The sequence below is a fragment of the Camelus ferus genome, chromosome 22 (assembly GCF_009834535.1).
Source record: "Camelus ferus isolate YT-003-E chromosome 22, BCGSAC_Cfer_1.0, whole genome shotgun sequence".
NCBI lineage: Eukaryota > Metazoa > Chordata > Mammalia > Artiodactyla > Camelidae > Camelus > Camelus ferus.
In genome coordinates, this window is record NC_045717.1 from 20,989,758 (window position 1) to 21,127,659 (window position 137,902).

The 137,902-nt window shown below is 53.7% G+C and overlaps 4 protein-coding genes across 17 annotated transcripts in view; 3 read left to right on the forward strand and 1 right to left on the reverse strand.

Moving 5' to 3' along the window:
- The first annotated feature begins 442 nt into the window (after window positions 1-442).
- On the forward strand, window positions 443-82,915 carry DNM2 (dynamin 2). 11 transcript variants are annotated; one of them, XM_032465633.1, is made up of 22 exons: window positions 443-770; window positions 29,238-29,311; window positions 39,534-39,683; window positions 41,034-41,237; window positions 43,073-43,171; window positions 46,501-46,661; window positions 49,510-49,652; window positions 53,970-54,105; window positions 55,483-55,550; window positions 56,177-56,315; window positions 58,660-58,746; window positions 60,335-60,405; window positions 61,797-61,826; window positions 63,628-63,679; window positions 64,600-64,611; window positions 68,278-68,391; window positions 73,667-73,776; window positions 76,312-76,423; window positions 76,969-77,133; window positions 79,154-79,386; window positions 80,422-80,676; window positions 82,683-82,915. In XM_032465633.1, exons 1-22 carry the CDS (start codon window positions 610-612, stop codon window positions 82,720-82,722), a joined length of 2,616 nt encoding a protein of 871 aa, XP_032321524.1. In that variant the 5' UTR covers window positions 443-609; the 3' UTR covers window positions 82,723-82,915. The 11 variants fall into 11 exon arrangements, with proteins under 11 accessions (XP_032321524.1, XP_032321521.1, XP_032321526.1 ...); XM_032465630.1 differs by lacking the exon at window positions 82,683-82,915 and adding an exon at window positions 81,267-82,187; XM_032465629.1 differs by lacking the exon at window positions 82,683-82,915 and adding an exon at window positions 81,264-82,187 and having other exon boundaries at window positions 444-770.
- On the reverse strand, window positions 82,820-85,649 carry TMED1 (transmembrane p24 trafficking protein 1). 2 transcript variants are annotated; one of them, XM_032465654.1, is made up of 4 exons: window positions 85,422-85,649; window positions 84,595-84,692; window positions 84,272-84,401; window positions 82,820-83,847 (listed from the first exon to the last, which is right to left on the reverse strand). In XM_032465654.1, exons 1-4 carry the CDS (start codon window positions 85,602-85,604, stop codon window positions 83,629-83,631), a joined length of 630 nt encoding a protein of 209 aa, XP_032321545.1. In that variant the 5' UTR covers window positions 85,605-85,649; the 3' UTR covers window positions 82,820-83,628. The 2 variants fall into 2 exon arrangements, with proteins under 2 accessions (XP_032321545.1, XP_006184922.2); XM_006184860.3 differs by having other exon boundaries at window positions 84,272-84,455; window positions 85,422-85,643.
- Window positions 85,650-91,607: 5,958 nt separating this feature from the next.
- On the forward strand, window positions 91,608-101,996 carry C22H19orf38 (chromosome 22 C19orf38 homolog). Of its 2 annotated transcripts, XM_032465658.1 has the most exons (8): window positions 91,608-91,978; window positions 92,363-92,463; window positions 93,466-93,774; window positions 95,728-95,820; window positions 96,575-96,602; window positions 97,358-97,401; window positions 98,511-98,545; window positions 101,376-101,996. In XM_032465658.1, the coding sequence occupies exons 2-8, from the start codon at window positions 92,433-92,435 to the stop codon at window positions 101,520-101,522; spliced, it is 687 nt and encodes a 228-aa protein (XP_032321549.1). In that variant the 5' UTR covers window positions 91,608-91,978; window positions 92,363-92,432; the 3' UTR covers window positions 101,523-101,996. The 2 variants fall into 2 exon arrangements, with proteins under 2 accessions (XP_032321549.1, XP_006184923.1); XM_006184861.3 differs by lacking the exon at window positions 91,608-91,978 and having other exon boundaries at window positions 92,258-92,463.
- Window positions 101,997-103,383: 1,387 nt separating this feature from the next.
- The window catches only part of CARM1 (coactivator associated arginine methyltransferase 1), a 37,687-nt gene continuing 3,168 nt past the window's right edge, over window positions 103,384-137,902 (forward strand). The window contains exons 1-9 of one of the 2 annotated variants that reach the window (XM_032465660.1): window positions 103,384-103,671; window positions 125,791-125,916; window positions 127,837-127,943; window positions 128,890-128,994; window positions 131,200-131,310; window positions 132,380-132,557; window positions 134,083-134,173; window positions 134,358-134,439; window positions 137,846-137,902. The exon at window positions 137,846-137,902 is cut by the window's right edge and continues 29 nt beyond it. In XM_032465660.1, coding sequence (XP_032321551.1) covers window positions 103,452-103,671; window positions 125,791-125,916; window positions 127,837-127,943; window positions 128,890-128,994; window positions 131,200-131,310; window positions 132,380-132,557; window positions 134,083-134,173; window positions 134,358-134,439; window positions 137,846-137,902 — 1,077 coding nt within the window. In that variant the 5' untranslated portion in view covers window positions 103,384-103,451. The remainder of the gene's footprint in view (window positions 103,672-125,790; window positions 125,917-127,836; window positions 127,944-128,889; window positions 128,995-131,199; window positions 131,311-132,379; window positions 132,558-134,082; window positions 134,174-134,357; window positions 134,440-137,845) is intronic. The other variant, XM_032465659.1, reaches the window with a different exon arrangement.

Below are 137,902 nucleotides of genomic sequence, written 5' to 3' on the forward strand. Positions count from 1 at the left end.
TGATATTTATATAAACCAATAGGACATTTTTAGGAAACTAAGTAGTGTCAAGTGACACACCAGGGTTTAAGAACCGATCCCAGTATCATTGGTCAGCTTCCTTGACTGACGGGTCCTCCTACCAATAAGACTGGCGAATGTTCTTGTCATCCGGGAACTCCACCCTATGGGCGGGGCCAACATGCTTTTCCCGAAACACCGCCTCCCGGCCTGGACAACTCGCTTCCCGCCTCTATTGGCTCTTGCACAACAGCGACAGTTGTTGCCTCCAATGAGCCCGAGAGATGGTTCCCCGTGGGGAGGCTCATTCGGCCGTAGGCCCGTGCCTCGCTTTCATTGGCTTATGTCCAGGAGTGACGGCGCGGCCGACCAATTGGAGGCGGCGCGAGGGCTTCGGGCGCAGCCCCAGGGCCCGGGCGGGAGGTCGCTCGGGTCGGGTGTCGCCTGAGAACCGGATGAGGCGGCGACCGTGAGGCCGAGCCGGGAGCGGGCGTCGCACCGAGGGCCGGGCAGGCGGGGAGCAACGGCCGCAGACGCCGCGGGGCCGCGTCGTTGAGGGCCAGGGGCGGGCGGGGAGCGCGGGGCGCTCGGGCCGGGGCCGCCGGCGCCATGGGCAACCGCGGGATGGAAGAGCTGATCCCGCTGGTCAACAAGCTGCAGGATGCCTTCAGTTCCATCGGCCAGAGCTGCCACCTGGACCTGCCGCAGATCGCCGTGGTGGGCGGCCAGAGCGCGGGCAAGAGCTCGGTGCTCGAGAACTTCGTGGGCCGGTGAGCGAGCGCGGCGGCGGTGGCTGGCGGGCGGCGGCGGCCTAGGGCGCGGAGGGCGGACCGGGAATGGCGCGCCCTGCGCCGCCGGCGTAACTGCGGCGCTTGCGTGCCCGCGACGGGGACGGGGACAGGGAGGCGGGCCCTGTGGGACGTCCTGGGCGGAGGGCTTCCTGCAGAGGCTAGGGAGCCGGCCCAGACCCCAGGGGCGTCTCACGAGCTGGGGGGGCGTGGGCCAGGAAGGGCAGTGGACCTCCACCTGCTCTCTGGTCCCTAGCTCTAGTGGGTGAATTCTGCCATCTGGTTGCTTGTGTGCCAGGTGTAGGTCTCCCTTTTCTGAAACCTGTCACCTAGATATCTATTGGGCCGACCCCTGCAGTCTGGCTGGCTGTTCATTTATCTGGAGCAGCTCTTGCCGTCTGGTTAGCTGTCTCTCTGTCCTGGACAGGCTTCTCCGCCACCATCATTTGGCTGTCCATCTGTCCAGTACCGCAGGGCAAACCCCTGCTGCCTGGCGAGCTGTTCAGGATGACCCGTCTTGTCTGGCTGCCCATCCGTGCCCCTCACAGACTTTAACACTGAGCTATTCTTCTGTTGCTTTGCCCCAGCTGGCCTCTGCTGGACCCTAGTCTGACTGGCTGGCTGGACCCTAGGGGACCCTGTTGGCTGGCTGTCCTGGGCTGACTCGTCAGCTTGGTGCTTGGTGAACGCTGGCTCCTTCTTCCTAGTGGATCCTTTTGTCTGTCTATTCTGGTGTCTGTCCTTCTAGGCTGCCTGTCAGTGCCCTAGCTGTCCTTGACTGTCTGACCCAACCTCTGGCAGTGGTGGGAGCATGCAGAGGAGAAGGGAGCTGAAGGATGGGACCTGAACTCCTCTCAATTGAAAGTAGGACCCTGGGGGAAACTTTCTCCAGGACTCTTTCCTGGCCCATATTGGGATGTCTCTGGGGCACTGGAACATAGGGGCCAGCCCTCAAGCGAAAACCTGCAAATTGGGGGCCTTTCTTGGATCCTGGGAAGAAACTTGCCTGATCAGGCCTCAGTGGCAAGAACTGGGACACAGCCTTCCTTGCGCAGCCCTGAGAAGTCTGTTTGCCCATCTGTCCAGTGGGCAAATTCCTCTCTGGGCTCTTTCCAGGATTCTGGAAGCTAAAGGAGGAGAATGGTTCCTGTGGCCATTGAGGGCAGTTGGTTCTTCCCTCTCCCTTCCCCCACCTCTTGCCCTTCTGCCTCCCAGATGGGTGGCCACTTCTCCATTCTGGGAAGGACTCCATTTGAGACTGGCTGCAAATGATAATGTCATAGTCACCGTTACTGTTACTGTTGTTGCTATCAGTGTTAAGAGGTAACATTCATCTAGCAGGCCCCAGGCTGAGTTCTTTCTTGGTTTAGCTCAGAAAGGACTCGCTGTTTGCCCAAGGCCACCAGGCTGGCGCTCAGTGGAGCCCAGCTGGGAACCCATCCCCACCCTTGCCTTCCCAGAGACCTGGGGTTTTGTTCCCAGCAGCATGAATTTCCTCCTTTGCCTCTTTGTCTTTGGCACATTGCCTTCTGTCCACTGTGGCAGAAAGGTGTGGACTTGGGATCCGCCGGGTCTGGGCTGAGCCTTTGGTTGGGCTCTGGGCCCCCTGCTTGGCCATCTTCTTGCCTGTCCAGGCTTCCAGTGGGTGTCTGCAAAGGTCTGTTCATTTCCTTTGCCTTGTCACCTTGCACAGGGTGTTTGATCTCTCTTAGCCTCAGTTTCCCTTCATAAAAATGGGGTGATGGACCCTCAACAAGACTGTTGCAAGGATGATGTGTTGAAAGTGCGTACTTAGCATGGTGCCTGGCACACAGTAGGTCTACACGGATGGGGCTTTTATTCCCCAGTCTGGTTCTTTTCATATCGACAACAGAAGCCAGTCCGAATTAAAGTGCCCTAAAGTTATGCCCTCTGGACTTCATTTAAGCCTTTTGTGGCCGGCACTGCTGTGATACCATTTTCCAGAGCAGAAAACTAAGGCTCAGAGAGCTGTGCATTCTTGCTTGAGGCTGTCCAGTGAGGGACTGAGGGCTCTGGGTTAGGGACCCCAGGTCTCACTCCCATCCCCACCTCTCCTCTGTCCCTCTGGCCCTCACCTTTCCCTCCCACCCACCTGGGCGTCTGGCCACTGCCAACTGCTACTGAGCTGGCTCTGGTGGCAACCTCCTCCCTGAGCCTACAGTGTGACCTAGGTAGTTAAGGGCGTTAATACAGGGCTCAAGAACCAAAGCTGTACAAAGGCCTTTCTCTGGGTATGGGGTGCTCAGAGCCAACTGCTCTTTGTTTCTGGAGTGCGGGTAAGGCTTCTCAGCTACAAAACCCTGCCACCGGGGGATGTCGGGCGGGCCTCGCTTTGAATCCCTCTTTTCGTGACTTTGGCTGAACTGTGCTGAAGCTGAGGACCGTTTCCTCCCTGGCACCGTGGACTCACACAGAGGCTCTTCCAGCTAGTTTCAGGGAACAAACAAGAGCGTGTCAAGGTTCTGGGCCTGGGGGGGCAGCATGGGCTGCTCTGTTTCCCTGCCTCCCCCTTGTGGGTTTTCTAAGAATGTGGTCCGAGTGAGAGTGGCCCGGATGGCTCAGCCCTGTACCAGGTGTTGCAGGTTGGTCACCCTTGGGCTGAAGCTGGCTTGCCCCATCAGTACGGTATTTAACATGTTTTGTTTTAATTAGCTGCCAACATTTAAAAATGAGATCTCACATCAAAATTGGATTTTGGTAGCGCTAGCAAATACGCAAGATCTTTAGAGTTTAGTGGCATAGCGCACAGGCTCTGGGCCCTAGGCCTGGCTCCAACACATTTGGCTGGGTGACTTTGGCCAAGGAAAATGGGGTGATAACTAGGCCCTCCTAGCAGGACTGGGTGAACTAACGGTGTTGGGTATGTGGACCTGGTACGCGTGGCTGCTGCTGTTAATAGTCATAGTATTCTGACCTCCCTGGGCCTGTGTCTCTCCTGCCACCAACTGCCTAGATCTCAGAAGCCATGGGCTGCCCTATCAGACTAGGAGTGGCCACTTGAGCTGCCACAGTCCCCACTCCTCCCTTGTGCTTTCTCGGGCCCATCTCATATTGGCCTGGAGGCTCCTGGCCCTGGGAACCTTTAAGTTTAAGACCCAAGTCTTCTCCCACCCTGGACCGGCCAATGGTCGTGGGCGGGGGATATGGCTCCCTGGTGCCTTGTTACTTAGTCTCTGGGAGCTGGCAAGAAGCAAGGGGTTTGGAAGTTTTTCCTCAGGGAAAAGAGCAGGAGGGAGAGGCTGAAGTTGAGATTGAGGCCTCCCAGGCATGGGCTTGATCCTGTGAGCCTTTCCTTTCTGAGCCTCAGTTTCCCAGCTAGGAAATGGGGCTGTTAACAGTATCAACTCCTGGGCCCCATTCAGGGCACTAGATTGGGTGTGTTTCATCTCTCAGGGCAGATAAGTGCATTCCCTGCCTGTCACTGAGGGTGGAGTGAGGATTAAATGAGACCACTTAGGGGGCTTCGAAGAGTGGCGCAGAAAAAGCACTTAAAATGGCACGCATTTTTCATTTGTTAATTGAAAAATGTTTTCTGAGCAAGTTCACTCTGTGCAGGGTTCTGTTGTAGGGCTGCAGACACAGCCCTGAGCAAGACACCAAAACCCCTGCCCTAGGGGAGCTAGCCTTCCAGCAGGGAGCAGATAAAGAAGAAACAAGGTAGAAGGTGATAACTGTTTCCGGGGGAAAAAAGAGCAGGATTATGGAGAGGGTAGGGGGACATTGCAGTTTCAAAGGTTTTAAATGGGGAAGGTCAGGGAAGGCCTTAGGGAAGTGAGGGAGGACCCACCAGCGGAGATCTGGGGGAAGAGCATCCCAGATTGTGTGAACAGCCAGTGCAAAGGCCCTGAGTTGAGAGTGTGCCTGGAGGACAGTATAGTGGGAGAGTAGGGGGAGTGGAAGCTGGGTAGATAATGGGGTAGGGTGGGGTGCCGGCCACGCCAAGCCTTGGGGACCAGGGAGGGCCCTGAGTAGAGGGAAAGCTGCCGGTGGCCCTGTTACTCTCCCGCTGGGCCTGGGCAAGGTGAGCGCTCTTGCCTTTGATTTGCAGCTTTACCTCCATGTTCTCAGTGAGTAGTACCTGCGGACACATGTCCAGCCTGATGCTGTTCTTCTTTTAACAAGAAGCAGCTGCTCACGGACTCCACCATCTCCAGCTGCGTTTCCGTTCGGTCTTCAGTGATGTGTCCTTGAGGGGATGTGGCTGTCTCATGGGGCTGCCCCCAGGCACACAGTGGGCGCTGGATGAATGCGAGTCAGGTGACCATTGGCTCATGTCCTTGCCGCACTGAGGGTGGGCACATGGGCTGCCCTTTGGGTTGCTTTGTCCCTCAACAGATCTTGGAAATGACAGCTCCTATTCCCATTGTCCTTCCTTTTGGGTAAAGCCGAAGTGCCTTTTCTGTGTGTTCTGTAGAACCCGGGCCACCCGGAGCAGGGGGAGTCTGGAGGAGCCTGTGGGAATGTGGCTGTGGTGGCGTTGCCGCCCATCACCTTGAATGGCCTCACTTCTTGGATCTCAGTTTCCTTGTCGGGAAAATGGGGGTCGTGATGGTCCCTCTCTCTTGGGAGCGGGTTAAGCATCAAATGAGCTATAATCCTTGTGAAATATCAGATTGGTGCATTTGTATAGCCCTTGGTCAGGACGCTGAAGATCCCCTGTTAATTTCTTTCTCCTTAAAGAGAAGGAGTTCATGATTACTTTATTGCTGTAAGTAACACCTCACTTTAGCACAAACACTCATTGAGTGCCCATCGATGTAGTTTCAGCTCTGGGATGCAGCCGGAACCAGCTGGTGAACCAGGTCCTGAAATGCTAGTGGGAGCCTGCTCCTGCTGTTTCTAAGTGGGAATGGTGGCTGAGAACAAATATTTGGCCCTGAGAGTTTTTACGCTCATTTAGTGTGTGATGGTGGGAAATTGGGAGTAAAAAGGCCTAACAGTAGCGAATTGGCTAGGCGAACAATGTGTCCCGACAGCCAGCTAGGAAATAGCTCCCCAGAGTGATCTAGAAGAGGATTTAATGACCCAGAAAGCCGTGAGACCTGCTAGGGCCTGGACCAAGTGGACGTGTGACCCCACCTTATTCAAAACGGTTGTATTTTCGTAGTCAAAAGCCTGGAAAGATGTACGGCCCCGAACCCCCCACATGGGTTGTCTCCCCACGTGATTCTTGGTTTGTTTTTTTTTTTCGTTTTGGGATTATGTTTGTAACCAGGAAGACAGATTTCTCCAGAGCTCAGCTCTGGGCTGCCCAAATGCTTTTCAGAGTTATTTGTCTGGGGATAATGGCCCTCGCTAGGTACACACATTGAAATCCCCTGGTTGTAAGTCCGATTGATTGTGGGTGAGGGCAGAGGACGGCCTCATGGACAGTTCTAGATTTGGAGTTTTCAAAGGTAGCAGGGGCGGAAGGGGCTGTCACTGAGTGGAACCCTATCTCCCTCTCTCTCTCTCTCTCTCTCTCTCTCTCTCTCTCTCTCTCTCTCTCTCTCTCTCTCTCTCTCTCTCTCTCGTGTTTGCATTTGGCTCAGAGCCGCATCTGCCAAGCTTTTGCCCGATTTGAATGAAAATGCCAAAATTACAGGCTCCTCGACTGCATAAAAAAATGGGGACAGCATCTAACCCTTAATTTTCTGAGGTTGCCAACCGCATGCTGTAATTAAGCCCTTATTGTGTTAAAGCTTGTGTGAAAAATGCAAGCCAATAATGAGGTATTTATAGGCCATTAGCTACGATCCGAATAAAGAAAAAAATTGCTCTACCTTTAAGCAGAATGGCCCTGGAGAGAAATGAGTCCTGCTTCCAGGTACATTTGGGGTTCCTGTTAGTACTGGCAGCGCGGTCCCTGCTCAGTGCTGGGGATTTTTCCCCCTTGGAGCCCCTTCGCCTTGGGCAGGGGGCTGGGTGGCCCTCTGGGTTTCACCTGCTGCTGGGTGTTTATGACACAGTAAGAACTGATGTTTGTGGAGAATCGCCCTGTGCTGTGCCCCAGGGACTCAGGTCTAAAATCTGCCCGGGTGGTCCCAGCAGTCCCTGCTTTACAGGTAAGGAAACTGAGGCCCGGGGGGGCTGGATTGAAGTCACACAGAGAGGGTTGCAGGAGCGGGGCCTGAGCTGGGCCCGTCTCCTCCAGAGCCCAACGCCCGGGGATGGTGGGGTTGGGAAGTTGTGTCCGTGGCTTTCGGCAGTGGGGTCGGTAGTGGACACTCTGGCACTTGTACCCTGGGGGTGGATGCAGCGACTTCTGACTTTCAGGGTCCTTAGTGGTTATCAGCCATGTGTCTGACAGCAGGTCTTAAGTAGTCCGTACTCTGTGCTGGGTGCTGGGGACCGAGATGGACGGAGATCAGGAGAATGATTAAATGAGCAACAACATTCTGAAGATGGAGAAGTGCAGTGAAAATGGTGGGTGGAGCAAGAGAGGGGCTGGGCGGGGACTGCTTCAGACCAGGCGGTCAGGGTGAGCCCTGCTATGGAACCAGGCCCTCGAAGGCCCCGGGAGAAGAGTGCCCCAGGCAGAGGGATGTGTAGGAACAGAGGGCTCCGCAGGTGCCCCCTTCAGATGTGGAAAGGGGACTGAGGCAAGTGAAGGCAAGACCGATGGGCACCCAGCAGTCAGGAAGCTGCCTGTCAGAGGCCTGCTTTTCCTCGATTTTCAGTCACATATAGAACACTGAGAACAGCGTTCTTGTAAAAAGGGACACCGTGACAGATGAGGAAGAACGCACTGCCCACCCTGTCCCTCCCTTCCAGCTCCATGTGGAAACAACATTGCCAGTTTGGGGTCTGTCCTGCCAGACCCTCTCATGTGTTGATGTAGGTAGTGCAGGTCGGTACCTGTAGAAAATTCACAGCATGGTTCGGGTTGCTTCTTTTTTGGTATGTTTTCCAGAACTGGTCCCACCTTGATGATATCGTTTGGCAACTTGTTTTCCAGCCACTCAACACATCCTAGAAGGTCCTTCTGTTGGAATGTTTATAACTGCTGCTCGGGGCTTCCAGACTGTCCCTGAGGGATGAGAGTGAAGGCAGGGGGCCCACGGGGGTTGTTGCAGGAGTCATGATCCTTGCTGGGGCCGAGGCACAAGGCACCTTGCCCACTTTGAGGCCAGTGCTTGATCTCCGTTTGCTGATGAAGAAACTGAGTCACAGGGGCTTGCCCAAGGGGCCAGACTTGAACCCAGGGCCTCAGCCATCATGGAGGCCTCCCCCCTGGGCCTGCTGGCCTGTCCCTGGAGTAGCGCCCTTACCCCTGGCTTCATTGGGTTTTCCTTTTCCCCGTGGCCTGGCTTCAGGGTCTAGTGTTAACTCCTCCTGTGCTGTGCTTGTACCTCTCAGTGGCCTCAGAAGTTTCTGGAACAAGGCCAGGTGTTGGGGAATAACCTAAACCCTTGTGGGGTCCCTGCAGTGCCTGTTGGGGTCCCTGCTGCCACAGCTCAGCAGCTCGAGTTGCCCCTTTCAGTGGTGATTGGGGGGTGGCTCTGGTCTTGCACTGAATGGACTTTCCGTGTCTTTGACACACTCGCCGCATGCCAGGCACTGAGTACTGTCACCTGGGGTCAATCCCATTGTACAAATGAGACAGTTGAGGGTCAGAAATGGGGCAGGCAGGTGGGGGCCTCTCAGCTCCATCCTCACCCACTTGGTCACTCTACCATATTTTTCCCTGGTGCAGGGTGGTGCAGTCAAAGTGAGCAGCAGAGGCTGGTTTAAATGGGGATGTCACAGTGAGCAAGGCCCAAGAGGTCCTTCTCTTCTCAGGGGGCACCTTCCAGTGAGAAGTGAGTGGAGGCATGTGGAAGATGGAGGCCCTGATAGGGAGCCTTGGGGCAGGAATGGTGGACAGGGAATGCTTCTTGGAGGAGGCAGTACATCTTCCTGCCTCGGTGAGGACAGGCAGGAGCTGCCTGGAAGCAGACAGGTGACCACTGAACTTGTTCCCTTGTGCTCATCCTGCCTGGCTGTGGGCCCCGGCTCAAGGCTCATGCCCTGTCATCCAAAGGAGTCTCTCTTGTCTTTTTCACAACTGCATAGTACTCCACAGTACAAAGGCACCTTTGTTCATTCACCAGCCTCTTGGTGATGTATGCTGAGCTGTTTCCAGTCATCCAGCCTCAGGATTTGCCTACAGACATGGGACACCAGTGCAGAATGTGAGTGAGGAGGACATGGGGAGATTGGTGGCCAGCACTGGGTATGTGGGCTTCACCTCCCTGTGTGTGGTAGCCAGGCTGCTGCCCAGCAGCTGCTTCACCTGGGTTGTAGGGGTGGATTTGGGATTGGTCAGTCCCTCCCGATGCCCCCACATCAGCATGTCCTCACCACACTTCACCCTCTCCTGATCTCTTCCATGGTCTGGGCCAATGCAGTTGCCTCTGCCCTGGTTCCCTGGCACCTGCTCTCACCCCTGTGGCGTTCACAGAGTACCCGTGAACACCCGAGTCAGGGCATGTCCCTCTTCTGCCCACCACACTGTGTGGCTCTCACCTCACTTGGGGTGAAAGTCCCAGTCAGTCCTTTGTGGCCCTCAACACCTCCCTGCCCTCACCTGCTCCCCCCTCCGCCATGCTCATCCCGCCAGACACGGCTGCCCCTGAACCCCCTGAGCTCATTCCTACCCAGAGTCTTTCTCTTCCTTCCTCTGCATTTCCTCTTTGTCCAGAGCTCCGCACAACCTGCCCCTCTCTTCTCGGGCCCCTGCTCCACCCTCATCCCTCTGAGAGGCTCACCCTGACCTACCCTGGTTCACACAGGGTCCCAGTGCTTAGATGGAGATGTGTTTTCGTCAGAGCTCTCATTAGGACATGAAACTATTTTGTGTTGCTTCCTCCCCACTCCCCAAACGATGGATCCTCAAGGGCAGGGATCTTAGAGTGTTCCTCGCCATCCTGGCACATAGTAGGGGCACCATGTATTTGCTGCATGATTGTACCTAGAAACGAGAATTGGATTAATTTCACTGCACAGATGTGCACTGAGAAGGAGGCCAGAGGACAGCCCCGGGACTTGTCTTAGGAGGCTTGCAGCCCACCCTGTGAACAGAAGAGGGGCTTGGGGGTGCTCCAGGGAGGACAGAGGCAAGTGTGTCTTCTTTATAGGGAGGGCTGTGGTTTGCTCCCAGCATGGAGTAATACCAGTAACGGGCCAAGACCACGAGGCTGGCCAGGCATGGGTGTCTCTCTGGACTGGCCTCCTGGCTATGAGATGGGGCTGAGCAGGGTCCTTCCCCGGGCTCTGGTGACCAAGGGTCCACACGGCTTCCAAGGAGGTGCCCGCTCTGACTCTTGCTTCTTGCCTGGGTGCCAGGTGGCCCTGGCAGGAGTGGCTCTGCTCTGTCCAGGCACTTGAGCACTCCTGCAACAGGGGCTCGATGTTTGAAGGCAGCCCGCCTTCCCCCGCCCATGGATGCCCAAGTGCTCAGAACCAAGGAAAGGAAGCTGCTGGGCTCGTGGCTTCGCAGTCTTGGCAGCCCATTAGTACCTGTTGGGGGAGATGTCATGAAATACTAGTGCCCAGTTCCAGACCCCTCTGCAGACCAACCTAAACCTCCCCAGGGCGGGGTTCCGGGCATGTGCCATAGCACAGAGAACCGCTGCTCTGTTTATCACAGGAGACCCTGTGGCTAACCTTGAACCTGCTTGGACCACAGACCCGTGAGGTGTAGGCACGTTGCCAGCAGAGCCATCCAGGCCCCAATAAACCCTCCTCCTCATGGAGGAGAAAGAGCCCTGGAGACTCTGCCCCATGACACATTTTCCCAGTGATAAGAGTCTACAGGGACTGGCAGGCAGGCGAGCGAGCAGAGCAGGCAGGAACAGTCCCAGCTGGGGTTACGCCTGCCTGCTGAGTGATACACCCTGGCACGGCACGGCCAACCCTGGAGGAAGCCTTGTGGTGGGTCAGGGACACAGTCCCTTCTGTCCCAGCCATGGGCCCTGTGTCTTCTGTGCTGATGGCTATGATCCTTCTGGAGGATCACAGCCTCCTTACCTACAAGGGCCCCAGCTGCCCTGCAGCCAGGGAACCAGTGGCTTTGAGGATGATGCCCTTAGAAGTTTTTCTTTTCTTATTAGCAGGGCGATGGCATCCCAGAAATCTATAAATCACGATTGGGGGCCTGTGACCGGAGGTGGTGAGCCGCCGACTCAGCTCCAGGGAGGCTGCCTGTGGTTGGGGCTGGCATGTCCTCTTGTCTTGCAACACTCAGTTCCCCTCATCGGGGCGGAAGCCATTCAGACGGAGGCCCGCCTCCTGCGGCTTCTGCCCTGGTGACATCTCCCAGTGGCACCGCCTGGCACAGGTCACCAGGGAGCTCAGAGCAGGCCACTTTCTGAGGTGGGGAGGCCCCACCTGGAATACATTCCCCACACTAAGTGCAAAATGTTGTGCTGGCGTGATTTTTAACTGAGTGTTATTGGACCATTGACTCATTGTAAAATAAAATTCTCTCCTTTAGGAAGAGTAAGGTGGAGGTGCCTAGTGCCCTTTGCTTGGGACCACCTTCATGAGCTTGTGACTCTTGGCATATCGTTTTTCTATATTTCTATATGTGAACGTCCCCTGTACCCACACCTCTTCCCCAACTGCCATGATTAAGTCTGTCTTTTCAAAGTCCAAAGCCTCACTTTCAAAGTCCAAAGCCTCACAAGGTGTCCATCTCATGCCAGGTTCTTAACTATTTATTGTCTCGAGGGGTTTTTGCCTTTGTTTTGTTTTTAAGAAAGTTTTAATTTTGGAATCATTTTAGATTCACAGAAAATAAATAAGCTTTAAATTTACAGAAAAGTTACGAGGATAGTACAGAGAGCTCCCGTACACTCTTCTCTCCCTAATGTTAACATCTTACCTTGCCTTGGTACATTTCTCCCAACTAAGAAATTCACCTTGGCGTAATATTGTTATTAACGAAAGCAAGGCTTTATTCAGACCTCCCCAGTTTTCCCTATTATGTCCTTTTTCTACCCCAGGACCCCTTCCAGGACCGCACACTGCGTTGAATTGTCACGTCTCCTTAGTCTCCACCCATCATGACAGCGCCACGGCCTGCCTTTCATAATCTTGCTGTTTTATAGTGTCCTTCGGTTTGGGTTTATCTGGCATTTTCTCGTGATTAGACTGGGGCAACGGGTTTTGGAGAAGGAGACCATGAAGATGAGGTGCCTTCTCGTCACACCCTGTCAGGTGTCCATGATACCCACCCGGCTTATTGTGGGTCATGTTGACCATGGTCTTTTGATTGAGGTGGCATCTGTCAGCTTTCCTTGCTGCAGAGTTACTCTTTTTCTCCTTTTCTACGCTATCCTTTGGAAACATCGAGGGTCCTTTTTAATATAATTGTTTGAATAGGTAATATGTCCAACATGGCAGCAAGTTCAAAAGTATCTGAGAGGATGGAAAGAGAAGCCTGCTTCCTGCCCACCTGCTCCTACAGCCGTGGCTGACCGTTCTCGCTAGTCTCCTGTGTCCTCGTGGTTTCTCAGTGCAAACAGAGGCAGATACGAATGTGTGTGGATTCTCCCCTCTCCTGTCCAGCTTTACACCCTGTTCTGAACAACGAGGTTGTCACTTAACAGTACTTCTTGAAGATCTTAGTGTATCAGCACAGAGAGCATGCTCATTCGTGGGGTTTTTTTCCCCCACCCTCGAGATGTAATCTACATATAGTAAACACACAAAGAGTTGTGTAACTGTCACCACAATCGGCATAGAGCACACTGCCATCACCCTCCAAAATTCCCGTGCCCTTTTGCAGTCACTGCTGCCCCCGCCTTCCCCAGGACCTACCGATGGATTCTCCATGCTATGGTTTTGCCTTTCCTGGGATATGTCAGTGTACTCAAGTAGTCTTTTGAGTCTGGCTTGTTTCACTCTGCATAACACTTTGAGAGCCATCCAGTCCAGGTGCCTCAGTAGTTCAGTCCTTTTTGTTGCTGAGGATTGCTTCATGGTGTATCTGGTCCACCGTCTGTTGAACTGTTCCCTCCTCTGAAGGATGCTAGGGTGTCCCAGTCCTTGGCGATTATGAATAATGCTGATATCAACATTCACATGCAAGTTTCTGTGTGCCTTATAAATGTGATACATTCTGAGTTAATTTTTGTAAGACTTGTGAGATATAGATTGAGGTTTATGATTTTTTTTTGCGTATGAGTGTCCAGTTGTCCCCATACCATGTATTGAAAAGACCATCCTTTTCCATTGAGTTGCCTGTGTCAGAAATCAGTTGACGGTGTTTGTGTGGGTCCGTTCTGGACTCTGTTCTCCCACATTGATCAATGTGTCTGTCCTTTGGCCAGAACCACATTTCTTTATTACTGTAGCTTTATAGTCAGTCTTGAAATCAGGCCAGCGCATCTTCTTTGTTCTTTTTGGAAATTGTTTTGGCCAGTCTACTTTCTTTGCCTTTACATGTAAATTTTAGAGTCAGCTTGTTGATTTCCACAAAAATTTGTGTGTTGGTATAGGCAGAGCTTTGCTATTAGTTTTTGTAACTGTATTATACTCCCTCTAACATCAGCGCTCACCTGGACCAGTGCAGTCGCCTCCTGCTCCGTCTTGCATCTTCTGACCTCACTGCTCCCACACCGCAGGCTGTTCTCCCTACAGTGGTCAGACGGAGCCTCTTAAGAACATGCTCCTCCTCTGCTCACAATCCTCCATAGCTCCTAGCTCCCTCAGTATAAAAACTAAAGTCCTCACTGTCACCCAGAAGGCCCTGCGTGATCTTCTTACCCCTCTCCCCCAGCTCCATCACCTCTCCCCCTACTCCTCTCTCACTTGCTCTTTGACCCACACTGGGCTCCTCACTGTTCCCCAGATGTGTTAAGCACAGCCCCACCCCCGGGCCTCTGCACGTGTCCCCCCACCCCCGCCTGGAAAGCTGCTTACCTCTGATAGCCCTGTGGCTCATTCATCAGCTCTGTCAGCCTCTGCTCAGATGTCTCCTCAAGAGGCCCTCCCTGGCTACTCAGCTACAATGTCCCCACACTTACTACTCCATCCTCTGTCCCTGCTTGATTTTTCTTGGAATCACTTGCCACTCCATGCCCTTGTCCCACCTGTCTATTTGGTTTATTGTCCACCTCCACCCGGAGGTAGGTGAGTGCCCTGATGGTGGGGCCTTACTCCTGGGTGTGCCTCTGTCCCTTGCACGGTGCCTGGCGTGTATTAGATGCTCTAGAAACTCATCTCTCTCTGTGTGTAAACTCACCCCTCTGCGTCTCAATTACTGAGCCGGAAGCTCTCAGCACAGGTAGCTGAGCCTGTTCTGTGCCAAACTGTGACCAGGGCCGCCACTCAGCTGGGGCCCAACAGACCCGGTCATCTCTTGGAGTTAGGCCAGATCAGGGAGGCACACACTAGTCAGACTCACCATGGAAATGGAGATTCTCGCTAAGGTCAGGGTCACAGGGGATGAGGCTGCAGGAGGACAGGATGAGGACGGGCAGTGGTCAGAGGCCGGAGCCTTCCTGCGAGGGTTTCTGTGGGTTTGCAGGAGTTTTTATCCTAAAGATGGATGATGGGCCTTGTTGGTACATGGATTGCTCTTGTGCTTTTGTTCTAAAATAACATCTTTATTGAAATACAATTCACAGGCCATAAAATTCATCCTTTTAGAGTGTACTGTCCAGCTGATTCTAGTATCTTCAGAGTTGTTCAAGATCACCACCATCTAATTGCAGAACATTTTCATTCCCCAGAAAGAAACTCTGTATTCATTCAGCAGTCCCTCCCCACCCCTGGGTCCTGGCAACGGCTTATCTGCTTTCTGTCTATGAATTTGCCTGTTCTGGACATTTCGTATGAATGAAATCATACACTCTGTGGCTTTTTGTGTCTGGCTTCTTTCACTTTGCATAATGTGTTCACGGTTCATCCATATCTATCAGAACTTTCTTCCTTTTGATGGCCAAATAATATTCCATTGTATAGCCATGCCACCTTTTATTTATCCATTCCTCAGTTGAGGGACATGTGGGTCGTTTCCACTTTGTGGCTGTCAGGAATAGTGCTGCTGTACAAATTTTTCATTTATTCTGGGTCTCTACCTGGGAGGGAACTTGCTGAGTCATTTGGTAGTCCTTATGTTTAACATTGAGAAACCCCCAGTTTTCCATGGCGGCTGCATTTTAATCTCACCGGCACTGTAGTGGGGTTTGGTTTCTCCACATCCTTCTTAACACTCCTTGTTATCTGTCTTGTTGAATTCAGCTTCCTAATGGGTGTTGATGTGGTGTTTTGCTCATTCTGATTTTTTTCCCCTAATTTCCCTAATGACTAATGATGACTTTTTGTGTGTTTATTGCCCATCTGTATATCTTCTTTGGAGATGTCTTCTTTTGAAATGTCTGTTCAGATCCTTAGTGCATTTTTAAATTGGGTTATTTGTCTTTTTATTGTTGATTTGTACAAGTTCTTTACATCTGGTATCAAAACCAAGCCTATCTTTTTTTCCTTCTGCCACTTACACTTTTGGTGTTCTACCCAAGAAACCAGGGAGGTCATATTTACTCTTATATTTTCTTTTAAATATTTTACAGTTTTAGCTCTTACATTTAGGTCCCTGATCAATTTTTTCCACTTTTTTTTTAATTGAAGTACAGTCAATTACAATGTATCGATTTCTGGTATACAGCAGCGTGTCCCAATCATACATATACATACATACATTTGTTTTCATATATTTTTCATTAAAGGTTATTACAAGATACTGAACATAGTTCCCTGTGCTATACAAAAGAAACTTTTTAAAAATCTATTTTTATATGTAGTGGCTAACATTTGTAAATCTCAAACTCCCAAATTTATCCCTTGTTTGTTTGTTAATGGAAGTACTGTGGATTGAACCCAAGACCTTGTCCATACTAAGCATGTGCTCTACCATGAGCTATACTCACCCCTCATCCCTGGTACATTTTGAGTTAACTTTTATATATGGTATGAGGTAGAGGTCCAACTTCATGCTTTTGCTTGTAGCTTTCCAGTTTGTCCCAGCACCATTTGTTGAAAAGAACATTCTTTACTCATTGAATAGTTTTGGCATCTTGGGTTAGAAATCACTTGGCTATAAATGCAAGAGTATGTTTCTGGACTTTCAAATCTGTCCCATTGATGTTTTATGTCTACCCTAATGCCAGTACCGCACAGTCTTCATTTCTGTGCCTGTAGTAAGTTTCGAAATTGGAAAGTGTGAGTTTTCCAGCTTTGTTCTTTTTCAGGCTTGTTTTGGCTGTTCTGAGTCCCCTGCATTTCCATCTGAATTTTAGGATCAACTTATTCATTACTGCAGAAAATGCTGTTGGGATTTTGAGGAGGATTGCATTGAGTCTCTAGATCAGTTTGGGGAATATTGTCATCTTAACAGTATTAAGTCTTCCAATCTGTGAACATAAGATGTGTTCATTTATTTAGGGTTTTAATTTCTTTCAACAATGTCTTTTAGTTTTCAGTGTAAAAGTTTTGTGCTCCTTTTGTTAAATTTGTTCCTAAGGGTTTTATTCTTTTTGATGATACTGTAAGTGGAATTTCTCCCTTAATTTCATTTTTAGATTGTTCACTGCTGGTGTGTAATACTATAACTGATTTTTGTTTATGGATCTTGTATCCTGCAACCTTGCTGAACTCATTTGTTATCTCTAATTTTTTTATTTTTTAATTTTGAGATTCCCTAGCATTTTCTGTAGACACGATCACGTCATCTGTGAATGGTTTTCCTTCTTGCATGGGATAGCTTTGCTTCTTTTTCTGCCTGCCTTCTCTGGCGAGGCCCCTAGTACCATGTCGAACAGAGGTGAGGGTGGACATCCTCGTCTTGCTCCTGATCTTAGAGGGAGACCTTTCAGCGTTTCACCAATAGGTGTGAGGTTAGCTGTGGGTTTTGTCTAGATGCCCTTTATCAAGGTGAGAAGGTTCTCTTCTATTCCTAGTTTGTTGAGTGTTTTTATCATGAAAGCGTGTTGGATTTTGTCAGGTGCCTTTTCTACATCTGTTGAGACAATCATACAGTTTTGTCATTTACTCTGTTAATGTGGTGCATCGTTTTGACTGATTTTCCCATTTTTGAACCACCATTCTTGGAATAAATCTCATTTGACTATAACACATAATCCTTTTTTATGTTACTGGATTCTGTTTACTACTATTTTGTTGTGGATTTTGTGTGTGTGCGTCTTTATTCATAAGAGGTACCAGTTTGTTGTTTTCTTGTGATGTTGTTGTCTAGCTTTGGTATCAGGGTAATACTGGCCTCAGAATGAGTTAGGAAATGTTCCTATTTGGGGGACAAGGTTCTGAAAGATCAGTATTAATTCTTTACCTGTTTGTTAGAACTCACCAGTGAAGCCATTTGGGCCAGGCTTTTCTTTGTGGGAAAGTTTTTGAGCAGAAATTCAATCTCTTGTCATAGGTCAATTCATATTTCTATTTTTTTTTTTGAGTCAGTTCAGTAGTTTGTGTCTCTAGAAATTTGTCCGTTTCATCTAGGTTATTTAATTTGTTGACATAGTATTTCTTTATAATCCTTTTTATTTATGAAAGGTTGACAGTAACATCCCCTCTTCTTATTCCTGATTTTAGTAGTTTGAATCTTCTCTCTTTTTTCCTTAGTTAATGTAGCTAAGTTTGTCAGTTTTGTGAATCTTTTCAAAGAACCAACTTTGGTCTTACTGACTCTCTATTTTTCTATTCTCTCTATTTCTTTTATTTCCTCTCTAGTCTTTATTTTCTTTCTGTTCACTTTGGGTTTGGTTTGCTTTTCTTTTTTCAGATTCTTAAGTGGAAGATTAATTTTTGATTTGAAATCCTTCTTCTTCTTTTAGAAAAAATTTAAAATTATTTTTAATTTAAAAAATTTTATAAAGCTTTATTGAGGTATAATTGATATATAAAAACCTCAATCTTCTTCTTTAAGATAGGTGCTGACATCTATAAATTTCCCTCTGTGTACTGCTTCCGCTGTATCCTATACCACTTGGTATATTACGCTTTCATTTCATTCATCTCAAAGTATTTTCTAATTCCCCTGGTGATTTCTTCTTTGACTCATTGATTATTTAGGAATGTGTTGTTTAATTTGCAAATACTTGTGAATTTCCCAAACTTTCCTTCTGTTACTGATTCCTTCCTTCCCTCCTTTCTTTTTTTTCTTACTGAAGTATAGTTGATTTACAATGTTCTGTTAATTTCAGATGTACAGCAAAATGATTGTTAAACAGACAGATATATTCTTTTTATTATAGTTTATTAAAAGATACTGAGTATAGTTCCCTGTGCTATATAAGTAGGACCTTGTTTATCTATTTTATATATAGCAGTTTGTGTCTGCTAATCCCAAACCTAATCTATCCCTGCCTCTCTCTCTCCTTTAGTTTGTTTTCTGTCTGTGAGTCTGTTTCTGTTTTGTAAATAAGTTCATTTGTATTCTTTATTTTAGATTCCGCATATTAGTGATATATGGTATTTGTCTTTTTCTAATTTACTTCACTTAGTATGATAATCTCTAGGTCCATCCATGTTGTGGCATTATTTCATTCTTTTCTATGGCTGAGTAGTATTCCATTGTGTATATATGCACCATATTTTCTTTATCCAACCATCTGTTGATGAACATTTAGGTTGCTTCCATGTCTTGGCTATTGTGAACAGTGCTGCTATGAACATTGGGATGCATGTATCTTTTCAAATTAGCGTTTTCATCTTTTCCAGTTATATGCCCAGGAGTGGGATATATGGCAACTCTATTTTTAGTTTTTTTAAGGAACCTCTATACTGTCCTCCATAGTGGCTGCACCAATATATATTCCCACCAGCAATGTAGAAGGGTTCCCTTTATCTCCATACCTGCGGTTACTGATTTCTCACTCCCTTCCATTGTGATCAGAGAACATACTTTGTATGATTTAATTCCACCCTTCCACAATTATTTGGTCTTGTTTTATGACCTCAAATATGGCCTATCCCGGGAAGTGTTCCGTGTGCCCTTGATAAGACTGTGTATTCTGCTCTTGCTGGGTGGAGTGCTCTGTACCTGTCTGTTAGGTCTTGTTGGTTTATGGTATTGTTCCCGATTTCTGCTTCCTTGTTGATCTTTTGTCCAGTGTTCTATTCATTATTGAAGGTAGGGTTTTGGCATCTCCAGCTAGTATTGTTGATTTGGCTGTATTTCCCTAGCCCTTTGCTTTCTTTATGGCTATGTAGTATTCCTTGGTCCCACTAAATCCAGTCACTCTCTTGCGTGAGCTTTTAGGTTGTTTCTATTTTTCACCTCTTGACAGAGCCTTGGGGGTCCACGGGCTTGTGTGCCTGCTAGGCCCAGGGCTGACCCCTGGAAGGGGTAGCTGTGTTGGAGAGGGAGTGGATTTAGAATCATCTTGCCAAGGAGAAGGGTCTGTGGAGCCGGGGGAGACAGCTCCCACCAGGCTCATCACCCTCGTGCACTGTACGTGCCGGGCACTGGGCTTCATGTGACTTGTTTTTCTCGTCCTGCCAGTGACCTGATGGGGTAGGCACTGTTATGACCCCAGGAGAAACTGCGGTCAGAGGAAGTGACAACCCTTATCCAGGTCACACAGCAAGGCTGTGGCTGAGCTGTCCGGCTGCAGACTCTGTGTTCTCTGCTATCGTGGTCAGCTCACCAGTTGTCCCTCCAGGCGGCCACAACCAGCCATCCTGCCTTCAGCATTCACGGGCTCCTTTCTGTCTTCATTCCCGGATATATAGTGTGGTAAACTGGGATGGTGCCCGGTAGTAGGGACAGGAACAAGGCCAATTGATGGATTGGTGCCTTGCTGGTTGGGGAAGGGGTGTGACTTAGGCTCGGGTAACCTAACCTCTCTCGCCTCGGTTTCCCCAGCTGACAAATGGGGTTGGTAAGCATGCCGTGAGTGATGTGGGACTTGCATGCACAGAGCTCAGTGCAGCACTTGTGTGTCATGTGTACCCCGGGAATGCCAGCCGCTCTTGCTGTTCACTCCTCAGCAATCATTTGTTGAGCACCTGCTGTGTGCCAGACATCGGCAGTGAACAAAGCAGACAGGAATTCCTGTCTCCGTAGAGCTTATGGCCTAGGAAGAGACCAGTAAGCAGGAAGGAAGCATGAAGAGAGCACAGAGCCCAGCCTGAGGTGGTGGTCACCTCTCACAAGGTGGCCATCCATCCAGTGTCCAAAGGCAGAGTAGAGGACACTGCAGGGGTGTCTGGTGGCAGAGGAGCCCAGGTGGAGGCATCAGCCAGCAGGGGCTTGTGGAGGGAGCCAGCAGGGAATGGCAGAGTGTGACAGGCTGCTGTTGCAGGCAGGGCCTTGTGGGCTGCCAGGAGGACGCTGACCTTGACCCAAGTGTGCTGGAAGCTACAGGTGGGCCTTAAGCACTTGTGCAGCGGGATCTGACTTCTGGTTTGGAAAGCTCTCCCTGGCTGCTGGGCTGAGAACACATGGGGCAGGAGCAGGGAGATGGGGGTGGGGGAGTGTGGCTGTGACTGAGGGAACTTAGACTAAGCGTGTTGGGACTGAGTAGGGTAGAAGGGGATGTATCTGGTTATGATGACGGTAGCGACAGGATTTGCTAAGAGATGGGCTTCGGGGATGGGAAAGAGATGACCCCGGGAAAGGCAGGAAGGCCGTCCTGTCTTGTGTGCCCCTGTGCCCCTGTCTGCTTTGACAGTTCCTCATAGCCTGACACCCCATCGTGCTGAGAGAGGCTCTGGGAAGGAGGGGAGAGATGCACTTGTTCCCGGAGGCCAATGCCCACACTCTTGCTTGGAAGGAATCCTGCAAGGAGGATGGTTCTGGAATGCTGAGAATAGGGCGGTGCCCTGCCTGGCTTTCCTTTCTATGTATTTACGAGCATCCTGCGCCCAGGTTCAGTTGGGCCCCTCTGGGCGATCACATACGAAAAGCTAGAAATACATGTGGGGCTGACCACCATTCACTGGCTATAGAGACGCGGTGAGCGCTCACTACCTCCCTGGCACCTGCACTGTCTCCACCTGCTCCCACCACATCTGGTTTCACAGATGAGGACACCGGGCCCAGGATGTCAGTGACCTTGCTGCCAAGGTCACATAGCAGAGCCATGGGTGGTTTCTGTGGAGCCCCCAGGAGGGTGGGGTTGAGAGCTCGGCTCCCAAAATACTGGTGGTTTCCCTATCACCTTTGGAAATGCAGACTGGCTGACCAGTTGCTTTGGGGCCTTGGTACAACCGAAAAGTTACAAATTAATACTTGCATGTTATAAAAGTTATTTGAAAAAATTTAAAAGACCAAAATCCATATCGCATTGGAGATTATAGAACAGAAAGTTTCCCAGACTCACTCCATAGACAACCTCTGTGAAGGACTCAGGGTGTCACCTCCAAACTTACTGTCCCCACAAAGGCAGGGAATAAAAATTGGAGGACACACAGTGTTCTGCATGTCACACTTTGCTATCAGCGCTTTAGTCTGGATTGCTCCCTGGGCCAGTTCCAAGGTTGATTAGCCAGTTCCCTGCTGATGGACCTCTAGGTGGTTAACCAGTTTCACTCTGAAAAGCACTGCCTCAGGGAGTGGCCGTCCTTGCAAACTCACTCAGGAGAGTGAAGCCCGGGTGACATGGGGCAGGGAGGGTCAGTAGAGGACAGTCAGGCCTCTGAGAGGAGGTGAGTTGAGACTTGAGTGACCAAAGGAAGCCGGGATTGTGGAAAGGCTCAGAGGAGACGGTCATTCCAGGCAGAAAAGGATTGAGCATGTGCAGAGGCCCTGAGGCAGGAGTAAGTTTGGCCTGCTAGCTGTACCTTAACCACCAGTGTGGCCGAAGGTCGTGAGCAAGATAGAGGTGGGAGTGAGGGCAGGGAGGTAATAGGGTGATTACTCAGGGTCTCGGAGGTCACGGGGAGCACTTTGGATCAGAGGAGGGACGTGATCTGATTCATATTGTGTCTAGTTTTCCTTTGATTGTCTGGGGCAGATGGTCTCTTTTGGGCACCATGGTAAGAACTTTTCTAAACCCTTCAAACTACCTTATAAGGCAGGTGACATTGTCCTCATTTAACAGATGAGGAAACTGAGACAAAAAGATGTGACCTGACCTGCACAGAGTGTCCAGAAAGGAAATGGCAGCCCCTGGATTCCAGCCTGGGTCTGAGAGGCCCAGAGTCAGGGCTGCCAGGTGCCCAGGGCCACTTCCTGCTTTTGCTCCTGGCCTGGTTGCCATATGAGACCATGGAGCAGGTGACACTCTGGCTGAGTGCCCAGGGCGGGGCTGGCTCTGTAACCTGCAGGATTCCTGAGCAGGGAAGCGCCTGCTGGGGATTTTGTGAAGGGTGTCACCCCGGTGTGAGATTGTGAAAGGCAGTGAGGTGCCCATGACCTGTCCCATTGTCCTCAGTTGCCTCATCTGTACAATGGCAGGTTCGGTCCTTCATCCTGCAAGTATTGAACACCTGCTTCATGACTAGCTCTGTGTTGGGATCTGGGGAGAGACCTGAGAACCCGCCAGTCCCAGTGAGGCTGCCACTCTAATGACTAGCTGGGTGGGAAGGGGCAGACCACTAGAAGATGGCAGTGATGAGAAGAGAGCTGAGCAGGACGGTGTATGATGGAGAGGGAGCAGCTCCACATCAGGGGTGGGGATGGGGAGGAGACCATTTGACCAGGAGTTGCCAGCTGGCCTTGTGAATGCTGCAGGGAGAGGGTTCCAGGTCCAGGGAGCAGCCAGTGCAAAGGTCCTGAGGCAGAACCATGCCTGGTGTGTTTGGGGAACGTGGAGAAGGCCAGTGTGGCAGGAACTAAGTGAGCGAGGGGAGAGTAGGGGGAGGAGAGGGCAGAGAGGTGACTGGGAAGATCATGTGGGGAGGGCTGTGTGGGCTGCAGGGAGGACTTGAGCTTTTAACCTGAGTGAGATAGGAGCCTGGGAGGGCTCTGAACAGAGGGGACCATGCCCTGACTTGGTGTCCATAGGCATCCATTGTGCTGGTCCAGGCAAGTGCTGGTGGGCCAGGCCCAAGGCCTTGGACGTGGAGAGAAATGGGCCTGTTCAGGCTGTGTGGAGGTGGACCCAGCAGGACTTGCTGAGCAGGGTTGGGGGTGAGAGGCAGGAGGATCCCCTGGTCTGTGGTCTGAGTCAGGGCGTAACCACCCTGCCTGGCCCTTGGGGTGACCACAAGGACACAGCGGCACCTGCCTAGGGACACTGAGTGCAGGCTGGGCTCTGGGCTACCAATGGTTGCTGTTGGATGGTGTTGAGAAGGGGAGAGGATAAAGAAGCAGGACTGGGGCTAGGACCGATGGAGTGTGCACAGGCTGAATGTTGAGGCCCTGGAGACTGAGTGACTACCTCTATTTCTGTTTTAGCAAAACTACAAAGGCCGCCCAGGTGTTTGGGGGTTACCGGGTTTGCCGAGATGTTACCCAAGATGGGGTTGGAGCTGGGCTGGGCAGGCGGCCACTGTTCCCTTTATGGGTTCTTGTCAGAGCCTGAGAGAGCAGGCTGGGCGTGGGGCTCTGGCCCAGGGGCTCTTCCTGTGGCTGGAGGTCTTCCAGCCACACCAAGGCTTTAGGTGAGCCCTCGAGTCTGTGATGATGAGGAAGGCATCCCAATCAAGGGTGCTTGCCTTGCCTTCTGCCCTCAGGCTGCTCCAGTGAGGGTGGCTGACTTGTCCTCTGCTGGCCTATCTGTATGTTTCCCCTCTCCTGGGGTTTTGATCTCCTTTGTTCCTGCATTCTCCACCCTCCTGGGGGCTGGAAGTCAAAGGGTTCCTGGAGAGGCTTTGTGCTCTGCTCAGAAGACAGTAAACAAACAGCCTGCAGTTCTGACTGGCCCATGGTGCTGCCTCCTGCCAGGCCCTTCCCTCCCTGCCCCTGCTGCCTTTCCCAGAGCCCTCATCACCTTCTAGGGGGAGGTGGCCCATGTTAAGCCTGGAGACTGAGGCTCCAAGAGTATGGAGTGACTCATGCCAGGTCACGCATCCTGGTGGATGGGTGGCATCCTGTCCCACAGATGGCCGATCTAGTTCCCATAGAGGACAGAGACCTGCCCAGGGTGGGAGCAGATCTGGGCTTTGAGTCCAGGCTGTCTGGCTCCAGAGTCCACATTCCTCCTCCTGTCCCTCGTACAAATAGTTAATGAGCACCTGCTGTATGGCAGGCACTGTTCTAGGTGCTGGGGAGCCAGGGGTGACCAGTCCGCGTAAAGTCCTGTCACAGGACTAGACCTCCACTGGAGGCCACGTTGGTGGGAGTGGGAAGGGGCTTACATTTAGGAGGGCGGGGTGCAGTCCACCACATCTGCCCGCAGGTAGGAGGGCAGAGCCTGAGGGGAGGGTTTACTGGCAGAGGGAACAGCCCTTGCAAAGGCTTGGAGGCCAGAAGTGCGAGGGAGATCCAGAGGCTGAGGTTGGGGGCGGCAGCTAGGGATGGGACAGCACTGGGGTTCATGGTATGGGCCGGGGGGACCCTGCCAGTCCTGGAATTGGGCATGTGGCCTCTGCATTAGGAAGGCTTGGAGGCCCTGGTCTCTGTTTTAGGAGGATAAACACATATAACTTGGGAGGAGGATGGGTCAGAGGCCCGGGGCCAGGCCTGGGCCCAATGGATTAGAGACCAGAAATTGAGCAGAAATTATCATAGTTAACACTTATTGAGCACCTACTGTGTGTCAGGGAGCAGAATAAACCCCAGATCCTGTTCTGGGGAGCTGACATGACGGGGAGGGGCAGAAAGGGGCAGGTAGGTAACATTTAGAGGGTTAGTGCTTTGGAGAAAAATGAGGTGCAGGAGGGAGATATGAGGGGTTGGAGATGTGAATGAGAGTGGAAGAAATCTCCCTAGAGAGGTGTCATTCAAGCCAGAGCAGCGGGGAGTCCTAGGGTTCCTGTTTGTCTGGTACCCAGCTGCGCTCTGAGGTGGGAGGAGTTTCCCCATTACTGACTGGGAAACGCAGATCAGAGAGGTAGGGAAGTTGGCCCAAGGGCACACAGTATTCAGGGCAGCCTGGGTGCACAGTGGCCCTTGTGGCAGCAGGGAAGAGAGAGGAAGGAGTTGGGCACCTTGAGTCAGAGGGAGGGACTTGGTGACTTGGGGAGTGTGGGTGGGGTGGAGGAGGAGGAAGTAGATGACTGAGGCTTGAAAGTTGCCTCCAGATAAGTAGACACTCTGTGTCTGGGCAGAGCTGTCTAGGGGAGGCAGTTTCTTTCCAACATCCACGCCAGGAAAGCCCCAAGAGTATTTCTGCTGCCGTATGCCAGGAAGCCCTTTGGGTGGCACAGCTGGACAGTCCCCTCCTCACTGAACCCCTCAGAGATTTCTGGGGGGGGCTGCTGTCCAGACCAAGGGTAGGTGGTGCTGCTCTTTTTACTCAACAGTCTGGGAGCTTCTGGAAACACAATTGGGCGAATCCCAGGGCTCCTGGCACTCCCAGGCCTGGTGTGCAAGGTCCCACTTGCCACCGCATCCCAGCCCCAGAAAGCCACTTTCCCCTGCGAGGGCCCAGAGCTTTTGGAGTTCTCTTGGGCATCACGCTGGCCCTCGTGTTCTTCTGAGGCTCTCCTTGTCTGTTGTCTGTGGTGTCACCAATGTGCTTACGGGGCCTGGGCCCCCACACACACCCAGAGCAGTCATAGGACAGCACGTGCCAACGCCAGTGGCGGAAAGCGTGGTCCTGGCCAGGGAGATGCCTGCGGCTTCCACAGCGGACAGACAGGCCCAGAGGCCAGTGGGCCTGGTGGTCAGAGGCTCAGACCCTTGGTTTTCAGTCCACACCCCTGCCACTCCTGGACTTGAGTGACTGGGCAGGTGCCCAACCTCTGGGCCTGGTTACATCCATAAAATGGAGCTCACAGACCCACCTCTTTGGATCTTGTCATAATTAAATGGGTTAAATCCACAGAAAGATCTCAGCTTTCTGCCTGGCATACAGGGAACTCTCAACAACTGTTAGCTACTCTAAAACAAATGATTTTTTTGGAGTCAGTAATCCATGTGGATGATGCAGAATTCAAAGATGTTCCGGGACACGCAATGACTCTCCCTCCCAGCGGGCCCCAGCCTCCCTGGGCTCTGTTTTGAGGCTTTTTATTTTCTTCAGTTGCAAAACACAGACACACGCTCTTCTGCACCTTTTGTTTTCATCACTAAGTACACCCAGAAGGAAGTTCCGTTCTGTGTCAGGAGATAAAGAGCATTTTTGTGTGTGTGGCTGCACAGTGACGTAGATGGGCCATCATTTATTTAGTTAAGTCTCCCCCAGGGGCTTTAAAGTTCTTTGGATCTGAACTTTTCTTCTTACCGGGAAACTAGCAGGATTGTGCTGTTTCCATGGGCAAATTTTCTTTTCTTTTCTTTTTTTGGGGGGAGGGGCTAGGGGAAGAGGGAGGTAACTGGGTTTTATTTTATTTATGTATTTATTTTAATGGAGGTACTGGGGATTGAACCTAGGACCTCGTGCATGCTAGGCACACACTCTACCACTGAGCTATGTCCTTCCCCCTTGGGAAAATTTTAATGGCGTCTTCTCTCTCTGCTTGTGTATCTGAGTCTTCATGTACATTTCTTCCTGGACTTGTTTGTACTTGTGACCTTCTTGAGATTTAATTTAGATATGGTACATTGTCCTAATCTTAAGTGTATACCTTCATTTTTGAAATAAATGTGTGTACTGGTCAGATCAAGATAGAGGGCCTTGTCTTCATGCCAGAAAATTCTTCTGTTCCCCCAGAGGGAACCAACTGCTCTGATACCTATCAACAGAGACGAGTTTTGCCTGATCAAGGTCAGGTCTACCTTATGACTCAGCAAGAGAAACAAGGGCGTATGTCAACCAAAGGCATGCATGCAAATGTTCATAGCAGCTTTATTTGTTCCCCAACAGGGAAGACTCCCAAACCCCATCAGTTAGTAAGCAGATGAACAAACTGTGGTCCGTCCTTGCAGTGGAGAGTGGGTCAGCAAGGAAAGGGAGTCTCTGATGACGCACAGCAGCGAGGAGGAGCCACGTCGGTGGGACCCTGGGGATTCTACTTCCACACTGCTCCTGTCTTGTTTGGTCGTTGACAAACATTCCACTCACATGGAAGAGGTGGAGTGGGAGATTCTTGGGAAGGGCCTGCACACGGTCAATGCTGCTGTTGGTGATTCAGTGCCGGAGACCGGCGCCCATGGTTTCTGAACTGCCTCATCTCTGATGCACAGTTGTCTCCTGTCCCTGCCTCCTGGGTCTCTGCCTGTGAGCCAGGTGGCCAAGGGCCCCAGGGAGCCAGGACCAAGGCCACCTGTGCTCCAGGTGTTCTGCAGGGCTGCTGCGTGCGCTGTGAAGGGGCGGTGGTGAAAAGCTGACTTTGGGGTCTGGTGACCTGCACGTGGCCCCTTGCTGTTTCCCAGCCCTGCCCACTCCGCACCCAATTACATAAAGGTCCTTTGTTTTCCCTTCTCAGAGAGGCCTTCTCTGACCATCTGGCCCCCAAGCCCTCTTACCCCCAGAGTGTGTCTCCTTTGGCCCCCACCCCCCTGTCTCATGTGGTCCCCGTCAGGATTTCTGTGCTTGTCTCCCCAGCACCTTCCACGTGCTCAATAGATGTGAGTGGTACTTGAGTAGGACAGGCTCGTGACCTTGGCCAGGTCACGAATCCTCCCTGCTCCTCAATCTCCTTATCTGCCAAATGGGAGAATGGGAGTCACACTCAGGGTATGTTGTGCTATGTGAAGTGGGTGGGAAGTGCTCTGAGCAGGGCCATTGTGGCCTCTGGGTGCTTTGTCATCATCAGGAACGTGGCCCTGTGGGTAGCACCCGAGGTGTGGAAGGTTGACTGCTGCCAGGGGCAGCGGGCTTCACCCCACGGGGGCTCGTGTATGTGCCTTGCAGCATTCTTCCCTCTGTTTTGGCCCTTCCCTTCCTCTGAGGTTCTCCATGCGACCTGTCCCCTCATCATGGCCGGCTGGCTCTGAAACTCCTCTTGACTCTGTCCAATGTCTGTTGACTGCCCTCTGTGCCTGCCATCCCCCAATCCAGCCCCTGTTGTCACTTGCCTTGACCAGCACGGTTGCCTCCTGACTGCCTTCTCTGCTCACTGCCACCCATCCTGGGTCCTGTCTACTCTGTTTACTAGCCATGCTCCCATGGGACCTCCAGAGCCATGCAGCCTGTGGAGGGCTCCTCATCTTGCAGGCCAGCCTACTGTGCGTGTGGTCACCACTACGTCCTCGTGCCCAGCCAGAGGAGGTGCTGTATAAGTGTGGTGGGAGCGCCCAAAGGCCAGTGGGGCTCGCATCCCCTAGTGTGTGATGTGTGGTGAGGGTGCGCCTCCTCCCTTATCCGCCCATTGGGATAACTGGTTCTCAGGGGTTCTGGCTCCCAGCCCATACTGAGGACCAGCAACCTCCTCTGGGGCTCCTCAGAGTCCCCATCAGAGGTTCCAGACACAGGGGGGCCCGTGAAACACTGGTTGTCACAGTACTGGGGAGCAAGATAGCACCAAGGATGCTTGCCTCTGTGAGACGCACCTGCCCAAGTTCTGCACAAATACCACATAATCTAAACATTTATCTGGGTGCAAACCTTGTTTAAAATTCCCTGAGTCTAGAACCTTTCTCCATTTTACACAAAACAATGAAGAATCCTTTGCACGGCGTTAGTGATCTCTGAAAATGCCTCTTCTACTTCTGTGCCCACCTGGACCCCCGCTCTTTTGCTTTCCTTGCTTAGTGGTCCAGGGTGGCTTCCGGTCTTCCCACTTTGCGTGACTGTAGGCATGTTAGTGTAGGTCAGTGCAGGCAGTGCCTGAGTATTTCCACAGTGAAGTACATAGGATTTTTTAAACGATAAAACAGTTTTATTGAGGGATCATTTACATGCTAGGAAATTCACTCATTTCAAATGCTGTGGGTTTTTAGTAAATTTATAGTAAGTGTTAGTAAACATTACTGCAGTGCAGTTTTAGAACATTTCCATCACCCCAGAAAGCTCCCCCACTTTCTTTCCCACCCCCGGGGCAACCACTGATCCACTTCCTGCCTCTATCGATTTGCCTTTCTGGGACATGAAACACATCACATTTTGTCATTAAGTACTTTTCTTTTATTTGAGTCTCTATATCAGACATATGGCATTATATTAATCTTAAAAGTGTATGTAAAAAATGTACTGATCTCTTTTGGGCCTGGGGGAGATGTTCCAAATATTTGTCAAGGAAAGGGCCCCTCAGGCATGCTGGGACTGGAGCATAGCCAGCCAGAGGGAAATGGTTCCATTTGTCACCAACCTTCAATCCAGTCCCTCCACTGCCCCTCCTTGGCCTCAGAACCCTCCAAGGCCAGAGTGTTTCCTGGTGCCTTGCTGGGGTTGGTGTCTTTGCTGAGGTCACCCAGATTGCAAGAGGGGATTGCTCCACCATATGTGGTCACACTTCCTGCCCCCACAAGCCGGCCTCGTGAGTAATTTCTGTCCCTTTCCCCTCCCACAGGGACTTCCTTCCCCGAGGTTCAGGAATTGTCACTCGGCGGCCTCTCATTCTGCAGCTCATCTACTCAAAAACAGGTACGATGGGGAGGCTCACAGCTGCAACCGGAAACGGTCGTGGATGCAGTGCCCCACAGGAGCCAGGGGGCTTATGATGAGCCTCGGGTCTTGGGCTGCCATTTGGGTTTGGGTTCACATTTCCCACATGTGCTGGGAAGTTGAAGCACAGTTCGTTGATTCCACCTCCACCCACCCCTAGCGTCCTCAGCTGTGACCAGGCCACCAGGTGCCATGTTTCTTGCTCTATTGAAGATGACATGTTTCTGCTGAACGCTTTCAAAATCAGTAGCAGACATTGTGATATGTCAGCCAAAAATGCTTCAGTGCACCTCCCCTTGCAGTAAAAACACTCTCTTACACTCATAGACCACACCCAAGAAAAGTCATTCCTGCATGTTATCTAATGCCCAGTCCATAAGCATGTTGCCAATTGTCCCCTGCATATCTTCCCTGGCTGGTTCTGCAGCTGCTCCGATCAATCCATGTTATCCTTCATTGTCCAGTCTCCTCTTTTCATCAGAGCAGCATTCCCACCATTTCCTTTTTGACTACAACATTGACTTTTGGAAGAGACTCGGCCTGTTGAATATAGAATGGCCCACATACAGATTTTTTTACTGTCCTTTCGGTTTATTTCTGTTCTTCCCACACAAATCTGAAAAAATAATGGGCATATTTCCCAGCATGAAACCCAGTCAAGCCTCCTTGGAAAGCATCTCAAGTCAGAAGCTGGAAGGGGAGGGGGGAGCTGTTGGGGAGGGGGCCTTTCTTTTCTCCAGGGCCCCCAGGGGTGTCTGTGCTGCTTCCCCACTGACCTGAAGTATCAGCACTGATCTGTTCAGCGCTGGGTGTGTGCCAGCAGCACCACAGGTCATGTTAAACACCCCCACGCTGGGAAGGCAGCTGACATACTCTCCCATTTCACAGACAGGGAAACTGAGGCTTAGCCAGGTTACCTGCCTTTCTAGTGGGCGCCCAGGCTGGATCAGGCCTCCGACTACACTCTGAGCTGGCCCTAGCCGCACCCTCTTGCCTTCATCTTCAGACTTTGCCCAACGCACCTGCGGGGTGGGGGGGGGCGTGGCACTAGTGAGAGACAGCAGCTGATTGGTCCAGTACATCCCCTTTGTGAGCTCTGCCATATCATAGGCCAGGGGAAAGGTGATGGGCTGCCTCCTCTGGGTTTCTGGGTTCCGGTGTCCAGTCAGCTGTGCCAGGAAGGGCAGTGACAGAGCCGTGGTTTTCAGATGCCAGCGAGATCACAGTCATGTAGGGCTTGTCCCGTTGGGTTTTTGTTTTCCATTCAGTCTGTTGGTAGGAGGTAGGGAGTAAGAATCTGCATTTTTAATGAATTTCCAGGTGATGCTGATGCTTTTGGGCCCTGGCCACACTGGGAAAACCTCTGCCCTGGTGGGTGGGGTCTGGGAGCTAATACTGCCCAGATTCAGATCCTGATTCTGTGGCTTACTGGCTGTCTGGTCCCTGGGGAAGGACTGCTGGTCACAGCCGTGTTTCCTGTCTGGACAGTGAAGATAATAATAGTACCGCCTTTGTGGGTTGCCGTGAAGACCGTGTTACTCTGTACACGTAGAACCTGTAGAACAGTGCCTGGCACACTCCAGCCCCTTGCTGAGTGGTGCCATTCCAGTGTTCTGTGCTTGCTGCTGGTCTGTTTGGAGACAGCTTGCTGGGAGAACAGGTTGGCTGGCTTCCAGCACTAGAAGGTCTCTGGTGTTGTCATAGCGGGAGGGCTCCCCCATCACCTCCACAGTGGCTGTCACCCAGTGGTGGTCCAGTGAGCACTTACTGCATGCCGCGAGCTGGTCCAGGGCCTCTGCCACCACCTGTCACCTTCTCTCTTGGCACTCCTGTCAGTGCTGGGGGACAATACAGGGGGAGACTTGGGGTGAGTCCAGAAGGGAGACACGTAGGCATGACCTTCACCACATGGGAGTGTGTGTGGTGGGGGGGGGGGGTGACTAACTGCGTCCTGGAGGGGTGGGGGTATCACTGGGCTTGTCTGAGGAGGTGATGTTACAGCTGAGGCTGACAGGTGTTTCCGGGTGTGTCTGGGCAGGGGGAGCTCTCTTTCCTAGCAGAGAGTGCTATGTGTGAAGACCCTGAAGTGTGAGGCCCACCGTGGAGGAACTGAAATTCCTTGGGTATGGGGGAAGGGAGGAGAAGCGCATGACAAGTGACAGCCCAGTGGGAACACTGAGGGCAGGAACTGTGGGTGCACATCTACCCAGTGCCTAACCTGGATTGATGTTGAAATCTCCATTCCTGCCACCCTGTTTTACAGAGGAGGGAGCAGACTTCCAAGCCACTTGCCTGAGGGCACACAGGACGGTAATCTTGAAAGTTTTAAACGCATTCTTAGGGGTGTGGCCTTAGGCCAAGGTGTGATTTGACCAGATTCTGTGGCCACTGGTGGAGGAGAGACCACAGGGAGCTGCGCTGGGGCAGAGGGACCCAAGAGGAGGTGGGAGCAGGTACCCTGAGGCAGGCGAGGGTGGAGTGGCATCCGTGGAGATGGAGACGTAGTTGGATCTTGCTGGGCTGGTGCTGGGGGGGAGCGATGGGGGAGCAGGGTCCAGGGTGTCCTACATGGAAGCTTTCCTTGCTGTGTCCCAGCTTGCATACTCCCCCACTTCCTGGCCTGGCCATGGCATTCCCAGTCTCTTAATGCCCCAAGTAGATTTTTGCTGGGCCTCGACCAAAAGCCAGGGAGGCAGTGTGAGCATGCTGAGGGTCTTGGCCCTCCCTGAGTTCAGCCTACTGGATGCGGCAGACATGAGGTTGCTATGGTCGGGCTAGGAGGGTGAAGCTCAGGCCATTGTGGGATAGTATATCGCGCGTTGGGTCCGCTTTGGGCCAGGGGCCCAGGGAGGACGTTCTAGGCAGGGCAACAACTGTGTTGTGAAGCTGCGAGGTGAGGCTGGGGAGCGGTCAAGTGGGAGGTAGCACATCCTGGCAGGTGTGGTGAGGGAATTCAGGGATTAGGATCCCAAGTGGCATTAAGGGTATGGAGAGACTGCCTTAGCCCACTGGCTGCCTTGTGGAGGAGGGACAGGCAGGGACAGGAGTGTGGGCGGGGAGGCCAGGGAGAAGTTAGCCTGGCACCAGGTGAGAGGTGATGGGGCCTGGCCCAGGGCGGTGTCACAGTGGGGGTGAGGGCAGTCTGGAGTGACCTCATGGTGGGGAACCCAGATATGGATGACCGAGGCCCCTGGGCTGGGGAAGACGCCCTGCTTGTAAGAGTGGGGAAGCTGAGCACAGCACAGGGTGCAGTGAGGGCTGGGGCTGCGCGGGGCTGCATTGCTGCTAGAGACTGGACTGTTCAGCTGGCTCTCAGGGACAGGACTCCAGAGCCAGGCTGCCACCCCTACCTATCTGGGGCCTCAGGCAAGTGGCTTCCCTCTGTGCCTTGGCCTCCTCGTCTGTTAAATGGGGGTGAGAGTGGTGACACCCTTGTGGCCCTGGCACCCCCTGTGGTACCCCATGAGGCTGTGGTGTGGCCGTCACATCCTGTGGGGTCTGGTGTCCCTAGTACTACGGGGCCCTAACTCTCTGACTCCTGCATTGCCTAGGGGCACCCAGCTTCTCCCCATCCAGGCGGGTCTCTGTGAGCCATTACTAATCGGCTTGGTTTAAAAATTACCTCAGACCACAGCCACCAGGAAGTTTGGTGGCTCATGGGTGAACCTGCTACTCCTTGGGAGCCACTCCTAGGCCTTGTAAACCCTGGGTGCTGGAGACTGTTCTTGTGTGGAATGTGGACAGTCAGGCCTCCTAAGGCTCCCCTCCCAGCCTTGACTTTGGCCGGGGCTCACAGGAGCCAGAGAGGAGGTGTCAGGACTTGGCTCTCGGCCTTCTTCTTGAGGCTTCGTGGCCTCTGGGACCTCACCTCCTCCTGGTGCCCAGATCTCATCCTCCAGACCAACTGGGTTGTTCCCGCCTCCGGACCTTCGCCCTCACTCTGGTTCCTGCCTGGAACACCAGGCCCCGTCCTCCTCCTCCTCCTCTTCCCGCAGGTCAGCCCCACCCCAAGCCCCACCGCCAGCCCTGCTGCGTTAGTTCCTCTGCAGCGTGTGTTATGAGACAATGTCCTGTTCTTTTGTGTTTCTGATGGTCTCTCTCTCCCCCTGCTTCAACATCAGTGCCCCCAGAGCAGGGCTGCCGATCGCTTTGTCCCTTACTCTCCCCCATGCCCGGCCCAGGGCCTCCCATGCTGTACAGGCCCCATCAGCTTGGGGCTGGTGCCTGGCGTGCCATAAGGGCTGCTGCTGTGCCCCTGAGGTGGGATTATCTGCAACTGTGCATGCTGCACCTTTCCTGAGAGCCTGGGCCTGGCAGGGCCCCCGTTCTATAAAACCTATAGACCCTGCAGCAGGCGGGGCACGGCCTTGTGTCTCCATGAGGAAACCAAGCTGGGAGCTGGTGAGGGTCAGGTGGGGGCCAGCTGGGGGGGCAGCCTGGGGCTGTCATCTTCTCTGGTGTGTGTTTTTCCCCACATCTCCCAGCAGTTATCCAATTCCCAGTGGACACTGATTGGGGGTCCTTCAAGTTAACTCAGTTCTGACACTGCCTGCCTGGAGGCAGCATCAAATCCCGCAGCTTAAGGGCTCAGTCCCACCAGGCTGTACCCCCACCTCCTTCAGATGCCAGGGCTGTCACTTGTGCTTCTGACCGACCAGCTGTCGATCAGAGGTTCCTGTGAGCCCCTTCTTGGGTTTGGTCAATTTTCTAGATGGCCCATAGAACTCAGAGAAACCTTTTACTCCCCGGATTCCCGTTTTATTATAAAAGAATGTATGTAACTCAGGAAGAGCCAGATGGCATAGGAAAAGGGCTGCGGAATTTCCATGCCCTCTTTGAACTCGCCGCTCTCCCCAGCCCCTGCACCTGCTCACCAACCTAGAAGTTCTCTGAACCCCATCCTTTTGGAGTTTTATGGAGCCTTTATCAGGTAGGAATGTTGATTAAATCATTCCCTTTAGTGCTTGATTCAGCCTCTAGCCCCGAAGGTCAAGGGACTGAAAGTTCCAACCTTCTAATCACATCCTTGGTTTCCCTGACAACCAACTCCCCCATCCTCAGGTGCTTTCCAAGTTACCGCACTAACATAAACTCAGGTGTGGTTGAAAGGGGCCTGTGAATATCAAGACTCCTTTATCACTCCTATCACTGGAACATTGCAAGGATTTTAGAAGCTCTGGGTCAGAAGTGGAGGGAAGACCAGGTACATACTTCTTGTTGTAAATCGCAGTGTCACATCTTCCCGGTGGCATCCTAGAATGGGAGGTATTCAAGGATTGTCTCAAATCTGGGGAACCAAACGGATTCAAACACGAGAAATGCCACATGTTTTGCCCCCTTTCTGGTCGACTAAAAGCTCTGGAAGTCCCTCAAGTTCAGGTCCCTTTGATTATGTGGTCCTTGGGGTCTCCCAAGGGTGTTTGAGCCCCAGGTTGGTCCTCCTGGATCGTATCGACCAGACCAGCACATTCGTTGACAGATTGGAGAAGGCAGACCCCATCTCTGCTGCCAGGGGTCACCCTGGGTCTTCTGTTCTTTGCTGGGTTGAGAGTGGATAAAGCATGGAATATGTCCACAAAGATCAGGGCAGAACCTCCCCAAACCCCATTCAAAGCACTGAGACCCCAGACAGCCTCGGAAGTTGCACGCCCTCTGTGGCCCAGGCACTATGGAATTCGATTGCTTTATCACATAACCCTTAATGCTGGGTTCTGTGTTGTCCTGTTCCACTGTGGGCATGGCTAGGTACTCCCATGTCCCTCTCTTCCTGTCCCCTCCCCATGCTGTGGTGCCCAACTTGCCCTCTCCACACCTGAGGGGCAGGGCTGAAGGCAAGTGGTCCCACCAGAACCTTGATACTTGGTGATTCTTAAGAAATGCTAAGGGGCACGTGGCCTGGTCTGCCTTTAGGGTAGGGAGGGTGAGCTGACTGTGCCTCCTTGAGCCCTTTAAAACAGGAGGGTCCAAGCTCTGAATTTATCCCTCCCCCGACCCTTTTGCTTTGGTAACCATAAGTTTGTTTTCTATGTCTGTGAGTCTGTTTGTGTTTTGTGAATTAGGAGCTGAAAATTAACAGGTACTAACTACTATATATAAAGTAGATAAACAATAGAGTCCTAGCACAGGGAACTATATTCAATTTCTTGTAATGACCTGTAATGGAAAAGAATCTGAAAAAGAATGGATATATGACTGAATCACTTTGCTGTACACCAGAAACTAACACATCGTTGTAAATCAACAGTACTTCAATAAAAACAAAAACAAAAACCAGGATGGCCCAGAGACCCCACGAGAAGTCAGGCTGAGGGAGCCGTGGCCTCTGCCATGGGGCTGCTTCCTTGTGCCTGACCCCCAGAAGGTGGCGGCCTGCGCTTGTCACCTCCCTTCTGAGAGCACCTTCTTGAAGAGCATGCCCGGGGGTTGCTTGAGGTGGGGGCTTGGCTGTTGAGCACCGTGGGGACCCACGTGGGAGTCACGGGGTTGGGGGTGTCCTCCTAGACTTAAGCACCTGATGCTTTGTAGCAGGCCACTTGGTAATTCCGTTTCATTAAGCGGCAACCAGGGAGAGCAGAGACCAAAACCAATTCCCCTATAGTCCTTCTCTTGCAACTAACTTTGCCTTTAGCAGGGGACACACGAGCACATGGTATGTTGGTGTGTGGAGAGCCGCGACAGGGCCGGGTGGTGGCCCTGCTGGAGCCCATGTGCTCAGCGGGGGCCTCAGCCGAGACCTGAGGAAGGCAGGGAGCAAGTCCTGGGTGGAGGGCAGAACCTCCTTCTAGAAGTAAACCACAAGTGTGTTCACTGACCCCACTTCAGAGTGGTCATTGCAGGCACGGGCCCACTGCCCACCCCTGCCCTTGCCTGCCTCCTTCACATTGGGGGGTACCAGGGTTGAGTCGGACAGGCCACCCCTCCAGGAGGCGCCTTCCGCTTCCTGGTATGTTAGGTCTCCTTTCTGAGCACCTCTGGCACCTGCTGTGCCTCGCCTGTGCTGTGTCCATCTTCCCCTTCAGAGCCCGGCTCCAGGCTGGGCCTGTGTTGTCAGGAAGTGCTTTGGGATGGAGGTGGGGAGGGGAAGGCAGCAGGTGTCCCCACCAGACCCTATTCCTGTCCAGCCTCCCACATATCCAGCTTGGTGGCCTTGGGGGTGCTAGGCCACCTCAAAAGCTGAAGTAGGAGCCGTATTACCTTGCTGGCAGAGCCATTCAGTTGTGCTCATAATTATGAAGCACTTACTGTGAGCTCACTGTGCCCCTCCCTGGAACACAAAACAGCACGGATTCAGATCCCTGCCCCGTAGGGTGGACCTTCTCATGGGGATCAGAGAAAATATGCAGAATCATAAGGTAAACTATATTAGAAGGTGGCGAGTGCTTGGAATATCATAAGGGAGTGGGGAAAGAGACTGAAGAGGTTTGTCATCTCACTTAGGGGTCAGGGCAGGTCTCACAAAGAAGGAGAAGGTGACACTCAAGCAGAAACCTGAGGAGGAGAGGGAAGGGGCCGTAAGGGTGTCTATAGTCAGAGGGGAGAGCCAATGCAAAGGCCCTGAGGCAGGAATAGGGGGCTGGGAGTATGAGAAACCAGGGGAGCCAGTGTAGCTGGAGGGGAGTGAACTGAGGTCCAAAGTTGGGGGTAGGGGGTGGAAATTTTGCAGGGCTCTGCGGCACATGGCTTTTACTGGGTTGAGGTGGGAGCTGTGGAGGGTTTCAAGTAGAGGAGGCCAAGGTCTGGCTTTAAGAGGGGTCAGTTCTTGGGGGCGGTGGGCAAGCATGGTTGGTGGAAGCTTTCTTACCTTGATGTGACCCTGGAATCTAGCACGTTTCCAAAGTGAAGAGCCCAGTAAAGACCGCAGGCGGTGAGGGTGGGCCTGGCTGGCTCCTGGACCTTCCTCTTGGGCACAGAGGGTATGGTTTCTGCTGTCCACTGACCCTCTGGGGAAGAAGGTGTGGCTTTACAGCGCCGTCTCCCGCGCATCTTTCACTCGCATAAAGGGCTTAGCAGAAGGGAAGGCTGCCAGCACACTGGGCTCTGGAAGGCCTCAGCTGGCAGGTTCTGGTCCCATAAACACGATCCAGGGTAATCTGGTTCTGACAGGGGATGAGGCCCAAAAAGTAGGATGGGGTGCCAGGTGGTGTGGAGTCAGTGAAGGCTCCCTGGAAGAGGCAGCAGGCAGGCTGGCCTTGGAGGAGGAGGAGGTGAGTCCTGGCAGGTTTGGAGGAGCAGGGCCTGTGTCCTGGTACCCAGCCCCTGTCTCATCCTACATTCCCCTACAGTCCTGGAAGGAGGGTGGTATCTTACAAGTGCTGAGCCCAGGGCCTTGAACCGGAAGAGAGCTGAGGTTTGCTTTGGGGGGTGGGGGACTGTTCCATTTTTGGTGACTGCTGCAGGAAGAGCAGCTGAGTATTTCCTCTTGTCCCTGTGGAGGGCTGGAGCATGACTGTCTTTGGGAACTGGGTCAGCTGATGGGGGTGGGGTGGTTGATCCTGCACCCTCCAGCCAGTGTCCTCACTGCCCTGCTCCTGAGTGGCCAGTGCCCATATCGGACAAGATCCTCAGTGACCTGAGCCCACAGAGTCCCCCTGAGCCCTGCAGTGGAGGTTCAGAGAGGTGCAGAGCCTTCCTGTGGCCTCACAAAGGGCATGTGACTTGAGAATCACTTCCTGGAGACAGATAACCTCTGAATTCCAAACCCCAGCCCCACCATTGACCTTGAGCCAGATCGCTTCACGAACTCTCTGACCTCAGTGTCCTCATCTGTGATACGGGCTTTATGGAGATGCCTACCTGCTAAGGTGCTCACTCGTGAGGTGCAAAGGGGACCATGTGCAGGTCCTGGCCAGAAGCAAGGGCTGACTATTGGCCACAGTTTGTTAAGGTCTGGTGGTGGGATGGCAAACCTCCTTGCATTCATTTCTTTATGCTGTGTTAACTCCTCTGGGTAGAGATTCTAGTCCTGCCTGGCCTTTCCCAGTCGCAGGGCTCTTTCTGCATCCTTTGGAGGCAGCTGGTTTGTCTGTGCTGTGATTTCTGTAGCCAGGTCTCCTCCTGGTGGACATCGAGACTATTTCACTCTTAGATACAGAGCTGCAGTGCACACCTCTGCGTCTCTGCTGTGGGCCAGTTTTTTAGGCTGTTGGTCAGCGAGACTTACTTCCATTTTTTCTGTCATCACTACAGAAGCCGTGATCTCTGGGCCTAGAAGGTCCCCCCTCTCCAATATTTACTATGAAAATTCAAACCTATGGAAGTCGAGGAACCATACAATAAATGCCTATAGACTCAGCGCCTGTGATGAATGTTTTTTAATTCCCGCTTTATCTGTATCTGTGCTTTGGATTTCTCTAGCTTAATGGTAGGACCAGAACTTTTAGTCACTTTTAAAATTACCCTTCATCTCAGTGTTAATGACAGCTTTCCGACACCCTGGGCTCAGAAGCCCTGAAGAGGCCAGAAAACATGTCTCCTGAGGGGTTCACATCTAGGTCAAGGGGGCCCCATGAACAATCACGGGGCAGAGGAGAGACAGTGAGATGGGCTTTAGCGAGGTCAGCAGTGGCGTCCTGTTCCCCATCGTGCACGAGGGCCTTGGGGAAGGAGGACAATGAATCCCACGGACATAAGCCAGGGAGCTCGTGAGACTGGAGGGCGCTGGTGGCTCAGAGTCCCAGTAGGGCAGCGGTTCGTGTCTCTCTTGACTGACCCACAGCGAGGGAGATGCTCCGTCACCATCATCAAACGTACATCACCATGCTCCGGGTGATGTATGCTTGTATTTCTCTTGTGTTCCATTCATGAAGAAAAAGAGGGGAAGAAAAAGAGGGGAAAAAAAGAGGAAGTGCTGGTCACACCTACCTTGGTGGTGGTGGTTTTGTTTTATTTTTTCACTCATAATATGTCATGACATGTAGTTTTGCAGAATGCTTCAGGAGAATGTCCATTCCCCTGAATTATGGTTTTTGCCAGTTTTGTACCTTGTGGAATCCCCAAGGTCTAGAAGGGGGCTCGGTCTAAGGAGGACCCCTTCAGATACTTGCCAAGAGAATGAATCTGTTGCTCCCCACATTCCTAGAGGGCCTGGGACTGAGTCTTCATTTTCTCTGCTGGACAAAGCACATGTCCCAGGCTGTCTGCTCCCCACCGACAGTGAGACCGCTTCTCTTCCTCATTTTGAGCATCTTTCCTCCCTTTTCAGAATATGCCGAGTTTTTGCACTGCAAGTCCAAAAAGTTTACAGACTTTGATGAAGTACGACAGGAGATCGAAACAGAGACCGACAGGGTCACGGGGACCAACAAAGGCATCTCCCCAGTGCCCATCAACCTGCGGGTCTACTCGCCACATGGTAGGCAGCAAGGGGCCTGCCACGTGGGGGCAGGTCCCGGGTGGTCATGGGTCAGGTCAGCCTCACTCTCGCAAAGAATATGCCCCCTCCTGTTTTCCTTCACCTGCAGGCAGCCCTCTTGATCTGTATCTTCCCACTTGTGATCAGAACACGGTACTGAGAAATCAATCGCAGCTCGAAGAAAAACAGCATGCCAGGACTGTAGGGAGTGGTGGGGACAGGGGCGAAATGCAGCTGGTCTGTTCCTTTCAAAGAGGCAGCTGTGGCTTGGCTCCCAAGTGAATGATGGCCACACAGCGATGCCAGCCCAAGGCAGCCAGGTCCTTTTGTTCCTTAAAAGGAGCCAGAAAGCCAGAAATTTTTCTGCATAAGGTCCTGATCTGAAAACTGCATCATTTAAACAGAACAAGCAGCCTGTAACCGTGTACAATCTCTGGCGCGGTGGCAGGGATTGCTAACTGAGATGGCATCTGGTGAATCTTCCAGCCAGCTCTTAACGGCTCACTGTGGGTTCTCTGTGATGAGTTTTTAAATGTTTTTAATTTTTGAACAAATGATGCCTGTACCTGGCTCATATTCAAAAGTTATAAAAGCAAAAACCTAGCCTACCCCCGATATTACAGATATATTCTATGTTCTTCAAATGATACATGATGCATAAGTAGGCAGTTCTGTGTGGGCCACCACTTTTACTCACATCGTAGCATAAAATAAAAATCGTTGATGCCTCTTTTTTGTATAAATGCATCTCAGTGTGTTTCTTACCAGAATGTCGTCTTTTTGTTTTTAATAATTGCTTGGTATTGGCTGAATCGACAAGCTGCAGTTTATTTAGCCATTGAGAGCAATTGCAATCTGCAAATGCAAACGTCCAGGTTTAAAACTGACACTGATAACAAATGTGGAGTATAACCTCTGCATTACTGTGTTGTACACCTGTAACTTATGTACTATTGTACATCAATTATACTTCAATTTAAAAAAATACAGAGTCACTTCGTTAAAAAAAAAAAAACCGGGCAGAGGGGTATAGCTCAGGTGGTAGAGTGTGTGCTTAGCATATACAAAGTCCTGGGTTTGATCCCCAGTACCTCCATTAAATAAATAAATAACACCTAATTCCCCCACCAATAGAAACCTGTATCACTGAAATAGAGTGCAGGGAGGGTGTCTGTAGGATGGGATCCTACAAGGAGCTATTGGGTCAAAAGTCAGGATCCAGTTGGAGCAGCCGGAGAAGTCCTAAGGCCTGACCCCCAGTGCTTGGGGAAGGGGGCAAGGTCCCTGCAGGGCTGTGCATGCCTCCCCTCCCCCGGCTCTGATGGCCTTTCCCTCTGGTTTCCTTCCCAGTGCTGAACCTGACCCTCATCGACCTCCCGGGCATCACCAAGGTGCCTGTAGGGGACCAGCCCCCAGACATCGAGTACCAGATCAAGGACATGATCCTGCAGTTCATCAGCCGGGAGAGCAGCCTCATCCTCGCCGTCACCCCCGCCAACATGGACCTGGCCAACTCAGATGCCCTCAAGCTGGCCAAGGAGGTCGACCCACAAGGTAGCCACCAAGCCCCACAGCAGCTTCTCCCCCATCCTGGTGCCTTGGAGCACTGCGACTTGCCCTGCTTCCTTCATTCCAAGTCACTAGCGTTCTCTTTGACACATGGCCTCCCTGGGAAAAAGCCTGGGACCCAGCATTTCCCACGAGGGCCGGCAGTGACGAGGGGGCATTCCCCTAGGAGGCCATTGTGTGAGAGTTGGCATTCCTCCTTGGACACGGTGGTCCCTGCTTCACCTGTGCAGAAAGCTAGTTTAGGGGGCTGGGAAAAGCTCAGCCCTCCTTGGGTACAGTGTGAGTCCAAATCCCACCTCTAGAAGTTTCATATCCTCCCTGAGGCTTGGTCCCTCCTGCAGGAGTGGGAACAGCAATCCTAACTTGTAGAGCTGCTGAGAGGACTGGAGATCTCGCCATAACTGCTCAGGGGTCAGGCAGGGAAGGGAAAAGAATGATGAGGTAATGGAGCAAGTTGGGGCAATAGGGAGTAGTAGAGACTGTGGCATCTCTGGCTCAGGGCATTCTGGGTCAAACTTTTCCCCTGGCCATTCTTTTAGTAAATGTCAGTTAAGCACCTGCTATGTCCCAGGCTCTGTTTCCACCTTGGGGACAGAACTGACTGGGGCCCTTCTAGTATGGGAGACAGAATCCAGCCAGGAAATAAGCCATTGGGATAACTTCAGGTGGTGGACAGCACTGGAAGAAAAGAGAACCCTTTAAGGGTGGCCAGGGTGGGATGGGGGTCAGGAGCCTCTGAAGATACAAGGTTTTAGACAAGACCAAAATGATGAAAAGAAGCAAAATTCAGGAAGACGGACAGTGGGTGTTAAAGAAGAGGGGTGTGCTTTGAGCCTGGGGTGCCCAGGACACAGCAGGGAGGCTGGTGCGTGGCTAGAGCCAGGTGACCAAGAGGAAGGACAGGGGAGGTGGACGTTTTCTATAGAGTCGATACCCCTAGACCCCTTCCCCAGTTAAATCTCTCTGTTTCGAGCTGCCTCTCCCTTCCACACCCGGCACGAACTTCGTGGGTATTCATGGTGGTGGCTCCTTTACCCTCCAGAAAGGTGATGCCAGCGCCCACTCTCTCTGCAGAGCGTGAGCCAGGAGGGGCTTCACGTAGAGCATGGCCATCACCCCTGTAACACCCACCTTAGCACCCACCAGGGGTCTCCCTAGGCTTCCCTCTGTACGTACGTATGTACTTACACACACACACGGCTAGCACACAGCGTGCGCACACACACACGGCTAGCACAGAGGGCCCATCAGGCACCGACACACACACACACACAGCTAGCACAGAGGGCCCCTCAGGCACCGGCGGGGACAGCTGATCGGCAGGGGCAGCTGATCGGCAGGGTTCCCTTGATTCTGGGCAAACTGCAGCAAGGAGGGATTCCATGGGTTCCAGAGTGGAATTTTGGCCATTCAGGTGAGAAGTTACCCTAGAAACAGTCGTCGTGGGTTTGCACATTACATTGGGACTTTGCACGCAACCCAGAGAGCACAGCATGGAGATTCTGACCTGGGGTTCAAGTTCCATGAGGTTACTCTCTGACACTGCAGCAGCAAAACGCTGGTGCTGATCGTACCAGTGACGGTGGTGGTCCGCGTTTATTGGTTGAACATTTGCCCCGTGCCAGGCTTATCCTCATGGACCACCCCCTGAGACTGTTGTGTTACTGTCTTCATTTGACCTGAGGGAAACTAGGGTCCAGGCAGGTGATGTTATGGCTTGTCCCTGATTACATGGCGTGGAAGTGGGGGGACCCCACTTGGCCCAGGGTCGCCAGCCCGTGCTGCTTCCTCATGGCGCCCTCTGATCTCGGCTCTTTCAGGCCTGCGGACCATCGGCGTCATCACCAAGCTCGACCTGATGGACGAAGGCACCGATGCCAGGGACGTCCTGGAGAACAAACTGCTCCCCTTGAGAAGAGGTACAGCTGGGGGGCCACGGGGTCAGGGGGCCGGTGGGGGCGGGGAGGTCATGCAAGACAGGTGGGCTGGAGGGGCAGGAGAGCTGGTGCACCTCTCTTTGGAAAACAGTTTTTGTTACTTTTATTGAAACCTCAGCAAATGCTCACAGATACACTCAGTGACATCCCTTCCCCGCTGCCCAGAAGGAGCTGCTTTTCCGTTCCATTGTCAACCCTTCTCTTTTCTCTGCCCAAGTGAACACAGGTATCTGTCTCTCCTAATCTGTATACATTCATTTTTCAGTTGCCAGGCAAACAGCTACTCATCTTGGGAACATAAACAGGTGTCCAGAGAAAGGAAACTGAAATTGTCCACAGCCGACTTCTCCCCCTAGTTACTACCTTGCGGCTCTCCTTCCCAGAAGTTCCTGGGATTTTGACTCTTATTAACATTCGTACATGCTCTCTATCAGGAACATTCTCAGTCTCGAAAGTGGAAGGGAAAGTGCGAGGAGCTCCTGGCCCAGCCTCCGTGCTTGTCACACACAGCTAATCCTCAATCCCTGACCGCACCCACCCTGGCATACCCACTCCTGGTGTCCTCTCCTTCCCGGGCAAATCCTAGGCAGCATATCGTTTTGCACATAAATACCTAAGTTTCTGTGCAAACAGCTCCCCCTCCAGCTGCTTTGTCTCTATGGCCTGTTTGTGGAAGAAACCAGATCGTGTCGCACACTCAGGATCTGGCCAGTTGTAGTTCCCTGTGAGGGGACATTAGACCTAGACGGGAGCCCAGTTAGACTCAGGTTCAGGTTCAGACCTTCTGACAGGAGTAGCCTAAGGAACTTTATTTTCAAAAGATGAGACTAGCAAACATTAAGTATCTATTACATATCAGGCACTGTTCTGTGCTCTTGGCGTGGAAGAACCTGTTTAATCCCGATAATGATCCAAAGCAGTGGCTCTGTTATCCCCATTTTATGGATGAAATGACTGAGGCACAGAGAGGCTAGATCCCTTGCACCAGCTCACAAAGCTGGTTTGGACGCCATCGTCTCCAGTGCCATGCCACCTTGTGACCTGCTTTACCATTTCACTTAGCAGAATATATCCCCATGAGAGGCAAACCCTCTTCAAAATGACTTTAAAAGTCCTGCGGGGTCCTTCATATGGGGGTGCATGGGCCAGTACCCAGTCCCCGTTTGTTGGACACTTAGGTCAATTCCCGTTTTTCACAGTGGCGCAGTGTTGAGTATCCAGTGAGGTTTTTATTTGTTCTTTAGGCCATTTCTTCTGTGACTGTTTCCCTTTCCCTGTCCTCCTGTCTGGGATCTGCTCGCAGTGTAAGCCCTTTTTGGCCCTCGGGCCTTGCCAGCATCATTTAGGTCATTTCTTTTGCTCCTGGGGTGCCTGTGACACCCCAGGTGTGGGAAAATGGTCAGACCCTGGTTTCCACCTGCCCCCCTCTCTGCGGGGACATGAGCAGCAAGGGGTAGCCCTGGATCAGGACAGAGCAAGGTCAGGGGCAAAACCCAAAATTCCGTTTGGCTGCGGGGATCAGGGGCTGAAGAGCGAGCCCATGTTTGGAGGTTTAGGCAGGAAGGCTCAGTGCTAAAGAGGAAAGCAGGACCCCACCCCCACCCCCGTGCCCTCCACAGTCACCCCAACCCTGCGCTCCCTGCACTTGTCTTCGGCCAGCATCTTAGACCGCGAGTGACCCTAGCTGGGCTCAGCGTTGCCCCCTGAGTTAGGTGGCTGTGTTGGCCCTCTCAGCTTCCTTCCTCCACTCACACTTGTGCTCGTCTTCCCTCCTCTGCCCCCCTGTCTGTTTCCAAGAACAATGACTCATCCTCTCCCCGCTCCCTTGCACGCTTGGTCCTGACTTACAACCTCAGGCTTTCTGTTTCCTCCTTCGCCCCATGGCTTTCCAAATCCCTCCAACTGGATCCTTTTTCTTGGCTTATGAAAGACTCAGGACCCCTGCTCCTTCAAAGGAAACACAAACCAAAGCAGACACTGTCTCTACCCCTGCTGTTTCTTTCTGCTCCCTATTACCCAGGCGGTTGTGAGTTTGGGCTTCCCACAGATCTGGGTTCTCCTGATCCTCTCCGAGACCTTGGGCAAGGGGCCCCTCCTTGGTGTGCCTCGATTCCCTCATCTGTGAAATGGCCATGATGACAGTCACGGAGAGGACAGAAAGTCAGATCCACACAAGACTTGACAAGAAACAGCCAGTGCCACTCCCCCTCCGCCCCCCAAAACGTCGAATGACCCCCACTAAGAGAAGGGGGTTCATACGTGTGTTTATGACTTCAGGCCTTTTGCCACCTATGCCCAATCTACTTTCCAACTTTAATTGTGTGAATAACAATAGCCACATTTGTACTGAGCACCCGCCACGGGTGGGCCACTAAGGGCTAAGTTCTCTGTTTCCCACGACTCCCATCTGTACCCCTGTACTGTGGGCTGCCCTGTGTTCTGGCTTTTTTAATTCCATCTCCTTCCCTCTTCCTCTTCCAATTCCCTTATGTCTAAATATTGTAGCTCTTTTCTTCAAACTGGCGTTTTTATCCTAAAAACAGTTTTTCATGCTTAAAAACATTGCAGAATGGTACCGGAAGCTGTCTCTCTGCCCCTCTTCCCCCAAGTCTCACGTCTAACGTCGTCACCAGTAACTTTCTTATTTCCATTCAGAAGACTGGAACACAAATACAGTAATTTTGAAAAGTCACCCATGTTTTCTTCAAGTATTTCTAGTTTTATGTTTTATGTGTAAATCTATGAATTGTTGAGAGTTCATCTTGGCGGGCACCCCCAACTGGGTTTCTTTGCCAACAGTGACCCTTGGATAATCCAGCTTTCCTCCACTGGATTTGAGTCTTAGTTAGTGGATGTGGTTTTGGACTTTCTCTTCTGTTCCATGCATCTCTCTGGACCTACATGACCTGACAAACCCAACTTCTTCAAATATAGTAGCTTCAGAATAGTTATTAGTACCAGCAAGATTAGCCATCCCCCATTGCCCTTCTCTCTAAAATTGTTTTTTGTCTTTAAAGCTCAGTCTGTGGATTTCATCTTCTCTAAAGCTTTTCTCTCTCCAGCCCCTCATGCCAGGCCAGATGTGGTATCTCCTTCTTCCCAGCACTTATGTTGCTTTTTGGGACTATGTTCTGCATCCTCTGTGTTGCTTTCGAGTCATGCATATGGCTTGTCATCCAGTCTGTGAGTGACTTGTAGGGCAGGATCCCTGTCTCCACTGGCACCTTGCCCGGCCTCGTGGCTGGTTCGTAGTGGTGTCTGGGCATCTTGGCTGGCCTGCACTGCCCTGCCCTGACTCTCTCTCCCCACAGGCTACATTGGCGTTGTGAACCGCAGCCAGAAGGACATCGAGGGCAAGAAGGACATCCGCGCAGCACTGGCGGCCGAGAGGAAGTTCTTCCTCTCCCACCCGGCCTACCGGCACATGGCTGACCGCATGGGCACCCCACACCTGCAGAAGACTCTGAACCAGGTACAGTGAAGGTTCTGTGCAGTTGTTCAGGCTGCGCACTGCACAACAGCTGCAGTCCACAGTGGCACTGGCCTTGGTCTAGAGCAACACCTGTTTTAGCAAAAGAGGTTCAGCTGACATTGGACTCAGGACCTGGTGAAGAGTGGGTGTTCAGGAAGTTGGTACCAGTAGTACTCTTATTCCCATCACTACTATGGTTACTGTTATTTTAATTACCACTGTAATTATTTAGTCACATACCCAGAAGTTTGCCTACAGTTCCTGACACTGATGACCTGGGTTATGAATGCCTCACCTGAACCAAGGCAGAGAGGCTGGTGGCACTAGATGGTAGGTAAGCAAGAGGACTTTAGGGCCTGACTTTCTTGAATCCAAAGCTTAGCCCAGCCTTTCTGAGCCTCCCTCCCCTGTCCATCAATTGGGAGTTATCACCATCCCTGCCCCTCAGGCTGGCAGCTAAGTGCTCATTGCATGTGCTGCATGAAATGCAGGACATATCCAGTGCCAGCCACTCGAGTATTTCATTGCTTTTCTCTTACTCTTTTTTCCCACAGGTAGTATATTCACAAGGTTCATAAACAAAACCAGTATTTAAAAGTCTGTGGTGAAGCGCCCCACACTTCCCTTTAGGTCACCACTGTTAATACCGCCTGAGTTTCTTTCTGTCCATAAAATCTAAAAGGACTTTTGAGAATCACATTTCTCCCTTTCTTACTATAGATGATCACATAGTTGTGGGTACCCTCCCCCTGGCTTTTTTTTTTTTTTCCCTCAGCAATGTCTCCTGGGGCTCTGTCCTTGCTGAACAGAAACCTTTCCCCATCTTTTTCGTGACCGTGTGGTCGTCCTTGAACACATGGGTCCTAGTCTGTTTACCCAGGCTCTTTTGGGAGGGCCGCTTGGATGGTTTCTCATGTTCCTAGTCAGTAAAAGGCTGCCGTTAACGACATCACTTTGCACATGTGCCAGTCCGTTGGTTTCTCCGGGGAGTGAAATCCCCAAAGTGGGATTATGTAGCTGCACGGTAGCAGGGAGCAAGGTTCTTAGAGCTGTCTCGAGTGTCCTGGGCTCGCAAGGAACTCCCCCTTGATGCTGTGTGGTAGCACCCTGGATGGGGGCAGGGCCTAAAAACGACAACCTGAGAGTCCCTCATGCGTGCAGTGGCCATGTGGCAACGTGGGAGCTAGGCGCTGTCCTTGGGGAAGGTGTATTTCTAACTGGGGGCGCTGACTCGGAACAGGTCTTCAGATAAACACACGATCAAGGGCTTGGCAGTGACGGGGCCCGGGAAGAGGGCTGGTGTGGAGCAGGGTGGCCAGAAGGCAGCTCTGGAGAACGAAGAGGGAAGTAAGGGGCCCTCCAGGAAAGGAAGCGGGGGTCTGCCTGGGCAGGGGGTGGAGGGAGACGAAGGGAAGTAAAACTCCCCGCAGGTGTCTGGGGCCTCCTCAGAGTTGCAGGCAAGCAGCCCAGCTGGCCTCCGGGGGGCCTGGCCCCACATCCTGGTGCTTCCTGCAGCAGTGGTCCCCAGCCCCTCTGGTGCCCCATGAGCTAAGTGGGGCAGCTGTAATGGGCCGGGATGCTCTCAGGAACCGGAGTGGATCCCCACACTTGGGGACTTGCAGCTTCCATGGTGGGGCCACGGGACTTTGGGGTGACCATCTGGTGCATGCCACAGAGTGTGAGTCTCCTTCATACCTCTTTCCCAGCTTGATGGATAGTTTGTAATTTCTTTTGTATTATACGACAGTTGGTCACAGAACGCTGCTCCTCACTTTTGGGGTTTTAGCTGATTTTATGGGTTTTAACTGATTTTATGGCTTTTGTTTTGCCATTTTCTTTTTCTCTTTTTTTATTGTAGTTAAAAAAAAAAAAGACAGTCCAAATATAGTGAATGTCCCACTTCCTCCCACCCTGTGACAGGTCCCTTCCCCAGAGGCAGCCAGTGTCACCACTTCCCGGGCCTCCTAGAGACAGTCCAGAGACTGGAGAGGCCAAAGTGCCCCTCCTGCCCTCCCCACTTCCTCCTGCCTTTCTTTTCCTTCCCTTCTCCCACCTGAACAGCAATGTCTTTACCCACTGTTCTGTATCCAGCTTTTTCTCCACTGACCCATCTTGAGGCTGCCTGCCTAACCTTTTCTGCACCACTGCTTCCTTTTAAAATCTGTGAATAATTGACAAGTCCACGTGGTTCAGAAGCAGAACTGCAGAGGAGAGGGGGCGGCAGTGAGGGGTCTTCCTGCCCGCCTGCTCCGTTCTGCCCTTCTCTCGTGACCCATCCCTCACTCTGTTTGAGCAAATGAAACGATGTTCTGACCTTCTCCCTGTCTTTATGGAAGGGAGCACGTCATATGTATGTTTTCTGCCCTTTTTGGTGAGCTGTTTCCATCTCAGTTTGGCCTGTGCCTGTGCACCTCCCCCAACCCAGTGTCCCATGGTGTGGACGCATCATCGTCCATGTGGCAGTCCTTCCGTGCCTGGGTCCTGCGGTGGCTTCCTAGGCTTTTATCACTGAGTGGCAATTTGCTCTTATGGGAGGCTGTTCTGGGTCAGCATTTGGGTCCCTCTGCCTGGTACTTGCAAACAGTTACCTGTGGTCCGTGGTGTGAGCAGCCCAGTTGATCTGCCCTTCCAAGGCCTCGTGAGCTGCTGGCAGCATCTCATGGTTGTGGGCCAAGCTGTGCCCCATCTCTCTGCCCCTCGTGCAAGTGTGACTCCAGCTCTTGCGGCTGGAGACTGTGCTGGGCTTGGGGGCACATCGATGAATGGGCCCTCAGGCAGGCGGAGCCGGCCTGCCCTTTCTTAGCTTCCTGCCCATGCTGACCTCTGACCTCTGGCCTCTCTCCCACAGCAACTGACCAATCACATCCGGGAGTCGCTGCCGGCCCTGCGCAGCAAGCTTCAGAGCCAGTTGCTGTCCCTGGAGAAGGAGGTGGAGGAGTACAAGAACTTTCGGCCCGATGACCCCACGCGCAAGACCAAAGCCCTGCTACAGTACGTGACCGGCCCCCAGCCTGGCGCACAGGGGCCTCCACCCAGCCGCAGGCTCCTGCTGCCAGGCTGGGCGCCCATCCTCAGTCTTCCCTCCTTTTGTTCCACAAAGACTTGTCCAGAGTCTCCGGGGTGCTAGGCCCTGTCCGGAGCACTGGGGTTACCCCAGCAAACTGGGCAGGTACCCCATGTGCTCAGAAAGGGGAGAAGAGGAGGGAGGAAACAAAATAAGTAAATAAGAACATGTATCATGTGTGCTAAATGGTGCAATGTTGAAGTGGGGAAAGGGGCTAAGGAGTGCAAGGGTAGACATGGGGATGCCATTTAAAATATAGTGGTTGGGGGGAGGATATGGCTCAGAGGTAGAGCACATGTTTACCATGCATGAGGTCCTGGATTCAAGCCCCAGTACTTCCATTAAAAAAATAAATAAATGAATAAATAAAATAGAGTGGTCAGTGAAGGCCTCCCTGAGATAGTGAGGTAGGCAAAGACCTAAAGAGGTGAGGAAGGGGGCCATGCAGGGTCCTGGGGATGGGGCCCAGCCAGTGCAAAGGCCCTGAGGCAGGACTGTGTCCAGCTGTTAGAGGAGGCCCATGTGGCTGGAGCAGAGTGAGCAAGGTGAGAGTGGGAGGAGGTAAAGGCAAGGAGGGAATAGGGTGGAGCGTGCAGGGCCTTGTGTGCCACGGGGAGGACTTTGGCTTTTGCTCTGAGTCAGGTAGGAGCCATGGAGGTTTCTGAGCACTGGCAGGACGTGGCCTGACTCAGATGCTCACGGGCGCCCTCTGGCTGCTGTAGGGAGAACAGACATGGGGGAGGGAGCCATGTCGAGTTGTCGGCAACTTCTGCTTGATTTCTTAGAATCCTCACCCTGAATCTAAGAAAGTGCTCCCTGCTGCAGCTGCCAGCTGTGAGATGGAGCAGTAGGTATGAGGTGGAGGAGTGGGTGTGCCCCACGATCCTGGGTTCTTACCCAGGACCCCTCCTGCTTCCACATTCCTGGTTTATGCCCTGCCAGGGACCCTCAGCACTAGAGTGGGATCCGGAAGCTCCTTGGCAGTTCAGATGGTGCCATGCACAAGACCCCTCCCACAGGCACACCAGGGGGACACTGTCCTCTATGGCCATCATAGACCTGATGTCCCCCCATCCTCTCTGCCACGTGGCCACTCACAGTGGTAGGATCCAGGGTGAGAATCAGACAACTTCAACGCATTCCAGAAAGCTTTCTGCAGAGCCCATGCTGGGCGACCACAGGCCGGTGGCCAGAGGTCTCTGGGCCTTCCTTGCTTTCCTCGCCCCTAAAAGGAAGACAGTAGCAGCCATCATATCACATGGCCATTGGGGAACCTTGTGAAAATGCTGCTCTTGGGGCCCTTGACCGAGACTGCCCAGGGAACACCCTCCACAAACGGTCCCCATCCCCTGGGGCCTAACACATTGTGTCCTCTCTCCCCAGTGCTCTGCGGCCCTGCCTGGGTGGTTTTGACCTCACAGTGGGGTGCATGGCTGTCATCTGCGGCCCCTCAGTGAGGCCTGCTGTTCCTGCTTTAGCATTTATCTGTGGTCCCAGATCCTCCTGCTGGCTGCGGGCCGCACAAACCAGCGGCGAGCAGGGGCCTTTGCTTCTCCCTTCCTTGCCAGCGGGCGTCCCTTTGAATGGCTTGTTGGGTGACATCCTCCTCGGCCTCTGTTATAAGATGGCTGCCTTCACGTGTACAAATGGTTGGCTTTGAAAACTCCCCCTACCCCCCCCCCCCCCCGCACCCTGGTTCCCGCCTTCAGGCTCTTGCCTTACAAGAGAATGAGAGCAGTGGCACCAGACCTTCCCCCAGTTCTGCCATTTTGTAGGCGGTGGAAGCATCATTGAGAACCTTGCATTTCCTGTGGCTGCCCGTAGGGGACATGCGGGTATTTTTTTTGCTTCAGGAGAGGCTTCTCAAGTTCACCGTTGAGCACAAGGCGAGGATTTCTGCAGGGCTGACTCCTACAAGAGGGATGGCTGGCTTGAGGAGCACTTGAATTTGAGTTGATAGCACGGACTGGTTTCTGGGCGCATTCTCCTGGCTCCCACATGGGCCCAGTATGAACAGTATGGGTCTCACTCGGAGCCAGTGATGGAAAAGCTCACTGCTTTTACTTTTATCAACATTATTACCGTGATAGATTGTTCTGGGCCTGGCTTTCTCCTCCCAGGTGCAGCTTAGTCGTTGCTCTGTGTCAGGGAACCAGCATGACCTTCACCCCTCGCTCCATCCTGTGACTAGAACACAGGTCACTTAAAACCCTGTCAGGTTCTTTCCCCAGCTGGGTGATTGGGGGAATTTTTCAGACCAGCCGTTGTCCCTTGGCTTTTGTGCTTTGCATCTGGCACTCTCTCCTTCTAGAACTCGGAGCAGGAATGCGTGTTCCCTAGACGTGCAGTTGTGGCTCTAAACTCAGGACTGTCCGTCTCTAGTGCCTGCTGGTCGTCTGTAGGTATTTTCCTTGCCCTGTACTTGGGCGTATTCATTTGCTGTGGCTCCTGTGTACCGTGAACTAGGTAGCTTAAACTAAATTAGAGAGCTGTCATCTCATAGTTCTGTACGCTGAATGTCCAAAATCAAGGTGTCCTGCCAGCTTGGTTCCTTCTGAGGGCTTCTGGTGGCTTACTGGCAACTTTGAGGTTCCTGGTCTCTGTCTTATCTTCACATAACGTTATCCCTAAAATGTGTGTCCAAATTTCCCCTTTTACTAAGGACACCAGTCACATTGGCTCAGGGGCCCACCCTCCTCCAATACGACCTCATCTTAACTAATGACATCTGCAAAGATGCTGTCTGCAGTAAGGTCACATTGTGAGGTACCGGCGGTTAGGACATCAACGTGAACTTGGGGGGGGGGCACTGTTCAACTCATGACAATTGGTAAAGAGGCTCCACGAGTGCAGCTCCGACTCCAGGGCCCCCGGGAGGCTGGGGCTCACGTGTGCTGCATCTTTCCCCTTCCGAGGCTGGCGGCAGGTGGCGGAGTCTCCATCCTGGCCCTGAACCACTCTCCCGCTCTGTGGTCTGTCTTTGCTGTAGCACTAAGCCTTTTACAACCTTGGCCCTGGTTTAGCCACCATTCAAGGTCCCAAGCCCAAGTGCAGCATTTAACATAGGCCGTTGTGTGTCTTTGGGAAGGAAGTCAGATGTGCACACTGTCTGCTTCCAGTGGGCAGATTGCTTCTGGGGATCTGGAGATCACTCACAGGATCTGACAGCCTGTGAGTGACCCCCTGGGTATTCAGGGAGAACCCCATTCATTGGTGGCCCAGCCTCACTGCCCTGGCAGCCTGCAGGCATCCAGCCGTATTTTCCCGTAAGAGCTGGACTTCCCTGTGCTGGAGAACTGCAGGCCCAGAGGGGGGCTTTTGCCGATTGGAGCAGCTCCCCTTCTGGGGAAACTCCACACACTACGTGAGATTGAGAATTTGAAGAATGGAAGTGGGGAAATTATTAAAGCAGACAGTGCAAGGAATTAGGGGAAGCAGTGAGAAATGCTAAAGAAAACCAGAGCACTAATAAATACCTTAGTTCTTTGCTGCTCACCTTGTCACGGTACTAGCCAGCAGCACTTAGACACTTCCTAAGGGCTGGGTTCTGAAGGGACATGCATGGCATTACCACATTTCATCAATGATGTGTGCACTTTTAATTTCTCAAATCAGAAGATTCAGGTGAATTACTATTAATTGGCAGCATTTTCCTTTTTCATGGGTGTACGGACTAATGAGGGCTGGTAGCTTCTTTGAGTTGATGAAATCTAGAAACTCCTTAGATCCTTCCATGGACCCTGTGTGGATGTGCTGTTACAATCAACCCACTTTGCAGATGAAGAAACTGTGGCTCAGAGGACAGAGCCACCTGTCCAAGGCCTCCCAGCCCATCAGTGGTGGAGTCCGGACCTTAACAGACTGGGAATTTGGCAGGAACCAGTAGAATTGAATTGTGTGGAGGGGCTGCCTTTTCATGTCGTGGTCCTGACGGATCAGGCCAAGTCTCAGGGTGAAGGTTGCTAAGCTATGACCCTTACCACCCCGCCAAACCCCGCACCTCACTCTTGCCAAAGTGGGAGTTATAACCACTCCCCACCCCCAGTTCAGTGAATGAAGAATTGTAGCAGGCCTGATGTGTGGCAAGTACTTGCCATTGGCAGCTCCTGGATTTTGTTTTATTTTGGGGACCCACACATACATTTCGCTGCTAAAAACTGAAAAGAGGAAAGTAAACTGTGACTTGACTCGGGACATAATCCAGAAGCTCTGCTTTGATGTTCGGGTTTTCTTTTTCCTGGTAGGATGGTCCAGCAGTTTGGGGTGGACTTCGAAAAGCGGATCGAAGGCTCTGGAGACCAAGTGGACACACTGGAGCTCTCTGGGGGCGCCCGAATCAATCGCATCTTCCATGAGCGGTTTCCCTTCGAGCTGGTGAAGGTAGCGCTCCACGGGCCGGGACCTCTTGTCAGTGGGCAGGCACTCCCCTGCCTCCAGGCCCAAGCCTGCTGTGGGCCGAGTACAGCTCTGGGGAGGTATCCCCATGGGCCTCCTTCCCTGAGCGGGCAGCTTAGAGGTTTCCAGCAGAGCTATGGGAAGAGTCCCATTTTTTTCTTCTGACAAAAACCAATACATATTCTTTGCAGAATACGTAAAAAATAGAGGTGAAGTCACTTGAGAAAATGTTCCCAGCATGTGGTTGAAAGGGAAAAAGCAGATTCTGGAGCCAGTATGCACAGCATAAAGTACAGATGATATTTATAGCATCCTTTGTATGAAATTGTACACACGCATCTAGATGTGTGTGTCTGCAGAGCAGAGCTGCAAAGATATTCACAAAAGTGTCAGCTCTGGGTGCTAGCTAGGACTGGAGATTTTCTTTTTCTTTTTTTTTAGTTGCTTGAAGTTTTACACTTTTTACAGTGAGCACATATCACCCTTGTGAACACCAGTCAAGTTCTTTTCAATAGGAGAACAAAAGCTAACAGGAGAAAAACACCCATAATCCTAATACCCACAGATGATGCCGTTTAGCACATGGGTGTGTCCTTGGAGAATCATTCCTGTGCAAATGCAGGCAAAATCTCCACAGACACAGCACTTACATTCATCCATGCCTGGGTGTGCATATATATTATAAAAAAAACATGTATCTTGGTACTTTGGTCCTTCCATATGGCGGCCATCTTTTCAAATTACATTTTTTGCATTGTGAATCGCAAAATATTATCTTATTTTATGGATGTCTCATCATGCATTTAACCAGTCTCCCATTGTTGGACATTACGGTGTTTGCATGTCTTTCGGCAATTCTGGATAGTTTTGTGAATGTCGCTAATACTTGATTAATTTCTCAAGATAAATTTCTAGAGCATTTGAAACTATCTGGTGTCTATATAGGTATGTTTTTAGAGGTTCTTTCTTTGTACTGTCAAATAGCACAGAAGGAAATTTCTACGAGTTGATTTTCTTTCCAAACGAGCATGAGTGTTAGTTTCAGAGCATCCTTGCTGAAATCGAGTTTTAGTGTTTTTAAATTTTTTGGCCAATTAAATATTCTAGGTGTGGGGGTATAGCTCAGTGGTAGAGTGCCTGCTTAGCATGCACAAGGTCCTGGGATCAATCCCCAGGACCTCCAATTAATTAAATAAACAAACTGAATTACCTCCCCCACCAAAAAATAAACAAATTAAAAAATATATATATTCTACCGTGTGAATACGAATGGTACACAGAAGATAACATTCCCCGAATACAGGCCTAGTATTGGGGTGCCCCAGGGACCTCTTTGCATGTGTTTGGTTTGTCTATTCTCAGATGGAGTTCGATGAGAAGGACTTACGGCGGGAGATCAGCTACGCCATTAAGAACATCCACGGAGTCAGGCAAGTTCCACGGGGAGAGTTGCCATGTTCCCTTTGCCTTCACGGTGCCATCCTGCAGCCAGTCAGTCTCCCCAGACCTCTGGGCACCGATTGTGAGACCTGGAGAGGGCACCAAGGTGGTTTTCAGTAGCTGCAAGTCTCTCCCTCTGGCTCTCCCAGGGCACTTGAGGGTAGAAGTGCTTAGTTCTGCGTGGGTGTCGTAGGTCCCCAGGCTGTCCACTGCCCTTGGGTTAAACATTGGTTAAACCACCCAGTCACCATGGTCAGCGAAGTAAGAAAGCTCACTGCAGAAGTGCCCTGGGGGGTGGGGAGGGAGTCAGAGCTGAGTCAGGATCCAATCGCAGGAACCCAGCATTTGTCCCCATCTCGGGTGCCCCGTGAGCCTCCTGGGTCCCCACCGTATTCCAGCAAAAATCATCACTCCCATCCTCCTGTCTTGCATCACCGCGGGGTCCTCATGTCACCCCCGGGGGCTCTAGGTAGTGGACGCAGGCGTCCTCGTCAAACCCCTAGACTTGCCGTGACCTTGGCTTTCTCGGGAACCCGGCTGGTGCCTGTGAAATTGCTGACCGTGCTTTGTTTCTCTCTGACTTATCTCCCCTGCCCCCGGGTACGGATGCTTTTAGGACCGGGCTCTTCACCCCGGACTTGGCATTCGAGGCCATTGTGAAAAAGCAGGTCGTCAAGCTGAAAGAGCCCTGTCTGAAATGTGTCGACCTGGTTATCCAGGAGCTAATCAATACAGTTAGGCAGTGTACCAGTAAGGTATTGGACCCTCGGCAGGGTGACTCCTGGCCTTGTGGAAACGGGGCTTCGGGGGTTTGGTATCAGGCTCCCAGTGCTGTTTAGCCTTTGCCCCGCTAGTCCCCTACCTCTCCTTCCCAGATTGGCTCCGTTTCCAAGAACATGACCTCTTCCCAGAGGCTGGGGCGGGAGCATTTCGGCCTGGGTGCAACTCTGGGGGTACCAGGCCTCCAGACTCCAGACTGGTGGACGGGGCTCCCTGGGACCCTGATACCAAGCTTAGCATGTGATGGGGGTTTTGTTGGGCTGTCGCTTTGCTGTCTTCTGGGTAGCGGAGAGGGACCTCGCGTCACCTGCTGGAGGCCAAGCTCCCTGAGCCTCCCTGCCCCTCACCCCTCCCTTGAAAATGCCTGGCGCCCTCAAGGCTTTCCTGGGGTCAGCCACTTCTCTGTCTCGGAGATGCTGAGAAAGGCCGGGACACCAACAGCATGATGAGTGCTCCGTCCCAGGCTCAGCCCCTAATGGCCTCCACCAGCTCCCCTGCCCTCCACCTTCAGCCTCAGGAGCGGTGCTGTCCCCCCAGGCAGCCTGTCTTCAGATCCCCTAGGTCACCAGCACCCTTGTGCCAGTGTTCACAGGCCACTGCCTCCCCCTGGCAGGACACACCGGCTCTCCACGGGCCGCTGCCCGGGGGGCACGCCTTGGCCAAGCAGCTGAAGCGCTTCCCGGTGGGCGGTTTGCGCTTGCACGTCCACGATGGCCATGGAGCTCTGGGTCGGCCTTTGAGGCAGAATATCTGCTTGATCCTTCTGTTCTCAGTCTGGAAAAGCCCACATTTGCTTCTTAAGCTTCTTCGATTGGAAAAAGGAGAGGAAAGAAACCCAGATTGGGAAAAGAAAGAAAGAAAGAAATATAGGTGGTTTGGAGACTACTGTCCCAGAGCCTGTTGTCACAAATAAGAGAACTGAAGGGCCTCCGCCTGCCCTGGGTTGTCCGTACCCTGACACCGACCCGTAGCACTTTCACAGGTAAACCCCAGACCAGGCCCACCCCTTGGACCGAGGACATCTCTTGATCCGAAGCAGCTTCTGGGGCAAATGCGGGCGCAGGCTCCTCCTTGCATGTCACTAACCAGCTGACTCTCGTTTCTTCTCTCTCTGTCTCCCGTCCTGCGTGTGTGGCCCGCACTTCCCCTGGGTGTCTTTCTGCCTCATCCCGCCCTCCGCATGACCCAGGACGGGGCTCTTCACCCCCGACATGGCCTTTGAAGCCATTGTGAAAAAACAGATTGTAAAACTCAAAGAGCCGAGTCTGAAGTGTGTTGATCTCGTGGTCTCAGAACTGGCCACAGTCATTAAAAAGTGTGCCGAGAAGGTAATGGAAGGTTTCGTTATTATCACCTACGCATTTGTCCCTCATTTTCTCCTTCCTATTGTTAGTCTTAACCCAAGCATCTGGGAAGCTCTGCCTCAGCAGGAACCCCCTTCCGCGGGCCAATGTTTTCACGGTGACATCTCAACTTTGCCTCAGCAGACACAAGGTGGGGGGTCCAATCCCACGCGGATTCCACCTTTGCCGTTTGGGCCACTGTTGGGGACAAGAAGCCTTTGCTGTTGCCAAATGCATTCACTAAGCAGGCAGCAGGGATGAGAGTCCAGTGCCCATCCCTGGAACGCCTTGAGAAAGTAGGTTTCTAACCTGTCACCAGCGTGGTGAAACACATCACCAGTGGCAGACCTCCATATTCTGACATCATGGGGCAATTAGGAGGTTTTCCACGAGTAATTTTGACCACTTGCTCAGTTTTCCCCAACTTGTGGACTTAACCCAGTCCGTGGAAGGTGGGCTCCTGTGTGTTGGGTTTGGTTGCTGCTGCAGAGGCTGGGGCAGTAGAGGTGTGGGAGGAGTGGATCCCAAAGGAGAGTTGATCGGGGTTTTCCGCAAGGGGGGGGTCCCTCTGAGGTAGACGGCCCGGATGCTGCACCCCTACTCCTAGAACAAGTGCTGAGCGGGGGCCCCCGCCCTGGTGGCCCAGCGGCTTTAGTTAAACTGTGTCCTCACGCTCATCCAGTGCTATGGGGATGTGGGAGGATGGCCGTCACCTGCTTTCTCTGCCACTTGCCTCCTCTGAACTGCATTCCTGAAAAGCATCCCTGCTTGCGCGTGGGCACTCTCAGTCTCTCCGGCCCGCCGTCCCCCTACCATCTCCTTCCTGTCTCCCAGCTGAAGCAGCTGTGAGATGGGAGTGGGGTGGGGACTCGGTGGGACCCCCTGTCACCCCTCTTCCCCTGTGTTTTCCATTTGGTTCACATTGCTTCTGTGCCACGGGGACCCAGCCAATGCTGCCACTCTGATTTCCCCCTAGCTCAGCTCCTACCCCCGGTTGCGAGAAGAGACAGAACGAATTGTCACCACTTACATCCGGGAACGGGAGGGGAGAACCAAGGACCAGGTACTGGCTTTTTGTCTCATCTTTCAGGTGTGTTTTATTTGCAGTGAACCTTGGTTGTGCAATTATGTGAGTGTCAAATGCATACAGCACTTCACTCATATATGGAACAGTTCTGTCACTCCCCAAGATCCCCATCCTTGTGTCCCTCTGTCGTCAGTCCCTCCCCAGCTCCCAGGCCCTGGCAACCACTGGACTACTCCCTGTCCGCACAGTCTGCCTTTTCCAGAATGTCGTGTGAATGGACTCCGGCTCAAGCAGCCTCTTGACTCTGTCCCCTCTGCTTGGCATGGTGCCTTGGGATTCATCCCTGATGTTTGTGCTGCATCCAAAGTGCATCCTTGATCGCCTGGTAGGGTTAAATGGTACACATGGACCGCAGCCTGTTTATCCTCTCACCTACCAGAACACGTTTGGGAGCTTTTTGTGTTTTAAGTTTTTTTTGTGAAGACTGTCCAAGCCCATACAAGGTAGAGAGTGGGGTGCCCCCACCCAGCTGCAGCATGGGTCTCAGCTGTCACCTACTCAGCTCAGGGCTGTCACTCATTCTGCCTTCATATGGCTTGACACCTGGTCTGGGTCACTGCTGCTGGTGGTCCACTCTGATCTCCTGGCAGTTTGTTCAAACTGGAACCGAAATAAGCCTACTTGTGAGAACACCTTGTTTGGAACAGTCCCTCTCCCCTTGATGTTGATGCAGGAGGAACTGGTCATTTGCTCCTCGGAGGGTCCCCCAGTCAGCCTGCACCCCGTTCCCTTGTAGCTTCTGTAACCTGGGAGTTTTGTGAAAAGCTCGAGTGATTCCAGTCTGCTTTGTTGTCGTTGGCAAGAAGCTACTGTCCCTTCCAGATACACCATAGCCCCCGGTGGCCCCACTGTCGACACTGCCGGGCTTGATCTGAGGGCTCCAGGGCAATAGGACTCAGGCGTTTTAAACCAGTGACAGTCGCTCCCACGGATGGAGCACATGGCATTTTCCAACAATCCCCCAAGAACCTAGTGTCTGGCCCCTTTTATGCTTGCGGGTTCAGAGAGTTGAAGTGACGGGAAGGGCAGGGGACTGAGGGCCGGTCCCTTATCTGAGATGACATCCCGGCTGGTTGGTGGGTGCTTGTGTGCCAGTGTGTTTCATTTTACTGTCCTCACCTGGCCAGATGACCTTTGCTGTTTTAATGAGGTCCTTAGAACATGCCAGGCGCTACTCTAAACACTACAGATTTCTGACTTACTTAACCCTTTGCCATTGGGTCTTGTTGCCCCACTCCACACCTCAGTAACAGGAGGCCCAAGCTCACAAGGCTGGCCAGAGACTGCAGCCCCAGTGGGCCGCCCCAGAGGCCATGTTTGTGACCACCACATGGGGCTGCTTCGCTCTGCTCTGTTGTCCCAGGCTTGCTTACCTGTGAGGCTTTGACGTTTGGAAGCACCCATGCAGGTGTACCCCAGGGTATAGAAAGGGGTGGGGGACCTCTGTTCTCCTGCGTGGGAAGCAGCGTGGTTCCGGGCCACCCCTGCTGGCAGGTGCGGGAAGTGCTCCCACAGCTGCCCCTCCCTCCACGCTTTACTGACAGTGAACCCTGCTTCCCCCCAGATTCTTCTCCTGATCGACATCGAGCAGTCCTACATCAACACGAACCATGAGGACTTCATTGGATTTGCCAAGTATGTACTTTTCAGAATAGCAGCTGGTGAGGCGGCACCAGTGTCCACCTTCAGAGCCCGGCCCTGAGGGAGGTGGTCGAGCTGGGATTCCCCCGGGCCAGGGCACAGGGGCCTCTGTCCGGGAGAAGAATGGAGCCATCTGCGTATCTGGAAGCTTGCCTTGGCTAACAGCAGTCCCCATCCTCGTTATCCCCAACACACCTCCTACAGGGCACCCCAGTGGCTAGTTTAAGGAGGAAAGGGCAGTGCTATGGTCACGTGCTTCCAGAACCAGCGAGACTAACTAGCATTCAGTGCTTCCTTTCCTGCAGGACTTCTCAGAGCCTTTCCCAGACTCCCCATACGCACTGGGCCCATTCACGGAGCATCTCGGGCTGGTCTTTCAGAAGTGCTTCCACGATCTGCCTGGCTTCCGTCCATACACTGTAGATGTAAAACCAGAACCTTCCATAGCACCCGGATAAGGGGCCGGAGCGGGAAGCTCTGATTTCAGCAGGATGTAAATATAAACGCTGGTGGCTTCAGGCATTAGCCCCCGGGCCCCCGCCTCAGTGAGCTTGAGTGTCACACAGATTGTGCCTATGGCTCATGAAGGTCTTCTTGCTGGAGCTGATGAAGGGCAGGCGTTGGCAGGCAGCTTCCTGGTATTTGTTTGGCAAATGCTGCTGGTGTGCTCTCTCTGCACCAGGCCCTGTGATACAGCACTGAGCAAGCACAGACCCAGGTCCCCATCCTCAAAGGAAGGCCCTGTGCCAGGGACAGACATGCAGCCAGGCAGTTAAGATGCAGTGTGGTCAGTGCTGGGGCGGGGGCTGTGCACGGCCCATGGGAATCCAGAGGGTAGCCTTGCGGCCTGGCCTTGAGGGTACAGGGAGGCTGCCTTGTCGAGGGGCCTGGAGAATCCAGTCTCAGGCTAGCATGCTGGGCCAGAGGGCCTCCCCGTCCAGGGTCTCTGCTGGCCCCGTAGTTACCTGGGTAGACATTTATCAGTGCACACAGCTCTTCTGTGCTGGACATGTGGTAGGTGAGTGGAACGAATGAATGAGAGAATGAGTGGGGCACAGTCAGAAGCTGCCCCTCCAGCTCAGATGAGCCGAGGGCCCTGGCTGGACTGTCCCTGCTTGGGGAGGGCTGAGGGGCCCTGGCCGGGGATCACTTCTCAGGTGGGCTCTCCAAGCCTGGGGAGGCCGCCCCTCCTGCTCTTGTTCCCTCAGCATCCAGGCATGGGGGCTGAAAACGCTGGTCCCCCCTTCGGTTTGCTGCTGTTTTCCTCACCTTGATGTCTCTGCTTCTCACACTTCATCCACAGTTCCTTCTCACAATCTCTCCTGTTTTTCCTTTGACCACTCCACTCTTTCCTCTGGATTCCTGGGCCTTCCCACTTCCCCCAGCTGTTACTATACTGAGCAGCTGGTGACCGGGTGGGTATTGCCTGCTGTGTGCCTTTTCCCTGGTGTGTGAATGGGGGATGCCTGGCTGGGGGCGGGGCCCAGGGTGCCTGGCTCCACCCGGCCCGGGCCTAGGCCCCAGCCGTGGGTGGGACATTGCAGGGGCCCACTGAAGAGCCATGACACTGTCTCAACGCCATGCCTAGCGCCAGGCCTTTGGACTAGGACAGAGAACAAGCCCCAGACTTGGGCCTTGTGCTTTCAGAACCCACAGGCTCAGAACACATGGTCGTTGAGCCAGTTGTCCTAAGGAAAATGAGAATTGGAAAGGAGGGTAGGTGGAGAGGCTGTGGGAAAGGGGAGTGAGGGGTGAGGTTTGGAGACACCTTCCCAAGGAAGTCATGACAGCCACGTGGCAGGGACAGAGTTGGGCAGAGAGCATCAGAGGTAGAGAAGGAAGGCTGAGAAGCAGGAGTGTGGGGAAACCAAGGCAAGGTGGAGGTGAGAGTTCAAGGCCTCATTGCCAGGAGGACCTGCAGGCCAGGGGGAAGACTTTGAACTTGGCCCCTCACACATCCATGCACATGCGCAGGAGCAGTGGGCCATCTCTGAGTGGGTGCAGGCACGGGACAGGGGCAACCATGTGGGCTGCCAGGCATGGGTAAAACCCAGGAAGTAGGGCATCTGGGTACTCACCAGCCCTCAGCATCACCAGCCCTGAGCGGCGTAGCTCTGTCTCCTTCAGACACTGTTGATGAAACTCCTTCCTGTGCTTAGAGGTTCTCGGGTGCTTTCTCACTGCCCTCTAAACACTAAGAACAGGGCCTGGAGAAAAAGCTCTTATAGTGAATGTGGTGACTCTTAGGAAACTCACTGGATAAAATTATATTTCCATTCTTAAGGTTCCACCCTTTACTGATCTATGAACAGAAGCCTATTTCCTTAACACACACACGCACACACACTCTGCCCGATCCAGCAGCCAACTTGAACCTTAAGGTAAAACCCCAGAGGCAGTCAGTAAAAGAATGAAACAAGGTGCTTTGCCTTTTCATATTGATCCAAATTTCCAGCTAAAACAGTACGATAAGAAAAGAAAACATGACCCCTGAGTAACAGGAGAGATCAGTTGTTCGCAGGTGATGTTACGATAGTCCAAGTAGAAGATGTATTAGGACAGTCGAGGGAGGGAGTTGAGCAGGTGTCTGTGTACATGATACAGGGGACTTTGGCACACACTAGTCAGGAGACAGCGTAGATGAAGAAGAAAAGAGATCTCGGACTGTAGGTAGATAAGGGACCTTGTAGAAACACGTTGACCTTGACTGTCCTCTGCACTGGGTCAGGAGCCATCCAAGAGAAGAGGAGTGGCAGTTTCATGGCGAGCAGCTGTCCCATAGTCTGACCTCCCAGGCCAGACAGCCCTGTGGTCAGACCCCTCGGGACCTGGTGCCAGGTCAGGGGTAGGAGGAAAAAGCAGGCAGAAGCCTCACGTTAGACCCCCAAGCACTGAAGGTTATTCCGAAGCCAGCATGGAGGTGGCACCTGGGACTCCAGCTTCCCATGGGCCCTCTTGGAGGCTCCGAGACCCGGGGACTCCTGGAATTAGCTCTAGCTCTCAGGGGTGGCTGAGATCAGGGCCTCAAAGCCACGGTTTAACTCAATACGATTTCTTGTCCCATGGCCTGCGCTCTTTCCCTGGGGCAGCCCTTTGTGTGCAGACAGGCTTGGCACCCTCATTGGAGAGAGAACCCCACCTGAGCCACGAGGGCCTCTTGCTCCTCGTTCCCCTGGGCGCCCTGCCGCATGAGCCCTCTCTGTGCTTTGGTTTCAGCGCCCAGCAGAGGAACACGCAGCTGAACAAGAAGAGAGCCATTCCCAACCAGGTAGCTCACCCCTGCGCGGCCCGCAGCTCCACCCTGGGGGACGGGAGGGCGCTAGGGGACCACTGAGTCCAGTGATAGTGCCTGGCTCATAGCATCCCCCTCCCCTCTAGCCTCTCAGTTCCACTTAGTTTTTGCTATTTTGGGAAACTGTTCTTTGAGCGGAAGCCCCAGCAGGATGCAGGGGGCAAATTGCTCACACGCAGAAGGCCTTGTCTGACGTCAAAAGCCGCGGCTAGAACTTGACACTAAGGACAAGGCCAGCCCAGTCCCTGTGGTGTGTGCAGCCACATTTGGTTCCCGGCCCCGAGACTCGGAGCTGGTGCGAGGGGGTCAGGCAGGAGGCTGGTTGTGACAAGCGGTTCTGGGAGTCTGGGGGTGCTTTGATTCCTGTACCCAAAGGCCAGAGCAATATACAGGGTTTTCTACCTTGATGTCATGCCCTAGCCAGAGACGTTGTGAAATATGAGCAGCTTTATATATGCCAGTATTAGGTGCCTTTTTTTTTTTTTTTTCCTTCTTAGGAAAACAAATTACCTTTGCAAAAATTTCTGCTGGTGTCCCCTGTCTTCTCCACATCGGGCGGGGTTGGGGTGGGGGCTCTGCTGTTTATCTTGCACGATCGCAGAGCCCTCTGGAAAAGAGCAATGTAACCACTGCATGATTTTTTGCGCTTGCCATGGGTAATACATATGTTGTTGCTTTTTTGTTTCGGGAGATGATAATGAATTAAATATTAACACCATGAGTATAATTAATAGCATGTAATTTTTTTTCTTTTGCTGTTTTTTCTCCCTGCTCTTCTCTCTTCTCATTTTTGTGCTTTTCCTGCTTTTTCTCCATTCCCTCATGTCCCTTACGTCTCTTTTCCTTCGCCTGCTCTTCTTTGATTTACCCACAACCCTAACTTTGCGTTTTCAAAGGGGGAGATCTTGGTAAGTACTCACTTAGTGTGGAAGCAAACATTAGAGAACCTGGTAGTGGTGGAGACCCTGCCATCCCATAATATTCCCTGCCCCCGCCCCCAAATAACAGAACAACTAAAAATCAAGCTAACTCAGAAACCCCCTGCTGTGGCTGATACATGCTGGACTTCACGGAGCCCTGGGCGTAAGCTAAGTGACACGGACACTAACCTGACTGCCTGCTCCTGACACATTTACCTAGTTTCCTATAGATCAGGGATGGCAAATACTCAGCTAACACCCCAGGCTTTTCTCCTTTCACATTCCTGGCGGTGGGAAGATTTTACTCAAGCTCTGCTAGAACTTGTTCTTGCCACTGCGACCACTGTGTGTCCAGTGCAGATGCCACTATGGAGAACCTCCTGTGTCCGTGGCAGACATCACTAATCAATCTTAGCATTTTTTTCCCACTTAATAGCTTTGCAAATGACACCCCTTCTGTACCTATGACAGATGTGACTAATTGATCAGGGAACTCTCTCCTTGTTGCTGCCACTGTCCTCTTGCCTCCATAGCACAGGTGGAGATGGATTAGGCTGTTCTGTTCCTCTTGCCCCTGTCCATTTGCCTCTGGCAGACATCACTCATTGATCCTAGCATCCTTTCCCACAGTGCCCACTTTCTCACCACAGTGCTTCAGGCAGTTCCTACCCACTGGTGTCGGTGAATGGTATTTGCCATCCCTGTTGTAGGTAACACCTCCTCTGTGTGTAGCCCAGCCCAGCCAGCCTAACAGGGAGCAGGCACTGCTCACGTTCTAGAGTTGAGCTCTTTTCAAGGTGCTCACATTTGGGTTCAGCCCCAGCACTCCACTTTGGAGATCACAGCCTGGGCCACCTACCCTGACAGAGGCCTCATTATGCTGGATGCTCTCCCACCTCCAGCCACTGAGGCACTGGGTAGGCCCTACTGCTGCCATCTGGCAGGGATCTTCTGTGACCCCAGGATCTTTCCAGTAGCTGAGTTGATCCTATACCAGGACATGGAAGATACAAAAGGGCCCAAGCTTGGCATGAGGGGAGGCAGGGGCGGAAGGAATAGACTGTCCTCGGGCCCATGTTCCCCACTTTCCCCATGTGTCATCCCTAATCCCCTTTGAACCTGGATGGTTTCCACCCTCCAGACAGCCCAGGGACGTGCTTCTCTCCACACCCCAGACCCTGAGAGGCTTAGTCATTTCTTTTCCAGCCAGATTGCGTACCCCCAGCCACAAAACCCAGCCCTGCCTTGTACGTGGTTGTGGCTCTTGGGTCTCCCAGCCGTGGTTTCCGTCCCTGCCCAAGAGACTCAGGCGGGACCCTCACCCAGGGAGGAGGCGGGCCCAGCTGTGTTGCTTCTTGCCTGCTGCCCTTGCTGCTTCTGGGCCGCCCTTTCTCCTGCCCCCCCCCCCCCCATGTGCCTGGAGCCTGGGAGCTCTGCCTGCCTCTTCCATCTCCCCCCTCCCCCACTTACCCTTCTCCCACCCCTCCCCCACTGCCTCCTCTTTCCTAAGCCCAGCCCCTTGGGCACAAGTCTGGCTTTCAGACAAGGAGACCCAATCGCTCCTTTTCCTTTAGACTCAGCGCCTGTGTCTGTCGCCTGCAGTTTGCTCCTCCCCAGGGTGGGATTTTTGTCTCTGGGTCCCTTTGGGCTCTCATGCAGGCAGCTCTCTGAGTGGCTCAAGGGCAAAAGGACCTCTGGGCTTCTCAAGGCCTGACTGGCAGCATCCTGCCCTGAGACTCAGAAGGGCCATTCCCCTACCCTTTGCCCCATGCCCTGGAGCATGATGAGGGCCCCTGTCTGCCAGCTCTAACCTCAACTAACCGAGGGTGGAGGCAGGCGAACCAGGCCACCTAGGTGAGGGAGGGAGACGTCTGCCCCCTTGAGAGCTAGGCTGGGCCTGGGAACGTGGAGGCCTTGCCATGTGAGAATTTCTCCTCTGCAGAGCACGCATGGCCTCCCCCGCCCCATAGCTATCGATCAATGACTGAAGTTTAGAAGCACTCACTCTGGGCCTGGACTAAGACTAGGCAGACCCTGCCCCGCTCCTGGGGGAGCGAGGAAGCAGGCATGGATCCACACCCGCAAAGCTCTGGCGCTGGGCGTGGTTGCCAGATGCAGGGGGGCTCCTTCCCAGGGCTTTCAGCGCTAAACCACAACATCCTGGGCAAACCAGGGTGTCAGTCGCCCTGCTCCCTGACGCCGTGAGAGTCCCAGATGCTGTCGTTGTCCCAGGGAGGGAGAAGTCTATACCCTTGGCCTTAGCCAGGGCTGCCAGGTGGCATCTCATGGTGTCCCCAACCTGGGTAGGGATTTCTATGTCGCACAGGGGTCCCTGGGCACCCTGTGGCTGCCTCTGCCTTCATGGTCTCTGAGGCTCAGAGCTTACTTCTAGCCACAAGAGGGTGGTGGCCCTGTGAAAATTTGCTGGCCTGGGGGGCGGTTCAGGATAGACAGGATGAAGCGTCCCTCCTGAGACCCCAGAGGCAGCCGCAAAGCCCCATCTTGGGTACCCTGCCCCACCCCGCCCAGGGGCTGCAGTGGTAGCCGTTCCCAGCCATCCGTGGCCCCTCGCAGCCCACTTTCTGCAGCTTGGCCCAGTTTGTTGCTGCCTTGGCACCAAGCGTCCGAGCCTGTGCCTCCGCTTGCTTCCCGCTGCCCCAGGGTCCCCAGTCCAGAGTGGTGGGGGACTCCGGCCCACAAGTGTCTCCATGGCTGAGGGAACTTGGGAGTGTGCCCCCCACCCAGGGTGACTTCATTTAGCTGTCAGGTGAGTGCCCCGTGCAGGCCTGGGTTCTGCCTCCTGTTCAGATGACAGCCACTGCCAGATGAGCCCCATCCAGTGGGTCTCCCAGCTCAGAACCCAGATGTGTTGACACCTGGCTTGAAGCCAGCGTGGGGCAAGACCCTTGGCAAGTCCCCCAGGCTTAAACCTCTGTGCCCAGCTCTCTGGGCGGAGTTTCCCTTTATCTTTATATTCTGAAAAAAGCCTATGGGGAGGGGAGCCCTGGGGCGGGGGCTGGCCTGGATTCCCAGTCAGAGTGGGTCCCTGTGCCCACCCAGCGCCTGCCTCAGTGAGCTGGGCAGCATAGTTGAGGCCGCATGTCAAGCCTCTGCCGACTGGCCCCTGAAAGGAGAGGAGGAGCTACTCCGTTGCCTGGGCAACTCCTCCAAGCCTCCATCAACAGCTGCCTTCCAGAGGACATGAGGGGCAGAGCCCCAGGGTGTCCCTGGTACCCGAATGTCTCCAAGACAAGTGTATTTCCTTCAGTGTCACATCCCACGTGACATGGCCCATTCCCCCACAAGCCTGAGAACCCCTCCTCTGGGCCCCTTCTAGCTGGGCCTACCTTTTGCCACCTGAGCTAATTCAACCTAACCCCAAGCGCAGAGGGACTCCCCGGAGACCCAGTGCCCCATCACCCCAAGTCCTGTGAGGGAGTCTGCATCTGTCTGCCCAAGGGCCCCACGTTGGTTTTTGGCTGGAAGTGCTTGGGGCAAGGTGGAGTTGGGTTGCTTGGCTTTGGGCTGGAGGTGTCTCTACCGTGGTCCCTGGTTTCCCACTTTGCTGGGGGCAAGGGCGCTGGCCACCGCACTGGGGCAGGCAGGGCTGGGTGGTGGCTGCTGTCCCTCGCTGAGCCACGCCCTCCCCCCCAGGTGATCCGCAGGGGCTGGCTGACCATCAACAACATCAGTCTGATGAAGGGCGGCTCCAAGGAGTACTGGTTCGTGCTGACAGCCGAGTCACTGTCCTGGTACAAGGATGAGGAGGTGAGTAGCTGGCGGGGGGTGGGGCGGTCCCCACACCTGCTTCTCTCTCACGCACTTGCTTGTTCATTCTGAAAAGGCTTCCCGAGCACCACTGTTCCCCAGAGCTCACCCTTAGGATGGTACCAGCCAGGGCTTGGGGGTGTGTGAAGGTGCAATGCGTTGTGTCCCAGCCCCTCATGGGGGCTGGGCTCCCTGAGGAGGAAAGGGGTGTGGGGGGAGGGGAGCCACCAGCAGGCTCGAAACTGATCCCACCCTCCCAAGTCACAGCCTGGGGTCAGGGACTCAGGCTCACAGCCAGGCCACTGAGGTACCATTGTCTACAACTTACACAGGCTCAGCCAGGCCCTTGGCCTCTCTGGGCCTCAGTTTCCCATCTGCGAAGTGAGGTAGAATGGCCCTTGCAGCCGTGAGGTGCTTAGTCACAGTGCCTGTGTTTAGAATGTTCTACATGTGCTTGTCCCCGTCAAGGATAGGGAGGCCTCTGGGAACAGCACCAGGGTTAATGAGTACAGGGAGCTGGGTTGCCCGCCGCCTTGGGCGGGGCTCTCCAGGAGCCTGTGGGTGGGGCTATGAGCACCCCACCCCCGGGCGCTTCGGTCCAGGTCCCTCCTCTGCCTTAGCCCATCCTGAGTGGTCCGTTTCATCACTTAGTTCTCTTATCAGAACGTTACCATGACTCAGCGGCCTGGGAGTGAAGCCACTCCTTTGGTGTGACTGCCCGCTGCCGCCACTCTGCCCCAGGCTTCTGTGGGTCACCAGTGACGGGCCCCGTGTTTCTCTCACTTTCCTGGATTGCCCTGTGAGAGGCCCACGGGCTCTTCCTGTCGTCAAGGTGGTATTTATTAGGTGGCTGTCGATTTGGCTTTGGGGCAGAGGCCCCCAGATGAAGGCACTTACAAAGACAGTCTGTTTCGCCTGCATCCCCATGAGTGTGAGGCTGTCCAGGGCCCAGGCTCCACCTCCCATTGCCGCCTTCACACGTAGCTGCTCCTTGTGGTCCAGGAGGGCTGCCCCTATGCCCATCACCTCGTGGCCCAGTGTAGGGAAAGAGGCACCTGACGAGGAAGGCACACACATCGCTCTGCTCACGTGTCCCCAAGTCTGGTCACACAGCCACTGTATGTTTTACTCACCTGGGCCGGCACAGCCCCCACCATGGCCCACACGCCCTCGGAGGAGAGGTCTGGCTTCTTTCGTCACCCCTGGAGCTGCCCCACCTGGCTGTCCCATCTTGAGGGGCTTGGGATGACCCCCACACCTGGGACTCACTGGCAGCTGACCTTGTCCCCGGACCAGCAGGCCTTTGCCCGGCCATGTGTGTTTCCCTCCAGGCTCAGAGAGATGGCAGGGAGAACTCTGTCGGGACCTCTGCGTAGCCTTCCTGTTTAAGAAGCCCCTGCCCCGTGCCAAGCTCACTGGTGAGGAGAGGCCACCATGGCCACATGTGGAGGGCATTCTCCTCCTCCTCAGTGAATCCTCACACTCCATTAGGTGAGGAAACTGAGGCTCTGAGCAGGGACTTGCCCCATGTCACAGAGTGGGGAAGGGTCCCCTCATGGTTGATGCAAGGCATGCGCTCTCTGACCTGAGGCACTTCAGCCCCACACCTGACCTTTCCCCACCACCCAGGCCAGAGGAGTTCCACTGAGGGGAGGGTGTTTCTGGGTGAAATATCACCACCCCACTCCACAAGGCCAAAGACCCATTCCTGGAATGTCTGGGGAGCCCCATGTCTCCCAGGGGGCCTGTTGTGGGTGGCTGCTTCTAAACTGGGAGGGGATACGGTTTCCAGGACCCCAGAGCCGTCCCAGGCTGAGACACAGAGGAAGGGCAGGGTCAGGCGTTCCTCAAGGAACCTGCGTGGCCAGATCTGCTCCTCAAAATGGCCGTGGTGAACGGGGGCGGTGAGGATGACGCTGTCACATTCTCTCCCTCTCTTTCCGCCCCCGCAGTCTGAAACCCAGTCTGCTCTGCAGTGCGTCAGCTGTCAGGCAAGCCGAAAGCTGGTTTGCAACTTTGGGGTTCCCGGGGTGGGAACGCCAGGCCCCGCGACAGCCTTGGGCACTTAGAGAGGGGCTTCTGGGCCCAAAGCCCAGCCTGGTGGTGTGCTGCATGGCACCATGGCGAGCCCCATTTTTAGCTCAAGAAGGGGCCTTTCATTTCTCCTTCCATCTAGGGGTTGAAAGCAGGAACCCCAGACCCTCTCTTGGGGCCCAGCCCAGAGGCAGGGGAAGTGTTGAGAGGTGGGTCGGACGCCCGCCGGCAGTAATGAGAACCAGCAGACCCGTGAATGGGGCCCTGTGTGCGCGTGCCCCAGACACAAAGCAGCCTGAGATCGGGAGGGGCAGGAGCGAAATCCTGTCTGTCTGTCCATCCTCCTCCCCACCCCCCAAGTTAGGATCCTAGCAAGGACCCTCAGAATCACACGGTGGGTGGCCACCCCTGGGGTCAGGCCGCCTTCTTAGAGACGCCTCAGAGAGAGGCAAGACAGCAGCATTTCTTTATTTAACAAATCAGCAAGAAGAGGTGGTTACAGGAGGGTAGGCGCAGGGGAGCGATTTGGCCAGGACTCCCAACCCCTACGCCAGTGTCGGGGCTCCCTTGCCTTTCCCTGGCACTTCTTTTCCCACCCAGGCCCTTCTTCTTTATTCCAGAATCTTCTGTCCAAGTTTCTACCCCGTGGGAAACAGGGTGGTGGGCGATGACACTCACCTCCGGGTCTGCCTCACTGGGGCTGGAGGTGGCAGCAAGTTTGGGGGGCCCATCCCGACGCGCTGCTTGCCCGAGCCCAGCCTAACCAATGTGCAGACTACTGTACACATTCAGAGCCCCCTGAACAGGTAGTCTGAACACTGGGTTGGCGGGGCCGGCTGTCCATCCCGTGGGCCCCCTTGGGCAGCAGCAGGGCCACCGCACCTCGGCCCCTCCGAGCAGGCGAGGAAGCCCCTGCGCCGCCCGCGCCGATCTGCTCCGTCTCTTCTGACGTGGCAGGGCTGGAGCCAGCTCGCATCTGGAGAAAGTTGTGGGTTTTCAGGAAATCCTAAGGAGGCGGTGGGGGTGGGGGAAGCGGGTGGGGTGGACGGGAGGGCGGGTTTGGGTCCGTGGCCTCTGTGCGCAGGAGAAGGTCTCTTTGGGGGTCGGAGCGGGGGCGGGGTACATGCACGCGTCTGTGTGTGTGTGTGTGAGTGTGCATGCCGGCAGCATCAGGAAGACCGCCGCTGCGCTCTGGGCGGAATCACACTATAAACAGTTCCAGATGTGGCGTCTCACTCGGGGCCGGAATGGACTGTGACTCAGTTCCTTGGCCTGGCCAGCCGACTAGAAGCTTCCTGCCTCATGACTCGATAGGGCGGGGGCAGCACTGGCTCTTCCACAGACTTCCCAGCCGTCATCTCCTGCCCTGGCCCCTTCTAAAGCCCCCCAGACTCTTCACTGAGAGCTTGGAGGGCCCTGGGCCCTGCGTTACCTGGCCCACTTGGGCTCCGATGTCTGCAGCATGAATGGGGGCTCCCACTTCTGTGGCCACTGTGCTCCTCTTCTTCCTTCTCACTGCAGCCTGGCCTGGAGGAGCTCTCTGCCTTGCTTCTTCCTTGCCCGGAGCCTGGTGGACCAACCCTGGAGCCCCACAGGTGACAGACAGACAAAAGAAACCCCCTGGTGCCTCGTGAGCACCAGCTCTGGGATGGGCACGTGCTCAGAACGTTCACACGTTGTGCCTGTCCTCACCTCGCCCCAGGAGGGTGAGACTCCTGCTCACCTCTGACAGCTAAGGAAGCTGAGGCAGAGAGAGGAAGTGATTTGCTGAAGGTCACATGGCTGGGGAGGGGCCGGGCCCATACAGGCTCCTAATGACTCAGGACTGAGCCCCGGCACCAAGCCTGTCACTCACTCCTGCCTCCCATTCCATTGTCCTGAAAGTCTCAGCGGGGCTCCACTGGCTGGGAGCCCCTGGCCCCCTTCCCTTCCACCACTGTGATTGCTCTGGAATTTGGAAGCAACAGCCAGGTCAGACTTTGTTCTGGGGCCTTCCAAAGGACAGGGTAAGACGGGGGAAGGAAGCAAGCTGCTATGTGAGGAGGCAGGTCTCCCTCCTCCAAAGACACCCAGGAGGTAAAAGGCCAGGAGGGCAGTGGGGAGAACCTGGCTTTACAGCACACAGACCTGGCTTTGGAAGTCCCTGCTGTGTGGCCCTGGGCTGCCAGCCTCCCTCTCTGAGCACCGTGCTTCCCTGACAGGGATGTGCAAGAGGGTTCTTTGAGCTACTGTGGGTTGCGTGGGAGTTGGGGGACCCTGACGCTGGGCTTTGGTTTCCTGATGTTGAAAACCTAGTTAATGCACTGCACACCACCCCCACCCCCACCACAAGACTAATGACGGTGCACTTGTTGGGGTCCATTGTATGTGCTTAGTCTACAATGGTGGGTGAGTGCTGGGCTCTGGGGTTCGACTCTCAGCTCTGAGACTCACCAGGCCTGTGCCTTTGGCTGAGAGATGGGCCCTCTCTGAGCTGCTTTTCCCCCACCGCCATCAGGACTGCCATGCTGGCCCTTAGTTAGCACTTTCTAAACAGGGCCACCCTGGCTTTGGGACTCAGGTATCAGCTCGAGGGGGCCTCACTTTCCAGCTTTGCCCCTACTCACTGCCTGCCCTTTTGTGCCTCAGTCTCCCCCTCTAAACTGGAGTCATACTGGTGAGTCACTCACAGGCTCACTGTGAAGATGTAGTCCAGTTAACGGTTTCATTCACTCAGTGGTTGGATTCTGGGGAGAGTCAGACCCAGCCAGTTTTGAGTATCCAATGTGTGTCAGCAGTAAACCAAACAGACAGGAGCCCCTGCCAGCTAGGATCTGACACGTCGGTCTGGGTGACAGATGGTGGCCTAGATCAATAAGCAAGATTAGTGGTGTGTATATGTAAGGGGAAGCGCCAAGGGGAAAAGTCAAGGGAGCGTTTGGGATGGGTCAGGGCAGGCCTTGCCCAGAGGGTCCCTCTGCACAAAGGAGGCAAGGAGGGAACCATGTGGGCATGAGGAGGTGGGGAGCATTCCAGGTGCAAAGGCCCTGGCGTAGAAGCTGGCCTCTGAGATGTCCAGAGAAGCCATAGTGACTGGGACAGGTGGGCAAGGGCAAGGGGTGGTGGCGGATGAGTTCAAGTAAAGCAAGGACCACAGGAGGTGTCCGATGTTGGCAGTGGTGCTTGTGGTGGAGTCCAGCCCAGGGCGTCCTCAGGTCCCCAGTTGAACAGCCCATGATGACCCCTCCCCTTCCACCCTCAGGAGAAAGAGAAGAAGTACATGCTGCCTCTGGACAACCTCAAAATCCGCGACGTGGAGAAGGGCTTCATGTCCAACAAGCACGTCTTCGCCATCTTCAACACAGAGCAGAGGTGAGGTGCTTGCTCTGAACAGTCCCTACCCTGAGTCTCACGTTCCAGAAAGGGAGTCAGTCAAGAAATAGAAAAATGCTTCTCTTGGGTGGTCAGAGAACACCCCTCTGAGTTGAGATGAAGATGAAATGATACAGGAGCAGTGGAGGCTTCTGAACCCAGGAGCGACCAGACCTGACTTGTACTCACTCGCGCCCTCTGGTGGCCTTGAGTGGAACAGACTGAGGAGGCGAGGATGAGGGCGGCGACTGCACAGGTCCAGGTGGGAGATGGTGGGGCTGGACCCAGCTGGGGCCTGGGACGTAGAGAAGTGGGGGAGGGCGGATTCCAGTAGAACCTCTGGTAGATGTGTGTGTGAGAACGAGAAAGGCGTGACTGCAGACTCTGAGCTCTTGTAGGGCTGCCATCGGCTGACATAGAGGGGGCAGAGGCAGAGTAGGCCTGGGCAGTCTGAGGCAGGTTTGGGCCATGCTGAGGGAGAGAGGCCTGTGAGATACCACATGGGGCGTGGAGGAGGCAGCTGGGTAGGTACAAGAGCTGGTGATCAGGAATGCGCTCCAGGTAGGAATGCGAATTGGGGAGTCCTCATTTTGTGGTGGTGTTAAAGTCTAGATGGGATGAGATCTCTGGGCCAGTATAGACAGAGAAGAGAAGGGCCCGAGAGGCTCTCGGTCAATCCATCGCAAGGTGCTTTGGTGGGAAACTTAGCAAAAGCAAAGGCACTTCTGTCACTCAGGAAGAGACCCAGGTGGCAGCAGGTCTGAGAGCAGGAGGCTTGGCTGAGCATGGACCTCGGAAGGGGGCCTGCCCAGACTCACACCCTCATCCGGGAACGAGGGACCACCCAGGTCAGCCAGGGCCTGGTGGGTCTTCATGACTGGCCGGCAGGCACTGACGTCCTCCCTGCCAGCCCCAGGACCACTTTCCGCACTGCGCGTCCACGCCCACCACTTCCAGCTGAGTCACCTGTTTTGTGCAGGAATATTTGTTCCGGACTGGCTTACAATGCTGAGCCCCACTTTGGCCATCAGCTAGCTCCAGAAACCTTTATAGCCCGTTTATGATCATCGCTCCCCACCCCCACCTCCCCTGCCTGAGAAACCCTAGGGTGTGCAGGAGAGCCCAGGCTCTGCGATATGACGGGCCCCCTGGCCAGCTCTTCCTGGCTGTGTGATGTTGGGCAGCCATCCCACCTCCCTGGCCCTGTGATTCCCCAGTGCAGGGGGGTGAAGATACTACCTAATGTATCATTTAGGGATGAGTCCAGGAAACCCAGAATGATAGTAGTGGAAACAAGATAGAAGGTTTTTTTTCTTTATTTTATTTATCTTTTTTTAACATAAATCAAGCCCAGCCTTTGATTATTCTGGGCACACTGAGCAACTCCACAGTTATCTAGGCCCAGGCCCTCCTCCTTCTTTCTCGGACTTCCTCCTCTTTGTCCAAGATGGCTGCCCAAACTCCAGCCATCGTGATGATGTTTCAGGCAGCAGGATGGTGGAGGAGGAGCAACAAAGGCGTGCCCCCCAGCCTCACTCTCAACTCTTTCCAGAAGGCTCAGGGCAACCACTCACTTGACTGCCGGTTGTCCAGAGCACTCTCATGAGGCCATTTATGCCTAACCTCAAACCCAAGTCTCACTCAAAGGCTTTGCAACAGCTTAGCCGTCTCAGCCACACCTGCCTTCTGGGACAGGATGGCATGAGTCCTGGCATGTAGATACAGAATACTGTCCATAAGCGCTGGTTGGTGTCCATCTGTTTCTCCTCCAGCCTTGTGGCTCTGCACCTTTCTTCCATTCACAGACCCATATTTGCCCAGCATTTCACAAGCCTTTGCTGGGAGTCTTGGTCCTGTCCCTGGACAGCTCCACCCACCTAATCAGGGCCCAAGCTAGATCTTCACTGTCCAAGGCAGTAGCCACTAGCCACATATGACTACTTAAATGTAAATTGATTGAAATTCACTTTCTCGGCCATCCTGATCCCATTCCTGGTGCTCAGAAACAAGCACCTCGTCGGGCAGCGCAGGTAGAGAACGTTTGCACCGTCACAGAACGTTCTTTTGGATGACGTCGCTGCAGCCTCTATGAAAACAGACATGCCAGCTTCCCAACTGGGGGAGGGTGTCATGGACACTGCCCACTTCTTGGGGGTTGTTGGCAGCCTTTGGCCCCCACAGGAGAGCATAAAGGAAGGATGGGCTGTTCCCAGGGGAAAGTGAGGAGTGACTGAGCCCACAGATAAAACACTGTGGATGCTGCTAGATGCAGGGACTCGCTGAGCACCCCCTGCTCTTGGTACGGTTTTGGGTGATATAGGCATGAACTTATGGCACCTCCATTGGCCCGATGGGGTTCAGGGGCTGCTGCCATCATGGGGCCTCCGGTCTTGAGTGCCTGGGTCACATGGCCCAGACCCATGTGAATCATGGTCTGTCAGGCCGACCCCAGAGCCTGCACGCCAGCTCACTGCACCTGCCGGGCCTGTGGGCAGGGTCAAGCACATGTCTTTTCCTCCCTCCCTCTCACCTCAGGAATGTCTACAAAGACCTGCGGCAGATCGAGCTGGCCTGTGACTCCCAGGAGGATGTGGACAGCTGGAAGGCCTCATTCCTCCGAGCCGGGGTCTACCCTGAGAAGGACCAGGTGAGGGGCCACCCAGCCTGGCCGAGCCCACACACCTTGAGCTGAGCTGACTCCATCTGGGAGAAGACAGGGGGCCAGCATCTCCAGGGATGGGTCATTTCAGGCTGTGTTTACCAGAACGCCTTGAAGGCAAGTAGCCTATACCCTCTTGAACAAACAAAGCAGAAAGGGGAGAGGGTTTTGTCATCAGCACCCAGAAAGCTCTCCAGCTGAAGTCTAGGACAGGGATACACATGGACTGGGACCCCTCTTGGCTTTGTTCTCTCTTTCTGGCCTGTCATTGAGGTGGAGTGAACACGGCCTCCAAAGTAACATGGTCCAGTCCCTGGATGAGAGGATCTAACCTGCCTGGGCTGTGGCCACCCCAGGCCCGGACTGCTTAGGCCAGGGGCAGGCAGGGTCACATGGTGCCAACGTGGCCATCAGGGGCTAGCCCCAGGGGGTCAGTGGTGGGTGGGATAGGGCAAGCAATCCCCAGCGAATGGGGCTCCCCACACTCATCTTAGGCTCAGTCACCCCTCACTGCCTCCCTTCCCCACTTGCAGGCAGAAAACGAGGATGGAGCCCAGGAGAACACCTTCTCTATGGACCCGCAGCTGGAGCGGCAGGTGGAAACCATTCGCAACCTGGTGGACTCGTACGTGGCCATCATCAACAAGTCCATCCGCGACCTCATGCCAAAGACCATCATGCACCTCATGATCAACAATGTGAGTGCCTGCCTCTCCAGGGACCCCAGGGCCAGCCACTGCCAGATTTGCCCTGAACACAATCTGTATAAAGTTAAAAACTAGAGTGGGTCACCACCTTTTAAACATAAAATCAGGATCCCCAGCCTCTCTTGGGAAGCAGGAAGGTCCAGGCGCACAGGGCTTACACCCTGTTTAATCAGGTTGTTGAAGCTAACATCATGCATGTGCAGTTTCTCTAAATTTTTTCAGCCTTACAGTAACCCTAGGAAAGGGACTGCTATCACCCTCCTTTTATAAACAGGAAAACAGAGGCCTAGACAGGTCAAGAAACCTGCCGGAGTCACTCAGAAGAGTGAGAGGTGGGATTCAAACCCAGGCTGAGTCTGTCCCCAGCAGTGGTCTCCTGATGGCCTGCAGCCCAGCCTGCCTTCACCCAAGGGTGTTACCTGCCACCCACAGGGCTCCCGAGCCTCTCAAGGCTTTAGGCTTCTGTTTGGTGAAATACAGCTGTACTAGTGTCTCCTGCTGTGGGCTGCTGGGAGGGTTTAGGGGCTTCGTACCCCAGGCCCTGGGCTCAGCACCAGGCACTCAGAAAGCTATATAGATCAGGTTTGGTTTGTGTTGAGACTATGGAAAAGCTCTTAACATGACAGGGTCTAAAGCAGAAATCCCATGTCCCTTCCCTTTCACTACATTCTTCAGTCTCCTCCTTGGTGATCAGTGTTAAGTTTCATGGGTGTCCTGGTGCAGTTGATATATAGGTGGTACTTGTGATATACGGTGTGCTGCAGATATGCAATGTAAAATGCACGTATGCTTTGACCCAGCAGTTGCAATTCTGCTTGCAGAAATTTTTCCCAGAGACATTTGCCATTGTGCAAATTGAGCACATGCATGGTTATTCTTTTCAGCATTGTTTTATAATGGCCAAAGATTGGATATCTCTATCCATTTATTATAATCAATTAAATAAATATCCATTCTATTGCAACCCTCCCCCCAAAAAAACCCCAAGAAACAAAAGGTTGAGGACTATCTCCAGGTGTATAATAACTTCGATTATTAAGTGGAAAAGGTATGGGATATAAGAGAATAATCAGGAAAGCTCCATTTGTGAAGAAACACAGGGGAAATGCCTAGAGATCTCTGGAAATTTATGTAAGAACCTGGTGACCAGTTACTTTCTAGAAAGGAAACTCAGGGAGCCTAAGGAGGCCAGAGTGGACAAAGGAGTTTTCACTGTATCTTTTGGTTATATTTTATTTTCCCTTTTACCAGCTTTTCAAAATCTTAGTATTTGAGTAGCTAATGCATTTACATGGTTTGCAAATCAAAAACTATCCAGCATTATCATATTTCCACATGTTGAAAGTTTGAGAAAAGTCAATATCCATTCTTAAAAAGACAATTGTAGAAAAAGAATTCTGTTATATCATATATCCATTGAATTGATATATTTTAGTCTCAAAGCCGGTCTTGCCCCTAATGAGGAAGCTCTGGAAACATCTCCTCCAAAATCAAGAAGTTGGCCATTTCCACTTTCATTTAACCTTTCTGTAGCATTACTAGCCAATGCAATTAGACAAGAAAAATAATTTAAAGGTGTGATAGGAAAATAGGAAAAATTGTTCCTATTTTTAGAAGGTCATGTACGTGTGAGTGTGTGTATCTAGAAACCCCAAGAAAAGTAACTGAAAAACTATTATATCCTGCAGGAAGATTCAGGAAGGGAGAAAGTATAAAATTAATGAACAGAAACTAGCAGTTTTTAAACAAAAGCCAGAGAAAAAATATCAGGAGAAAGTTTCATAGGAATCTCATGAAATGGGTTGGAAGAATACTTGCAGGCACCCCTGAGGGACCCGAGAGACAACCGACTGGAAAACGCATCCTGTTGTAAACCTCTCCCACGTTCTGCGGTTAAGTTAAAGACAGAGCCCCGCCGAGGGTGCCGCTGCTCCTGCAGCCAGTCACAGTGCCCAGCTGAGTCCTGGCCGGGGTGGTGGCCAGCCCTGACCTCTCCGCCCCTTGCCCCCAGACGAAGGCCTTCATCCACCACGAGCTGCTGGCCTACCTGTACTCGTCGGCGGACCAGAGCAGCCTCATGGAGGAGTCAGCTGACCAGGCCCAGCGGCGGGACGACATGCTGCGCATGTACCACGCGCTCAAGGAGGCGCTCAACATCATCGGGGACATCAGCACCAGCACCGTGTCCACGCCTGTCCCCCCGCCCGTTGACGACACCTGGCTCCAGAGCAGCAGCAGCCACAGGTCTGTGAGGCCCGGTCACCAGCAGGCTGCAGACACTGCCCCCTGCAGGTTCCCAGCTCCCCCCTACCTCCCTTGTGTCCGTCAGGGCACACACAGGGTGGGCCGGATGCAGGGCTCTGACCACAATGGCACAGCACCCAGGGTTAGCCACATTGGGGGCTGCTACCCCACCTAGGCCTGGAGGGACTGGGAGAGAGAAGAGTTTAAGGCCTGCCTGTCTCCTTGTGCCTTCCCCTGGCTAAGCCCACATGGAAGCCAAAGAGGGCAAGAGGCCTGAGCGACCCCAGCCATAGGGGTGAGCCCCTTGGAGCACAAAGCACAGCTAAGAACGGTGGGCAGGGGAGGATCTGGGGGGACACATGAGTATACCCAGCATCCCCTGCCCTGACCACCCTAGAGCTGAGCTGGAAGTGAGGCCCTGGCATGGGCAAGCCAGAGCATCAGGCAGGGACACCTAAGCAGTGACAGTGCAGGTGGCGGGGGGAGAGAGTCAGGGAAAACTCAGAAGGTCCCAGCCCTACCAAGACCTCAGGGAGCCTTGGAGTTCCTTGGGAAGAGGGCACAGCATCCAGCCTGATGGGGCAGCAGGTGCTCAGTCCCGGGGGGAGTTTGTGGGGCACCTGGACAGTTTGCAGCCTCTGGAGGCATTTGGCAGGGCTGGGCTCTGGAAAGATCTCTGGCTACAGGGGATGGATTGGAGGAGGTAGGGAGGCCCAGGTGGGACCAGTGAGAGGGAAATGCCTGAGGGAGTAAGGCCAGAGGGAAACAGAAGCCCTTTGTGGCCAAGGACAGGCACTGGACTCCTGGCTCAGGGCTTAGGGGTGGACGGAGGGTCCCAGTGCTCCTGTGCTGCCCCTTGGCCCGGACCAGACACTCACCTGCATCTCCCTGGGTGGTAGCTGGTGCCAGCCCATGTGACAGAGGAGGCCACGGTGGCCAGCACCCCATGCCCCGCCTCAGGCTTCTGCAGCCACACTGCCATGGCCAGTGCTCCCGCCCACCTTCTTCAGCTCACACCCTCTTCTTCCTCCACAGCCCCACTCCGCAGCGCCGACCTTTGTCCAGCGTGCACCCTCCGGGCCGGCCCCCAGCAGTGAGGGGCCCCACCCCGGGGCCACCCTTGATACCTGTGCCGGTGGGAGCAGCAGCCTCCTTCTCAGCACCCCCCATCCCATCCCGGCCCGGACCCCATCCTGCAGTGTTTGCCAACAATGACCCCTTCTCGGCCCCACCTCAGATCCCATCTCGGCCGGCTCGGATTCCACCTGGCATCCCCCCCGGAGTGCCCAGGTAAGGCTGGACCCCCCCCCCTTGCTGTCTGCCTCTAGAACCTCCCACTTCCGCCCTGCAGTTAGTGGAGGAGTCACTGGCATCCCTATTGGGCTGGTAGGGAGACTGAGGCCCAGAGAGGCCAAGTTCACAGAGTGGTGGAGTCACAGTGACTCCTGGGCTCCCAGGCCCGTCCTCTACCTGAGCAAGTGGGCCCACCACATAGCTCGCAACCCCTCACACAGAGCCCCTTCTTCTGGTTTTGACCTGTTTCCCTTCTGAGGACACATATGTCAAGTCATTGCACACCCCTGCCCTGCCTCGCCCCACCCTGCAGGCCAGGCTCTTTCCTCCCCGCTTCTCCTGTGAGTAACCTTACGTCCAGGGTGGGTGGGCAGTTTGCCCAGGGCCACAGAACAAGGGAGTGGCAGTGGGGGTACTGATACCTGGGCTTGGCGCCCTCATTCCCAGCATCCTGGCAGCCTTCAGAGGAGCATCCAGCCTCAGGCAGCACCCTGGGGCGGGGTGGTGGGCCCTGGGTCCTTGTCCTTGCCCTGCTTCAGGCCTCACTGCCGTCTCCCCCTCGTCTGTCTTTATTCTCTTTGCAGCAGAAGACCCCCTGCTGCGCCCAGCCGGCCCACCATTATCCGCCCAGCCGAGCCATCCCTGCTCGACTAGGCTGCGGGGGGGATGTTCTCAGGGGTCCTCGAGCACCCTCGGTGCAGGAGCTTCGGTGGTCTGGGCCCATCTGCCACCCCTGGCCCTCCCATCCTCATGCAGGACCAGGCTCCCTGCAGGCAGCCCCTGACTCTTCCCTAACCCCGGCCCCAGGTAGGGGCTGGCCTGGCCCCCATCCCCAGCTGGACACAGCACTGAATGGAGGGGCCCTGTAGCCCCAGGATGAGTGGAGCTGGGGTGTTGCACTTTGGGGGATAGGGTCTTGGGTAGCAGAGGCGGCACCTGCATCCTGCGTGCCATCTTGAATGAGGGATCCAGGCTGGGGTCAGGGGACTCACTCAGGGGCTTCTCTGGCCAGGAAAGCCTAAGTAGACCAGGCCTTCTAGAAATGGCACCAAGGGTGTCTGTAGCCCCCAGTCCTCGCTGGGGACACAAGGAGCGTGTCTGCTTCTCAGCAGTGGGAGCTCCCAGTGGTGAGCCGGGCCCAGTGGGCCCCGCGCCACCCGCCTGCCCAGGTTGTACATATTCCTTCTTTGGCTGTATTAACCGCACGGCCCAGCCTTGGCTGCCAGAGGTGCCTTTGCCAGGTCCGAAACATTCGGCCCCGGCCAACCTCGCTCTCTCCTCCCAGGGTCCCCTCCTCCTCCTGGGTCCCCAGGGCGGCCTGGGCTCAGGGCTGAGTGGGTGGGGAAGCTTTGGGGGCCTCTTGGCTCCCACCCAGGCCTCCCCTACGGGGTGGGCCCCAGGCGGCCTCTCTGTGAGTAGATCTTCTCACTCGCTCAGTTTGACCACTGTAAGTGCCTGCGCTCTGTATCCTATTAATAAACTAAAATAAAGGGAAGACGCTTCTGGTGGCTGCTGTGTGAGCCTTTTGTGTTGATGTTCAGGCTGAGGGCGTGGGTGCTGGCCTTCCCCCAGAGGGCCTCCCACAAGGACTCCCCTTACCCATCCCACCAGGGGCTCCCCCACACCTCACTCACTGGGGCGCTGCTCTTGGGAGGGTTCACTTCTTCTAGCGAGGAGAGCCTTTACTCTCCTTAACACCTCAGGAATGGGAGCAAGTATTCCCCCACATTCTACCCCCACCCACAGAGGCCTGGCTGGAGCCCCTGACCACCTCACTGCTAATGGAGGCCAGGGTGGGGGCCTGGGCTGGGCATCCAAATTACTGAGGGGAGAGGGGATCCTGGCCCTCCACCTCAAACTGCAATGGTCAGGCCTCTCCCCGCCCCTGCAGTCTTGAGGACTTACCCCAGAGGTTCCCCCTTCGCCCTCTTGGGGTCCCAGGCCTTCTGGCCCAGCCGGGGACACAGTTAAACTTTGCTTTCTGATTTTTCTCTTGTGCCCAGGCGACCACCTCCATCGGCTCCTGCCCGACCTTTCTTCTGAGCTTCGTGGGAGACCCCTCCCGCCTGCCTGGCTGCCCCCCCTGGGGGCAGGTCTGTCCCGGCCAGTGTCCCTGAGCCCCAGTCACCAGGCTCTGTGATTTTTCTGACCATAATTTATTGACTCTGGTGCCCAAGCCAGACCGCCTTTTGTTCTGTGAGGCTCCTGTACAGGCTTTGGCTGGGCCACCCTCAGCTCTGTCTGGGGCCCCTGCAGGGAGAGCGGGAGGGGCGGGTGGTCTGCAGGCCCCGATCCTGGAGTTCTATTACCAGACCTCACACCAGGCCCACCCCCTGCTGGGCCGAGGGGCCAGGCCCCTTCCTGTCAATAAAGTGACTGTTCTGGCAAGAACACTGCAGCCACGTCTCCTTCCCAGACCCTGGCATGAGCAGGCCACCCCCAGCAGCAGCACAGGCCTCGGGTGGAGCCACAAGGAGAAGGAAGGCAGGCATGGGATCCCATAGCAGCAAGCCCCCTCCTACTGTGATCTGCCTCAGAGAGCCAGTGGGGAAAGGAAGGGGAAGTTTGCTTCTGGGCCCCGCTCCGCACCGCGCGGTGCTGGTGCAGGCTGGAAGACTCCAGCTAAGGCACAATTACAGTAGGGGACAGAGGCTGGGCCAGAAAATTCAAGGGTTGCATTCAAACACTGCAGTGCCCCCCATGCACAACTTCCAGGAAAACAGGTGCAGCCATTAAGCCACCCTTCCTGGAGGGCCCAGGCCTGTGAGCCAGCCAGTGTTCCCTGCCTGGCCCCAGAAAGGGAGGAGCTGCATGAGGGCCACACCTCAGGCCCAGACTGCACAGCCTCCCTTCTCGTAGGAAACTCAGTTAGAGAAGGGACCCTCCTCAAAGTTGCACACACATGTGCCTTGCTGCCCCTCCTTTCCCCTGTTCTTCTGTGGCAGGGGGCTACGTAGGCACTGGGCGCTTGTCCTGAAAGAAGCGCTTGAGCGTGCAGACTTGCAGCACGGCCACGAGCAGCAACACGGCCACGTTCACGGCTGACCAAAAGTTGACCCGTTCCAGGTTACCCTCTTGCAGGTTGCGGTCACGTGCCTCAAAGGCTCGCAGCAGAGTCAGCATTTGGATGCTGCGCTCGAGCCGGGTCCTTGTAGTCTCGATGGACTCCTATGGCACAGAAGGAGAAGCAGGGTCAAGCCTTTGTCCTGTAGAATGGGGTGACAGTTCATGTTGCAGGGGAGAGGGAGGGAGAGCCCAGAGCACAGACTCAGTGGCCAGGCTGCCTGAGTCTAAATCCTCCCTCTGCCACTCACTGGCTGTGTCACCAGGAGCAAGTTAATTAATCTCTCTGGACCTCAGTTTCTCCAACTGTAAAATAGGGTATAATTAGAGCACACTACCTATGTACAAGATGGTTATGGAGATTTAATGAGTTATTTAAGCCCTTAAAACCAGGTTTGTAAACCTAGAAATGTTCCGTTATCAAGCTGGAGGCACCAATATGTAACAAAGTCTGGGTCAGGCCTAGGGAGACTCCAGCTAAGGCAAGAGGGCAGGGCCCAATGCCAGAGATAGCTCAACCTGGGCGCACCTTGATGTCTTCCATCTTGACATCCAGCATCTCCTCGGGCTCCACAGCCTCTGCCCAGCCCTCCAACTCCTCGTCATCCTGCAGGCTGTCAAAGATGAGTTCGAAGAACACCAGCTTCTCTGAGATGGTGCTAAAGGAATTGTCAAAGCACAGCTTGTAGTCCCCGGCCTCCGTGGGCTCCACCCTGGGCAGATAGACACACAGACATGACCCTCAGTGGCCAGCCAGCCGGACTTCGCCAGGCAGGCAGAGTAGTAACCCGAGGCCACTGGGGAGGGGTAGGGTTGTAACTGAACCCGGGCAGCCTGCAGGACTTAACTCACGTGTGCACCCCGTCTGCCTTGCGGGACTCGCTGACCAGCAGCACTCCCTGAGGGCTCTCCAGCGTGAAATCCACGTCCAACCCAGCACCTCCGATCACCTGGGGGGCAGGTAAGAGCGGGTGGAGGGCTAGGGGTAGGCCAAAGACACCTGCTAGAGAAGGCCAGGGCTGGACCAACCAGCACAGACCCATACAGACCACCACCAGGGGCCTACCTGAACTCTGACACCTACACCTGCAAGTGAGTCCTACCCTCCCCGGTCCCCTCTGGCTGCGCTTGTCCTGGCTCCGCCCGTATTGATACCACGGCCCAGCGATCAGCTCTTTTATCTGGTCACGCACCCCCCCACACCCCGCGCGTCGAAAGTCCTTGATCTACGTTTACCTGACCACGCCTCGGTTTGGCCACACCCAAAGGAGATAACTGAACCCCACCTCTTCCCCTTAGGCCAACCCCCGAGAAATCCTCAGTTTGGCCACGCCTTTTATGGTGCGGCATGCTGGTCAAGTACCCTCTACACCTTCAATCAACCCAACCTTTTTGGCCATGCCCACTCGCGAGACTCCTGCCTTCTGAAGGACTCCCTCTTTTCTCCCGATGGCCCCTCCTCTCAGGCTCTCATTCTAGCTCCGCCTTCTGCCATTACTCCCACCCCTTCCGCTCCCACGCGTCATCCCCGCCCCCTCTGTCTCGCTCTCCCTGGCTCCGCCCCCGCGCTCCTACGCACAGGCTCCTCCCCCTTCCCTCTTTAATACATGCAAAGCTTGCCTATTTGGCCACGCCCCCTTTCCCTGGCTCGGCTCGCTCCTCGGCCCGGGACCCTCTACCTGGTACTCAGTCTCAAGGCTTGCATTGGCCGGCGCAGACTGATAGAAACACTGCTTCCGCCCCGCAGGCAACAGGAACGTGAACTCGCCGTCCTGGATCGGCGGGGGCCCTGCCCCTCCTACCCTCACTGGCGGTAGTAATAGCCACAGGGCCAAGGCTAGGGCCGCGCTGGCCGCCATCATCCGGGTCACCCTCTGGTCTACTGACAGGTCGTGGTTCCTTTAAGGGCTAGCCCTGCCCCCTCTGCTACTCGGCGGAGCTCATTGGCAGCCGCTTCTTTCCGTAGTCCGAAGCCCACGGAGCCAGGCGTGAAGGACCCCCGGAGAGCCTAGCTGCCCGAGTGAATGCCTGATGTGCCTAAAAACACTCGGCCGTATACAGACTTTTTCTTTGACAAGCCTCCACTTCTACTCTCAAAATCTGGTGGGGGAAAATTACATAAATGAATACCATAGCCTACATTCTTCCCAGGCTAAAGTTAAGACAACTGTGGTGGAGGCGGCCGGGTCCTTCCTGCGGTTTTCCCAGAGTTCCCCGCGCGCGACGACCTTTGGGATATCCAGTCTTGGTATAGCGGGTAGAAAATAGAGGCTGGGCATGGCCCTGCACGCGAACCGTAGTGTTGGCACATTAAAAAAAACAGACGAGGTGGAAAACTTCTTATATTAACGAGGGTTTCGTCTTGTTTCTGGTGTGAGTTTGGCCCCAGGTCCCATGTCTGACTTCTCATTACCTTTGAACCTTAGAACCATCACGTTGTCAGTTTCCTCGCCTGTAAATTGGGAGTGATGAGAATTAGGTGAGGCGTGGCTGATGAGTGCTCTGCATTTCTTGTATAGAGTCAGTAGAGGGATACGGCCTCACCCTGCACCCCAAGGGTCTCAAGCTCGGGGGCCAGCAGGTAAACAATGATTGAAGTGGCCCAGGGTAAGAAGAACGACAACCCAATGAAGCAGGACTAGCATCACCCCCATTTTACGGATGAGGAAATTGAGGCCCAGAGGAATGATGGCCTCAAGTAAAGCATGGGGCGTGGTTTGAACTAGGCAACCTGGTTCCCAAGCACACACTCTTCTTGGCTTTTCTCTGCTGACTCCTACTTCTTTGGGCTGTTGTGAAGATTAAGTGAGATGATGCTTGTTTAGTGCTTGGCACATCATAGGCCCTCAGTGAATATCATCTATTATATTCCAGGTTTATCGCCCTCCACTGGTCTTGCCGCCAGTTAACCTCTCCCTCAGTCTGACTTAGGAGGACTTGGAGGCGACCTCCCTCTGGAAAGCAAACAGATAAGCAAAGACGTCATTGGAGAAATGGAATCTGGTGATAAAAAAAAATGTTCAGATGGAAATTTTGAGTCAAGAGAAGACAGACAGGTTGGCAGGTGGTGACAGTTACTCTTCGGTGGCTGTCAGCTGTTACTTGCATTTGTTGAGCTTAGGGAAGTAAAACCACTCTGTAATGCCAAGGATTATGTATGGTCACATTTGTTATTCCTTTTATTCCAAGTTTTTCTATCATTCAGACTCACTACTTGGACATTTTGAAGTTGTTGTGGAGAATGGGTGATAACTTTTTTAAGTGGATTTTTTAAAATGAGGTGAAAATCACATAAAATTAACCATTTTAAGTGAACAACCCACTGGCATTTAATATAGTCACAATGCTATGCAACCACTATTCCTGCCCACTTCCAAAACATTTTCATCAACCCCAAAGGAAACCTTGTACCCATTAAACAGATAGTCCTCATTCCCCCATCACCCCAGCTTCTAGCAACCACAACTCTGCCTCTGTGGAATTATCAATTCTGGACATTTCATATAAATGGGATGTGTGACCATTTGTGTCTGGCTTCTTTCACTTAGTATAATGTTTTTAAGGTTCATCATCATAGCATCTATCAGTATTCCTTTTTATGGCTGAATAGTATTTCATTGTATGGATATACCACAGTTTATCCATTCATCTGTTGATGGACACTTGGGTCATTTCCACCTTTGGCTATTGTGAATAGTGCTGCTAGGAATACATGTGTATGTGTATTTGTTTGAGTATCTGCCTTCAGTTCTTTGGGATGTATACCTAGGAGTGAAATTGCTGGGTCATATGGTAATACTATGCTTAACTTCTTGAGGAACTGCCAAACTTCCCCACAGTGGCTGCACCGTTTTACATTCCCACCAAACATGTATGAGGGTTCCAATTTCTCCACATCCCCATCAACACTTGTTATTTTCCATTTTATTTTTGGTATAGCCACCCTAATGGGTGTTAGATTGTATCTCATAGTGATATTGATTTGCATTTTCCTAAGGATCTTGAGCATCTTTTCATGTGCTTATTGGCCATTCATATATCTTCTTTGGAGAAATGTCTTTCAGGCTTTTGACCATTTTTAAATTGGCATGTTTTTATTGTTGTTTAACTATAAGAATTATTTATATATTATAGAAAGAAAAAGGAGAAAAGAAAAAGTAATGATAAAAAACCTCTCCCACTCTTTGCTGATCTATGGTGGGGCACACCTTCAGTATTTCACCTGGGTGTTTACAACTCTGCATTAGCCCTCTCTTCTTGATTACACCAAGCTTAGAAATCAGCCAGAGATGAAACAGTAGGGTCTTCTCAGGTCTTCTCTGAGCATTTGTCCTGCCTTGAGCATGCACACTGCTTTCTAAATTCCCCAGTATATTCAGGGTTTTTTTAAACTTTTTTTCTTTTCTTTAATTTAAGTATAGTCAGTTTACAATGTTGTGTTAATTTCTGGTGTACAGCATATCTCAGCCATTCATACTCTTTTTCATTGTAGGTTACTATAAGATAAATATGTGGGTGATTTGAATGCCTCAGTTACCCAAAGAAACTCTCATCCCAGCTTTTTGTCCCAGCTTTTGGAATCTCTGTTGTTCTCAATTGTAATTTCGTGCCCCAGAGAGTGGTGGGTTCTTCCTTTGCCTGACAGTGTTTTCCAGGAATGTATTCTCGGTTAAACAGACAAGTACCTGAAATTAATCCTGCATGTAACCCCCAGACATGTGAGAACACACACAAAACTGTGAGAATGGGGGCTGCTTTCAGGAACTGGGGGACCAGGGCCCCATCCTGGGGACACAGGCTGCTGTCTTCAAGGCCTCCACTGTGCTGGGGAAGGAGATGAGGAAAGAGCAGAGGAAACGCCGCAAAGCTTTCCTGCCACATTCAAGGTGCCTTTTCTTGATTCAGCCTTCCTTTAATTGGTATAAACCTTTAGCTGTTTCCCAGAGTTGGGTTAGAGCTGATTCTTAGCATTTTTAAAACTGGTTTTTTTATCAAGTGTAGTTGATTTACAATTTTAGTTTCCCATGTACATCAAAGCGATTCAGTTATGCATATACATACATATATACAGTTTTCAGATTCTTTTCCATTATACATTATTACAAGAAATTGAATATAGTTCCCTGTGCTATGCAGAAGTTCCTTGTTATGATTCTTACTATTTTTGCTCGATTTGGTGACGTTTCTGTGGAGGTACAGGCCCGTCGAGCTACTGACTCCATCATTTTCACTGTTGTCTGGGGTGAACAGGCAATTCTTGTTTCCCTCAATTAAATAAAACCCTCCTCTCCCTCCCCAAGTATTCAACAAAATGTACTTAGTGACCCTGTGAATGAAACAGACACCATCAATGTCCTGGCAGAGCTGTCATCCTAGTCCTGCTCCACTAAATGATTTCAGGTAGTCGCAGGTGCCAAGAAGTAAACACTAGGTGGGTAGCTGGAGAGGCTTATTTCACCTGGGTGGAGTCAGGGAAAGCTTCCCCAAGGAGGGGGCATTGATGCTCGGATTTGAAGTAGAAGAGAGAAGCAGCAAGTAGAAAGAACAGTGCTCTGAGGTCAAAGGCACTCAAAGTTCAAGGGGCAGAAGGGAGTTGAGAATGGGGTGGGTGAGGGGAGTGGCCAGAGAAGAGATGGGAGCAGTCAGCACAGGCCACATCGTCCAGGGTCCCTCTGCCCTTTGTCATATTGGCCTAAAATCTTAGCCTGGGGTTCTTATGACTATGGGGAGTTGGCAGAGTGGCTTCTGGAGGTCAGGGATTCCTTGAAATTATAACCAAAGGATTCGGTGTGTACTTGGCAGTGTTGGTCCCACCAGAGCTATTCTCCACCATTCCCTGTACTGCTCTGTGGCCAGGGTGGGGTGGGAGGCTGATAGCTACACGCCAGGTCAACTTGGCTGCATTTCCTCTCATTTCAAGTTGGGTTCAGCCCTGGTAGGAGATCTGAGGGCTGGAGGAGAGGAAAGTCTAGGTATACATTCCCTGGCTCCTGCCCTCTTGGTCTGCCTCTCTCTACCCAAGCCTGCCACTCCAGCTCTCTCCAAGTTCCAGGACTGCTTTCTCCTCCCCAGCAACTTCAGGCCTGGCTGCTAACAGTCCCCTGAGCCCAGAGAGTCACCATCCCTCACTGCATCCCCTTTACCCTTCCCATGACTCCTCAGTCCTGTCTCTTCAAGGCATCATCTGTGTGACAGCCGACCAGGACAGGTATATGTGGCTGTTTTTCTGAATTCAAAATTCCAAGTTTATAGATTCCTGCACCATATTAGACACTCCCAGGATGAAGTCCTTACATACATCCAAGGCCCTTCCCTCATACTATTCCCTTTACCTAGAACGTCCTTCCTCCGTCTCCTTCTCAGGCTTTTAGAGTCAGATATCACCTCCTCCCAGAAGCCTTCCCTGAACTCACTGAAACTAAGTGAAGAACTCCCCTCGGTGACAGCCTCCATCACAGCACTTCACCAACCAGACTCTCATTGTCTACTTGTCTGACTGTTTCACTGAACTCTGATCTCCCAAGTACAGGAGATGTTTCCTTCACCACAGCATCCCCTGCACCCAACACAATCCTGAGCCCTTGGTGACACTCATGAATCAGTTGATGGCATAAAACAAACCAGGAGTCTCTCCTAACTCTGTCTCGTACACACCCAGGAATAGACTGAGTGTATGAGAGCCACAAAAATAGACTGAATGAATGTTCTTGGCTTTCAGGTCAGACATTCAAGAAATATATATGGTTCACTGTGTGCCAAGCACTCTGGTAGGCACTGGGAAACTGCAGGAGACATTGCAGACCCCTCCCTGCACCCTGGGTGAATTCAGTAAATTCAAGCATGTTCTGCAAACCACCCTGACCTAATCTACTTGATATTTACAGAATATTATACCAAGCAACTACAGAGTGCACTTTCATTTTAGGTGCATTTAAAAAAAAAGTATCACTAAATTTCAAGGAATTAAAATTACATGGAGTATATTCTCTGAGCACAAAGGAATTGAATTAAAAATCACTAACAATAAGCTATCCAAACCCAAATGTTTGGAAATTAAGTGACACTTCTAAATAACCAATGGGTCATAGGAAAAATCCACAAGGGAAACAGAATATTTCTAATTTAATGATAATGAATCTCAATATATCAAAATGTGTGGGATGCAGTTAAAGCAGTGGTTAGATGGAAATGTATAGCTTTCAGTCCTTGTTAGAAGATAAAAGTTTAAAATTGATGACCTAAGCTTCCATCTTAAGAAGCAAGGATAAGAAGAGCCAATGAAACACATGGTAACTGGAAGAAAGAATAAAATAAAGATAAGACCACAAATCAATGAAATAGAAAACAGAAAAGAGAGAAAAAGAACAAAGCCATAAGTTGGTACTTAAAGAAGATTAATAAAATTGATTAGCCCCTAGCAAGACTAATCAAGAAAAAAAGAATAAACACAAATTATCATTATCAGGAACAAAAAAGGAAGCATTGCTACAGACCTTACAGACACTAAAAGGATAACAAGGTCTCTACCTTAGTGGTCCCCCAGTAGACTATATTTTCATTGAATAAACTAAAGAATTTAGGGGAAGGAAGGATAACAAGGGAATATAAACAAGTTTATACTAATAAGTTTGATCACTTAGATGAAATGGACAAATTCCTTGAAAATACAAGCATGCTGGGTGCAATCAAAGAAAATTAGAATGCACTGTAGGAGGATTCAGGAAGGGGATTTTTCTAAGTCCAGATTATCTGGAAAGATTTCCCAAAAATGATATTTAAACAGAGACCTGAAGGAGAAGTGGGATTTTACCAGGTTGATAGAATTGTGTTCCAGACAGGGGTGGGGGTGGCATGTGCAAACGCCCTGAGGTTGAAATGAGCTTCATGTACCCAAACTTGCTTACATCCTTCCTGGGTGTAAACCTCCAGGTGGACCTGCTGGACTTGAAACAGAAATGTTTAGAGACCAAAGCAAATCTGGTAAGACAGACCTTTGGAAGTTTCTGGGCTATGCAGAGGAGGCAATTTATGCCGTAAACTGTGTCATTTCCTCAGTTCTGGAGCTAGTGTTTCTTTTCATCTGGCTGATGAAGCTCCCGAGGCTTTTCTTTCCTGTGGCTTCACTAGGCATTGCACTTGGTGCCACAAGTTCTCTGAAGCTAACGTCCACTAGTCTTAGCACCATTCTGCAGAGCAGCAAGCTGAGGCTTCAAAGAAGGACCGGATCTTGCCTGAGGTCAGAGGCCAAGCCCTAACCACCCTGCCCTACCAACTTCCAGCCCACATTTCAACTTTCAGCAGTGATTGGGCCACATTTGGTGTCTTGGGCCTGGGTTTCCCAAACAACCCGCAATCCTCGTACTTCCCAGGAGTTCTCTCAGGGGGAGAACGTACATAAACACACACCCGACCAGCCTAGTCCATTTTCCCCTCCCAACTGCAGAGCCTCGGCCTCTAAAGGGGCCGCGAGGTGCCAGGGTCTGATGTGCGTCTGTGGAAGGGGTTGGGAGGGGAAAGAGTCCCTTTCAGTGCTCGGGTGTGTGTGTGCAACTTCCTGCCAGTGAGGAAACAGTAGGCTCAAATCAGCCCTGGTTCTCCTTTCCTTGCTCTGGCCTCCCAGGAGGAGCTGGCAGTGAGCCGTGGGCCGCGCTGGCCTCAGCCTGATTTCCCGGCCAAACGCGGGAGGAGAGATGCCCTGGACCGTCTTGCTCTTTGCAGCCGGTGAGCCTGATGCCCCTGCACTACCCCTACCCCGTCCCCCCAACCCCTGCCCACCTTGCCTGTGCTGGGGGCAGGGGGTAAGGGACAGAAACCAGGTGCTGGAGAGGCTGAGCCCCGACAGATTTGCCCCAGAGCCTTGGAAATGCCCCCGGAGCACGGGTTTCTCTTGTCCGGCCTCATTACCCACACATTCAGGGTATCAGATAGGCCACCCGACCCGAGACAGCGGTACCCACGCCCCATGACTCAGCCCTGCTTGGCCTCTGCAGACTTCTATCTCCAGGGCTGGGGCAGCAGGAGGATCTGCTGGGGGGTCGGGGGAATCTGGGCAAAGGAAGGCTGGTGTAGACCTCACCAGCTGGGGAGACGCTGGTCCCTCCTGCTGGAAGCCGTACCCCCGAATCCTATTCCTCACCACAGCCTGGGAAACAAGACAGAACCCCTCTGCCCTCCCCTCCCCCTCATTCACCCCCTTCTAAGCCTCTTTGAACACCCCACACCCCTTCCAACCTCCAGCCTTTGTCCAGATGGTCTCTCTGCCTGGAATGCTCAACCCCAACTCTTCCTGTGCTGTCTCTCCAGGGAAGCCCTGCGTGGCCACCCCGGCTAACCCAGCCTTCCCAGCACCCTTGTTTCCTCTTGGGAACATCAGCTCCCCTGGGGCAGGCATGTCTTGTCTGTCTACCTCATCCACAGCCGTGCTCCCCGCACCTAAACAGGGCCTGACGTGTAGTCAGTGCTCTCGATCGTAGTAATATGAGTATATGTGTCACTGTGTAATACCCATGGCTATTATAATAAAATGACTCAGAGGCAGCGATCTCTCACCATGGGCCGCACACTTGATCCCCTCCACATCACGGTAGGGTAGGGACAGCTAGCCTCCTGTTGTACATAAAAACCAGGGCCCAGAGAGGGTGAGCCACTTGCCCAAGGCTACACAGCCAGGGTGGCTTCTGCTCTAACCACCCACTCACCAGCCTCCCTTATTTTGCTTTGCAGGCTCTTTGGCGATCCCAGCGCCGTCCATCCTCCTGGTGCCTCCCCACCCCAGCAGCCAAGAGGACCCCATCCACATATCGTGCGTGGCCCCTGGGGACTTCCGGGGGGCAAATTTCACACTGTACCAAGGGGAGCAGGTGGTGCAGCTCCTGCAGGCCCCCTCAGACCAGCTCGGGGTCACCTTCAACCTGAGTGGCGGCAGCAGGGAGGCTCCAAGGGGACCATTCCGCTGCCAGTATGGTACGCTCGGTGAGCACAGGCAGCCCCAGCTGTCGAACCTCAGCGAGCCTGTGCACGTCTCTTTCCCAGGTAAGTCTCAATCTTCTCACCACTGAGCCTTCGTAGGTGCTGTTCCCTCCACCTGGAAGTCAGCACAGAACAAGCCAGGCTCCCAACTTGCCAGGACTTACTCGCTTTCCTTGTTTAATCCACACAGTCACCCCATGCGATGGGTACAGTGATTCTCCCCATTTTCCAGATAAGGAAACTGAGGGACAAACGATGATGAGACTTGCCTGGCTCACCCAGTCGCAGGTGGCAGGGCTGGGATTCTCCTGGACTCTGAAGTCCCGCATTAAACCTCCAGGCCTTGCTGCACCCTCCCTTCCTGGCCACCGAACATCTCTGAGCCCCTGGTAGGCACCAGGTACCGTCCTGGGGCCCACAGGCTCAGCAGTGAATGAAACAAAGTCCCTCCCGTTTCAGAGTTGACATTCCGAGGGAATAGGGGCAGACAATGAATAAGGAGTTTGGTAATTATTCAGTCTGGCAGCTGAGGACAAGGAAAGTGGCAGAGATGAAATACAGCCTGAGAGGGGTGTCGTTTTTAAACAGAGAGGAGAGTGGCCAGAGAAGTCCTCTCTGAGGAGGTGACATTTGAGCAAAGACCTGAAGGATGAGGATGGAAGGTCCTGGAGTAGGAGTGTTCCAGGTGCTGGCTGTGCAAAGGCCCTGAGGCCGGAGTATGCCTGGTGTGTTTGAGGGACAAGGAAGCACACCACACAGCTGAAGCATAGTGAGCAAGGAGGAGAGGTGGGAAGACAAGGGCAGGGAGGCGGTGAGGAGGATTGTGTGGGGCCTTGTGGCTGCAGCAAGGACCCTGGCTTTTCATCTGAGTGATACAGAAGCCCTGGAAGGGCCCATGACTTCCTCTGGTCTTTCCAGGAGAGGGGCTGGGCCTGGGCTCTGGATCCAGGAGCAGGAGGGAGGGAGGAGCCTTTGCGCCACCATCAGTCAGAACTTTCCTGCTGCAAAGACAACCTTGTTGCCTGCGGAGGCCCACAGGTGGTGATGACAGAACAGTCTCTGTGTCATCCCCAGCCTCAGGTTCCACTATCAAAGGCCCCCTTCTCTCACCTTGGTCCTGTGGTCTCAGAGTGGGGAGGTGACAACATCCCTCCTGCCCCAGATGAATGAATAACAAGGGCTAACACAGAGAACACCCAGTGTAAGCTTCTCCCCTCCTGGCTAGTCCTGACCTCTGCTGGGGTCACAGCGTCTACTCCCAGTTCCCCTGAAAGATTCCCCCTTTCTCTAGGGAGGGGCAGCTGAATCTTTTGCAGAGATGCAAACCCTGGAGCTGAAGATTCATGCTTCTGCGGCTGACCTCTGTGTGGGTGCCAGGGCCCACCCTGTGGCTGCGGCTGGGTGTTGTCTGACCCCCTGTTCCCCAGGCTGAAGCTAGTAGGACTCTTCAGGTTGCAAGTAACTGAAAACTTGACTCAGGCTGGCCTCAGCCACAAAAGGGGATTCATTGGTTCACTGAACTGAAATCAGTTCACAGCACCCACTTCAGGCATGGCTGGATCCAGGTGCTCAAAGATGTCAGGAATCACGTGCTGCTTCTCAGCTCTGCTTTCTTCTCTGTCTTATTCTCAGGCAGGCCCTCCCTCTCATAGTGTCAAAATTGTACCTTGGAGCTCCAGGTATATATCCTACCAGATTTGTAATACTGGCCTGAGGAGTAGACTTCTCTTCCCAGTGGTCTAGCCGAAGGCCCAGAATTAGCTTCACTGGCTCAGCTGGGGTAATCTGCCTTTCCCTGAACCAATCACGATGGCCAGGGGGAGAGAATATGCTAATTGGCCAGACACAGGTTTGCTGCATCCCCAGGGTCTAGCTACACCAAAGCAAAATGGTCAGGGCGTAGAGGGGGAGGGCTGGCTCTCCAAAGGTAGCCTGGAGGAATGATGGATGTCCCACCTTCTCCCTGCGTCCCCACAACTCCATGAGCTGCCCACTCTTTTTCTTATCTTCCTCTAGTGCCCACCTGGATCCTGGCACTCTCGCTGAGCCTGGCTGGAGCCTTCCTCCTCCTCGCTGGGCTGGTGGTTGTTGCCGTGGTCGTCAGGAAAGGTACCAGCAGGCATAGCCCACCGGGATGTGGAAATGCTCTCCCACCCACAACCATTTTTAGGAGCATGGAGGCACACAGTTGGGAGTTCTTAATCCAAAAACTTAGCACTGAAGAACCCTCCATAATTTCTATGATGGTGGTGGCAGGGTAAATTTAAATATAGTATGTATATGTACATATATATGTATATTTATATTATAACATAAATAAATATATTATATAATACATAATATTATATATAATGTATAATTATGAAATATATACTTATATATGTAATAACAAATATATATTATAATATATAATATAAATATTTTTGTTGTGGCAAAATATACATGTTATAAAATTTACCATTTTAATCCTTTTTAAGGGTCCAGTTCAGTGCCATTAAGGACATTTACTTTGTGCAACCATCTGTTTTCATCTTCCCAAGCTGTAAATCTGTCCCCATTAAACATTGATTCCCCATTCTCCCTCCCCTCAGCCCCTGGCACTTACTGAAATCAGTATTTAAAAAAAATTTTTTTAACATGCTTGTACCTTGTTTGAAGTTTTTACCAACACACATTACTCATGCAATTGGGAAAAAAAATGTCTTCAGCAGCTCTCCTGTTGAGTGGGAAATTTGCCAGGGGAGAAGGCAAGGCTGGGCTGAAAGTGTACTGGGGGCTTTTTGGTTTCTTGGCTTTTTGCAACCAGGACCAAAATCTAACAAATGCTTTTTATTTTTTTTATTTTTTTATTTTTTGTTCCCAGTTAAAGTAAAACAATTGCAGAAGAAACGGTGAGACCATCCCTGGAGACCCTCAGAGGGCGGTTTGGGGGGAAGAAAACTCAGTCCCAAGGCAGGAGTTCCTGATGGATGTTAAAGATAGAGCTGATGGGGTTCTGGGGATAGGAGGGGACAGACGGGTACTTCCCCCAGGGGGGAATGGAAACCTCCCCCAAAACAGCGTCCTTCGGTGGGAGTGATTCTTAATAGCAACAGGGTGCCATTTATGCAGCGCCTGCAGTGTGCCGGGCACTGTGCTCGGAGACTCTGGACCCAGAGCCCACAGGATCCTATCAGCAGCTCCGGAAGCAGGCACTGTGAATAGTCCCATTTTACAGATGAGGAGGCTGAGACTTCCTTACATCTCTTTACTGCCAGCTGTCAAAAAGTGTTGGGTAATCGGGCTAGAAATCCACAGGTGGTGGGGGACCAGGGGGAGGTGAGTGGTGCCCCTGGGGTTGTGCAGTGTAGCCTGTAGGCAGTGGCCCTGGTTCCTGGGCATCCATCAACTGGCCCCGGCCTCGGTTTCTCCACTCTGAGAGAGAGGTGGATACTGCGCTGCCTAGTGGCCGAGAACCAGCAAGCCCTGGGGATCAAATCCTGACTTCACCTAGTGGTGGGGCTCCTGTAAGAGAATTTCCATCTGAGGGGATTCCAGGAGGATGCAGGGGTCGGTGGGGAGGAAGGGCCAAGTTTGGGCCTAGGGCTTCCCAGAACAAAACTCCTGCCGGAGACAAGTCGTCACCTTCTCCCAAATGCCTCTGCAGAGAGCGAGAATCCTGCTGGGCCCAGATTAACTTCGCCACCACAGGTGTGTGCCTCCCCGTTACCATCCCCTGCCAGGGGGTCATTGCCTCAAAACACCATCAGGTCTCACTGCTCACTATTGAATCTCTTCTTCAGCTGCTCACTTCCCTTAGAGTAGAGAACACACCCTTCCCCTCTTCCCTCTTCCCCTCCTCCCCTGGTTACTGACCAGGTTTCACCTCTCACTTCTCCTTGCCCTATCCTCAGGCCTTTCACTCACTCTGCCCTCTGCCTAGAACACTCTTCTTCCCTGCGGTCTCAGTCTAAAGGTCACCTCCTCCAGAAAGCCTTCCCTGACTCCCTAGGCAGGGTCTGCTCTTTCTAATACCATGCCCCCAGCACCACAGTTTCTTCCGTAGAAACACAATTAAGTACTCATTGCATGCTTATATGTGTAATGCTCGTCTCCACCACTGGACCATCAGCTCCATGGTGGGGCGAACTGCATCTGTCTTGTCCACGCCCCGGGGCACCTGGGTGCCTGGCACCATCTTCTGGTGCAGAAGCTGAAGTTCGGCCGGCTGCCACCAGGGGGTGAGAGGCCACCACCCTGTGAAATCCCCCTGGCAGAAAAAACTCCATTCTCTGTACTTCCTTCACTGCCCCACACATTTCTTGAGCACCTACTATGTGCTGAGATCTGCGGGCTCCAACAATAACCAAGACAGAGGTGGTTTCTGTCCACAAGCTCATACCCCACAGGGGCTGGACCCTGTCTGGGCTAGGAGGGTGGTCCCCCAGGGGAAGTGATGTTTGATCAGAGGCTGACAGGGGAGCAGGGAGTAGCTGGGTGATGAGTGGGAGATTAGGGGGAGAGCCAAGGGTGGCAGAGGAGTTGAGGGGTGTTCCGGAAAACGAGAGTTGAGACGAGACACCCGTTTTCCAGAGGGCAGCCAGAGGCCCTGGAAAGAGAGTTCTGATCAGAAGAGGTTCAATCTGTAGCTGTGCATGGTTCACCCTGCAGAATGGGCTGGAAGGGGCCAAAGAGGATGTTGGGTGATGGACCCCATGCCCTTCCTCAGGGTGGACTTGGGGCCTGTGGGTGTGTGGGGAGGGCAGTGAGCAGGAAATCTGAACTGGCCCCTGGCCTGGCTTTCTCTGTTTCTGTTCCAGACATGTCCTTCGATAACACCTTGTTTACCATCTCGGTAAGTTGTCCCGTTTCTCGGTCCTGGTTTTCTGCTGACTGTCCTGACCACGGGAATGTGGGGGACTACCACTGGGCTGAGCCGACCTACCATTCCTGAGCTTCGGGGACCTGGGAAAATCACCAAGCAGGAATTGTTTGTGAGCTGGGAGTTGGCTCTGGAAAATTCCAGGGGACTGGCAGTGGCCGCATTATCGAGGCCCTAGTGGGGTAGTGGGCAGGCCTCTGGGGGTCTGTGCTGCCCTTGCACTCAGAATGGTGACAGGGGACTCAGGGCGACCTGGTGGCTTCTTTGGGGTCATAGAGCCTTGTGACAACCCAACGCACACTGTGGTCCCCTCTTGGTATAAAGAAAAGCTTGTCTTTGTGTTCAGTTTTAGAAACTTCAGCTGGATGTCCCAGACATGGGTTTCCCTTTCAGCGGTAAGGGTCTCACCACACATCCCCCTCTTAGCAAGGGGTGTTGCTCCCCCAGATCACACAGCGTCCTGACTGGGATTTGAATCCAGTTCAATGGGAGTCCTCTGCACAGCTGCATCTTGTGGTGGCCTTGGGTACAGATTATTATTCTTCATTCTTAAATTTATTTATTTGTGGGGGAGGTAACTAGGTTTGTTTGTTTGTTTGTTTGTTTGTTTGTTTTAGCAGAGGTACTGGGGATTGAACCCAGGACCTTGTGCATGCTAAGCGCGCACTCTTTCTGAACTAGAAACTCCACCTACTAATTTTTTTAAACTAAATTAAAGATATCTGACCCATGGACACCATGGATGAAGGGAAAGTCCAGCTAGCTCCTCTCCACGCAGAGGGGCTCAGGTCTGGGGTGCAGGTGCTCCCACTTCAGGTGGCCTCAGGGTGTCACTTGTAGAAGTGGATGCTTTGGTACTGTCATCAGGGAGCCTGGGGCCGGGTGTGTCTCCACCACGATGGGGAGCAGGGCTAAGGTGAGGATTGGATGAGTTCAACCTAGCCTTCCTGGGCATCTGAACAAGAACAAGATGAGGCCCTCAATCCCTCAGAGTTTCTTAATCCTATAGGGGGAGGCAGACGATGCCACGTAGGGTAGGAGTGACCAGGGAGCTCACTTCCGACTTAGATGGGAGACCCAGGACGTCTGAGAGATAAACGAAAAGCAGGAGGATGGATCCAGTCTCAGGACACGTCCTTGGCACAGCCCAGTAGAGCTGGGTGCAGCGGATTGAGGAGTCGAGGGGGGACCCGCGAAGAAGTTTGACTTTTACTCCAAGTGAAGTGGGAGCCAGGGCAGGTTCAGAGCAGAGGAGGGACGTGACCCGAGCTACGTGCTCACAGGCGCCCTCTCGCGTCTGCGAGGAGAATAGGCTGTGGGGGCCGTGGACAGATAGGCTAAGAGACCGGAGCGCAGGCGACTGTGATGGTTCACACGTGAGATGTGGTGGGTAGTTTGGTCTAGCGTGTTGGCAGCGGAGGTGGAAGAAGCGCACAGATGCAGGTCAGGTAGATTCAGCGGATGGGAAACACGGCACTGATTTTGGAGTGGATGAGTGGGAGGGGGCTGTATGGGGGAGTCCTGGGGAGGCGCAAGCTTGGAGAGAAAAAGAGACAGCCCACCTCACCCGGTGATGTGCCAGAGCAGATGGAGACTGGCCCCCTTCATGGGTATACAGATGGTGGTAAGCAAGGGGCCTGGCACCGTCCCGTTCAGCTCTCTGAAGTCTCAGCTCAGGGAACAAATCTGAGCTGTTAAGAAAAACCTGGCAGGCAGAGCCAGTTCTAAACCGTTCCGTGAGAAGCCAAACCGCTCAAGGCACCAGCCTGGTGATTTCTGTCTTTCCCCACTCCTCTTTTAAGGCATTTAAAATTAAACAATGGAAAACAGAGAAAAGCAAGGAGAAAAATAATACTTATTTCTCAGTATCTTAGTCCTGGTGACTTAAAAAATATATTTCTTAATTAAAAAATTTTGAATATGAAATACATCTGTATGTCAAAATTATACATATAGTAAAGTTCTCTTCTATTACTTAACCCCTGTCCACCCTCCGGTTTCCCCCTTTTATACACATATGGGTAACTACCATTAGGAGCTTCTTGCAAATAGACGCAAAGGCAAAAATAGCAAGTCTATATCCTAACACTTTTTAACACAAAATGACAGCATGCTAACCACACTGTTATGCACAGTGCTCCTTTTCCTTAACAGTAAATTCTAGTGATCTTTTCTAGTTTCTTTTTTAAAATCATTGTAAAATATACATGATATTTACTATTTTGGTCATTTTTAAGTGTACAATTCTGTAGCATTAAGTAGATTCACATTATTGTGCAACCATCACCACCACCCATACCCAGAACTTCATCTTGCAAAACAAACTACAACCCCATTAAACACCAACTCCCTGTTCCACCCCCACTGCAGGCCTTGACACCCACCATTCTACTTCTGTCTCTTCTATGGATTTGCCTATTTTGGACATTTTGTATAGAAATAATGCCATATAATCTTCATCTGTATGAGTCCTAGCAAACCCAGGATGGGTGGTACTGGCATTCTCCCTCATTGTACAGAAGAGGGAACTGAGGCACACAGGGGTTGATCACACCACTAGGAAGAGGTAGAGCTGGGATTTGAACCCAGGCTGTCTGATTCCCTATTCAGCAGAGAGGAAGGCAGGACAGATGGCAGGATCAGGACTCTGAAACTGTGGTGTGCACACGTGTCTGTGTGTGTGTGTAGGGGGGCTGAGATGAGAGCTGATGGACTTGGGGAGTCTCAGGCTCAGAACATGGGGCAACCCAAGATTCTGAAACCCCAAATCACCTGATTCTCTATTTTTCCTTCATGGACAAAGAAAATGTCTTTAGAAGAAGATGCAGCCACTCTGGATGGTCCCTCAGGCTCTACTGTGACACCTGGCAACTCTGGTCCCCGGAAGAGACCCACCTCCACATCATCTTCACCTGAGCCTCAGGAATTCATCACATTCCGGGCCTGCTAGGGGGACCCCTCTCTCTGTGTGTGCCCTCTGTTCAGCCCTCTCCCTGAGCTGGCTAGGCTATGGAGGGCCTTCCAGCTACTTTGGGAACTTCTGGCTGCTCCTTTCTCAGGGAAGTGAACAGAAGAGATGAAGAGGACCCTTGGCCTTGGAACCGTCCTTACAGAGGAGCAGGAGTGGGAATGGGGGTGCAAGCGTTGTCCTGGAGGCTGGACAGGAAGCAGGAAGCCTCTCTTTGGATTCCCAGCTTCTCAGATCACCAGGGAAGGTGATGTGAGGATCCCTTCTGACCCTCAGCTACGTCATTACAAAGTCTGAGCTCTCCGCACACCCCTCTGGTTTCCTCCTTCCCCTGTCACACCTGACTTGGCCAACCTGACTGGGTTTTGGGAGCATGGGTACCTGGGGGGGTATATAGTTTGTGTGCCCTGCTGGCATGCCTAAGTTATTAATAATAATGTGTTGAGCTGTTCCCAAGGCTTGTATGGAGTGTAATCCTTCAAGCCCTGGATTTCAGAGGTCCAGTCACTGATTACTGGGTGGAAGGAGTACCACTCAACTGCACGCAGTCAGGGTGCAGGCCCTGGTGCTGAGGAGGCCCATGGAGGTGCGGGGAGGGGGACTTTGCTACGTGGGGTCTCTGCTAAAGTCCTTGCATTGGTGAGTACAGGAGGTGGAATGATGGGGAGTGGGAGTAGAGGGACATTGGGGAGAATAAATAGTCAATGTCCTGGGAAAAGTGGCAACTGGAGATGGGAAGTTCCTTTGTAACCCCCCAGAGAGAACTGGGGCCCTGAAGCAGTGGAGGGAGTACTTGGAGGGAAGATGTATGTGTGTGTGTGCATATGGAAAGGGGCACTTGGTCCTGATCTGCTGGATTCACTCACTGGCCAGCCATCACTGGGGAAGGGGGAGTGAGTAGGGTGCGAAAGGGGCCAAAGGAAGGGTCCAAGAACTTTCTGTAGGGGAGAAGACGGTAAAGGGCCAAGGACAGAGGAGGAGGGCGCTGGAGAAAAGGGATGGAGATGATGGGGAAGAGAGAAGGAGCGGGTGACTGCTCCGAAAGGGGTCGCAGAGGTGTGCAGAGGCCAAGTCGTCCCTCAAACTGCTTTTCCAGCCGGCGGCCTGGGGGTGGGGCCACAGCTTGGGGCGTGTCCCTGCGTCCTAGTCCCGCCCCTTACTCCGGCCCTCCTCGAGAACAGAGAGCCTGACAAAGACCGGGTGGGAGGGAGCAGGACCGGCATAGGGGCGGGGTCTCCTCGCAGCTGGACCCCGCCCCTCAGCGTGCCTCCTCACAAAGCCGGGCGGGACCAGAGGCGGAGTCCAGTCTCAGAGGCGTGTCGGAGCGGCCCGGCGTCAGGCCCGCCCCCGCCGCTCCCGTGGGTGGGGAGCCACCTCACACGGCGGGACGGCTTGCGCGGGGCGGGGCTAGGGGCGTGTCCACAGGCCGAGTACCGCCCCCTGACGCGGGCTCCGGCCCCGCCCTCCTGGACCTCCGCAGCCTCACCGCCTTACAAAGCGCGGCGGTTCGAGCCGCGTCGCGCTGGGGGCGGGGCCCAGGGCTAGGGGCGTTTCCGGGCGGCTGAGCCTCACTCGTGACGTACGCTCCCACCCGCGCGGTTGCTGGGCGGCGGAGGCACCTCACAAAGCCGCGACCGTTCGTGTGGGGCGGGGCGGGGCGAGGAGGGGCCGGCCCCGCCCCCCAACGTGCTCCCTCCCAGAGCCCAGGGCCACCGGCAGGGGGCGCTGCGCTACGGGGCCCGGCCGCAGTGGCGGTGGCGGCAAGGCGGCGCGTGGCCGGCAGGCGGCGCTGCCCGGCTCGGCCTCGGCCTCGGCCTGCGCGGCGGCGGCGGCGGCGGCGGCGGCGGCGGCGGCAGCGGCGGCGGCCTGGGCCCGGGCGCGGCGGCGGCGGGGCCTGGAGCCGGATCTAAGATGGCAGCAGCGGCAGCGGCGGCAGGGCCGGGCGTGGGCGGCGCGGGGGCAGCCGGCCCGGGTGTCGCGGGGCCCTGCGGGGCCGTGTCCGTGTTCCCCGGCGCCCGCCTCCTCACCATCGGCGACGCGAACGGCGAGATCCAGCGGCACGCGGAACAGCAGGCGCTGCGCCTCGAGGTGCGCGCCGGCCCGGACGCGGCGGGCATCGCCCTCTACAGCCGTGAGTGCGGGGCCGCGGGACTGGGCCGAGGGCCGGGCTGCGCACGAGGCCGGGAGGGCGGGGGCCCGGGGCGGGAGGATCGCGGCCGCGGTGAGGGGCCCAGGGTCCCGAGGGTGAGGGGCCCTGGTCCCTGGGGGCCTGGTACGAGGTCCTTGGGGCCGAGCCGAGGGAGCTAGGTGTCGGGGGGCTCCGAGTTAGGGGTGTGCAGGAACGGTGTCAAGGGGCAGAGAGAAAAGAGGGCGTGCGTGGTGGCCAGAGGTGAGGTGCCCGGAGTATGGAGGGAAGCGGGAAATGGGGGAGTAGTGTGGGCCCTGAGATTGGGAGGGGTGGGCAGGAAGTGGGGGGCCGAGAGTGAAAGGTAAGAACTCAGAGGAAGCCAGGGGCGTGGGGGCTGGGTGAGAGGGGTGGGGGCCTGGGGCGTGGGAGTCTGGGGGCGGGTGTGGCCTCCTGGCGCAGGGAGGGACCTGGGCAGCCTCAGGCCATCTCAGGGACCCCCTGGACTGCTAAGGACGGTTGGAAAGTGGTGCCCAGCTTGGGGTGGCCTGGAGGACCCCGTTCCACCCATCTGGAGGGCTTGGCTTTGCGGACCCCCTAGTGGGAAACTTCTCTGGGGAGAGGGCCCATGCGAGGGTGGTGCGAACCTCTGGATGTGCACCTCGTGGAAACGTGTACGGGTAGGGCCCCTTCTTGATGCCCGGCTCCGAAGTGAGAGGTATCACTGCCGCCTCTCTCGCCACTGTCGTCCGATCTTCCTTCTGGGGGATGTGAGAAACTGGTTACATTTTCAGAAGCTAGTTTCAAAACTGACATTTCGGTGGGGAAAAAAAATCACAAGCGCGTTTGCCAAGGGTCCCCCGCCTTTGTAGTCCATCCTTTTTCATTCTTTTGTTACTCTTTCTTATCCGTTCTCTGCGTGTCTATTCCTCATTCACGTTTTGTTATTAGGTTACATTCAGCTTTGTCTCTCCCGGTTTCTTGCATTGATGCCCTGGGGAGTCACTGAGGTGGCCTTTACTGACTTTGGCCTGTGTGAATTCTTTTCCACTTTGGGAACTGGGTTTTCTGAAGGGAAGACAGTGGAGCAGTGGGTTCACACACAGGATTCTCCCTGCCCCTCAACTTGGAAAACCCAAAATGATGGAGCTGTGTCTATCTCCCCAGTGTTGCACCTCTTTTCTGCTGGGTCTTCTTGGGCCAGATGAGAGAGAAGGGTATCCCAGGTGGGCATTGGAGCTCAGGACAGACACTTAAGCCCAGCAGGACCGCCCACATCATAAGTATGGCCGTTCATTTGACAAGCATTAGTTGGGTACAGAACAAAGTTGGGCAACGCTTGTCAAATGAGGGTCCCATGGCTGATCCTCAAAGAGGTTCAAGGGGATTTGTCTTTTCTTGGTAAATAAACTTCTTTTGCTCTTAGAACTGTTTTACTTTTTTTGGAATTACTAGGAAGACAGTGCCGGGTTTTCCCATATATTCTACACATAATCTCCTGTCTTCTTAACGTATTTCCCTGGGAGAGTTTTTTCTTTTGTGTTTTTGTTTTGTGGATGTACTCGAAATTGTTATTAGTTACAAAGGTGACCCTTCTCTTTTACAGGTGTTTCTAACTAAAGCATTAGTCAAGAGGAGAAAGTCCATGTTTCTCAGACTGAGATCCTCAGTCTAGGATGATAAAGTCTTGGGTCTGAATTTTTTTTCCCCTATACGCTCTAGTAACGGTGGCGTGGGCTTGAGAGTGTGGGTTCTGGACTTGGCCAAGCCTGGCTGTGTTAGTTTCCCAGGGCTGCCATGACAGAATGGGTGGCTTAAACAGCAGAAGCGTATCCTCTCACAGTTTGTGGGCAGAAGTCCAAAGTCAGGGTGTCGGCTGGGCCACACTTCCTCCAGAGGCTCTAGAGGGGAGTCCTTTCTTGACCCTTCCAGCTTCCTGTGTCTCCAGGCATTGCTTGACTTGAGGCAACAGAAATCCAGTCCCTGCCACTGTCTTCACGTGGCTGTCCCCTGTGTCTCTGTGTCTTTTCCTATCAGGTTATCTGTCACTGGATTGGGGGCCCACCCTAAATCCAGGCTGATCTTGAGGTCCTTAATTATGTCTATAAAGACTCCTTTTTCCAAATAAAGTCATAGCCACAGGTTCCGGGGGTTAGGGCTTAGCCATAATTTTTAGGGTCGATGACATCGGCTAGACAGGTATCTTGCGGGTAGTTGTGGGGTCTCTGGGCCTCAGTTTCCTCAGTGGCAGTTGGTGATGACACCAGCTGTGTGACTGTGTGGCACAGCATGTTTGCTCGATAAACGAACACTTCTTTGGAGGCAGCACCTGCTCCCATGACAGGAGGGGCGATGGCCTCAGAGTTGGCCAGGGGACTGCTCGGGGGCGGGCGAGGCAGCCATAGGTCCCCAGCCTGCCTGAAGAATGCGGGCACCCCAGGAGGGACTGCTCTGAAGCCTGCCGGGGGAGTGCAAAGTCTTGGATCTGAGAGCAGGCCCGGCATGCTGGGCATGGAGGGCTGGCCGACAGTCTCCCCGGAGAAGTCAGAGATGGTCTAGCCCCTGGGGGACGTGTGGGGATGTGACCTCTGGGTGGGCGAGGGGCACTGAAGGGGCACCACGCTGCTGGGAGGAGCTTTAGGCCTTCTCTTGGGATGAACTTCCTTCCCTGGCCTCAGCATTTTCCAACCTGGACTCTCCTGGGAACTGAATGCCTTGGCCAGGTGAGAAGGCATCAGGAGCCCTGTTCTGCTCACTGTCCCTCATGAGGCGGGGTCCCGCGAGCTGCCTGTGATTCCAGACTCTCTCGGGATTCGACTCTGTGTAGGGGTGGGGTGAGGGGTCGGCCAAGACACTTGCACGGATCTCCCAGTGCCTCACATGTGAGAGGTGAGCCAGAGGTGTCCTTGGGTGCTGGTGAGGGTACTGAACATGGAGTCTGACTGATGTGTGTCACAAGCTATGATGCCTCGAACCAGTCATTTCACCTGCAGCAACACCTGTTTCCTTACCTGCAGTGACACTTACCTGTGCTCAGCCTCGGGTGCACATCTGCGACGGGAATAATGCCACTGGGGACCCGGAATGTGGGAGAAGTGTTCTGTCGGGGTGTGGAGCAAGGAGTCGGGCTGTAAAGGGTAGATCTGGCTGTGGATGGTGTGGAATGGTGAAGAGCTGGCTTTTCTAGGAGGGAATCCCTTACACTGCAGGGCTGCCCAGCCGCCTCGCGCCCCCGGCAGAAGGGAGAGGGACCCCTGGGCTGCAACTTCTGTCTCAGGCGGCAGGGCTGGGAGATGAGTGTGGGTGGCAGAACGTGAGGCCAGTTCCTGGACGTCTGCACCCTCTGTGTGGAAGAGACAACAGCTGCGGAGGGCCCGTCCCAGTCACCCTGCAGGGAGGTAACCCTCCCCACTCCTTGCCACTTGATGTCCCCCTGGCCCGTGTCCATGGCCTTGGCTATATGGCAGCCACCAAAACCAGGCCATTTTCTCTGGGCAGACGTGCCGGCTTCCCAGGCCTTGAGGAAGCTTTGGCACGGCCTCTGGTGTTCCTGGACGCGGGCTGCCCTCCCCTTGCAGGGAGGCAGCTCTTGGGGAAGCCCATCGTGGGGTGGCGAGCAGAACAGACTCTCAGTTCCTCAGCCCCACGGCGGCCTTTCTGGAGATGACTGTGCTGCTTTTCTTTCTTGGTTCACTAGCCTCTCCCCGCCCCGCTGGCTGGGAGGGATGCTCAGCAAGGCTGGCTCTGACGGGGGCTAAATTTCAGTTCGGGGGGGCCCTGCCTGGGGACGGAAACCCCAGAGAAAAACCCTCTGTAAAAGCAAGGTAGTGAATGGCAGCCTGCTGCAGAGGCAGGCACCCCATGACCCCCTTCAGTCCCACTCCCGGTACCCCCACCCCGACAGCTGCGGGGGCGGCAGGAGGGCTTGGAAGAGCCCGCCTGTGCCCAGCCTGTAGGACATTCAGTGTCAAGCAGGGATGACAACCCAGAAGGTTAGTCACATCAAAGGCATTCATGTTTCATTGGTGCCTGCCAGTCACTGTGGGCTGCTGCCATTTATTGAGCACTTACTGTGTGCCTGGCCCAGCTTATTACACTTGTGGTGACAGATGCAAATGCTTGACAGTGGGAGCAGCTGGGGAAAGGATAATAGTATAAATCAAGGCCTGTGGGCAGGCGATGGCCTGTAGGCCAGGTGGAGCCTACGGCTAATTTTTTAACCCATGAGAGCAAAAGGAGTATTATACATTTCTGAAGGGTTAGTGACAAAGAAAAAAAAAAAGAAACCCAAAGAAAGAATATTCTAGAGCATAGAGTCCAGCAAAAGCTAAAATACTTACTTACTGGCCCTTGACAGTAAAAGATTGCCGACCCCTGGGGTGAATGAATGAAGCAGCAGGAGAAGGAGGAGGACGCGGGGACTCAGCCCCAGACAGGGCTGGCAGATCTGCCAGAGCTTAAGAAAAGCCGAAAAGCCCTTTGTGTACGTCTGTTTGTTTTGATTGTGAAGTGTCCTGATTGCTCAGGCCAAATAGAGTACACTTTCTGGGCTGTGCGGGCCAGTTAGCCTGACAGGTGTGACCCTTGTTGTGTGTTACCACTGGTCCTTAGAACAGTTCTGGGAGTCAGGGACTCTACTCCCATTTTATTGTTGGGAAAAAAGAGGTAAAAGGGCTTGACCAGATAACACTGCTGGCAGGCAGCAGAGCTGGCTCTCGAGTTCACAGCTGGTGGACCCTCTGTTTTACTGCAGACTGCTTCGGTGAGAAAGGATGGTTAGGATTCAGTTTATCTGTGTGTAGCAGTGGTTTGAGCAAGAAGACATTTCGTTTCTTGTGCTAAAGTCTAGAGATTGGCGAACCAGTGCTGGTGTGGAAGCTCTGTTCCAGGAAGTCCTTGGACCCAGGACCCTGCAGGTCCTAGGGTGAGGTCTTCTCATTGTGGATCAACGTGGTGGCTGGAGTCCAGCTATTACACCCTGGTTTCCAGATAGCAGGATAAAGGGAGGGACAAAGGATGCCAAGGGCATTGCCAGGTATCTGTTAGGGAAGGTTCCCAGAAGCTGGTCCTGGATGCTTCTGCTTTCATTCCATTGGCTAGAGTGCAGTCTCGTGGCCACCGCTAGCTGCAAGGGAGCGTGGGAAATGTAGTCTTTAGTCTGAGTGACCCTGTGCTCAGCTAATTTCAGGGTTTCTCTTTCTGTGGGAGAAAGGGAGAATGGACACTGGGAGGCAGTCACCTTGGCCACAATAGGTAGGACGTGGATGTAGCCACCAGAGTTCTGGGAAGGATATTACTGGTTTATGGAAAGATGCTCAGGTGGGGAGGTGGGACCAGCCTGGTGAGGAATGGAGGAACTGAAGGATGGGTAACAGTGTGGTCAAGAGCTGCGTCCTGTTTTTCATGAGGGCCTCACGTGATAAGAAGGGTATTTCTGAAGGTTTCTCTGGCAGCAGGTTACAGTGTAGACAGGAACAAGGAAAGAAGCCTGTGGAAGCTTCCCGACTAGAGAACACAACAGGAAAGTAACCGAATAGTTTCGCCTTAGCCTGTTTTTGAAGCGTGTCAGAGGCCAGGAGTTGTGTTTTGGAATTCTGCCCGGGGCACTGGGGACGAGATGGCAAAGGCCATGACCCACAGCCAGGGGTCATGAGTGACCTGCTGGAAGGGTTTGCTCCACTGTGTGGTTAAAATAAAAGGAGACTCCCGGTGTTTTTAAAATCGGGTGATTTCACATTAAAATCTGGCTTTGTACTTCTGAAAACTCAGAACAGCCGGCAACCCTGGGCCTGCACACCCCAAGGTGGAGTTGGGCGGCCGTGCCACCTTCAGAAGGGGCAGGCACCCCGATTGGCTGGAGTCCCCTCTCTCCTTGCCACTACCCCAGCACAGGCCTTGCACCACTAGCCATTTGCCCTGTCACTTGCAGTGACTTGTTTCTTATAGAGATGTTTCTCTGAACCTGGGTTTCCATCGGCTATGGGAAAACATCTCTTACCCTAAGCCCACGCTCTTCTTCGGCCCCTGTTCTCCCTCTGGGTGGCTGGGTTTGAGCCCTGTGGAGCTGGGGGCTATTACCCCAGCCCAAGCTGACCTGGCTCCCACCTACTGCCCACCTTCCAAGCCCCTCCCCTTCCTCGCCTTCCCCTTCTCCTGTGTAGGCCCACAGGCCCTCACTGGCAATTTGGAATGCCAGAGTTCTGAAGACCTGACTTCCTGCTCATTTGACAGCAAGATCTTACCTGACCCAAACTCGGGCAAAATCCCCGCTGAGCTGCCTCATGGGGCTCACTATAATCTCAGTGGATCCAGTTCAGGATGACTATTCACACGTTTCCCTGCAAAGCCGTGATTGGTTACAGATGTTGCCTGTACTCTGCTGAGGATAATTCATGTTATCGGTACCTTGTTACCTGTTTTCGAAGCTGATGAGTTTGTCATCTGAAACACACTGGGCCCCATGTGTTTCAGGCCGGGACTGAGGGCCTGGCATATACCCACAATGGGTTGTATGTGAGACCACAGGTGGAAAGTGGTCGGCGCCACGAGTAGTACCTGGCAAGGAGGCACTGGCAGTAGGTGTGGGGGTCTGGATAAGGTGGGCTTGCGGGGCCTTTCTGCGGAAGTAGGAGTACGGCGTGAACTCACTGGTGATTCTGAGGGGCCAGGCCTGGGACCAGGTCAGATCTAGCAGAGTCAGGGAGGCAAGGGAACTCTCGGCAGCAGGCGTGGTTCCTTTCCCGGGGAGCCTGGGAGATGGTGAGTTTGCCAGGACATGGGGAGAAATACGCATCCCAGACAGGGAGGGATGGAAGGCCAGACCTGGCTGCTCCCATGGAGGCTGGAGGCTTGGGGGGGACTTTGGGCAGCTCAGAGCTGAGGCTCTCAACCTGAAGTCCTTGGAGGGCCCCTGAGGTGGTATCCCGTGATCCTTTGAAATGGTATGCAGTTTGCGTAAGGGAAGAGGGACCAGAGTCAGTAGCTGTGACCTTGGACACGCCTCCTTGGCTGTAGGACAGGGGTGACAGCAGGACCTCTCTGGAGGGAACACTTGTAAGATGCTTAGTTCTATGTGGTTCTGGTAAACTGTGGTCGTGGCCCTGCTGTTGGGTCTCTGTGCATTTTTCTGGGGAGAGACTCCCTTGCTTTTGACTGGCCTCAGAGGGGGACCTGAGAAAGTCTGTCAGCCACTGGAGGACAGCCCCAGATTGGGGAGTGGAGTCGATGCCCCTGGCTTGTGAGGGATGGGGGTGGTCAGTGGGAGAGGTGGAGGCTGTGTGTGTGTGTGTCCAGACACGGGAGTGGCTTTGAATGGACATGAGGGCCAAGGAGAGGTCACTAGATTTCTGATTCAGAGGAGCAGCCATCTGAGGGCTGGGTGGGGGAGGGTGGACCTGGGCAGATGGCAGGTCTGGGGAGGGTGGGGTGGGAAGGGAGTGGGGGCCTGACCTCACCCATGATGGCAGGGCCCATCAGCAGTTCCTTGAAGATGAGGAGACCTCAGCTTTCATTCTTTCACTGGAAACACGTATTCAGAGTGGACTTGCTGTCTCTTTATCGTGGTCCTTAACCGTTTGTCTAACTTTAAACAGCAAAAATACACTGAGCATCCGCCGAGCGCCAGGTAGTGTTTGAAGAGCTGGGGGTAAGCACATGGGACCACACTGGGGGGTCTCAGGGTGTGTGTGTGACAGGCGCTAAGTCAGCAGTCACCCAGACTCTCTGGTGGTCAGTGCCTTGAAGAAGATAAAATGAGCTGAGGCTTGAGAATGCTGGGGGCAGGGCTGCTGGAAGTGGGGGCAGGGGCGGGGGGGCTGGTCAGGGTTGGTCCCACCCAGAATGGGGCATTAAAGCCATGGGGAGAAGAGCACCTCACCGTCGGTGGGACGGCAAACTTTGCCTCAGTTTCCTCAGCTGTAAGATGTGGATCTTTGTAGCATCTACCTTGGAGGGTTGCTGTGAGTTGTGAGTTCATAGAAGTAAAGTGCTTAAAATAGTGTCTTGCTCAGCAGGCGGGAAGACCAGCTGGTTCTGAGGGCCCGCACGGCCAAGGGCAGCCAGCAGCCAGTGTGGCTGGAGCCGGGCAAGCGGGGGGAGGCCCCAGCGAGGGGCTTGGCGCTTATTCCCAGAGTGTTCCCCAGGGAGGGAACTGACACCTGTGGTTGTGCCTGGGCTCAAGCCCAGTTCTGTCCCCGTCCTTTCCTAGCAGGGCAGTCCTGGGCGCATGATTCAGCCTCCCGAATCTCAGCTTCCTTGTTGGTGGGGAGGTTTCACTGAGGGGCTTGGCTGGTGCCTGTAGGCGCAGCCCTGCACGATCAGACACCATCCCCGGCCCCGGCTCACTCCGAGTCTTGGGGAGCAGAGAGAAAGCGGACGAGGAACCCCTTCTCCTCGCTTTGGGGGGGTGTAGCCCAGGAGCCAACCTGAAGAGAATAGGGTAGAAGGCCACCAGGCAGAGAGAGTTGAGGTGGGGAGGAGGGAACTCCCAGGGCTGGGGGCAGTGGCTCAGCTGGGGTGCCGGCCTCTCCCGGGAAGCTGGGGTCCACTCTGTTTCTGGGTCAGTTGTGCTCTCCTGGGTCCCTGTCTCTCGTCAGGCCCAGGGGCAGGCCTGCTTTACATTGCTGGGCTGGAATGCTCTGCCTTCCCCCTCCTGGTCTGCAGCAGCCTTCTCTGGGTCAGAAGCAGCTGGAGGTCATGATTGGCATAGATACGGCCTGGAGTCTTGAGTTGACCTGACCTTGTGACCCTGGACAGGTGACCCCGGCCAAATGACCCCAGTTCTCCCTTCAGTTCCCGCCTGGAAAATGGAGAGTGGTTTTGAGGGCTGCTCTTAACCCCGCGAACCCAGCAGCTGAATAACATGGTGTAAGATATTGGTCTCCCACCCGTGCTGAGTGGTCTGGAAGAGGCGCTGTGTCCCAGGTGGGGGTGATCACGAAAGCCTGGGACAAGTAGGGGGAGAGCCAGGAGGGGCATAAGAGGTGACCTTGGCGATCCTGCCCAAGCCCCTCCTGGTCCCGATGACTCACTTTGTGCATTCACGCTCCTGTTTTCTCACTTCCGGGACTTGCTTGGGAAGCTTTGGCATTCAGGGTCCTGGGAACAGTGCAGGGCGGGGCCGTTGGCACCCCTCACATCTACACAGAGAAACCATGGCGCCTACCCTGAGCTTGTTACGCTACACAGCTCTGACTTTTAGTTTAAGAATCCCAAGTCCCTAACTCTCTCACATCCACCGCTTTTGTTCCCTGAAAACCAGTTATATGAAGGAAATTGAAACCAAGGAAATTGAGACCAGGCTCCACCTAGGCCTGCAGGAGTTGGAACGGAGACTCCGTGGCCCTCACATGTCTCTTGGGGTGGGTTATTCTTTAGATCACCTATTTTAATTGTTTAATCAACACACACAGGTGCCCGGGCCTTAGGTGCATGTGACGATTGTGTGCAGCCTTGTAACCACCACCCAAAGTGAGACCTAGAACCTGTCCCCCAGCCTCTGGGTGGGTTTTGTTTGGTCAGGTGGGTCTGTCCCCTGATTCTAGGCAGGGCATTCTTGAAAACAGGTCCAGACTGGTGGCCAGAGTGGGGGCCCCACCCCCACTCCTTGCATTGTTTGGGGGGAGAACCCCTTTTATTCCCTCTTTTTGTCTGTCTCTTTCAAACGATTCATCACCCACAGCTTTGGTGAGAGTGGGTCTCGACTGTTTTCTTTAAGATTGTTTGGCAGATTTGGTCCCCCGTTAATTGTGTCCCTGTGGCTGGCGTTCATTTTTGCTGGATGTGTTACTCATGCGATGGTTTTGTGTATAGAATCCTCCCTGACAACACAGGAACCGGTGGGATTCTGGTGGGTGGGCCGCGGGGACCCTGGCAGATCAGTGCTCTAATGAAAAAGGGATGCTCTCCTGACCACCCCCCACAGGGGGCCTGAGAATAAATAATCAAAGGCAGGTTGGGGGGCTTCTTGCAGACCCAAGAGAGACATTCCAGAAAACTTGCCACGTTCTTCCCTGAGCTGGAAGGGAAGGCAGAACAGGCTGGGGCTTTCAGTCTTCTCTTATGTGTCCTGGAGGTCCCTCCGCAGAGCCTGACTCTGGTTTGAGCCCTCGGTGTGACTGGAGGTTGGCGTCCCTAGTGTTGGATGAGCCCCAGGTCGGGATACTGGTGGGACTCCTGGCCTCAACTCCCTCCCATCCCCACCCCCAGGCGCTACTTATTGGCGCTTCCAGGCCCTGCCAGGCTAACGTTTGCTGAGCATGAACATGGGGCAGACGGGAGCCGTGCTGGGCACTTTGCGTTCACTGACTTGCCTGTCAGGCCAGTCCCGTGGGGGCCAGCATGACCACAGATTTTCCCGTTTTATAAGCAAGGAAACTGAGGCACCCAGTGGTGGGTGGCAGTCGGATGTGAGCTCCGGTTTGGCCTTGTCACCCTAGCTCAGCCCTGGGTCCCTTGGGCGCTGGTGAGGAGTCAGTGCCATCAAGGAGAATTAGCTCCCAGCCCTTCTGGTCCGTGTCCCATGTCAGGGCAGTGGCCCTTGTGGAGCCCAAAGCCGGTCTTTCCTCATTCCTGCCTAATGTCAGGCAGCCTCTGTCCCCTCCCGCCTGGGCCACATCTGGAGTCACATCTGGTGAGGCAGCTGCTGGCTGGGCGGGAAGGGGCCCTCCTAACTCAAACATCCTGTTCTCTGAGCCCGGAGACAGGGCTGGAGGGACTCCTGGAGGGCCTCAGGACATCCTGTTCCCCCTCTGGGCCAGTAGTCAGACTTTTCTGTCCAGATGGGGCTCTGCCGGGGCTCCAAGTGGGCCTCAGTCCCCTGAGCTCGTCCCCTCCATCACTCCTCTGCCCTGTCCTCCAGCCTCTTCCGGTTTGGCCTTCCTGTAGCCACCCTGGTCTGAGGGTTGAGGCCCCTCCGCTGGCCGGAGAGGGAACACATTTGTGTTCCCCAGACACTAACTGGCGTAGCACACCGTCCCTGGCAGCAGCAGAAGCTGGTGTGCAGAGTGGGTCCACCACCCTGAGCCTGGTCTCCTCCTGCTCCTTGACAGGCCTCATTCCAGCCCAGCCTTTGAGGCCTCCCCTGCCCACCTTGGTCCTCATAGAGCACTGCCTGCCCAGCTCCTGCTGTCACAGGTGGTGGAGACCTTCAGTGACGCCACCCAGCCTCAGGAGGCAGGCACCACCACCTCCCTGTAGTGAGGGCTCAGGGGTTGGCGCTTGCCATCCACGGTCAACCAACCAGGCCTCCGTCTGCCTGGGCCCAGAGCCCATGTCCTTCCCAAAGCCCTGATCAGGGTCCCCCACAGCTCCCAGGCCTGCTGTCCTCCCCGGAGCCTGGGGTCAGGTTTGGCTGTCTTTGACAAGCTGCCAGGTCCCCAGGCTGGGCCACTCTGAGCATGTCAGTTCTCAGTGCCTCAGTTTCCCCTCTTGAGACTGAGCTGGGGGTGTCCCAGAAGGTGGTGGTTGGGAGCATTAACTGAGGCCCTGCACTGTGTTAGGCATTTGCCTGGTACCACATACAGCAACAGCCTCAAAGTCACGGCCAGAGAAGAAAGGCCGGGCTGAGGGGGCTGGCAGCCCAGCCCTGTGGAGCGAGGGTCTGTGAAGCGAGGGTCTGTGGCGGCTGGTTTTGTTGCCTGTGCTCCCCCTCACCCCCCATAATTATCTGCTAAGCCCCCGTGCTTTCAGGGGCCCAGGAACCCGGCGCACATCTGCTGTTCCCTTTGTAGCTCACACAGCCCCGGGCTGCGGGCTGATTAGCATGGGTGGGGGGACGTTCGCACGTACTGGCTCCCGCCCAGCTGGGGCCCCTAGTGGTCTCTTCAGGAAAGCCCAGCCTTTTCTTTGTCTGGTCCTTCTTCTCTTGTGGTTGCCCTTCTGCACACCCTACAATTAGACTCATCTTCGGGCCCCCTCAACCAGGCCTGCAGGACCAGAAGCCTCCAGCCCCTGAAGGCAGAGATGCCCCCCCTTCAGCGCCCCCCTCCCGGGACCAGCCCTTTGAGAAGGGTCCCTGCTGACGCCCCCTCTCTGGCCCCTGAAGCGCTGAAGCCAGTGCTGACTTAGGAAGTTTGGGTGTCTCTGGCGTGGGGGCCCTTCAGGCTGTGGTCAGCCTGCCAGCCAAGGGGTGGGCTGCTGTTATTGTGAAATATTTTCCAAGGAATAAGGGATAATACAGCAAACACCACGAGCTTCCACCCCCACATTAAGAATTTAAATGTTGCCCGCAGAGCAAAGGACCCCCTGTCTTGTCCCCTCCCCGGGAGGTAGCCTCACGTTCAGCTGGCCCTGGTGGTTAGCCTTCACGAGGGGCCCTTTGATGTAGCCTGAAGACCCAGCCTGGACCCTTTGAAACCTAAAATAAAAAGACCTTCCCTAGCACGGTATGCAGCTGGTGCCCTCAGCCTCAGCCAGGTGACTGCTTCTGTGTCTGAGAGGCCTGTGCGGAGCCTGGTCTGGGAGCCCGATGTCTAGTCTTGAGCCCAGCATGGCCTTGTGACCAGAATTCTCTCTGGGACACCTCCAATCTCTGCCTCTGGCCAGAGTACCTTGGGGACATAGGGCCTGAGACGTGTGCTTTGTGCTCAGAACACCTGCTATATGCCTGTGAGTCTTGGGCTGGGCACAGGGTATGTCAGTCCTTATGCCAGTGTTGAGCGATGCGTTATTATTTTATTTTTCTAGACCTGAAAGCTGAGGCTTGTGGCCGTGGGAGGTGGGGGTCCAGGTGGCAGAGCCCGGGTTTCAAACCTGGGTCTAACGAACTCCAGAGCCGGAGTTCTGGGAACTGCACCTCACTGTGTGGCTTCCCTGGCCGGGGGAGAGGGACTGCCTTGGTCTTAAAGAAACCCAAGTCTCCAGTGGCCCAGTCCCCTGGCCTGGCCCCACCAGCGGCCCATCCTCCGTCACACCCACTGAGGGGGGTGGCTTGGGTGCTGGCCTGCTCTGGGAGAGACAGTCACCAGCTGAGAAGCCATGGACTTGACAAGGGGAGGGTTCGCTCAGGACCAGTTCGGGAGCCGGGTCTGAGCAGGGTCTGAGCGGGGCTCTTAGTCAGCCCTGCTCACTCCCGAGAGGGCCCAGGGGGCCCAGACCGCTTGAGTGGGTGCCAGGCCTCCCCTGCTGTCACGATTGCCTTTGGTCGGGTTATCTTTGGGGAACAGGGTAGAAATTCAAACTGCTGAGGAGGGTGTGACATGAAAAGTCCATCTCTTCCTCCCTCCCGCTCCGGGCCTGTCCCCCACGCTGCCTTCTGGCGTGACTTTCCTGCCCGGTTTTTCAGGCGCATACAGGCTTGCGGGCATAAATCTTCGCAGGAACCCACTATGCTCAAGGTTCTCCACGTTGAAACAATGGAGAGGGGGTGCCCACTGAAGAGCACGCCTCCTTTCCAGACACGGCCCCTGAAGTCATTTCAGTATTTCTTTGTAGACAAGCCCCAGGCACGCAGTGCGCCTGGCCCTCCCCTCCCGGCTCCCCGCCTCTCAGGTTTACACCGTCTGCCCCTGACAGTGCGGCTCAGTCGTCTTAACACGGCAGCGTCCCCAGGTTGAGATCTATGTCTTTTCATCGGCTATACCTTCATTCACTCATTCAGTGGATATTTAGGCTTTTCTGCTGCTTTGAGCAGTCCTGTATCCTGGTGTATCTTTCCAGACATTTATAAGCAGAGCTATAGACTAAGGCCCCGCAAGGGCACTTCTGGGTTGGAAGTCTCAAAGAGATCGCCCTGGGAAGAGATGCCCAGACCGGGGCTACCGCAGTGTGCCGGGAGCTCTGGGTGCTCGGGGAGGGGTGCCGGTCTGGGATTCACCCGGGACAGGGCCAAGCCAGAGGGGCCCAGGGTGACCTCATGGTCCTCAAATACCCCAGGACTGGGCAGTGTGGCAGCAGCTGCTCGGAGCGTCTCCGAGGACAGCACTGGAGGAGCCGGCTTAGGTTACAGCGGAGAGGGAGCCAGGCTGGGTTAGGATTCCTGGGGCAGGATTCTCTTCTGAGACCGTAACAATGGCTGCTCCCGATTATTAAGTACTTGGTACCTTACTACTACCTCCACTATCTCAGGGAATTCTCACTGCAGGGAGGGTTTTACCTTCATTTTATCCACATGTCACAGATGGGGCTTCCGAGGTTGGGGATGAAGGCAGGTGGTGGGCTGTGCCGTGATCACCATTGGACAGAGGAGGAAACTGAGGCCCGCAGCCACACATCTGGAGGGCAGCATGTTTGGCACTGATCCCGGGTCTTCCTTGATGCCCATCATTTTAACCACTGCCCTCTCGGCCTTTCCTGCTGGATGAGCGGGGAAGGGTCTCTCCCCTCACCTGGACACTGGGGGCCATGCCACCGGGGACAGAGGGAAGCTCCTGATGCTCACAGTTTGGAAACCCGGTTCCTGCTGCCAGGGCATTGGGACCTGGGGCCTCTGGGAGACAGGAGGCCCTTGGAGGAAGGTGAGCCCTGCGTCCTACAGGGCCTGGCTTGCCACCTCCCCAAGGCAGCCTATGGTCCGGATTGCACCAGGCAACCCGTGTAGCCGACCCCAAAGCTCCCTCCAGCCCGGCTTGCCCTGTCTTCTCCCTGGTGCCGGCTGCCTCCCTGTGGCGCCTGGGAGCGCAGGAAGGCCGGGCCTGGCCAGCCTGTTCACTGCTGGTGCCCACACTTGGCACCACGCTTGCAGGGAGGGCCGCCAGTGAGCCGATGGCCTGAGCAGAGGGCTGCCGGCGGGTGGGCCGAGGGGAACACCTTGATTTTTCCACACCTCGTCCTCCTCCTCACCCCGCTCTCCTCTCCTGTGGAATATTTTCCTCTGGAAGGTGAACAACCTGTGTTTTATTTGGCAGTATGAGGCGATTTAATAAAAGACCTCACATTTGAACGAGCATTCTCCCCCGCCCCCAAGTCAGCCAAGATAAATAGCTTTAATTATTCCACATTTGTGGTTGTAATAGTTTTCCCGCTAGAGAGGCAGGGACTTGAAATGTGGCCCTCTGTGCGTGTGTGTGCGTGTGCGTGTGCGTGCGCGCGCGCGCTTCTTCCCCCTGAGCTGGTGGCTGCTTTGTTATCTTGCGTTCCACCTCTCTGTCCTCTGGGAGGCAAAGTTCCTCATCTTACACTTTGGATCTGTCCAGCCTGAAGGGCCCGAGGACCCCCTGCTTGTTCCAGAGCAGAGGGGAGAGGGAAAGAGCACAGTAGTCACCGTGGGGCCACCCAGTGCCCAGCGGCTTTCAGTAGTTAAGTGACCTTCTCCAGGCCACGCACGCCATTAGGGCTCGGGCACCAGGACCCCCTCTCCAGCTGCCTCCTGCACGCAGGGAAGGGGCCCAGCCTCCCTGATGCCAGGCCCTGGGGGTGATGTGCAGGTCGGCATCCCCAGGTGCTGGGTGCTGGGCCACCCACGTGCAGAGCCCTGGGTCTGTGCAAGGCGGCTGTTAAATAAGGAGCCACCCTGCAGTCGGGGCTCATCCAGGAAGTGCTGGAGAACCTTGGAGGAGGTGGCAGGGACTCGGGGGAAGAGAGCAGGAATGCCAGGGAGGGTCAGAGGAGCACGGAGGCTGGACAGAAGTCCTGCCCCTGGTCTGGAGGCTGGTGAGGTCAGCATGGCTCGATGGGAAGCTGGGGATGGGGGACACGTGTCAAGGGGCTTGTGAGCCCCATAAGGAGTTTGGGCTTGTTCTAGAAGCTTCTAGGAAACTGGAGAGTTGCAAGTGGTGGAGAGAGAGGAGAGAGTACAGCAAATCACTGCATTAGATGCTGTGACTGGGAGATGGCTGGAGGTTGGCATGTCCCCTAGGTCATCTGGTGAGTGTCCCCAAGAGAGTTTATCTGCCTCTCCTTGAGGCCGCCAGCTCTTTCGAAGCCCTCCTGGGTGCCAGGGCCTGGTTTAGGCTCAGGAATGAGGGTGGCGAGCAGGGAGCCTCTGTGCCTCAGCATCCCCCAGGTTCTGTTGTCCTGGGTCCCCGTGATGCTGTCCAGAGAGCCAACAAGGAGGGGCATCCAGGTTGGCGCAGTGCTGGGCAGGGAGCAGCCACCTGCTTCCCAGCCTCCCTCTTCTCCTGCTCCTGCAGCCCTGGCCCTCTCCAGCACGTGGTCCCTCTGGTGCTGCCCCTGGCTGTGGGGGCAGCCAGACTCCTGAGCCGCAGGTCCCTCTGAGCTCCTCCATAGCCTTCCTACAAATCGCCTATCTTGCCTGGGAGTCTATCTCTGCAACCTCCCTGGGCCACAGCCATGCTGTCCCAGTCACCCCCATTCTCCCTGCTGGGCTCCTACAAGGAAAAACACTGCTCCTGTGTGTGTCGCCTGCTCTCAGGACTCACACTGAGCACTTACGATCACCAGGTGTTGGGGAGTGTCCCCGCACACCAAGCAGTTCTCTGGCACTGTCTACCTGGAAGTGGTGTCAGATCCCAGAGGTTGAGGGCTCAGCCCCACTAGGCTGTACACACCCCGCTTCAGATGCCAATCGCAAGTTCAGTTCGATTAATTTGCTGCAGCAATTCACAAAACTCAGGAAAACAATTTCCTTCCTAGATTACTGGTTAATATAAGAGTATACAACTCAGGAACAGCCAGATTGAGAGGTGTGTAGGGCAAGGTGCGTGGGAAGCAGTGCAGGGCAGCTGTGCCCTCGTCGGGCGTGCCACCCTCCCGGCACCCCAACATGTTCACCAACGCAGAAGCTCTCCCGAACTCTGTCCTTTTGGGGTTCTATGGAGGCTTCATTATGCAGGCATGACTGATTAAATCATTGGGATTTGGAGACTGAGGAGAGGGGGACTGAAAGTTCCAACCCTCTGATTACTTGATTGGTCCCCCTGGCAACCAGCCCCATCCCTAGGGGCTTTCTAAAAGTCACGTACCCCGGAGCGGTTGAAAGGGGCTTACGTGAATCATAAAAGACACCTTTATCCTTCTTACCACTTGGGAAATTCCAAGTTTTAGGAGCTCTGTGCCAGGAACAGGAACAAAATATATGTTTATTATGAATTACCATATCACAGCCCCCCTCTTCTGCTTTCCCATGTGCTGTTTCCTTTTGCTGGAGAATTTGTTCCCAGCCTCTTTCCCTGGCTGGGGCAGGTGCCATCTCGAGCCTCCCACAGTACCCCGGTTCCCCTGGCGCAGTGCCTGTCATCTGGGGATCCTCATCTGTCTGGCCCCCCGGCTGTCCTCACCCGCTCTGGGACAGGGAGGGTGTCTCCGCTCACTCCACTGCCGAGTCTGTAATTAAGTTTTATGGGTGCATAGCCACGCTCCTTTACATAGTCTGTGGTGGAGCTGAGGACAGCAGCAGAGATTAAATGTCCCAAAAAGCTGAAAATATTTACTGTCTGGTCCTTGACAGATCAAGTTGGCCGCTGCCTGCTCCAGGGAGCACTGAGAGGCTGTGTGCACACTGGCTGGGAGCGCAGACCTGGGGCCCATCTACTTGGCCACTCGGCCACTCACTGTGTGGCCTTGCGCGAGATGCCTAACCTGTCTGAGCGCCTTTGCTCATCTGAGCCAATGTGGGCAGTGACGGTAGATGTAGCACAGGGTGCCGTGAGGGCTGCGTGGGAAGCGCAGGAACAGGGCCTGGCCCTGGGAGGTTGTTCCTCACGATCTGACCTCCCAGCCCCATCCCAGTCTCAGCAGGGTGGTGCTGGGCCTGGCTGCCCGTGGAAACTCCGTGTTCCTAACTTGGATGCTCAGGGGCCTTGCTCCCCTGGGAGCAAGACGGATGGGGTGGTTTTCTACTCACCCCGCTGCTCCCACTCACCCTGAGTGCTGCTGACCCTGTGGAGTTGTCCCTGGCTATTCTGGCCACTCGTCCTCTGGCCCCAGAGCTTCCGCAGGACAGATGCGCAGGCCCGCCCCCGGTGTCAGGCCGCGTCCAGGAGCAGGGCAGACACCTTTGCGGTGGCTGTGGCGTGACTAACACTCCTCCGGCCAAGCTTGTTTCCCTTTCGCTGCCCCGTTCAGCCAGTGGGCCTGCCCCATCACTGCTGGGAGGAGCAGCACCAGCACTGCCTCCCGCCCGCAGCCCCCTTCGTGGTTGCCACAGTTACAGCGTCATGCCAGCCTGCCAGCCCCTGTCCTGCTTCCTGCCCCCCGCCTCTCCAGGCCCTGTGCACGCAGCCCCCTAATCCACCGGCCGAGGTGACAGGTGGTACTTTCTGGATTGGTTTCTGGAGGCAGAGCTCAGAGACCAATTCTGCCTCTTCCATGCTCACCCGCTGATAAAGGGGGGACTTGAGAGGATGGTGCCAGCCTTTGAGTCTGCTAGGAGCTTGCCTGATGGACAGGGCTGCGCCATTCCTGAGTCCAGGCCCCGTGGGCTCTGGGCCCTTTCACTGGGAGTGGTGGTAGGGGAAGCTCTCTGCCTCCTGGGGGGGGACAGGAGTCAGGCTGTGCCTGCCAGCGCTGCTCCACCTGGCAAGCCTGAGCCCCAGGTGCAGCAATCAGCTGGCAGGGGTGGTGGGGGAGGGAAGAGGGGGAGCAGCATGTGCAAAGGCCCAGAGCCCTGCCCACTGAGGACCTGCCCGTTGAGTGTGGCCATGGGAAAGGGCTGGAGAGAGGAGGGGCTGATGAATGTGGGTCCTTGACTGCCAGTGCCAGAGCTTGGACTTCTGAGGCTTTTAAAAGGGGTAGGAGCCTGGTCCAGCTTTCTTGTGGTTTGTCAAGTATTCACCAAGCACCTCCTGTGTGCCAGGGACTGGCCCCTGAGGGTATAGCTGTGACATACAAAACTCTGGCTCCTTGGGCTTTGGTTGTCCCACCCGTGATGGGACAGGTCAAGTGGCCTCCAGCCCCAGCTTCCCTGGCCCAAGCCTGGGCCCTCTGGATGCAGCCAAGCTTCGCTTGGCCACAGGTCCTTGTGGTCGCCTGCCTGGCGCCAGGTTGCAGGGGGTGCCTAGGGCAACTGGTCAGGTTGCCAGGCTGCTCTGTAAACAGGCCATCCCTGGTCTTCTCGCTGCCACACAAGAGCAACCAACAGATCGGCTCTTTCCTGGCCCAAGAGTGGGCCCGGGTACCACCTCAAGGTTTGGGGTCCCTTCCTGAGACCCACTTATAGCTGGGCTTGGGAGCATCCTGTCTTGGGTCCCCTGTGGGTGTGGCGTGGCTGTGAGCCTGGGGCTGGCCTGCCACTATGGTTTTCCCTCTTGCCTGCTGTCAGGAGGCTGGCTGTGCCCTGCTTCCCCCACCCCAGGAAGGTGGCACTGGCTCCTGAGGTGTGAGGCCATCTGGCAGAACCCAGGCTGGGGCCCCAGGGGCTCTCCTCCAGGCTTAGGACTGAGACTACACGAGGGGAGACCAGGGGGCCCAGCAATCACCCTTCATGCTGAGATTCACCCACTGCGGACATTTTTCTTTTTCTATTGAGGTAAAATTCACATAACATAAAACAAACTACTTTGAAGCATACAATTTAGTGGCGTTTAGTACATGCACTGTGCAGGTAACCATCATCTCTATTTCCAAAACATTTTTATCATCCAAAAAAAAACTTTGTATCCATTAAACCGTGGTTCCCCATTCTCCTGCCCTCAGCCCCTGGGAGTCACCAGTTTGCTTTGTGGATTTACTGGTTCTGGATATTCCATACAAATGGGATTGTACCCCTGTGACTCCTGTGCCTTGCCCCCGTCACTTAGCATGTTCATCCCTGTGGTGGCGTGTGTCAGGACTTCATTTCTTTTTATGGCCGAATAATACTCCGTTGTATGGATGGACCATATTTTGTTTATCCAGTCATTAGTTGATGGACATCTGAATTGTTTCTACTTTTGGGCTCTTGTGAGGGGTCCCACTTCGAGTATTTGCATACAAGTATTCGTTTGAATACCTCCTTTCAGTTTTTTTGGGTTTGTACCTAGGAGTGGGATTGCTGAGTCAAGTGGTAATTCTGTGTTTAACTTTTTGAAGAACCGCTGAACCGTTTTCCACAGCGGCTGTACCATTTTAAGTTCCCGCCAGTAAGGTTATGAGGGTTTCAATTTCTCGCCAACATTTGTTGTTTTCTCCTTTCTTGTTTTAAATTATAGCCATCCTGCTAGGCATCTAACTGTGGTTTTGATTTGCATTTCCCTAATGACTAATGATGGCAAGCATCTTTTCATGTGCTGGCTATTTGCATATCTTTGTAGAAACATCTCTTCAAGTCTTTTGCCCATTTTTGAGTTGGAATATCTTTTTGTTAAGAGTTCTTTATATATTCTGGACAATAGGTCCTTATCAGGTATATGACTTGTAAATATTTTCTCCCATTCTGTAGATTGTCTTTTCACTTTTTTGATACTGTCCAACAATATAAAAAGCTTTTGATGAAAGCCAGTTTATATAGTTTTTCTTTAGATACTCTTGCTTTTGGTGTCATATCTAGGAATCCACTGCCAAATCCAAGGTCTTAGAGATTTACTCCCTCTGTTGTGAATTTCTTCTAGGCATTTTATACTTTTTGCTCTTATATTTAGGTCACTGATCCCTTTGAGTCTGGTTTTGTATATGGTGTGAGGTAGGGGTCTAGCCTCATTCTTTTGCTCAGAGAGACCCAGTTGTCCCAGCACCATTTGTTGAAGAGACTATTTTCTCCCCCTTGAATGTTCTTGGCACCTTTGTTAAAAATCAACTGACTATAAATGATCTATACGTCTCTCCATTTGCCGGTACTATCCTGTTTTGATTATTGTACCTTGATAGTAAGTTTTGAGATCAGGGAGTGTGAGTCTTCCAGCTTTGTTCTTTTTCAAAATTGTTTTGGCTGTCATGGGGCAATTGGGAACATTTTGTCACATTTGTACTCATGCTTCTCTGTAAATATATTTTGTTGTTGCTGTGTATTTGATGAGCTAGTCAAAAGCAAGTTGCAGACATCACAGGGATTCACTCTACTTCCATATGCGTCTTTGAGTAATACGGGCATTCTCCAGAGTAATGCTGTTGTCCCATCCAGATCATTTTAAGTTGTAGCACCTGCAGTTCACACGTTTCCCCAGTTGTCCTTTGTAGCTTTTGAACGGTTTTCATTAGGCCACAGTCCAGGATCACACCTGGCATTTGACGGTCATGCCTCTTTAGTCTCCTTCACTCTAGAATTGTTCCCAGCAATTATTATCTTTCCTGACTTTGGCCGTTTGGAGGTGATCGGGGAGGTTGTCTTGCAGACTGCCCCGTGATCAGGTACTGTCTGTGGTCCCCTCGTGATTTGACCAAGGTGTCCGTCCTACCGCCCCACATCTGGGCCACAATGTCAACTCGGTTTGTCCTGTTCCTGGTGATGCTACAGTTCATGGTTCCCCTGCGGTGGGCCCCCCCTGCTTGTTGAGTGAGTGATTGGTATCAGTGGTAGAGGCAGGACGGGGAGGCAGTGCTTCCTGCATTTGTCTGCTGGGCCCTGCGCCTGCCCCATCATTAGTGCCACTTGACAAATGAGAGCCCCGGGGACTCTCTCAGTGACGTGGGCAAGGCCTGGATGCCGGCCTGGCTTTCCAGCTTCTGTGGCCACACTCACAGGATTGGCAAGAAGGAGAGGGCTCAGCTGGAGGAGGCAGAGGTGCCGCTCAGTACCTCTTTCTTGTCCCCACTCACTCCCGCTCAGCTCTGAAGGCCGACGATACCCCTATGTGGCATTGAAGGGCTGGTGAATGCAGGTGCTGCCTTGGGCCCTGCCTGTCCGGCGGTGCTGAGGACCAGCTGGTAGCTGATCAGCATCCCCAGCGGGGACACAGGATGCAGCCCGTCCAGTGGGAGAGGACAGCTGTCCATAGGGTGACCAGGGCTGAGGTGGGGGCTGCCAGGCACTGTGGGGCCGGGGGCACCTCTGCCAGGACGTTCCCTCGTGGAGCAGGTCCTGGTGCCAGAGCCCGAGTTGCTCAGTGGAAACTGAGTTGGGGAGACACCAGTGAGAACAGGGTAAGTCTGGCGGGGTCAGAGGGTCACAGGAACCCAGTGGGGCCCCCCAGGCCCAGCTGCAGGAGTTGGGCCTTCGTTCCCCAGCCCTTCTGCGTCACCTGGAGGAATCTGGGGGGCTGTGAGCAGGGAGGGCGAGGGTGGCGGGGGCAGGACTTGAACAAAGGCAGCCAACAGGGAGCCTTGCTGAGCTGGCCAGGGACCTGTCGGCTCAAGCCTGCCTCCCTCCTCTCATAGACGAAGATGTCTGCGTGTTCAAGTGCTCGGTGTCCCGTGAGACGGAATGCAGCCGTGTGGGCAAGCAGTCTTTCATCATCACCCTGGGCTGCAACAGTGTCCTCATCCAGTTCGCCACACCCAGTGGTACGTGTCCCTTCCGTCCCAGCTGCACGCGGCACGCCCGGAGCCCGGTTAAATCCTAGCCTGTCCATCTGACCCGGCAGATACTCCACTGACATCACAAATCAAATTCCCACATAGAACTGTGTCCGTGGAGAGAGTACGTCCTCGTGCCTGGACGCTCCACCCCAGACCTTGCCGGCTCCATGGGGTCCTTCTGGGCTCAGCTCATGTGTCCCCTCCTCAGAGAGACCTGTCCTGTCCTCCCGGCCACACCCTCCCCCCGGGAGGAGGCTGTGAGGAGGGGCCCAGGGCACAGCCCTCCCACAGCAGTGGATGGGGGAGACGAGAGCCTGGGGCCAGCGGAGGCTTTGTTCAAGTGCAGAGAGGGTTCTAAGCAGGCCTGTCTGGGGAGCCCACAAGGTCACTGAGCAGGGCTAATGGGGCCCCAGGCGAGTGCTGCTGGTGGCTCCGGGTAGGGGTCCGCAGGGGAGGTGGTGAGCTGTTTGGGGCTGGAGACCCCTCGAAGGGCCAGCAACCAGGCCTGGTCCCCACAGAGCTACGGTCAGTGGGCCTGGTGGTCGGTGCCGGGGCTGGGGCAGAAGAGCCAAGGGTGGAGAGGCCGCCTGCCCCTCAGAGCCCTCGTACCCATCTCAGTGCCCCCAGTGGAGGGAGGGGACTCCCCACGGCCCAGACCCTCAGGGCCACCCGCCCTCACATGGTGCCGCTTCAGAGCTGGGTGAAGGCCGGGTGGGGAGAAGGCAGCCAGAGTGCTGACTGCCTCCCGCTGGAAGCATCCCTTCACTCCAGCTCCACCCTCTGTTTCCTTCTTTCCGTACGTAATTAACCCAAATTGTGTTTAAAAAAATAAGTTACAGAAACACCTGCAAGGTTATCGCTAAGAGCTGATGTTGTAAATCCCTCTAGTCTTTGTCTGCTCTGTGCATCTTTGTATTCTTTTCCCTTTCCATCCTATCAGTTTTTTAAATTGTGGTAAAGTGTACACAGCAGGCTGTCCCCATGGTAACCCTGTTCAGTGTACATTTCTGTGGCATTAGTGTATTCACATCATGCAACCATCACGACCATCCATCTCCAGAACTTTTTTGTAACTTCCCAAACTGTATGTTAAGACATTATCTTTTAATTAATTGTGTTAAAATACACATAATGTAAAATTTACCATCAACCATCTTTAAGCGTGTGGCTCCAGGGGCATTACGCACATTCACGCTGTTGTGCAGCCGTCCCCACCATCATCTCCAGAACTTTCTCGTCTTCCCAAACAGAAACTCTGTCCCCATGAAATGCTGACTCCCCATCCCCTCTCTTGGCACCCACCACCCTATCTGGCTTCATGGTTTTGTTCTGCCTTTTTTCTTTATACAGTTCCGTGGTCATCATTCTGTGTTAATAAATGTAGTTCATTTGCCATGTTAACATCTAGTTCTGCAGACCCCTGGCAGCTGGTTCTCTGACCTGCTTCTCTGTGTCCTCTGGGGTCCATCCAGTCCCTCTTACTGGATACTGAGGTGGTGGTGTCCCTGTGTCCACTTGCCACCCACGGACAGTGATGTGAGCTGAGGGTGGACTTAAGGTTATTTGCTGGGGTGAATCCTAGGGATTTGACACCGGCTTGGCGGGCACATGCCCTTTAAAGGCTTTGGTGGAACTGCCCTTTGGTGAAACAGTGCCCAGGGACCCCCCCTGCCTCCCACCAGCCGCGCGGAACATGTGCGGGAGGCCTGCCTTTTCCCGTGTCAGCCACCAAGTGGCAGGCTTGGCTGCCCTTCTTCGTTTCCTTAGACTTCAACATTTTTTGAGGTGGGAGAAAGAAATTGCCAAATCACTTGTGCTCAAGGTGAAAAAGTCGGGGTGCACACCTAGACAGACCCCACCACCACCCCTGAGACAGCCACGCATGACCTAGCTTCCCCCTTCCAGATTTCTGTTCCTTCTATAACATCCTGAAAACCTGCCGGGGCCACACCCTGGAGCGGTCCGTGTTCAGCGAGCGCACGGAGGAGTCCTCTGCTGTGCAGTATTTCCAGGTGGGTATGTCCCGCCCGGGCCAGGCCACCCCCGGTGGCCCCCAGAGGCCGCGCAGCACAGGGCAAGCCCACCTGGGTTCACGTCCTGGCTCTGCCCTTTACTTGCTGAGTAACTTCGGGCAGGTTTCCTCCTTACTGGGCCTCAGTTTCCTCATCTGTGGAACAGAGATGCCAGTGTCTGCCTAGGAGGGTTGCTGGAAGGATTTGAGTGCAGGTGAAGCTCGGGACCACAGGCATTTTGAGTAGTGATAGCACAGTTTCGGTGTCCCAGACATGTAGGGCCTGCCAGGCACTAGTCCAAGCACTTTTACACATACGGAAGCACTTGAACCCTCCCAACAACTCTAGGAGGTAAGTGCTATTGTTGTCCCATTTTACAGATGAGAAAACTGAGGCTCAGAGAGGTTAAGTGACTTGCTCCAAGTCACACAGCTATTTTGCAACAGAGCCAAGATGGGAAGCCAGGTCTGCCTGATGCCAAAGCCTGTGCCCCTGCCCAGGTGCCACGCTGCCTCCTGATCGCCTGTTGTCTTACAGAGAGACCCCGCAGCACCTCACCCGCTGGCGCTCTGAGTTCTAGGGTTCTCTTCGATCTGCTTCTCTGCTTCTTTGGGGCCCCTAAGCTGGGGCAGGTAGCCCTCGATCCCAGAACTCCGCCTGTGGCATATCTTGAGTTCTCCTGGGTGGCTTCCAGGTCAAGGCGTCATCCAGCTGTGTCCTTTGGCCACCGTGATGTGATGGTGGTGGTGTCCCTCCTGGGGGATGCCTCCTCTAGCTTCCCGCTCCCTTTCCCAGAGCAGCTGGCCATGGAGTCCAGGCCGGCAGAGGGGTGCGGCCTCCCCGGGGAGATCTCCACCCGAAGGGGCCCCTCCTGTCGCAGGGTCCACCAGGGCCTCGGCCATCTGTGCGCCGCGTGCCCTGTGCCATTGGTCTGTCTCTGTTCCAGTTTTATGGCTACCTGTCCCAGCAGCAGAACATGATGCAGGACTACGTGCGGACGGGCACCTACCAGCGCGCCATCCTGCAGAACCACACAGACTTCAAGGACAAGGTGAGCCGGGCCTCACGCATCTGCCCTGCCACCCTCCCTTCCCCCCCAGCTCCGTGCCCGCGTCACTGCTTTGGTTGTTCTAATTTTTTTTTTCCTTTGCTCATTGATTTTTGTCTTGAATATTTTTGGATTACAAAAGCAAAATCTACTTTTTGTAAAAGCCCAGTGTGGATAAGATAGGCTCGAAAGGCCTCTTTCATTTTCCTCCAAAACGACCACTGCCAACAGTAAAGGTCTCTTCCAAATTATTTCCCATGCGGGGGAGAGTGGAATAGCTCAGTGGTAGAGCACACCTAGCAAGCACAAGGTCCTGGGTTCAATCCCCAGCACCTCCATTAAAAAATAAGTAAATAAAAGCCTAATTACCTTCCCCCCAAAAAAGAATAAGAAACAAATTACTCTTCATGCGTATATCAGTATGTATATATTTTAGGGTTATTTCATATTTAATCTTTTTCTGAATATATATATACAAAATAGGACTGTATTCTATATTCTCTTCCTGCAGAATACTTTCCCCCACATAATGTTATGTCTTAGGATGCACTTTTGTTACATGAATAGAGTGTAACCTGGTTACTTATCCAATTTCTTTTAAAATTTTCTTACTATTACCAAGTAGCATTCAGTGACCCTTGAACAGCCTGGGTTTGAATCACACTGGTCCACTGATCCGCAGACTGTTTTCGGTAGATGCGTCCTACAGCGCTGCACAACCCACAGCTGGCGAATCTGTGGACGAGGACCCGCTGGGTATAGAGGGCCAGCTGTCCAGATGTATATGGGGATTTCCTACTGGGTAGGGGGTTGGTGTCCCTAGCCTCTGAGTTGTTCAAGGCTCAACTGTATACTCCCGATTAAAAAGAGACCAAGCAGTCCCGAATTTATATATTCAGAGGTGAAAGTTTATTCCCTGCTCTTCCTGTGGCCTAGAGTTTGTTTTCCCTTTTTAACCAAGTAGAAGCTTGTGGTTTTCTGGACATATCCTGGGGACTTTCCATGTGATCCACCTGGAACGCCTTGTCCGGCACCTCAGTCACACCCCTGCAGCATTGCTGAGAATCCCCTCTGGTCACTGAGCCCCTGGGCGCAGGGCCTGAGCCCTGCAGCCTGGGAGGAGTCCTGCTCATGCTGGGCCGTCCCTGTGCCCTCGCGGCTGGCGTGGGCCGTGCTGGGGCAGCACCTGTGGCCCAGGAAGCCCACGTTCCTTCAGCAAAGCCCCTTCCAGCTCTCCTGGGACACAGATCCATGTCCTGGTTCATCTGGAACTCTGAGAGGCACCCGAGACCCTCCCACCCGACAGCACCGGTGCCCCGCTGCCCCTGTGCCCGCCACTGCAGCCCAAGCAGGTCTCCTTTAGCGCGGGCATGCCACTGCCAGAAAACTTATCCTGATTCCACTCCTGCGGAAACAACCAGACGAATCCAGAATGTGGGACCATCTACCACACAGTAGCCTGGACTCTTCAAGAGCCTGAGCCGTGGGCGCCAGCAGCCCTCGAGCGGGCAACTGGCTGGTCCCAGGGATTGCACTGCTCACCTGCCCCAGCTGAGCCACTGGCTGCTTCCCCAGGCGGGGCTCAGCACGCAGCCGGGAGGTGCTGCCACCAGCCCATTCCTCCCCGTGAGGGCTGCAGAGGCCCTGGAAGAACACCTCTCAGCTCCGTGCTGGTGTCTGGGGAGGACCTCGGTCCGGCTGATCCAGAGGCCCGTGGGCCGCAGTGTTGGGGCCGTGTAGGAGCTTTCCTTGGGGCTCCTCCAAGGTTGCAGGGATGCCCGACCTGGGGTCGGGGGCTGCTCACCTCCTGCCCGCTCTGTGGGCCTGGCCGGGTGGCCCTGCATCTCAGGAGTTGTGCTGTGGGACTCGGAGGTGTCCTTACCTCGTGAACATGCGTTCCCACATGCTGCATAGATGGCCCAAACCTTTCTTTCTTGAATCATATCTGAGAGTGTGTACTGGTCTTCACATCCTAGCTGTCCTTGGAAGTCCCCTTCTACCACCTTCCGATAGAAACCCTGCGGGGCACCCACATGCTCCCGGGGGCTCCCAGAGCGCAGCCTGTGGGCAGCTGGCCATGTCAAGGGGGAGCAGGGCCCAGAGCGCACTCAGTGGGTTTGTCTGCAGTGAGTGAGTGCCCGTGACACGTGGGTCTATCATGACTGCCGCCACTTCACCCTCTTGTTCTCACCTCCCCTCCTCCCTCAGATCGTTCTTGATGTTGGCTGTGGCTCTGGGATCCTGTCGTTTTTCGCCGCCCAAGCTGGAGCAAGGAAGATCTACGCAGTGGAGGCCAGCACCATGGCCCAGCATGCCGAGGTCAGTGGCCCTCTGGGAACCCCGCCTGTCTTCGTCCCCCAGCTCTGGGCCTGCTCCAACCTGGGGAGGCCAGCCCTGTGGGGAGCCACCCGGAGACCTGACCCCGGCATCCGGGGAGACTGGAGATGTCACTCTCTACTTTGGTCTCTCGTCCCCAAAACTGAGTGGTTTCAGGGGAGGGGCTTGTCAGGCCTGGGTGATCTCCTTTCCATGACTGGTGGTTGCCCGCCAGGCTCAGGGGCGGTTTGGGGTCTTCAGAGACTGAAAGCCTCATGCTTCAGGGGCTGTGTGCAGTCACAGTGACCAGGGTGGGATCTCGGCCCTGGGCAAGCGGGCGCGCAGCCCACCTCTCTGAGCCCCACTTGACAGGTAGATAACAACAGGATTTCATTTTGTTGGTTGATGCTTTTTTTTTGCACCAAAGCCTTCATTCACAAAGTTTAAAACCTAAAATTACAAAGGGTAAAGCGTGAGGGTGCTTCTGTCCCCCACCCCTGGCTCCCAGCTGCCTCGGCCATCCACCCCGCCAGCCCCTCCGTGAACGTACAGTCACCACCTTGCACCGTGACTTGCTCTTCTGTCTGGGATATATCGGTGTCATCTTTCTCACCCTTTCTAGCTGCTACAGAGCATCCCTTTACCTGGATGGACTATTGCAGGCACAGGCTGCAATAGCCACTTAGGCTGCTTCTCAGTCTCTGCAGCACAAGTGAATGCTGCCCCAAAGGCCCCGTACACGTGTCCCCTCTCCTGTGCGCGATTACTTCTGTAGGGCACATTCCGAGCAGTGGACTCACTGGGTTGGAAGGTGTGTCCAAGTTTGGCTTTGGTGGCTGTAGCAAAGCCTACTTGTCCTCACCCCCATGGTGACATCAGGGGCTGGGGAGCCACAGGAGGGAAGACCCTGAGAGGGGGCTGGGGCCGCGGTGAACTCCTAGCGGGCCGTGGCTGATCACGGCCATAGTTAGGATGCTGACAAAGGAGGTGGAGGGGAATTTGGTGGCCCAGTGTGGATGGAGGCCTGCCCCTGGGGGACCCCCCATGACCCCGGTGGCTCGCTTGCCCCTAGGTCTTGGTGAAAAGTAACAACCTCACCGACCGCATCGTGGTCATCCCTGGGAAGGTGGAGGAGGTCTCGCTGCCTGAGCAGGTGGACATCATCATCTCGGAGCCCATGGGCTACATGCTCTTCAATGAGCGCATGCTCGAGAGCTACCTCCACGCCAAGAAGTACCTGAGGCCTGGCGGTGAGTGTCCCTGCCGGTGCGCAGGCCACTGCCGCCTGGGCGGGGTTCCCTGGGCCTGGAGGCCAGGGTGCACCCACTGGGGCCCCTTTGGAGAGCCCCTGCCTGCCGCCCAGTGAGCACAGTTGGGATTCAGCTCCCGGAGCAGTGGCAGGCCTTCACCCCTGCTCCCCACCCAACCTGACCCCAGCTGGCTGGGCCCCAAACAAGGCCAGACATCCACCTGGCAAGCTTGCTCAGCCAGGGCATGGAGGGGTCCCCTCAGGCCTGCAGAGAGCCTTTGGGCTGCCTCTGCCATTTAGTGCCCAGTGGGGGACAGTGTCCAGCTGGGATGTGGTCGGTGCAGGAGCTGACCTGTCGTCTTCACTCCTAGCAGTGTAGATCTTGCCCTCAGCCTGAGAGGCCCCTGTGCTCCTCAGCCAGGGAGGAAGGGGGGGGCGTCTTGTGCATTGGAGGGTGTCTGTGGCCTCCTGTCTGTGTCACTGTACTGCCAGTCTGTGCTTCTGGGTCACTGGGTCACTGTTTACACTTGCCTATCTGTGTCACTGGGGTCTGGTTCAAGAGGGCCTGGCCAGGTGACACTCGAAGGAGGGCAGGAAAGGGTCGGGCTGTGGGGAGACTGGCCTCGAGGTCTGCTCTGGGAGGTGTCCTGCATCCCAGGTGAGAGTGGGAAGCCAGGCTGCCCAGAGGGTTGTCTGAGACCTGCTTTCCTCCTGTTCTGCCCTGTTGGGGGGCCAGGCCAGGAGACCGTGGGCTCCTCCTTATGGGACGGAAGGACAGACGGGAGTCGGGCTCCGGTGGGCAGCTGCTCACTTGCCCCACTGGGCAGGCTGCCTGCACGGCTGCGTCCTGGGGCTGACTATCCCCCCAGCCCGCGTGACTGTGGCTTCCTTCCATCTCAGGAAACTCTTTGGGGACATTAAAGGGAACCCTCCCCCTAGGCCACGACTTGAGGTGCCTTCAGGGCTGGGGACACTTGCCTGTGGTGCTCCAGGGGGCCCGCAGCTCCTCCTGGGCAGGCGGCCTGGCCTGTGGCCTCTGGCCCAGTGAGCACCTCCCTGCCCCCACCCCAGTGGCTGCAGCTGAAGGAAGGCTTGAAAAGGCAGATTCCTAGTGCCTCAGGGACCCCCTGCCTCGAATTAAAGGAGGGAGGGAGGCCCACATCTGGAGGCCAGGTGACTTGGGGCCCTAGCCTCCCCAGAGTAGGCGGGGCCTCCTGAGCCCAGGCTCTCCTTGCCACTGGCTCTGACCCATCTGCCTGTTCCTTGAGTCGCATGGAGGGAGGACCCTGCCCTGCCCTCCTGCCTCCCGGACGGCTGTCCACCCAGGTTTAGTGAGACTGCCCATCAGGTGTTGCTGCCACAGGCAGTGTAGGCGCTCCCATACCTGTGTCGCATGAATGAGTGAATGAATGAATGAGAGGCCGGGGAGGCTTAGAGTTGGGGTCCTGGGGCCCTTTAGAGGCTCTGCCAGGCCCTGCTGGATGTCCTACCCTGACGCCAGCACCCCTCCCTGCCCCCACTCCCAGGAAACATGTTCCCCACCATTGGTGATGTCCACCTCGCACCCTTCACGGATGAACAGCTCTACATGGAGCAGTTCACCAAGGCCAACTTCTGGTGAGTGTGCCCCTGGGTGTCCTGCCTTCTCAGGGCTGGCCCCACCTCTCTCTCCTTCCTCATCCTCAGTAGGATCTGAAAGACTTGGGCTGGACGAGGGCCCGCTGGGTGAGAAGGCAGGCTGCCCCACCTGTCTCCTGCTGCTGCTGACCTTGCCCTGGGGGTGGGGGGGGACTCTCTGCAGGTACCAGCCATCCTTCCATGGAGTGGACCTGTCAGCCCTCCGAGGTGCTGCGGTGGATGAGTATTTCCGGCAGCCTGTGGTGGTGAGTGGGGGCCCCACGGGCACTACTGCAGTTAGCACTGGCCACGGCCCTCCCCTGGGGTGACAGGAGCGGGGCATGGGCTTTCCTGTCAGGCTTTATGCAAGCTGTGCAGCGATAGGGGAGCCACTGCCGCCCTCTGGTCTCTCTTGAGCTGCCCCTGCTCGGAGCTCTCACACAGGGATGCTGGGAATAAACTGGCAGCGCATGTAGAGTGCTAAGCACACGTTAAGCACGCAGTACGTGTGGACTGTTATTAGATGAACTGATCCTTGGTAAACTGATTTTATTTGATTGATTTTAATCATTGAGATTTTAGAACTGATGTATAGACCCATGGTTCAAAAACCAAAAGAGGATAAAAGTGAAAAGCATCCCCAGTTCTGTCTCCCGCTACACAGTTCTCTTTCCTGTAGGCAGACAGCCTTTGCTGTGTACCTTTCTAGAAGCCTTATGCTTAAATGTGCATTTACAAATATCTACGTGTATTTTTTAAACTTTTCTTCTCTCGAAGTAAGCATAATCAATATATTGTTCTGTCTCACCGTCTCTGTGCTCAGAGAACATACACTGCATGATTTCAGTCCTTTGAAATCTGTTGAGGGTTGCTTTATGCCCAGTATGTGGTTTATATTCCATGTGTGCTTGAGAAAAATGTATACTAATCACTTGAGTACATTGTTATGTTAATGTAACTTAGGTGACATTTATTTACAGTCTTCTCTGACTCTACTGGTTTTTTTTCTGCTTTTCCTATAGCTGATTGTAGATTTATTTTTCCATTTAGTTCTGATAGTTTTTGCCTTGTATTTTTTGACATTATGTTACTAGATGCGTACCGTTTTAGGATTATTTTTATATCTTCCTGTTGGATTGAGCCTTTTGTCCCTAGCAAAAGTGTCTATTTTTTATCTCTAGTAGTACTTCTTTCCTTAAAGTCTGTTTTTTTCTGATAGCATTTTATCTCCTTTAGCTTTTCTTCAGTTAATCTTTGTGTGATGCATATTTTTCCATCCTTCTACTTTCAGCCTTTTTATGACCTTACTACTTAAGGTTTATCTCATGTAAACAGCATATATTTGGATTTTGTTTTTTAACCAGATTGACAGTTTTTTATCTTTTAATTAGAATATGTAGACCATTTATGTTTAATGTAATTACTGGTCTTTATGGCTATAAGTCTAGCATCTTGCTATTTTTCTATTTATCCTGAGTGTTGTTTCCTTTTAACTCTGTTCTTTCCATCTTCTGTTTTACTGAAGTATGTATTACTGGCTTCCCCCTCTCGATTGTCTTTCACTAGTTCCGTGAGGCTCTAGGGCAGCATCTCTTTAAACAGTACCTCCGCCCCGTTTTCTTTCTTCCTTTGGGATTCTGATTATGTGCACATTAGACCTTTTCACCACGTCTCAGATGATTCTTATACTCTTTTCTGTATGTTTTGTCCTTTTTCCTCCCAATTGCATAATTTTCATGTTTTCTCCTGATCTCTTAATTCCAATCCTCTTTGCTATGTCTAATCAGAATTTTTTTTTTGAAAAAAATGTTTTGCGATGAGAACTCTTAGGATTTACTCTACCAACTTTCATATATAATACACAGCAGGGTTAATTACATTCATCAGGTTGTACATTACATCCCTAGTATTTATAACTAGAAGTTTGTAGTACTTCTTGACTGCCTTCATTCAATACCCACCTCCAATTTTCTAATTCTTAATTTCAGTTCTAGAATTTCATTTTGCTTTTTTTTTTTTTCAGTTCTCTGTGAAATCTTTTCACCTTTTTTCTTGAACATACTAATTATAAGTCTCGGATCACTTTTAGTATCTGGATAAGCGCTAAGTGTATTTCTGTTCTTTATTCTTGGTTTTGGCTCTTGGGTCCTGTTTCTTGGTGTGCCTGGTCATTGAATACCAGGATGAAAAATTATAGAGGCCCTGAATGTTGTTTTTCTTTCCAGGGATTTGTGTTTCTTCAGGCAATTAGCCATAAGGACAGATCACGTTGGTCCAATGAGGCATTTGAGATATTTGGAGGCTGCATTTCAGACTCTGCTTGGCTGGTGTATTTCCTGGCTTCCCTGTAAGGCAGTGGTTCTCAAACATTTTGGTCTCAGGACCCCTTTACATTCTTGAACATGTAGGATCCCAAAGAACTTTTGTTCATGTGCGTTATATTGATTGATACACCATCAATATCTATTGGTATTAAAAACTAAACCCAAGAAATTTAAAAATATACATTTACAGGTAATTTAAAGATAATAAACCCATTACATTTTAACATAAATATTTTTAAAAAGAAAACTATTTTCCAAAACTTTTCAGCAAGAATAGCATCATTTTTAATTTGCAAATCTCTTGAACGTCTAGCTTAATAGAAGACAGTTGGATTCCTGTAATATCACAGGTGAATAAATAAACGAAAAGGGCAGAAAACATCTCATGTTACTGTGAAACTAGTTTTGACCTTGAGGGTGTTCTGGAAAGGACCACATTTTGAGAACCGCTGCTTTAGGGCATAGTCTTCAGCGGTACCAGCCTCCCAGCACCAGTGTGCTGCTGAACCTTCTTTAGTTTTTTAATCGCATAGAAGTGGCTTTCTGCTTGGTTTCCCTAACTCCCATCCCACGTGCAGCTCAGGAACTGGCAAATGGCACGTGTAGAACGTCCGCCTTGTATTTCCACATCTCCCTTTTCTTTAGCATTTTGGCCCCTTGGTCCTAGCTGCCTTCCTGATAACCCTGAGCCCCCATTTTGCTTTCCCCACCCAGGGAGGCCGCTGAAAGGCCCCACCCCAGGAGCAAAGACACAGGCCAAAAAGCATCTCCCTCCAGGATCTTGGCCCCAAAGCTGTGGATGCTGTGGTTGCTCTCCAGGGCTTTCAAACAACTGGGTTTTCCCCCTTTATTTCTATTCAGCTTGTGTAGTTTTTGGCAGGAGCGTTAGTCTGATGCAAAATCTCCATCATAGCTGGGAGTGGACGTCAGCACAGTGTTCTCTAAGTTGCTTTTTTTGTGAACTTGCTTAACAATTTGTCTTGGAGATCTTTCCCCATCTGTTCATAAACATCCTCTTCTTCTTCTTTTTTTTTTTTCATATACAGTCTTTTATTGATGGACCATTGTTGGTTTAATTTGACGGTTTCCCATGTGTCACTACTATAGGCAATCTGTAATTACGTGTGTAAGTTTGTACGTGCACACATTTATCCGTAGGTTAAAACCCAGAAGTGGAACCGCCAAGTCTTCAATGCAGATGAGTGGTTGTCATTTTGAGAGCTGCCACCTAATTGCCTTTAGCTGAATGCCTAGAGGCCATGGCCAGACTTGAGGAAGAGGGGCAGGGCTCTCCCCTTCCTTGCTGCCTCCCTGGCTGAAGCCAGCTCACAGCTGTGATCTCTCCCAGGACACATTTGACATCCGGATCCTAATGGCCAAGTCTGTCAAGTACACGGTGAACTTC

Coding starts and splice junctions, on each gene's coding strand:
- DNM2 (XM_032465629.1), top strand. CDS start 610: ATGGGCAACCGCGGGATGGAAGAGCTGATCCCGCTGGTCAACAAGCTG. Junction 54,106..55,482: donor TTCCCTTCGAGCTGGTGAAG/GTAGCGCTCCAC, acceptor GTCTATTCTCAG/ATGGAGTTCGATGAGAAGGA. Junction 56,316..58,659: donor TTAGGCAGTGTACCAGTAAG/GTATTGGACCCT, acceptor ATTTCCCCCTAG/CTCAGCTCCTACCCCCGGTT.
- TMED1 (XM_006184860.3), bottom strand. CDS start 85,604: ATGATGGCGGCCAGCGCGGCCCTAGCCTTGGCCCTGTGGCTATTACTA. Junction 84,456..84,594: donor AAGGCAGACGGGGTGCACAC/GTGAGTTAAGTC, acceptor CTATCTGCCCAG/GGTGGAGCCCACGGAGGCCG. Junction 83,848..84,271: donor TCAAGATGGAAGACATCAAG/GTGCGCCCAGGT, acceptor TCTGTGCCATAG/GAGTCCATCGAGACTACAAG.
- C22H19orf38 (XM_032465658.1), top strand. CDS start 92,433: ATGCCCTGGACCGTCTTGCTCTTTGCAGCCG. Junction 96,603..97,357: donor AAACAATTGCAGAAGAAACG/GTGAGACCATCC, acceptor ATGCCTCTGCAG/AGAGCGAGAATCCTGCTGGG. Junction 98,546..101,375: donor ACACCTTGTTTACCATCTCG/GTAAGTTGTCCC, acceptor TCATGGACAAAG/AAAATGTCTTTAGAAGAAGA.